The following is a 144,179-nucleotide window of genomic DNA, read 5'->3' as shown; positions in this document are numbered from 1 at the left end:
TCGACATCTCTTGGAAACATTGGCAAGCTTCTGCTAAGCAAATTGCTCAAAATATCCCACAGAACTAAAAAAGGGCAAAACTGAGTGACTTGTTTGCATTTTGTAAACACAGACAGGAGGGTGGAGACTGCAGAGTCTCGTGAGCCTGCTCCGTCATTCTGCATAACCAAAGCGGGTTTTGTAATACAAATCCACTTTACGTAATGGACCTCACTTCCTCAATGTTTTTAATGTCCACAATTCTAACAGATACACAGAACTAAACTTCCTTCCATTTAGTTTTAATGATGCTCCAGGTTTACAGCTATAATTACTGATATAAACAGTTTATTTCAGATTTATTCAATGACTTCATTAAATTCCTCAGTCATCACGAAGGGATTATAAATTATATTTCCAACAGCGCCAGTTCCAATAATCCCTCTTTGGAGTTTACAACCTGATGGCATGAACATCGAATTTTTCGATTTTAGGTAACTAACCTACAAACAACCCTCCTCCCTTCTTTCCCCCCTCTCCCCCCCACCAGGATCCACACTAATTTATCCCCTTCCCCCTTTAACATTTATTCCTTTCTCTGGCTTCACAATTAATACCTCTTCTATCCTTATCTCAAACTTTTTGTCCTTACATCCCTAGCCTCAGTCTAACCATCTCCCTCTCAAATATAAATCCCCACGTATCCACCCATCCCTTGAGGAGAGAAGAGTCTCGACCCAAAACGTCACATATTCATTCTATCCAGATGCTGCCTGTTTCGCTGAGTTACTCCAGCATTTTCTGTCTATCCATCCATCCTTTGCCAGAATTTGTCCTGCCCCCACTTCTCTTCCAGCTGCACCCACTCCTCTCCATGGCAATCAGTATGAAGAAGGGTCCCGACCCAAAACATCACATATCCATGTCCTCCAGAGATGTGGCCGGTCCCACCGAGTTACTCAAACACTTTGTGTGCAGTTTTCTTTTGAATGCATGTTATTGTGGCTTTAATGATGTTTTGCCTTTAGAAGTTGTTTTACATGTGTGAATTAATGTCAGATGAACTGATTAGGCAATTGGGAGGACTACAAGTACAAAGGATGTGGTTAACACTTTACAGAAAGGAAAGTTGCAGAAGTCGAGGCTGATCTGTGGAAGTATCCCCGAGTTGAATAAGAGGTAAATCTTTTAAACATGCTCCACAGGGAGATGTTATAATGTTGAAACAATAATTCTGACCATGACATATATCAAGTGCATCGTCACTGGGAACAACAGTGCTGGGCCAATGCTTGAAAACTGTTCCACCACGTGGGTTTTACTGGCTTACATCCAAATCCATTATAGACAAAAGAAAAAAGATCACAGACATCCATCGCCACTGTTTCCATCTATGAATGACGATTAGAATCGTAGCAGAGGGAGGCACAGCACCTCAGCAGTAGGATTTCTGCCTTACTGCGCCAGAGACCCGGGTTCAATCCATACTACGGGTGCTGCTTGTACGGAGTTTGTACGTTGGGTATTCTCTGGGTGCTCTGGTTTCCTCCCACACTCCAAAGATTCACAGGTTTATAGGTAAATTGTCCCTAGTGTGTTGGATAGGGTTAGTGTACGGGGTGATGGCTAGTCAGCACAGACAAGTGGGCTGAAGGGCTTGGTTTCACGCTGTATCTTTAGAGTTTAGCGTCTAAAGTAAAGAACCACATGGTCGCGAGTCTCCATTCATGATAAGTGGTCAGATCTGGTCAAAGCTTATTCAACATAGAATTCAAACTGGATTTACTTAATGCGTTATGACTACAGAGAATGACTATGCATCCTGAAAATCCTACTAAAAACTCACAAACAAATAGGCTCCACATTTTAAAGATTAATCTTGGAATTGAACAGGCCCACTATGCCCAGTCCGCGCAAAACTCTGATCATCCATTGTGCTCAGGACTTTTGTGGTGCAGGTCTAGCGAGTTTTTCTAGAAATTATTCTAATGCTCCAACAAACATATATGTTTTAAATGTATAAACATTACATCACAGAATTGTCCAGGAAATCAGGTGAGTTGAAAGGGAGCACAGGAATTAGCACCCAATGAACCAGATGCCAAAGAATCAGGATTGCTAAATAGTTGGATATCAATTGATCAGAATTTTCCTCTAGTTTAATGCAGCAGTTGAATTTTACATGGACAAAATGATCAAGTAGTCATACGCTCATAAATTATAGGAGTAGAATTAGGCCATTTGGCCCATCAAGTCTACTCTGCCATTCAATCATGGATGATCTATCTTTCCCACTCAACTCCATTCTCCTGCCCCCCCCCCCCCCCCCCCCCCCATACCCCTAACGCCAATGAAAGGGGGAGGGGGGGGGGATCACATTCAGACATACAATCTGGGAATTTCTCACCTGGTTCAGATCTGGAATATGTAGAAGGGGGGTAGAGGAAATGCCCTCAGTAAATACAAAGGGAATAGTTAAAATGTTTACTTCCAATTTATATTGAATCATAGCTGCAGCTCAAAGTATTTCTAGTTCTCCTCTAACATCAGGATTCACTCCATATCCAATCCTTCGGGACAACATTGGTAATATTTGGTTGGATAAGGTAACAGGAATTTTAAGCCTGTGCCCTGTGCCTCTGCCTTACACTCTTCTGTCTGTCTGATGCCAAGCTTCACCATATATTTAGACCTGCACAGTGCCAATCTAGAACGAGTTAAGAAACCTTCAGCCATCAGCAATGGTATTTTGAACGTTTTCAAGTGCAATCTCTTGTTATTTCCTCCAACTAATGTTCTTGTAAGGCAGGGGTGGCTCACAATGACTCATCCAACCAACCGGCTCACCCACATTAGTTAAACAATGCACTGGTTGAAACTCACATAAAAAGGAAATGACATGCAATGTCAATCTAAAACACAACAATAATGTATTATTACACCATTGTGGAATAACAAGTTTCAAAGCTTTCTAACTTTTGTATTGAAACTGTCAGAAATGGACCACATTATTTCTTTAATTTTGTGTTCAGGATCTGGGGTTGCTAGCAAGGTCAAAATGTGCTAACCACACTCAAGGCGGTGGTGGTGAGACATCTACTTGAATTGATGTAAACCTTCCAGTGAAGATACGGTGCAGTTGGGAATGGAATTCCAGTATCATGAGCATGCAATGATGGCGGACTGGTAATATACAATGGAAAGAAAGTCAACGGTGCAGCAGCTGAAGACAGTTGGACCATGGGCATTGCCTTTTGGAACTCCACCATGATGTCCTGGGACTGGGTGATTGGTATCATAACCATTGAAGTGCCTTTGACACCCATTAACTTCATTTTTGCAAACTTCACTTTATGTCACACTCAGTCAAGTGCTGCTTGACATCAAGTGCAGTCACAAATCAACTCATCTATGGTATTCAACCCTTGCTCTATGTTTGGACCTAGGTTATGATGAGGTCTGACACCAAGTAGTCCCAACAAAACACAAACTGAACAACAGCAAATAGTTATTGGCGAGTACGTGCCACTTTCACCACAGTGCTGATGACTGAGAGCAGAATGATTGGGTAAATAGCTGCATTTTGTGAGCAGCGCACATCAGGGCAACCTTTCACACTGTCAGGTTGACACCTGCTTTCCAACGGTACTAGAGTGGAGCTAGAGGCACGGCTGGTTCTGGAGTCTTCTGTACCAGTTAAGATTTTGGCTGGTCCCTTGCTGTATCCATTCCTCTCATCTTGATATTGTATGGTGCGAAACAAATTGGCTGGAGACTGGCTTCTATAATGCTGTGTGGGGGGGGGGGGGACTTTCAGGTTGATACCAAGATGTTTCATGCACTGGTTGATCACAGTTAAAAATGCTTCATTCTTAAATCTATCACTCCTGTTCTGGTCTCTGCCATCAACGAGGAGAGGGATGTTCTTGTGACTGCCTCCTCTAATTTGTTGTTTAATTGTCTATGACTAGATAAGGTGGAACTGCAGCATTTCAATTTTTACAACTGTTTGCAAGATAAACTTAGCTCTATCAACCACATGCTGTTTAGGACCCTTTTAATTTGGTATTGCAGCTTCGTTATGATAGCACCTCATCATTTTAGGTACGACTGATGGTGCTCCCGGCCTGCTCGTCACTGAATCAGTGTTGATGCCCTGGCTCATTAGTAATGGTAGTGTGTAGGACATGCTAAACCATGAGCTTGCACATCGTAATGCTGGACATCTCTGCTGCTGCTGTTGATGGACCACAGTTGAAAGCCTCTACCATCAGATTCCAGAACAGCTTATTCCCCGTTATTATCAGATTCTTGTGTTGGTCGGCCATAAACTAAGGAAGGATTCCCCCATCTTCCAATCAACCTCGTTGTGGCCATTATCCTTTATTTCCATCTGCATTCTCTCCGGCTGTAACTCGATCTTCTGCACTCTGTTTACGTTCTCCCTTTTCACCACCTGTTGTATTCATGTATGATTTGATTTGTCTGGGTAGCGTGCAAACAGAGTTTCTCACTGTATCTCGGTATACACGACAATAATAAACCAATACAGAGCCTCATGGATATCCAGTTCTGAGCCGCCAGATTCACTCCATGTCTGTCCCATTTACAGTAGAGTGACACATTACAATCAAGAGCTTCCTTTATACGATGACAGAGATTCTGTACCCACAAGGATGTTGAGAGTCAGTACTACCATTGTTGTTGACAGTTGCTTCTGTCCATGACAGTGGGTGAGTGAGGACAAAGTCAATTAGGTTTAGGAAAGAACTGCAAATGCTGGTTTAAATCGAAGGTAGACACAAAATGCTGGAGTAACTCAGCGGGTCAGGCATCATCTCTGGAGAGAAGGAATGGGTGACGTTTCGGGTTGAGACCCTTCTTCAGACTCTATGGGTGACGTTTCGGGACAAGACCCTTCTTCAGACTGCCTGTCCTGCTGAGTTACTCCAACATTTTGCGTCTACCTCCAATTAGTCTCTCACTGCCTGCCACAGACCCATTCTCCAGGTACATCCTTCAAGACTTGCCTAGCTCAGCCAATATGGGACTATCAGGGATGGCATTCAACCCCAGGCAGAGTACATTCTGTGACCTTGCTCCTTTCGATGTTTCCTCCACCATTGACCGAGATAACGGATCACTGATTCTTCAACCAAGGGAGATTGGCAGGTGGTGATCAGGACGAGGAACCTTGCTCAATCCTGACTGATACCATGGGATATTGCAGGGTTTGGAGTCAAACCTAGGGATTCCAAGGAATGCTTCCTAATCCTCACGATCAGCATATCACTGCATATGTCAGTGGCACAAAGCATGTTGCAATGGAGGAGTCATGTGCGAATTACCACATCAGGCTGTGGCTTGCGTAGTCTGTGGGTAATTCTCCCAATTGTCACCAGTCCTCAGATGTTTGCAAGTCTGAGAGACTGGGAGGAACCTGGCTGTATCTGGGTACAGTAACTCAGTTACTTCATTCTAAGAATCCCCTCGGTCCACGTTTATGATGACACAAGGAGCAACCTGGTAATATTTCGGTGCTCGGTTCCCGTCGCCAATTAGGTTCCATGTAGGTTCTAATCCTTCTCTGAACATTACATTACATTACATTACCAGTCAGCGAGTGGTTTGTTGGACTACTTCAGACATTTAAGAGTCAACCACATTGGGGTCACATATGGACCAGCCTGCATTTTGACTTCCTTCCCCAAGGGACATTGCGAAAGCAGATGAGATTTGAATTAGAATCCAATCGTTTTAATCGCCATCAAAGACCAATAGGATCCCCCTGCCCCAAATTCTGCATTGTTGACTGAAGTTCCAACACTGCTGAAGAGTTGATTTGACCTGGGAAGTCAGCAGGAAGAAGGGTCTCGATCCGAAACGTCACCCATCCCTTCTCTCCAGAGATGCTACCTGTTCCGCTGAGTTACTCCAGCATTTTGTGTCTCGGTGAGAATAACATTGATCCTGTACTACTGACCAAATCTTGGTATGTTTACCTTTTTTTTTAAACAAAGTGATTACTAACTCTATTACTTCATTCTAAGAATCCCCTCGATCCACGTTTATGATAAGACACAGAGAGAGAGGGTAACCTGGTAACATTTAGGTGCCGGCTTAAGTCGCCAATTAGGGATAGAACGCGTTCCAGTCCCCACCCACCCAAACAAAAAACACCTACCTGGCTCCCAAAATATCCTTCTTCGCCAGGCCCATTCCAGCTAAAATTCTCACTCTTAGAATTCGAGATCCTTCCTGCAAACGACAAATCGGCGCGTTAGTGACCAGAAGCGACGGTGGGGTTTGGGTTTGGGGAGGGGGCGAGCGGCAAAGATACAAGAGGAGCTACAGCTAGTATCCTCTAGTATCTTTGGGGGGCGGTGACCGGCCTCGAATTAGCAACAAATTGGCTTCGGGCTTGGAAGCTGGCGAGCCCTGATACGTGGGATATGTAGGCCTGAACTCTGGAAGACCTTCTTCTCCCGGGGAGAGAGAGGAGGGTGGAGGGGAGAGGGGAGAGGTGGCGGTGGGTGGAAGCCCAGTTGTCGGGGATCAGGATTCACCACCCGGCCCCGCCGGTACAAGACAGCTCCTGGTCACAAGGACGGGCGAGGAAGCGGGTCCCCCCTCTCCCGGCTCGGCCCGGCCGCGGCACAGAGTAGCAATCAGCCCCGGAGATCTTTGCTTTGGGTGGCGGTGTTAAACAAGTAGCGCCTGGGCATGTTTACCTCATCCGTGGAGATGCCGCGTACTTCGGGTAACGATGCCATGGTGTGAGGAGGGTAGACGGCTGTTGCTGCTCGGTGAAGCCCGTTCCTCTCTCCGGGGATTGAGACTCCAGACTCGCATGCCGCCCGATCACTCCCCTGCAGCCGCCGCTGAAAACTTGCCGAGCTGAGTCGTGCCGAGCCGAGCCGAGCCCGCCCACCCCGCAACAGCAACAGCCACGCCCAAAGTAACCAAAATAAGAGACAGAGTCACCAACGTGGAGTAGCTGCTCGCTTCCAGTGGATACATTGAAACGCATGGGTTAAGACCGGCTGGATATTGCAGAATTGCATTCTGAAATAAAGTAACATTAGCAATCAAAAGGAATCTTTAAAACAAAGAATCTACAAGTTCCGAATCTGAACGTTGGAGCCTGATGATGAAATATCAAAATAAATGACTGAAGAAGGGTCTCAACCCGAAACGTCACCCATTCCTTCTCTCCAGAGATGCTGCCTGTCCCGCTGAGTTACTCCAGCATTTTGTGTCTACCTTCAATAGCAAACTGTTCTGCTGAAGGATTTACAAATTGAACACGTTGGCGTTTGAGCTGGTGGGCTCACTGTATTTGTAGTATTCTCTTTATATAAGGTGTATAAAATAATGAGAGGGGATAGATCTTGCCCTAAGAGACATCGAGAACCAGATTTGGGTTTAAAGTGAAGGGGGAAAGGATTTAATATGAATCAGAGGGGGTAACTTTTTAACACAAAGAGTGGTGGGTGTATAGAACGAGCTGCCAGGAGGTAGCTGAGGCGAGGACTCAACACTTAAGAAACAATTAGACAGGTGCGTGGATAGACGAGGTTTAGAGGGATATGGGCCAAACGCATGCAAGTGGGACTGGTGTAGCAGGGACATACGTGTTGGTCGGTGTGGCCAAGTTGGACCGAAGGGCCCGTTTCCACGCTGTATCACTCTGACTGCATGTTAGATTTAAATCAGCTAGTCAAGATTCTGTGTGAAGCTGACCTCTGGCAAAACAAAATGCCTCGTTCGTTTGTGGAAAGTGCTGGAGTAACTCTGGAGGATAGGCAATGTTTCCATCGGGACTCTTCTTCAGACTGAGGAGAGAATTGGGGGAAGAGGTACTGCCAGACCCGCGGAGTTACTCTAGCACTTTGCGTTCCAGGCAAGATTCCAGCATCTTCAGTTCATTGTAGTCCGATAGTTTGTTTTGTTGCAGTTTCCTTGTTTAGGGGAATAGTGACATTTGATGCGTGCGCCGCTAGTCCTGGTTACAAGGGGTTCGGTTTCTAGGATGAGTAGTGAGAGCAAAGGGCCACCCGCGGCTCTCAAGGGAGGAACCGACCAAAGCGAACCTTTCAGTCTCATCAGGTCCCAGGCAGGCGCTGTGCAACATCAGAATCAACTCAGTCAAAGCCGCACCTTGGTCTGCCTGAAGCACGTTGGTCCCCCAGTGCAAGACCTCTGCAACCAAATGCTGCAACATTCCCAGATGCAGGAACAGGTGGCGAGCGGGACACTGGTCTCGGTGCAGCCTGAACAGATCTGTGGGAAAGGACCACCGTCTTAACTCCACGAGACTGAAGGACTCCCACACACTTCACTGATGCAGCGTTTCATGTTGACATCCTGTGAGATAATGCATTGAATTGCTCGTGGAGTGGTTAGATATCGGCATTCCGATTATAGTTGATGTGATTGTTATCAATAAAATATATTTAGGAGAAATCCATCGCAGATATTTTTCACCTGAATGGCAAATCTGTCTGGTCATTCCGAATTAATTTGTTCTTCTAAGCAAACCCTTTTCTCTCCCATAACATTAGAAATTGGCGATTCCAATTGAAAATAGGGGACGCTTAACTAAACTGAAGGTGTGTGCAAAGTCTAGGTTTACCTGCTTATCATGCAGCCACTCGTGGACCAGCCGTCACCTGAGCCCTCCGGAGTTTGGTGTTCTCTGTTTTATTGTTATACAAAATTATCAAATCTGGTGCAAATTTAGATAAAAATGGGACTGATGTTCTGAGAAGTGAGCTTGAAATATGCTGAGGATGGATGGAAGAAAGCAGGAACATAAAACAGCATGTATATTAGTTTCAAATACTAGATAGATCACAGGTGCACAGAGACAGATATACATGGAAGCAGAACTGAAGAAGCGAGTTCTCAAAAATATATCAAATATATTTAAATATATTTAAATTTTCTGATGGATATTGGAATATCTTGAAAGGGATTATCCGTTTCTTGTATTTATAGTACCATCATATTGCCATTTCCAGGACGGAGTTTCGTTAAGATTAATTTAGCTTCACAAACAATTATGAATTTGGGCTTCCACTGGATTATTTCAGGTATCTGATAATATCTCCATTGCATCACTGTTCTTTATTATAAGCAGGTCATGGCGAGCTCTGTAAATAATCCTGAGAATTAGTGTCATAACGGCATTTCTGAACATTGCGCCAACACACCTTCTCTGATTGATGGGGGAGGAACACCTATGCAGACAGAGCATAACATTTACAGATAAATAGCCAGTGCTTTTCATGCTTTGGCAACACATTGTCCAGCTCACAAAGAAAATCAAGAGCCAGAGAATTTTTTTTCTGGAGAATAAACAATACTTGTGAGAAATTATTTATTATTTTTTGTAACATTACTTTTAGCCATCAATTTCATTCGAGGTAAATTACTGAAGATGGAGGTTCAAAGCACTCTAAGTATATATGGGATGATTTTGTGGAAATCAAATGTTCCTGCCCCTTGAAAAGATACACCACCTCCTGGTATTCTTAACAGTTCCTCTAATGATAGTGCCTTGTGAATGAGAAATGGGAACGTGTGTCATCCAAAGATGTAATTAATTGTTAGGGCTATGTACATTTCCATATGCATCTTTATTTTGTAAACCAGCATCTGCAGTTGCTTGTGTGAACACTTAGCAATCCTACTCAGTACAACTCCACATGTCAATATATGGGAACATATGTGCCATGTAGACTTGTACTGACTAGGATTGAGAAGTGTTCACACAAGGAACTGCAGAAGCTGGTTTACAAAAACAGACACAAAGTGCCAGAGCAACTCAGCGAGTCATGCAGCACCTCTGGAGAACATGACATTTGGGCCGGGACCCTTCTTCAGACTGTTTGTAAGGGGGCAAGAGGAGAAGATATGAAGAGAGGATGGAGCGGAAACCGGGTTTGGCAAGTGAGAGGTGGGGGGGGGGAGGTGAAAGCCAGATGGCTGGACAATTGCTCCCTTTCCCACCCATCCACTTGTATTCCTTCCTCTGGCTTAACATTTTGCACTTCTATCCTTTACTTTAGTCTTTCATCTCTGGCCTTTATCAAAAATCCCATCCGCCTATCAATTGCCAGGTTTTGTCACGCCCCTACCACTTTATCCATCTTTCTCCATCCTTCACTTCCTACATTCAGTCTGAAGAAGGATCCCGGCCCGAAGCGTCACTTATCCATGTTTTCCAGAGATGCTGCCTGACCCATTGAATTACTCCAACACTGTATTTTTATTGAGAAGTGTTCACCTATTGATGGGGAGGGGTGTGACGCGGTTGGAAGAAATTAGAATAGTAAATTCTACCCGAGAAGGATGGCTGTAAAGAGATTTCTCTGCCCATTTAAGAAACAGGAAAGCAAGGTATTATCCCTAAAATTAGTGTAGGATAGATTCCGTCATAAATCTCTTTTTCTACTTACTTGGGTGATTCTGCAGCCAAGGAACTGAGGTGCTGCCTAAATACCTGTAATGTGAGCTGGTAACTCATGACGACTTCGTCTCAGGGACACAAGGAACTGAAGATGCTTAAATCTTGAGCATATCATAAAGTGCTGGGGTAACTCAGCAAGTCAGGCAGTATCTGTGAAGGTAAAGGACATACGACCTTTTCGGGGGACAGAACTACCTGTCCTTTGCTCCATCTGTTTAAAGGTTGCTGTTCTGAAACACTATCTGTCCATTCCCTCCACTGATACAGCCTGACCTGCTTATTTACTCTAATACATTGTTTTGCTCAATACTTCAACTCACTTTTAATTTCCTTTCTCAAAGGACTTTAAGCTCTACACCCAGTGCTCAGATTGAAATGTTTAGCACAAGTCTACTTGACCACAAAAGGACTGTTTAACTGACAAGACTAAATATGAATCAAATTTACTTCCAAATCGATCTGAGAGCAAACTGAGATATGTTCGTAATTGTGCATATTTTTTAACCTTCAGTGTGGGGAAATTACATATTACCAAGATAATGAGATTTAGTTTTGTGATTTTCCATGTTAGAAACATCTTTGTGAACTGTAATTACCCAAGGCACTAATACCAATGTACAGAGAAGTCTACAATTACCCCCCAGTTGCATGAGTATGTAATTGGCCTTGTGTCACACCCATTTGCAGTAATTATAGCGTGATCTTAAGTTCATTGTCCAAGCTACTGAACACAGCATGAATGCATTGCATGAAACAATATCCCTACCCTATTACAAAAAGCAGAGTATTCAATTTGCATGGGCTATCACATTAAGCTTCATCAGAAAGTTCATTTTTGTAAGGCATAGCAATTTATTGTTTTATTCCGTTTCATGCTATTGTGCCAAAATGTTCCCCAAAACAGGCACGTTTGAATTTGTGGGAAGATTTGTCAAGCTGACCCAAGACAACATCTGAATCAACATTAAAATTAGCTGAAGATAGACACAAAAGGCTGGAGTAAATCAACTGGATGAGACATTCATTCAACTCAAAAAGTGTCGGAGGAACTCAAAAGGTCAGGAGGTATCCGAGGGAATGGGCAGATTATGTTTCAGGTCAGGACCCTTCTTCTGACATACAGAGCAAGTGTGAGAAAGCTGGAAAAGAGAGCCAAGGGTGGGGCCACGTCTAGCAAATGGATACGCGCAAGTGAAGAGTGATTGGCAGATTGGTGGGGTGAGTGACAAAGGCTAGAGGTGAAAAACAGACAAAATGGATAAAGTAGGCAAGATAAAAGGGAAATTAAGAACTCGGAAATCAAAGATAACTTCCTCTGTCCCTTCCACCCATATCCTTCCCTCCAGCCATATATTTTACTCCTCCTCTACCATTTAATATCACAATGGTGTATTTAAACAATCTTTCATCCAAAGGTGCGCAAGAAACTATTTAACGCATAAAAACATGATTGGTTAAGTAGCTGCTAAGTTAGTATTCACCTTAAAAGTCCAGAAGACTCCCAACATTACTTTTAGACTGCACGTAACATTGATGTGTCGTTATTATAGAGCCATAGAAACAGGCCCTTTGGTTCACCACGTTCATGCCGACAAAGTTGTCTAGCTGACCTATTCCATCTGCCTACGTTTGGCTCATATCCCTCTAAACATTTCCTATCGATGTATACATCTAATTGTCTGAGCAAGTCCTGCCCTTGTTTAATTTACCAAAGTGCAACATCTCACATTTATCCAAAGTTACATTCCATCCACCATTCTTTGACTCACTACCAGTTATCTAGACCCTATTGTAATCTTAGATAACCCTCTCACTGCCCACTATAACCACAAACTGTTGGTGTCACCTGAAAACTTACACCGTTGTCATCCAAATCCTGAACAAAGGTGATAAATATCAATGGACTCAGCACCAGTCCCTATGGCACATCACTAGTAACAGGCCTCCAATAGGTAAAACAACCCTCCACTGCTATGCTCTGATTATTTCCTCCAAGCCAATTTTGTATCCAATTGGCTGGATCATTCTGGATTCCATGAGACCTGTCTAAAACAAGTGACGGCACAGCGGTAGAGTTGCTTCCACAGACAGCGCTAGAGACCCGGGCTTGATTCTGACTACACATGCTGCCTGTAGGGAGTTTGTACATTCTCTCTGTGACTGCGTGGGTTTTCTCTGGGTGCTCCGGTTTCCTCCCACATTCCAAAGACAGCAGGTGTGTAGGTTAATTGGCTTCTGGACTGTGTCACTAGTCTGCAGGATAGAACTAGTGTTTGGGGATCGCAGGTAGGCATCAACTCTGTGGGCTGAAGGGTGTTTCCATGCTGTATTTCTAAACTAAACTAAATTTTGTGATTGGAATGGTAGTTCTGGACCAGTTCCTTTTGTTTTAAAGTATAGCAATTTATTATCTTCCATGTTGAACAGGCTTCTTATTGTAATTATCCAAGGCACTTGGTGATTAAGTACATATCCAAATCCATGTAATGTTTCTCCTGGACTTACCCATGAGGGTAATGATTGCTGGTTGCCTGCCAGAGCAGAAGGCACATGATGACACGCTTTCCAGATTGGAATGTGGTACAAAATTTTTTTATTGGTTTTTGAAACCATTTACAAAACTTCAACAATATCTGTGAGCACTTTCATCAATAAGAAAAAAAAAGCTAAACTGAAATGCTATTCCAACATTACTGCACTACTGATTTTGTTTTTCAGCAGTACAATACACAAATACCATTTAAAAAAATCTACACTAAATAAAAATGATGGTACAGGCCAGCATTACCTTGTGATGTAGTAAGTAGTTGGGGTTCAATGCTTGTAGTTTCTCTTGATGTGTATTAGTTATAATTGCTGAAACCAAATCATCTTCAATCAGCTCACATTAATGGCAATTTATTTCGCAAAAATATATGTATAGCAAATTACTGTAGCACCTTCCACAATAGTTTACCAAACACTAATTCCCCAAATCAATTGAACAAAAGTGATAACATATTCAACGTTTCCAATGTGAATTAGTAAACTTCAGAAAAGGTACATAACTTGTAATGTGTCTAATTGAGCATCCCTGGCCCTTAAAGAACCAGATTCATTTCAGCAAAAAGAGGTTACTGGAATATAACTAGCACTGTACAATATAATTCAACAACACACATGCACACTTGTGATCATTTATTAACATGGTGAAGAAAAACTGAACGTTAAATTTTCATCGTTTTAATATTCTCATACAAGAGAATTAAGAAAAACAATTATCTCATTGAGATCAATGTACACTGCTACATAAAACACTCAAAATGTCATTTTGCAATGACATTTCATCTTATGTATGGTCTCACCTTCTAAAATCAATTCAAATGACAACTTAGTTTGTGTAACGATTAACATTTGTCCTAAGAGATGTGCCAGGCCAGAAACTCCCTTTAGACATCTAGTGCAAAATATGATCAAAATATATCCACTGAACTCAGAACTGAGGATATACTTAGATTAAAAGCATCTCCAAATATACTTAAGGTGCAAACCTATGTAAGAACCTCTTGCTAAAAACTATGCAATGTTACGCTCAGCGCTGTTTCAGCTAGATAAAGGTAGATTATTTGTGCTCTGCTGAGCAGTTCAGGTCCAGTGGACCAGAATGTCAACAACAATGTGATAGCTAATATGTCAATATTAAAATATCAAACTTCAGAGATTGCCAAAGTGATAACCTCTTTGTAAGTGCATATATTAAAAAGCAGACTAAAAAAAAAGGAAAGAAACACAAATATGAATTAAAAATGTCCAAAGTTTTCATGAGCTTTTCAATTCCCCATACATAAAACCACACATATATAGCCCACTTTTAGAGTTTTCCAGAAAACTCTTCAACTGGACAGATTTAAAATAAATCACTGGTACATCGCATCCTCTCCATTCAACCATTTACTCAGCTCATCGTTTTCCAAGTCCGATAATCATGTGGATTGACTTTTAAAACATTACAGAAATTATATGTAATGTAACAGCTCTGCCCTTGGTTAATACCTATTGATCATATTTCTTCACATCAAAATAAAATTAGCAAGACCTTCCTTTGTAGAGATTGATGAAAACAGAGACTGTAGATTTTGGTTAATTGGCAAATATGTTTAAAAATGCTTTAAAATTTTAAAGTTTAAAGATGTGCTTGGCCTTTCAGTCAATTGTTTCAGTTAAAGCATGAATCACTAAATCTGCAATCACAAACGTAAAAGTATCATAGGGATAAAGTATATGTTAATACCATAGCCTTAAACAAATAATCAGTCTACACTGATGAAATGTAACTAGTATCGTGACATCATTGGGTATATTTGATGCATTCTGGGAAACTTTTCTTTGACTGTTAAGGCAAATTAATTGACCAAGTTAAAATAACTAGTTGAGCAACACAACGTTATGTTCTGCATAATTGATGCCCATAGGTTGACTGTCCACCTGACAGACACGTATCAGGAAGTTGAGGATAAGGATAAAACACTCCAAACTCAGCACTTTATTCCTTAGAGCATAGAGGACTGTGGGGCTATCTTATAGGGGTTTATACAATCATGAGGGGTATAGACAGGATGAATGCACAGAGTCCTTTACCCAGAGTAAAAACCAGAGGACATAAGATTAAGATTTAATAGAAACCCTAGTGACAACTTTCTCACCCAGAGTGGTGGATATATGGAACGAGTCACCAGAGGAAGTGGTTAAGGCAGTTTCAATGACATCGTTTAAGAGATATTTGAACATGTGCATAGATATGAAAGGTTTAGATCGATATGGGTCAAAATAGAACAAGGACTAGCTCAGACAGGCATCTTGGTCGGCATGTAACTTTTGAGCTAAATGTACTGTTTTGTGCTGTATGAATCCATGACTAATCTAATTAAAGGTATAAAATATTTATATATATATTTTAAAAAACAAAAGTTTACCAACTAAGAACATCAAGCAGTGCATGTGGAATATAAATGACAATAACAAAATGTAATGCAAGGAATATATACTGATCCATTGAGAATAGCAGTGTCCACATGTGTATAGACTAGTGGGCCTTTTTGCTTCTATCCATTATTTTATAGACAAATTGACAGTGGCAAAACATTTTAGTCCTCACCATTCAGAAATAAGCTAGCACAAAATGTCATGGTTAAATGCAAGCTATTTCAAATTCTGCATGTGCTCTTGAGAACCAGACTAGATCTAAAACCAGGTACAGCTTTCAGCTTTATTTTTGATAGAGAAAGCATGCAAATGTGATGCGTAGATTTTTTTTGGAGATGATAATCTGGATATGGAGGAGGCAAAGACATTGCATGGTAATAGGAAACAAATAATTTAATTTAAGTTTTCATTTTTTCTAAAATTTTATTACTAACTTTTTTCTATTTGTTCATGGGACAACTTTAATCACTAACTTTAAATTATTCACAAACTAAATAAATGCTACTGGAATTGGCTGTATTTATTACTATCTCTAATTGTTCCTGAGGTGGCAAATAAGAATCAATCACGTTGATGCATCAGGAGTCGTAGGTAGCTGAGACGAGGTAAGGGTGGAAATGTTCATGAATGGACATTAGTGAACAAAGCAGGTGTCTAATGACAATCCAGCTAAGTATTCCAGTTGTAATTCAATTAATAAAACTAATCTGAAAGTAAAGTTCCCAGCTGCTGTGGTGAGATTCGAACTTTCTGGATCAATGGTTAGAAACTCTTGGCAACTGGTCCAGTAACGCAAGTATTTACATTACCTACAACTGGTTAAAGGGATATTTTGTTCATTTAAGATTTTAATCAAATACAGAGATCAAGAAAGAATTTAGGAAATTAATTTGTTCTTGAAATATGATTGGATAAAAAAACATGTCTTCAGTGTCAGAAAAGGCAATGAGAATATGTGGAATAAGTCTACACCTCGACTACAATAGTGTACATCTATTCCTGTAAATTAGTTGGTCAGCTTTTAAAATTGAGTTTTAAAATCCACTGGATGGGTGTTCGCTTCATGATCAGTAATTTACTCTGCAACTGGAATAAATATTGATGCGTTTGAGAAGGGTTAATCTAAATGAAGAATGAGCTAGCATGTACATCTTCACAAACAATCCCATTATTTAAAAAAATATGGAAATCAATGAACAAAATTTCATGATAGCAAAATTAACAAATAAATTCCAGAGAGGGACTGGACATAATCAAGTGTCAAACCATAATCATTATGATTATTCTGAACAATCAAACTATAAGGAGAAAATTCAGTTTATGCTATATTTCTCATTACAGATTTTAGAAATATGACTGTTTCTAATTCAATGGGATAACTATCTTAGAAGGCTTCAGTTGCAACAAAATGGAGCACCCTCTTGTGGTCAAAGATTTCTAAAATTATGCATGTGAACTAAATTTATGATGTGGCTTTCAACTTTAAAAATTAAACAAATGTTGGATTCACATCACTCAACAAGTTATTTTAATTGTGCTGCAAACGTAGTTTTCAGTTTTGTTGGAAAGGAGAATACTGAAAAATGCTCAGTTTTCTAACAGGAGTTAGAGATAATTGACAATCAAATTTTTGAATTGCTGGTTTTGGGTTGCTGAAATTAATTTAATTCTCACATGATAAAAACATTACATTTTACATCAGCTGAGACCATTCGGCCCATTGTGTCTGCTCACGAAAGGAGCAATCTTCACACTTTAAACTGTTTTCTTAATTTCATGTTTTTATCCTTGTTGCTTCTAAAATTCAGACCACTTTTCAGACAGCAAGTTCTTCTAGGAATTGCATACATTTTAATAAAACAGGCCAACCATTCTGCCTGGATTCTTTTTGTTCAATCACATGGGTACTCAAAAGTCTCACTTCTCAGTTTTGATAAGTTGATAAGTTGTAAAAGACTATCGAAGGTTATCAGCCTTGCGAATAGCCAAGACAGAATCATGGAATGCGGAATCAACTCAGGTTGTTTAAGGATCATATTTTGCATATCACATTTATCCATTAAACAGCATAGGAAGGTGTGTAGTCTTTAAAATGCAGCTCCATATGGAAGGGAATAAATAAAAAGGCAACTAAGTTTTACCATGGCCTGATTAAAAATCAAATCCTATTGGACTATATACGAATCAAATTTAAAATACTCCCTTGAGGGCAGCTTTTCGTTTCACCCATTTCTTGAGTTGTGGACAGCAAGAAAAGCGTTTGTCAGGAGACAAGTGCCATACTTGGGATGGAGACATTTATGATATTTTCATAGAACTTAATTTATTTGGGGAATCCTCTCAATCAGTCTAGAAAAAGGTAAATTATGTAATGAACTAATTTTTATAAAGCACCATGAATGTTTTTACCATTAAGAGCTAGCAACTGATTTTATTGAACAGTGTATACTCTTTTACAAATGATACAAAGGATTTAAACCACCCAAGTTGATTTGTGTTTAATTCTTGCATGTGCTGCTTAACACTGTTGTTAATCTTCTGAAATAGATTAACATAACTGTTACAACACCTCAGAGAAATATACCATGGTCAGGTTGTATCATAACAGCGTCTCAAGTGGGAAAGCAACTAGCATGATATACTAATTTGTTTGCTTTACCAAATTCAGACTGTTGAATTCCTCCTTGTTACAAGCTAAGCATCACACTGCCGCCAATAAGAGTATATGGTTGGCAATAGAATTCTTCATTACTGTTGTGGTATCTCAATGACTTGTATTATTTCATCCTTTATGGACAGTTTCAGGCATCCAACATTGGGTGAATTGCAAGATAACGTTTTGAGTCATATAAGGATTGCATTACAGTGTTCCCACTGATATCACTATAAAGGTTTTTTAGTATTGTACATAATGCCAAGTCCTCTATATGTTTCGAATAAGAAATACAGAGCAAACAAAAATAAGAAAACGTGGCTGAAACACAACAGTATAAATATTGTTGCTTGTTAAATTCAATAGAACTTATTAAATCGTATTAATAGTTAAACTCGTAAAAGAAAAGTCACAATGAAGCATTTTGAGACCTGAAGTTGCATCTTAAAAGACGCTGGGCTAAAATCTACCTACTGACAGCAGCCGAGCTTGTAAATGCACCCAATTCCTTTGTTAGACTCAAAATGCTGGAATAACTCAGCGGATGAGGCAGCATCTCTGGAGAGAGGGAATGGGCGACATTTCGGGTCGAGACCCTTCTTCAGACTTATGTCAGGGGAGGGGGCGGGACAAAGGTAGAATGTAGACGGAGACAGTAAGACCAGTGGGAGAACTGGGAAGGGGAAGGGGATGGAGAGGGAAAGCAAGGGCTATCTGAAGTTAGAGATGTCAATGTTCCTACAGCTGGGGTGTAAACTACCCAAGCAAAATATGAGGTGCTGTTCTTCCAATTTGCGCTGGGCATCACTCTGACAATGGAGGCCCAGGACAGAAAGGTCAGATTGGGAATGGGAGGGGGAGTTGAAGTGCTGAGCCACCGGGAGATCAGGGAGGTTAAGGCGGACTGAGCGGAGGTGTTCAGTGAAACGATCGCCAAGCCTGCGGTTGGTTTCGGCGATGTAGAGAAGTTGACACCTGGAACATCTGACCTTTCTGTCCTGGACCTCCTCCATTGTCAGAGTGAGGCCCAGCACAAATTGGAGGAACAGCACCTCATATTTCGCTTGGGTAGTTTTCACCCCAGCGGTATGAACATTGACTTCTCTAACTTCAGATAGCCCTAGCTTTCTCTCTACATCCCCTTCCCCTTCCCAGTTCTCCCACCAGTCTTACTGTCTCCGCCCACATTCTATCTTTGTCCCAACCCCTCCCCGGACATCAGTCTGAAGAAAGGTCTCAACCCGAAACGTCGCCCATTCCTTCTCTCCAGAGATGCCGAGTCACCCGCTGAGTTACTCCCGCATTTTGTGTCTACCTTCGATTTAAACCAGCATCTGCAGTTCTTTCTTACACTCACAATTCCATAAATGGATGGCACACACACATCCACACAGATGTATTTACAGTGAACCATACAGGATGGCATCTAAAATGAAATTATGGACACACGATTAATAGAACATATGTATGGAGAACAGTTATGTTTTTTCTCCTGGAATACACTTGTTTATGAACAAATGTTTTTCTGAAGGCAGGCACATCTATTAGGTCAAATATTATGAATCAGAAAATGAAATGTGTGCTATATATTTAACAGTACTCTTTGATTTAACCCAACATTTCAACTGTAGGATGATCTTTACTTTCCATCCAGTCAAAACCTGAAGACTCGTTACAGATTTGCTGAAATACTGCATCATTATTTAGTTCCTCCAGTGTAGTATCAACATCGTGCCCCTGTTGTTTACTAGGGTCAAACAGCAAATTTGTGTCTAAAGTGCTCAGATCGTTTATGCTGCCTGAAAGCTCAGTAGGTAACCTGAGATCACTGGAGAAATCAGAGGCAACATTTAGATCTGATGATACTTGACCAACAACTTGCTGGTTAGACTGTAGGCTCTCTTCAGCCAGAAAGTCTTTGACTGTATTGTTGAAATCCAATGATTGCACTCTGGCTTCTGTTTGTGCTTGATTATCCTCAGAAATATAACCCATCTGATCATTATTGATGTGTTTTGTTACATAACTGGGCTTTTGGAATTCAAAGACAGAAGAGCCTGGATTAATCATTGGTTGCTGGTTGGCAAAATTAGATGTTGTCTCTAATATCTGAGTAAGATTCATTCGTGCTGTATAATTGGAGGGCAAATTATTTATTCCTAAGCCTCTCATTGCATCGTCACCTTCAGAATCAAGTTTACTTAACAACACATTTGTTATCTTTTTCGTGTTAGTTGGCTTCTGGTAAGATGGAAAAGTATTCTGCATCATAACAGACAAAGGGACAGATTGGCTTCTTTGAGCTATGCTGTTGGCACTATTATCAGAAATATTGTTAACAAATGTGTTGTGAACCTCGGGTGTCATTGGGCTTCCAAAAGTTGCCAAACTTGTTCTCGGCAGATTAATCACTGGACCAACTGTGCTTCCGCTAAGATTACGTTGACGAACAGCAGGACTGACACTGCGGCACCTAAAATTATTGATCAGTGAATGTATTCCTTTGTTGTCAAGAGGCGCTGGCACTGCAAAGCCCTCCTGCTTATTGCCATTAGCCATTGAAGCTGCCTGGTGTGGTATAGGTGAAACAGGAGTAACACGGCCCATTTGAGCATCATGATGTCTGGACTGTAACTGCACAGTATTATGATATGATTGCATTGTCTGTCCAGGAACTGCAAAGGCATGTGGTTTTCTAAAGTGATCCTCTGTAAGTTTCTGGTAACTAGGAAGAATACCAACACCACTGGTCAACATTGCTGGATTGCTCATTCCAGTGTTGTATCCATTATTCATCCATTCAATTTTTGTTTTGTCTGGATGAGTAGCCATGGGCCGTTGCATCGGTTTAACAGGACTACTGGAAATTACACTAGCATCCTGGTAGGCCAGGCTGGAGCTTATGGGAGTAAAAGCAAAAGGGTTCCGGCACTCAACAGGGCTCGGAGGTACACTACTGCTGCAGTTTGAATGAGGTGTACCAATTGGCGTATGCCTGCTACTACCGAGAGCACTGTCAACAGGTGTGGATTGTGCCATTCTGGAGCTAGGACTGGAACATGTTTGGGAGCCAATCATTTCTGATGTAGGTGTCGGATTGGGTGTCAGAGTTGGTGTTGGCGTTGGGGTTGGAGTGCCACTGCTATGGATGGGATGATAGAATTGCCCCATTTGATGAGATAACAGTGTATTCTGACTTCCTGCAGAATGACTATGAGCAGGTATTCCCAACGCAGATTCATAATCAACATTCAAGGACATTTGCTCTTCAAATAACACAAGTTCTTCTACAATACTGTCCTGTGTAAGATCATCGTCAAATTGAAAGTAGTTGTCACTGGGTTGTGAACTTGGAGCAGTGAGATCCATCAAATTATCCTGCAGAGGTAACGGGTGTGACAACTGCACTTGATGGTGTCCTTGCAGCTGAACCGAATTAGAAACTTGCATCTGATTTTGAGCATGCAACTGTTGATCATAAGGCTGCTGATCCAACCCATTACATTGTGCTGGCTCCCATGCAGATTCTCGAAAATCAATGGTCCCTGAATTCCCTATTGTATTAGCATTTACAGCTGCCTGCCTTTCTGTATTCATAAAAAAACATTGGTGTTTCCTTTTGATATGCTGGATATCAGTATGATCAGCAAACAGCTTTGTACTTGTGTTGTGTCCCTGCACAGAAAATAAGCCCCTTTCCAAGTCTGCGGTCTCATTTTCCTGAAAGATAGACATTTGTTCTGTATCCGTCTGAACACAACCCAAGGTGACCACTTGGATATCGGATGAAGGGTTGGCTAATATACGAGTTATACCTGTTGTATTTAGTTTAACAGTAATTTTACTAGGTGTATGAACCTGAGATGTTGGGGTTTTCTCATTTTTTACCAGTACACCTGCAGAGAGCTTCGGAGGTGTCACTACTGCAGTTCCAGGACTAATCTGATGTTCTGCACTATCGAAAATGGGTTCCAAAACCAGAGCTTTCTTCACAGGTGGCACCAGTGGCTCAGATAACGAATTTGAGGGAGACCGTTTCCTTGGGCTTTTTGGGCACATCCCATTATCTTTATGAAACCTGGCAGTATCGGCATTGGATTTTGAACTAATGCTGGTGCTCATCATTAAAGCAGAGGAAACAACAAGAGCATTTTGATTATTTCCAGACAATGAAATGGCCAGATTTTCATTGTGTAAAAACTTGCCATCAGTTTTTGACCGTTTTCCTTCAGTTTTCTGACCATTACAGACTTTAGCTGCCTTCTCAGTAGATATTCTCCCATTTGGCGTCTTCACTTTTGTGGTACTTTCACTATTACCTCTCTGTCCGGACGGAGAACCAGAAGCTCTTCTGGGATCATTCAGGTTTCTTGAATGATCTTGGCACTGAATCTGCTTTTCATCATTTGATATCGCTTCCTGTTCGTATTTGATGACCTCCGCAGTAGGTGTAGTTGTGGCGCTACTTGATCTGGACCCAGCAGCAGAAAGAGAAGTTGCGCCAACTTTCACAGTTGACGTAGATTTTGTTTTTTCTGTTACTCCACCACTGTTACTCGCTGAGGATGTAGGTTTAGGAGATGCACCTGTACTGGGTGGAAGAGATATTGTAGTCATCTTCACCATATTCAAAGAGCTTGGATGGGATGCTCCAGAAACAACGGTTTTAATTGGACTGCTACTGGCCAAAAGTACCCTTGTTGGAGAGGTAAGAGTAAGTGTGTTGGTTGAAGGTGGTTTAGGCAAGATTTGATGATAACGTGGCCTTGAGCGGTCATTATGTGGACTTGCAGGAATATTCTGGATAGTCTTCTGCTGCTGTTTGACTGACTGCATATGTTGAGCCACAACCTGAACATTCAAAGGAAGGACCTTGCTTTCTGATGGACCCAATGGACTTGGTGACGTCATCATCTGCCTGCTTCTTTGCATCTAAAAAAACACCATAACAGTTGCATAAGAACTAAGTTTAATAAATGAACTCAAAGTAGAGGAAATGCTTTTCCTTGCACACATTAAACGGTCAACAATTTTCTATGTTTTTTTTTTGCAAAGCTATGATAAGAAAAATATCCAACCAATGCATCCAAGCATAAAAGTATTTTACTTCCTTCACAACTAGTTTCAAAATTAAAGCAATTGCACTGTTAATTATTGAAAGTGTCCTAAGAAAATCATGTGCACTAAAAGCATTCACTATTAGTTGTTTTGCTGATCACGTTGCAATGAAAATGAAACATTCAAATTGACATTGATCTATACAACTTTAGGTAGAACTGCATTGTACTATATTTTTACGGCAGCGATAGTTAGATTCTTGATTAGTACAAGTTATGGGGAGAAGGCAGGAGAATGGGGTTAAGAGGGGAAGATAGATCAGCCATGATCCAGAGAAAAGTTCCCTGGAAAAGTAAGTAACTAGGACGGTTAGGGTTTAAGATGAATAATTAGGTGGAAGTTGGGGAGTGGATGGTGTTAATTGAATTAGTTAAAGAAAAAGGACAAGTTAATACAATTAATGATAAGCAGCAGGAGAGAGAATCCAGACAAAAATATGGTCGAACATGCAGCACAAAAAGTGCTAAATGTGACGCTAAATATTTAGCTTCCGTAGTTAATTTTTAAAAAATCATTATATATTGAAGCCAAAGGTTTGGAATCTCAACGCATGTCTGATGAACTCATTGCCCAGAGACATAAATGGGCACAATTTCATTAGTGATGTATATGCAAGGTGATCAAAGCTGTGAAATAAATAAAAAACAGAAAGTGGTGGAAATATTTTTCTACTTGACTTTTGACAGCATTTTCTGCTTTAATTTCATAATTCCAGCATCTGCAGTTTTTTTTATTTTCTCTTGCTGGGAATTGACTATACTTGGGTATTTGGCATTTCAGAAAGAGGAGTAAAATGAATGCTGTGAATGATATTCAGGCCTCAAAAATCAGCAAATAGAGCCAGCCTGGCCCAGGATAAGAAAGAATGAAATCAGTGTGTCTCCACATAATTACTACATTGCTGTACATGGTATTGATCACAAAATAAAGGGGGCTTGTGACAAAGGCACAGTAAGGCAGTGAACAAAATCATGGGCAACTTGAATTTCATATTGATTGGGCAAATCAACCTCATAAAGGCAGTCTTATGGATAGATTCATAGAATGCATGCTGAACCATTTCATAGGGCAGCTCCTTCTGAACCAGGCAAAAGACAGGATTAAATTGGTGTTCTCATGGCAAGAATTCTTTGAAAGAAGTGATCATAGCATGATGGACTTTCACATCTAGTTTGGAGTGGCAAACTCGTGTGAGAATAGGATCTTAAACAAAAATAAAGGTAATTACTTAAAAATTAAGAGAGAATGGATATGGATTGGGAAAATGCATTAAAGATGTGTTTCAGAAGCAGAGCTTTTTTTTTAATGCTTGACCTTTGGAAAAATACATAGTGCTGACAAGTAACAACACTGGGAAAAGTGGCCAAGTAAATAATAGTATCAGACGATGCATCGCCAAATCAGCACAAGAAATTTTAACTGAACCATTACCCTGAAACTGGATGTGCAGCACCGAAGCAATTAAACCACCTGATACCACGTACCTACGTTATGTGACTTTACAATTGAAAAATTATGTGATTTTATTCATTAGATTTTTAAATCCTGCCACCTCCCCTCACTCCACACCACCCTCTCCAACAGTCTTCACTTTGATTGTCAATCTTAACACTGAATCACGAATAACCTACCTGGATAGGGCTGGGAACAGTTGCCACTACTATGCCAATTGTGGGCTGTGGAGAAAGCAAAGCAGGGCTTCCATTGGGAATGTTAGTTACTCCTCCAACAGTGGGGCCCTCTATCTTCTTCCCTTGTTGCTCGCCTGGAAGTGGAGATTGAAGTTTCTGTTCTTGTTGTTTCTTCAGTGTATTTTGTTGAATTTTGCGCTGTAATTGTTGTTTGGCATCTATTGATGGCGAAAGCAAAGTCTTCACTTGGGGCTGAAAAGAGTTGCTTTCAGCCATAGGCACAAACGCAGAAGGTTGCTTCCCTCCTGCAACAAAGGAAATTATAAACTGTGAACACACAAAACTATGAACACTCGATAAGTCAGCATCAAAATCATGAGGATATTTAGCTCTGAAACATGCAGCTTCTGATTTTGTTAGCTGCTTATTACTATATTTTTCATGATAACCATTTCACCACCCGTGCTTTCAGTACATTTTTTGGACCTCTGATAAAAATGGAAACATGATATAATCATTGTTGAAAACAACTATTCTGTTTCCATAATGCTCTGTATTTCTTTGAGCACATTAAACTCTGGTGCATTTCCAATCGTTTCTGCAATAGTTGAAACACCAACTCCCTAGAGAAAGACATAAATCTAATCATTTTTATAAGCAATTAGTCACGAAATAAAAGCATAAGATTTCGATAGTTATATTTCATAATTCATCCAGGAACCTGGGCACAACTATTTTTGCCTTTTGCAGTTGCTAGTTATTTCTTACATATGATATTAAAAGCAAAGCAGTTAGGTAATATGTGGTTCTTCAGGTTCTTTTGTTACGACATAATAAATAAAAACTTGTCTGTTGCTGATCAATAATATCAGTGCCAGCAATGTAGAACTGTCCAGCTTTTACAGCACGTCAACATAAAAAATATCAAGATACTGTATAGTCCCTAGGCAGCATTCTTGCCTGCATGGGTTTAACAATGCAACATAATCAATAAAATCTCATTATCCCTTTCTCATTGCGGAATCTTGCCAACAATTTTGTTTTTTAATTGACAAGATAAAATACAATGAAAAACCATGAAACCATTGTCAAGTCCTCTACATTTCCCCCCTGTAATTCATTTTCATATACATGCTCATCAACTTCCCAATACTTCTATCGCCCAGTCGTATAGTAGACAATTCACCTGACAGTCAGCATATCTTTAGGATGTCAGAACAAATTGAGCACCTGAGGGAGAAGCACACATGGGCACAGGGAGAGCATGAAAACTCCATTAAGTAATACAGCAGGTCAGAATCAAACCCATGTCTCTGGATCGCTGGATAACTGCATTCATACAAGTTTTAAATTATCAGTAAATATTCTTTTAATTTTATTCTATTAATTTTTACTGATGTTGGAATTTGATAGTTTATTGAAATGGCTTTCTTTTAATATATCCGAGCATATCATTTTTGAATGATGTGTTATACTGCATATTCATAATGAATTGTAATTTACAGGGAAGGATAAATGGATTGGATAGGTTTAGAGGGATATTGGCCAAATGCAGGCTAATGGGACAAGTTTAATGTGGGTAAAAAAGAAAATAGAAGGGAAGTTGATGGGCATGTGTGTTAAATTGTTGGACTTCAGAGAAACAAAGAGCAGGAATTAGTTTGATGACTTTACTCAGTGCAAGATCTAGTGTGGATCTGACAAACCAATTTGCCTTCAACTATGTTTAAACTAAGTTGCGCACACAAATCCTTCACCGAACAGAATATCTGCCATCCGATGCCTCTCCCCTTTCTTGATCTCTTTGTCTCCATCATGGGGAACAGGCTATTGACTGAAGACGACTCCAAACCCACCGACTCCCAGTTATCTGGAATACACCTCCTCCCACCCTGTCTCTTGCAAAGACGGTATCCCCAATTCTTAGTTTCTCCATCGCATCATCTCCCAAGATGAGCTTTTCCATTGTAGGACATCCAAAATACTCTCTTTCCCTAGTAATCATGCTTTCCACTCTTCCCCCTCATAAATGGACACCTCCTATGTGTCCCAGTGAGTCCTGCTCTCACACCTCCCCGCAGACAGAACAATAATAGTTCTCCAGGCCCTCACCTTTCACCCTCAACAGCCTTCGCATCCAACACATCATTCTTTGACGTTTCCACAACTTTCAATGTGACCCCACCACCAGTCATATCTTCCATTCGTTCCTTTCTGCATTCCAGAGACCACTCCCTCTGCAACTCCTTAGTTCGTTCATCCTTTCCCACCCAAACAACCCCTTCCCCCATGTACTATCCCCTGAAACCACAGGTGTAACACCAGTCCATATACCTCCTCCCTCACATACATCCAGGGACTCCAGCAGTCCTTCCAGATGAAACAGAGGTTCACGTACACCTCCTCTAACGTCAACTACTGTATTCTTTTAAATTGGCGAGACCTAGCATAGACTCGGCGACCGTTTCATCGAACACCTGCGCTGGGTCCGGCAAAGCCAGCTGGATCTCCCGGTTGCTAACCATTTTAAATCCCCTTACTGATCTTTCTGTTGAGGGCCTCCTCCATTGCCACAGCCCATTGCCCCTCCCCTTCCACCTATATTCCTCTGGCTTCACAAATTACAACTCTTCTAACCTTAACTCTCACTTTTCTGGCTTTCTGAACATCTGCCTATCAAAGCTCATCTCACCTGTATCCACCTATCACACACCTGGCAGTGTCCTGCCCCTCCTGTCTTTCAGCTTTCTTCCCCACCACCACAATCTGTCTGGAGGAGGGTCCCAGCCCCAAATGTCACCTATCCATGTTCTCCAGAGATGCTACCTGACCCGTTGAGTTACTCCAATGCTTTGTGTCTTTTTTTGTAAACCAGCATCTGTAGTTCATTGTGACGACATAAAAGTTGCAACATCATGCACGTATCAGGAAAGGGAAGGAGCAACTCCCCTCACGTAACTACAGTATGTAGTTGAACTTCATAACCAATAATGCAAGCAATACTGTACTTGGCAACTCGTTTCCTTTACCATCATAAAAATGTTGTATATTAAGCAGCAGCAAAGTAGTCTTAAAATATTTAATGGGGAGATATTCCATACACTCAATCGCTCACCTGAAGGATCACCAGTCATCATGGACAACGCAGCGACGGATTTAGTGACAATATAGTGACTGGTTACAAGGAAGCGTGCGAGATCGACCACCGAATCAAACTTGCGAATTAATACCTTCTGGGCCCACTCACACACCAGACTGCAAGCTGCAGATCTGACCTCTTCATCAATACTCTGCAAGTGCCCTGCACAGTCTGATCCTTCAGACTAAAAAAAACAAGATAATCAAAAATTAGTCTCTAATTATTAACAGTGAAAAATAAAACATTCACTCCAAAAATAAGGAATATCTCTGCGTGATAATCTCATCTTTTAATCACAAAAACCATTTGAGGTTTCAGTAAGAGAAATTCAACTACCTATGCAACTTAAAATAAAAATAACATTGAGGTCAAGATTGGAGCAGCAACACAAATAATTAAATGCAAACAGATCAATTTATGAAAATGCATTCCCTCAAAAAGTGCAACTTTCATTTGACTTTGGGACAGATATACCCAATTCCAGATGTTATATTATAGAGACCACAGAAGTTTGCTGCACAAAATACTGTGGAAAGTACATTTACCTTAATGCATAAACAAGCAAATGATAAATCACTATTTTCTTTCAGTACACATACATCCAAGTTCAATCACTAGATTTTCAGATTTTCTTAGAAATGCAAGCAGGAAAATACCAGCCAACGGCAGGTAGTTAGCCGAGCAATTTCACATCAGCTCTGTAAAATCTTTTGGGAAATTAAAGAACGATAGTATATGACAACTTGGGACAAGAAATAACAAAAAGGTAACCCAGCTGTTAATCCGACTCAAATTGACATTAAGTGCAAAGTCGTCTTACTCATTCCCTAAACAAATAACAGACAGTATATCAATCTAGATTTAAGATAAATAGCATAGAAGGGTTAGAAATAATTTCATATTTTGAAATCCTTTGAAACAAGAGTTTGGGGGGGGGGGGGGGGGTAACTGTTTATATTACAAAGGAGTGTCACCATCAGGTTCCCAAGGAAATGATAACAGAAGGGGAGACAAGTAGTCACGCCTGGCCACTTAACAAGCTACTGGAAGTTTGAGCTTATATGTCAAGAAGTACATTCCAAGTCCAGATATGGACCTCATTACAAAACACGTCGTAACTCAAAGGTTTCTTTAATAATGTCCCAAGGTCAAGGGGTTGGACAGGCTAGATGCAGGAAGATTGTTCCCGATGTTAGGGAAGTACAGAACAAGGGGTCACAGTTTAAGGATAAGGGGGAAATCTTTTAGGACTGGTATGAGGAAAACATTTTTCACACAGAGAGTGGTGAATCTCCGGAATTCTCTGCCACAGAAGGTAGTTGAGGCCAGTTCATTGACTATATTTAAGAGGGAGTTAGATATGGCCCTTGTGGCTAAAGGGATCAGGGGGTATGAAGAGAAGGCAGGTACAGGATACTGAGTTGGATGATCAGCCATGATCATATTGAATGGCGGTGCAGGCTCGAAGGGCCGAATTACCTACTTCTGCACCTATTTTCTATGGTCAAATACTGCCATTTATTATTGTGCAGGAAACTTTAAGCATGTACATTTCCTGAATATTTGCTGTCTGCACTGTGAAATTGGTTGCAACTGGTGTTTAACTGTCACATGTACTGACAATGGAACAATGAAATTGTTGCTTGCAACAGTATAACAGGTCCGTAATCACAGTATTCATAGGTAACACAATAAACAATAAAAGTTCAATAAATTAAAAATTAATAATTTTGATGCCATACAAAACTGCAATGCCAGTTTGTAGTTTAGTTGGTGTTCATAGTGTTCAAGAGACTGATGGTTGTTGCGACGAAGTGGTCCCGAGCCTGGACGTGATAGTTCTCAGGCATTTCACTCCTGCCATCTGAAAGATGCTTCAGTAAAGCGGCTAGCATCATCAAGGGCACTTCCCACCCTGGTCATGCTCTCATTTCAGTCAGGAGTGAAATGAGAGCATGGCCACAGTGGGGAGGGCCCTTGACGATGCTTGCTGCCTTTCTGAAGCACTGCCTTGTACAGATCCCTTCGATGGTGGAGAAGTCAGCACCCATGAAGGACCAAGTGACGTCCACTACATTTCGTAATCTTCTTACATTCCTGGTCATTCGAGTTGCTGAACCAGGCCATGCTGCCAGTCAATATGCTGTTTCAAGACAATTACCTCTACTCGATTCTTCCACAGGAAGAAATATTATCTTTATATCCACTCTGTCAAGATTTCTCAGTATCTTGCGCCTTCAATCAAATTCTTTCTCACGTCTATATTTTTTCGGGAAAATGCCCATCTTATCCAACCTTTCCTTATAGTTCAACCTATTTGTTCCAGGAATGGGTCCAGTAAATCTGCCCTGAATTGCTTCAATGCATTTACACCTGTCTCTCATTAAGGAGTTCCATATTGTACACGGTCCTACAGATGTGACTTTACCAAAACCCTATACAACATAAGAACCATCTCCTTATTTTGTATTAAATTATACCGGCAATGAACTATAATATTGTTTGCTTCCGGTACCAGCATACCAGCTGTGTGCAAATCACACCATAGGACAGCCAAATCCCTTGGCAATCAAAGCTATGCAAACTCACACTATTTACAGTATGTGCTCCTTCATTATAGAAGTGCAAGTATTTATTCTTGGTAATAGAATATTTATGTGCTTGGATGAACATGTCAGGGTTTAAAGGTAGACAAAAATGCTGGAGAAACTCAGCGTGTGAGGCAGCATCTATGGAGTGAGGGAATAGGCGACGTTTCGGGTCGAGTCCCTTCTTCAGACTGATGTGGGGGGGGGTGGGGGGGCGCGGGAAAAAGATAGAATGTAGACAGAGAAAGTAAGACCAGTGGGAGAGCTGGGAAGGGGAGGGGAATGAGGGAGAAAGCAAGGACTACCTGAAATTGGAGAAGTCAATGTTCATACCGCTGGGGTGTAAACTACCCAAGCAAAATATGAGGTGCTGCTCCTCCAATTTGCAGTGGGACTCACTCTGGCCATGGAGCAGGCCCCGGATAGAAAGGTCTGATTCGGAATGGGAATGGGAGTTGAAGTGCTGAGCCACCGGGAGATCAGGTTAGTTATTGCGAACTGAGCGAAGGTATTAGGCGAAGCGATCTCCAAGCCTGCGCTTGGTCTCACCAATGTAGAGCAGTTGTCACCTGGAACAGCGGATGCAATAGATGAGGTTGGAGAAGGTGCAGGTGAACTACTGCCTCACATGAAAAGATTGCTTGGGTCCTTGGATGGAGTCGAGCGGGCGGTAAAGCGACAAGTGTAGCATTTCCTGCGGTTGCAATGCTACACTTGTCGCTTGCCGATCGCTTCGCCCAACACCTCCGCTCAGTTCGTAATAACCAACCTGATCTCCCGGTGGCTCAGCACTTCAACTCCCCCTCCCATTCTGAATCCGACCTTTCTGTCCTGGGCCTCCTCCATGGCCAACATTTCTGTTTACCTTCGATTTTTTCAGCATCTGCAGTTCTTTCTTAAACATGTCAGTGTTTAACATCGTTTATCAACAATCTTGGACAATCTGAGATAGTTATCCAAGGGAGGGATGAAGCTGGTAAGCCATGAAATAAAGTGGACATATTCAAAGTAATGCTTTAACTTCAGAATATTTACGGAAAGAAAATTCTCCTCATATAATAAATGTGTAACTTAAAAAAGAGATTGAAAGGCAGTGAAGAGAAATATACAAATGGACGATGTTAATGTGTTTTCAGATGGCATCAGCAAGCTATCTGATAAAGTGGGCAAATATAAATTTGTGGGAGAGTCAAACAGAAAGAGCTATTACAGATTGACTTTCAAAGATTAAATAAAAGGCTGTAAAGCATTTAAAATTCTAGGAAGCAGAGATGGGGATTGTCCCCGTCCCCCCCCCCTCTCCCCTCCTCCTCCCCAGGATAGAAATATAAAATACTAGAGGGAGGAAAGGGAAAGCTTAAAGAGATTTGCAAGGTAAGTTTATTTACACAGAGAATGGGAAGTGCCTGGAATGCACTGCTGAGGAGATGGTTGAAGCAGATACATAAAAGTGTTTAAGAGGCATTTTAAAAGGCACGGTCAGACAATGGAAGGATATAGACCATGTACAGACAGATGTACAGTTTAAATTGGCATCAAAATCATAAACATCCTGGAGTGAAGGGCACATTCCAGAACTATGTATAATGAAGTATTCACCATACTAACAACAGTAAGACCACTAAAAAGTATAATGTGCAGGAATACCTGAGCACACAGATGTATTATAAGTGATTAAGCATGACTTAATCTAACATTTAAGAACATTCTGCAGCTGTATGAAAGCAGTTTAGAATGGTTAACACGAGTGCAGGACTTAACGTTGGACTGAAGAACAAGTTCTCCAGATTTGTCTGCAAATTCAAGTGTGGGTGAGGTTTTGCTATTGGTGGATATAAAGATAGGACTGCCACTTTCAACTGAAACAGTGGAAGATGACAGTTGCACACACAATATTCTTTCCAATAGTGAAGGAAAACATATTGTTATAGTATAGTAGGATACTTACCCCTTCAGTGGTTTTGTGAAAATCCAAGCTTGGTAGTGACGGCATGTGAACAAAAGCCTTTTTCCTCAGACCACTATAGCAATATGTTTCAAGTAATTAAGGTTAATGTTTGTTTTAAAATACAAAATTAAATAAATACATCCTACTTATTATAAACATTAAAAAACTTACAAGCTGCAAGCTTAGCCAAGCAGTGTGTGTGTGTCTGTCTGTGTGTGTGTGTGTCTGTCTGTGTGTGTGTCTGTGCCTGTGTGCCCTTTTTTCACCTCTATCCCCATCATTGTGGACAGACTATCGGAACGCCTGTTGATGTTTAGTAGAGAGTAGAGTGTTTAATTTGTTCATGATATATGTATTTTTATTTCTATTTATTTTTTACTGCACACTGAATGGACACTGGTTGAGCAATGTTTTTTTGTTTCCTCTGGGTATGTGACTACTCAGGAAAATGACAATAAAGATAGACTATACTATACTATAAGCATGGCCTACTCCTGCACCTAATTTCTATGTTTCTATGGGTTCAATCCAAAATGTCACCTGTCCATTCCTTCCAAAGATGTTGGCTGATCCGCTGAATTCCTCCAGCCCTTTGTGTTTTGCCATAAGTGTGAAAAATTGAATGCATAACATTTCAGTAACTATTCCCATTTTTTTCACACCCACACAAAAAATTTTACTTAGAATTTATTACATGCCTACAACGAAAACAAAAATCTAGATTCTGTAATTTTACAAAACAAGAGAAAGTAATGTTACATCTTGAAGAATTCAAATAATGTGGGGAACACGATTACTTTTAACTCTTTATCTAATTTTCTTCTCAGTAGCCTCTGCTACAATTAAGATGCTATATCAGCAAACTACTTGAACTCCACTGTTAATACTGAATCCAATTTTAAGTACACCTGCACAGCATCAAAAATTCCCAAGTTCAAACATAATAGTATGATGTTCATTTTCCAAATATTAATATCAGAAAATCATCATTCTATTTTTGATAAATGGCTTCCGTCTTTGAATAAGTCTTCCAGCATTGCGCCATTATATATTATGGAGTCAAAATGATAAAAAACTGCACAAAACTTCAAATTAATTTCATGCTGAACCGTTCAGAAATGACTCCAATAAGGTACAATCTTGGAGTGGATTTGAAGAACGTTCATAATTTAAAAATAAAATGCTAACCCTACACTATCACTGCCCTTACATAACTGTATTACATAGAAGCATTCGAAGGACACATATTCCATGACTAAATTTTGTCAATAACTGAAGAGTAATTCACAGAATGCTAACGCATTCCTCAAGGACATTATGGGCATACAACCACAATATCTTCTTTGCGTTCATTGTGTTCCATAATTTCAAGGCCAGGAGGGTCACACTCCATTTACAGGTGACATTATTTGCACCAAAGAGTCCAAGTCATTTCCAAAAACTAGGATAAACTTAATTTACAAAATTAGTACAAATTAAATTTCATACTAGTATGGTGCAAAAGAACTTCAACTAAAATGGTTTAGACCTGATGTACAAATTGACAACACTGAAAGGAAACAAAACAAATCTAAAAAATTAATGTTATGCAAAATACATTTAACATAACTGATCTGCATATAACCCAAAAGTATACGACGTGCAATTGAAGTAAAACACGTCAATTTCAAAGCTTAATCACATTTGTAATACATTTCTTACTATATTCAAAAGTCACTTTCTTTAATAAAAAAGTTTATTACATAAAGACATTAATATAAAGCAAAATGAACCATAAGATGAAAACTTCAAAGCTACTGCAAAGGATATTTAGATTTCCCTCTTGTGCCAAGACGCCGAGCCTTCATATTTGGAAAGACATTCTTCATGATCTTCCCAAAATCAGCTGCACTTAAAGAGTTATATCCAAGATTGTCACAATAACCTCTGGAAAACAAATTAGAATTTAATTAGGTCTGGGGGTAATTTTAGATCTTAGGCCTGCATTCTCACTTCTTCAGATATTAAACACTTCTTCCCCCATCCACCCAAACACCGTTCAAAAGTTACCATACCTTTGTCATGTGACGAATCCACAAAAGATCAACAATAGAATCATGAATTGCCATTACCGATGTTTATCTTTTTTTAAAGGCTCACCCAATCTGATAACTTGTTCTAATACACCATATTCATTAGTACATTTGTACCTGTGTTTGTAATGTACGTAGACTTAAATATTCCATCAGAAAGAACTTTAATTCACAGTTTGCAAGAATAACTAACCTATAAATTGCCCCATTATATCAAAAGAAAAATGCAATTGTTTTTAATATATTGTATTGTGTTTAGGTAATCTTGGTAAAAGTCCACCATTATTAATGTATAGTTAAGGCAGCAGGCACTAAACCTAGTTCCAGAATTCAACAGCAGACTTCAGCTCCAATTGCAATGCATTAAATCTGATAAGTGAAATGTGCTGGTATTAGTTTCTGGAATTCTATAGACAGAATTGCCAAATCTTTTTTTTAATTTTATCTGTACTAGAGGGTTTAAAGTAAAAACAAAATATTTGCCTGCCCTGCTGGGTAATGTGTTTATTTGTTGTTTTTATTTTAATTGAAAAGGGCAAGTCTGGAAAATATCGAGCATTTTAATATGATGCATGGATTGAAGCACTTTAACAATCGGTAACTGCAGAAACTTTTAATCAATAATTGTTCATTCATTTCATGTTTACTCGCCCATTGAAATTTAATACAGAACCCACCACATGGCCTATTAAATTAATCAGTAATGGTTGACCATGGGTAGGTTTAAATATCATTTGTAGACACAAAACGCTGGAGTAACTCAGCAGGCGAGGCAGCATCTATGGAGAGAAGGCATTTCTTCAGACCCTTTATCATTTGGTGCATTATGTCCATATTTACCCCCCAGATTATATTGTCCCCGCCAAATGCAGAAACCCCATTAAAACATGTTCTTTAAATTAAAAGCCAGTGATATTAAGAGTAAATTATTAATTGCATGAGCTTTTATGGAAATCATTAACACTTAGAAAATTACACCTGACAAATGTTCCTGCATTATAATGGGGAAAAAGAAAAGTTACCCAATACGAAACGTTGTGTAAATATTCCTGAACGATGGCCAAAACCATACTTAAAAAGTTTTTAAAAAAAATTCAGCGATGGGAATAAGATTCAACACAAATTTATATTAACACAATGTAATTTAAAGCTTAAATTTACCTGCTGTGCAACAAAATACTTTAAAAAAATTCACTATTTGAAGACAAAAGGAAAATGGGGGGGTAACTGTTCACTATGTAAACAAATCACAATTCATAAAACTCACATTCATAAATAAAACACCTGACAAAACGCACACTACAAAGCAATGCATGTTTGATTGGTGCTGATGATCCACCGTTCACAGTAAATCCAATTTAAATGGTAGCTCTGCCAGCCAGTGAGATTTGGAACTGCTCCAATGCTCAGAAGTCTTGCTCTCATCAAGCCTTCTCCATTGATTTGGGAGCCGACCTCTCAAATGGCCAGAGTAAGAAGCGTCTTTCCCATTACTCATGAATTATTAGGCATTTGGACTAAATGCAATGGACAATGATTGAATGTTGGTATTGACCACTATTAGGGTGTAATGATATTACAAGAAATAACTTGTTCATGTACAATTAAACTTTATAAAAAAAAGGATCCAATACCAATATTCTACAACTCTGTTTTATAAGGCATCAGAAGTCAGAAATAATAACGTATATGAAGATTGCAACTATTTGCCAAAAGCAGCACAAATTTGCAAAATTTAACCAGTAAAGTCAGATACTGAGGTGCACACAAGATATCAGTATATTAAATCATCGACCCAAACTTTTATATTGTGGGAAATATCTACATTCATGTGCCAAAAGATAACCTTCAGCCAATTTTGTTTAAATTAATAAACTGCAAAACTTTAAGATAGCTGCTGCAATATTGACAACAGATGAAAGGCAGAAATTGCTGAATAACATGACATAACTATTTATTATTAGACACTCCCTTTAAATACTTTTTTTTAAAAACCGGAATTGAATTTCACCTCCATAACATCCCAAGCAGCATTTACCTTATCTGACTGACACATGCATTCCGTGGTTATGTACAAGTTAAACACTGGGAGCAAAATTCTTCCTCCAGCGTAGCATCCTCCAAATAAGCGAGTTTGGTATTACAACTGCGCATGCGTGAGTTTGCCCAGGTCGTGGGTCATTCGGGACAAACATTCTCGCCAGCTGAGCTACGATCGATAATTGTTTTGACCTTCGTTTCATATGTATTTGCCAGTTTTGCTTCTTCGAGGTAAGAAAATACTGCTTTCAAAACTATTAACTAGGTGTACATATGGTTCAAATGTACAAAACGATGCTGATTTGGTGGTTTTATTGGCTTTTCCTTGGTCACTTGCTGGCTCGCTTGAGTGAGCGAGATCGTGACAATGAATAACCATTTTTAATTGGGTTTTTTTTGGAGGGGGGGGTGAGGAGAATGAAATAAAATGTATGATTTCTATAACTATCAATAGATAATATGAAAAGTATTTGCGGGGTTTTCACCTCTTACTATACTAGTCCACAGTCACGGGCTGTATGCACATTTGTTGACTTCTGAATGAATTCTGCATGTACATGTGTAAGTAAAGTTGTGTAAAGCAAGCCAATGTTGACCAACATGTTGATGACGGACAAGTCAACAAGCGTTTGAGCATTTGCTGTAGATCATGTGTATGTGTACAAATGCAGCAGTCAAGAGAACTGTACTTGCACGGGATGCATCCAAAAACAGAAGGACATAAACAAACTGACCGACAAAGTTGAAATTTTGGAAGGCAAGGTAGAAGAATTGAATTTAAAACTGAAGAATGCTGCAGCTAAAAACTCTTTTTGTAGCAATATCAAGACCGACAAAAATGCGAGAAGATTGACAGGGCTTTCTTCGAAGACCTATGCGAGCATGTGAAACATAAAGCAATGAAAATGCGATATTGGGATAGGAAGAAAAAAGTCGTTAGTACTAAAGTACCAAGAACATTTAAACAATCTCCAAAGAAATCTGGACCCAGGTCAAAACTCAGCATCAAGGATGAAATGGTACTTGTGTTGATGAAGCTGCGCCTTGGGCTGTCAATGGTGTTTCTCGCAAGTATGACAGTACTGAACTATACATTTACTTTGTGAAGGCCCAGTGTAGTTGCATTTGTATAAACAATTTTAAAATAATTTGTTTCTTCAAGCCACAATAACTATTTAATAATAGTTATACTGTATGTGTGTCTGGATTAGTTCCAGGATGCATGTCGGGAACTCATTTGGCATATTTGCTGGGTAGTTTTCAAATAATACTTCATGTACCAGGTAGAGATAAAATGTTGGGGAAAATCATAGTGCTTTGGAATTGCAAATAATTGATAGAAACATGCTAGATGATTATTTAGGTGGCATGTCATGGCTGTTGTTCACGCGATAGAGGGTTGCTTGCTATCATTTTAAGATACAAAAAAGACGAAAACTCAGACCGGAAATGTTATTTTTACACAGTTCTGCCCAATACGTACACACAGTTTATAAAGCACTGCGTTCGTAATCACTGGCAATGCTCTTTGTTTATCCCGAATGACCTTTGACAAATCCCATGATTCATTGCGCACGAGAGATACCAAGCTCGCTTATTGGGAACTACTGTATGCAAATTTCCCCAACACCATTCAAGTACACCACAGGGTGGTTCATAGAAACTGCAGAACTTTCTGCTGCAGGCTAAATCACTACTCACTAAGTATACACAATAGGGATTTTGAAAGGAAGGCCATTTATATTACAAGTTGGTGTATTTATGTACTCGATAACTGATTTGTTTAAATGCTGAGGTACTGCCACCCAGATGGCATCTCAGAAACCAAGTAATAAGTAGACTTAGGACGTTAGTACTTGGCTGAAAGGCCACGTGGGAACAAGAGGTGCTGTAAGTTTTAACTAGTGGAGAGACAGGCACAAAATCTTTTTGCCTGAGGACCATATATAACACAAAGCATGTTGTCGTATCTAAAGTGCTCCAGTAATTACACTGACCCTGGCAACACGTTAAACATTGCAGAACAAATAAAACTCTGACAATCTGGATAGTTCAGAAATCATTCGTTAGTCCAGAGTGTGTGCTAGAATTCCAAAATGTGATCAGGCAATGTGACAGGAGCCAGGGGTCAGCAGCACGGTCAGAAAGGAATGCTGGAGAGTGGGCCATTGTGCAGCTGCAAACAGGGTTGGGGCTGAAACGCCAGGGGGTCAGGAAGCATGTAGCCTTGCAAACACAGCAAAGGTCCACAGTGCTTGTATATTTCCTGTTCACATATTATACTACTGTGTAAAATGTTTTTAAAAAATGAAATGAAAATGCATTTGTGTATTAATAGTAGTGGCTTTTAATACTCCAGAAAATCTGCTAGTACAGCACTAGCAAAAAAATCTCGATTTTTTAAGCTATATGTCCATTTTACTATACAATGAATCTGGTTTTGCCTTGGATCAAATCCAACATGGCTATAATTACAAAGTCATATGTTACCTTACTTTGTTTAAGAAAGAACTGCAGATGCTGGAAAAATCGAAGGTAGACAAAAAAGCTGAAGAAATTCAGCGGGTGAGACAGCATCTATGAAGCAAAGGAAAAGGTGACGTTTCGGGTCGTGACCCTTCTTCAGACTTCAGGAGTGGCACGAGGATAAACTGTAAACAATGTTATCTCGTCAAGGAGTAAATGGGAGCAATTGTGAATTTATGGAATTCCCTGCCACAGAGGGCAGTGGAGGCCAAGTCACTGGATGGATTTAAGAGAGAGTTGGATAGAGCTCTAGGGGCTAGTGGAGTCAAGGGATATGGAGAGAAGGCAGGCACGGGTTATTGATAGGGGATGATCAGCCATGATCACCATAAATGGTGGTGCTGGCTCAAAGGGCCAAATGGCCTCCTCTTGCACCTATTTTCTATATTTCAATTGGAGAAAAAGGAAACAAGACAAAAAAATATATGCGTTGTGAAATGCAAGTAGGAAGACTAGCCTGGCAGATCAGGCTGGGCATATTCTCCACTGTCCTTTAAACTCACCAGAGCCCTAGTTTCCATGCTCTCCTTGAACCAAATGGGAACCCATCTCCCCAACTCCGTTTAAACTTGCTGGTTTATTGTGAAATTGATTATGATATTGCGTAACATATAAAAAGCGATTATAAATGTGTTAGGTTTTAACAGGGACGAACATAAACTAATGAGGAAAATCTGTTAGTTCAGCCTTGTGTCCTTGAAATGCCCACAAGCCTTTGAAAACTAATGAACTGCTCAGATGCATAGTTGAAGATTATAATGCGCACTTAGATTATTAGCCTATGTAGGTTATTAACCACTGAAATTAAGGACCAGAATTAATGGGTTTAAGGTAGACAAAAATGCTAGAGAAACTCAGAGGGTGAGGCAGCATCTATGGAGCGAAGGAAACGGGCAACGTTTTGGGTCAAAACCTTTCTTCAGACTTGACATAAATGCTGGAGAAACTCAGCAGGTGGTGACAAAAATAGTTTTAATGGTGAATGGTTTTAAATTCAGTTTGCCACCATGAGCACTGACATTGTTGTTCTTATAACTAACTTCTAGTCTGAACTGAACAGAGTGACGTTCCATTTCATGAATAGGAATAACAATGGATCTTTGTGCCACAAAGACTTTCAATAAACTTGCTAAAAAATTGCGGCTAATCAGTCACAAAACTGCATTGCGGATACCGACCGGGCAGCTGGAAACTATTTCAGGAGAACAATTTATGGTTGCGCTTTAAGCATTTCTGGACAAATCTTTCCTACTTCCAACTACCTAAAATGTTGAAACCTCAGAAGTCATCCCATCCTAAGGCTACCTGCAAATCTTGTATTCTTGTTCTTGTTGAAAGCATTCATTGTGATGTACTCCAGTTACCAAATGACTTTGCACAACATTTTTTACAACTATTATCAATCAGATTCTGCTGTTATTACTTGTCTCTATATAGCAAAGATCACACGATAGGAAAGATTATAGGATTCAGAAATTTACAAAGATGTTGCCAAGCCAGGAAAATTGAACCAGGAATTGAAAACTGGATAACCAATGGTTACTTTCATTAGAAATATGACAGAGGGAAGATCATTTTAAAATGAATGGCCTGGTAGAATAAATGGGAATGATCTAGTCCTTCAGCAGAAGGGTCAAAAGTTAGGGTGTACGGATTTAAGGCACTTGGTGGAGGAATTAGAGTGCAGAGTTCTCACTGCTTAAAATGAGTGCACGGATAACTTATCGCATTTAAACAATATTTGAACGATTGCTTGAAGAGCCCTGACCTGTAGAGTTATGGATCTCGGGGAGCTCTTTTTTTCATTATGGTCATCTTCTGTGTTCCAAATTATTTATGATTTTATCAATCTTGAAAATGAAGTAATTTTACAAAAAGTGTATGGAATGTTAGAGGTATAGAAACATAGAAAAATAGAAGTTAGGTGCAGGAGTAGGCCATTCGGCCCTTCGAGCCTGCACCGCCATTCAATATGATCATGGCTGATCATCCAACTCAGTATCCCGTACCTGCCTTCTCTCCATACCCTCTGATCCCCTTAGCCACAAGGGCCACATCTAACTCCCTCTTAAATATAGCCAATGAACTGGCCTCAACTACCCTCTGTGGCAGAGAGTTCCAGAGATTCAAGAGTCAAGAGTCAATTTAATTGTCATTTGGACCCCTTGAGGTCCAAACGAAATGCCGTTTCTGCAGCCATACATTACAAACAAATAGACCCCAGACACAACACAATTTACATAAACATCCATCACATTGCTGTGATGGAAGGCCAAAAAAAAATTATCTCTCCTCTGCACTCTCCCCCCCCCCCCGATGTCAGAGTCAAAGTCAAAGCCCCTGGCTGGCGATTCACCACTCTCTGTGTGAAAAAAGTTCTCCTCATCTCGGTTTTAAAGGATTTACCCCCTTATCCTTAAGCTGTGACCCCTTGTCCTGGACTTCCCCAACATCGGGAACAATCTTCCTGCATCTAGCCTGTCCAACCCCTTAAGAATTTTGTAAGTTTCTATAAGATCCCCTCTCAATCTCCTAAATTCTAGGGCAGATCATCTTTCAATGAACTCACCTGCTTTCAGGCACAACTACCTTGCATAAATAATAATAATCAAATTTCAAAAGTAAAATGCCATAGATGCTTGAAATCTGAAATAAAACCAGAATATTCTAGACATTCTTAGCAGCTCAGGCAGTATCTGTGGAGAGAAAAACAGTTACGTTTTAGGTTGATGATTTGACGTTTTCAGTATTTGCCTCATTTTATGATTCCAAATGATGAAAAATAGCTGGACTAATCATGATCATTTTTTGGTGGCTCCATGTGAATCACTATCATAAATCATCTGACACTTTCAAACTGAAGTTCAAGATAATTGTAGGTCTGTGAAGTGCCGTAGTTTACAACTTTATGATAGATCGAGAGAGTCAGTATTACTGTGTTTTCCCTAGCATTATATTACTTGGGTCAGGAGGAGTTTGATTTGGGGGAGGAGAGGGGGAAGAGAAAAGGAAAAAGCTTAAAACACACTGGGATTTTGTCCCTGGTGTCAGACGTGAAGAAAGACGAGGGCCCAGTGATTTTGATGGGTAATTGTATCTGTCTCAATATCTTCCTCTGGAAGCTCGCTCCAGATACAGAATTCAGTGAATACACATATGCAGGGGTCCGAGGGGTGATAAAATGGCTCGATTTTTTTTTCAAATGTAACTAAATCCTGTCAGGAACGTTTAAGGCCAAGCTGCCAGAGGCTGAGTCACCATCCCTCAACAATGCTGGATCCTGATATCTGGTGAGCCAACAGCACTTGCCTTCGTCATCTGGCTTAACTAAGTATGGCCTTGGGCAGACTGTAAGCTGCAAATCCAGCAAGGAAAGGGCCAGTCCAATGCGGTTTAATCAAAGTATTAGTACTGTATTTTACAAAATGCAAAACATAACTCTTTACAAAATATGCTATTTGCTTCCAGGTATTGCATTCTTCATTAGTTGTAACCAAATTATTTTAATAGCTCCTCATATCTTTTCATAAATGTTCTAACAGCAGAAGATCCAATATCCTGAAAAATAGGTTGTCCTTTTAACAATAGATAACAAAGAATATTACGGGCAAATCATTGCTCCTCGATGTATTTATGTTTTCATAACCATGATTAGATCAATAAACAAACAATATTTATCAAAAGGGAAGTAACTGAATTATCTGTTGTTATGGCTCTGTCCCATAACGTTAACGAATAACAGAAACATCTGCGAGAGTAAAAAAGATTGAAGATTCAACGGACTAATCTTAAAGAAATCTAAATTATCCTTAATTAGCAAAGTATATTACAAGGATGAAAAATTGTAGAACATTTATATATCAGTTAAGTTATGAAGCTCTTCACTGATGCATCATTTATAAACTACAAACCATGTTTAAAGTCTGTCTGTAATCTATATTTCACTTGGTCATTTACGTTTTCTAATGTAATACCCACTTGTATTCGTCATAAACCTCTTGCTTGGGCAGTGAAGTATCTGGGTGGTCCTCCAAATGATTTCGGATCCAGTTACATGCATGCATTTGCAAAGTACGGCTTGAAGACAAAGAGCTTGGATTGCTGCAAACAACGAAGAAATGTTAGCATAGTTGCAACATAGAAATTAAGCAAGATGCACAGGGAAGGTTTTCTGGTTTTAGAAACAGGAGAAAAGTTACCATTAAATCTAACCTTTTGGAATTTGTGACAAGCTAATCAATTCACAAATTAATTAATTAATTAATTGATAGGCCGCTTTCTCATAATACAATTTCAATTATTTCTGACAATAAAGATTTCTGATAATAAACTTAATAGCTTTTAACATTTTAATTTGTTTTCCTTATTCCAGTTGCTAATAAATCAGGAAAACCAAGTTAAACTATTTTTTTATAACAGTTGTCTATTTTAATATTAAAAAACTTACTTGTAATTATATTCCTCAATATTTATTATAGTCTACAAAATAGATTAGAAATATATGTTACTATGCGGCTGATTAAGTTGTTGGAATAAAGCTCAAAGGAAGCAGATTTTCTAACCCTATCCCAACACAAAATGTAAGAAAAATCATACTGATTGTTTATCTGCATGACAATTTTGATGAATGATATAATAAATCTGGTGCTCTTACAGTATAAAGCTAGCTTTTGACCCGAGTAGAACTGCCTAATCAGTATTATTGCTTTATAACTGTACAGCAGTTACAACAGAGAAATAGACTGTTTGACCCAAAAGGATATATTTGGAATTGAACTTCTCACTGTTTCTTCTGCTAACGCAATGTATTTTTCATTCCTTACCCCCTCATATATATCTAGCTTCTTCTTAAATGCCTCATCTACTTTTTAAAATGGTATGTGCCACATGCTAAACACTACATAAAGTATTATTTCCCAAATTCCCTTTTGGATTAGTTGTGATGGTCTCTCATTTATGACCCCCAAGCTCCATACTGTTCCTGCTCTCATAGTAAATACCCTCCAATCAAACCCTTTCAACGAGATTTAATGGGATGTTTATATTCTATTTTCCAGAAGATATATAGCACATCCCATTAAACCGATTGTTTATGGTTATTTTAGAGTGATAACAATTTGCACATTTCAAATGTAGATAATACCTGGAGCCAGGCCAGAGCTACATGCGCACAGTAAACTTGTAGTAACTTGCCATTTAAACAGATGAAAATGATCAAGCTACCAGACTTCAAAACTGCTACTTACAGCTGCATCATTTGTTAAAGGAAACCAATCATGCCGTAGTTGTGATACAATTACTTCAACATGTTAATTTACACACAGTTCACGTTGTGATGGACTGCAGAGTCCGAGCGAACAACTTGGTCCAGTTTTCTCGTTTGTCTACTATACCCACCTATTTTGCAATTTGAGCAAACAACATATTCATCTATTGGAGGAGAATGAACAAGTAGACATTTTCTTCCACCATTATTGCTTCCAGAACTGCCTGCTGCCAAAAAGAAGTATTTTTCTAAATTTATCAAATCTATTTTCAGGCAATGTCTCAGGCTGAAAGACCACTCAGACTTCCCATCTGAAATAGTTTCCCTTTCAACCTGCAGAGCAAGGATAAGATTAGAAACGTAGCAGTGTGAAAGTTCTGCTACATATATCAACGCTGTGCTTCAAACTAGTATCCTGTTGAAAATTGGTCAGGGTTCATCAATTCAAGATCGCAATGTCAAAAGATATAGAGAAAAATTAATAATTAACACAGACTGCTTTAAAATTCAAGTTTTTAATGAGAAGTGCACAAAAGGTTAAGTTATTCACTTGTGGATCCTACGAATATCATAACATGATAAATATAGGTTGCTAAAATTAAGCTTATGAGCTACTTGTCTGGAACCAAGTAATTTTTACTTTTAAAACAAAAATAATTAAATGGTGTACCTCTTTTCTATTTGACTGTTGTTACTCAGCATCTGTTTATAACACAATTATTGATTCCTCTTTAAAGTTTAATTGACTTGCGAGCATTTGTTGTCGCTTATTTTCTATGTAGTTACTATTTATAAACATATAGTTCCTTGAAAAGCTATATAAAGAGTAAAAGAATATCCATGTCGACATTACCTTTTGTTTCCATTGCTGAGACCAGAAGGCAACTGAAGGTAGAGGTAGAGTTTTTCTGGATCTGTAAACTTCATCACTTCTTGCTAAAAGCAAAAAATAAAACGGAGTTGGAAGTACAAATGGCTTTTTGAAAATAAGTGGCACAGACATGTGAAGTGCAAAGTAAATCCTACACTTCCGAGCAAAATGTTACATCAAATCAGTGTCAACCAATTAGACAAAAGATGATCTGCCTCTCCACAAAACAGTGCATTCCATACGATAAAATTCCATCCCCCAATACAGTGTTTCTTTTGCCAAACATCATAAATCTTTGTGTTATGGTTACCATTTGTTAATTAAAATTAAAATGATTTCCCTCCATCAACTGTCAAAATGCTATGTAATTTTGACACTTTTCCCTTTTGAGGGTGTAGTTTTAGTGATAGTGATGAAACAGGCCCTTTGGACAATGCATCCTCGCCGACCATTGATCACCCATTCACATTTGTTCTATGCTATCCCACTTTTACATCCACTCCCTTCACATTAGGGGCAATTTATGGAGGAATTTGGAAAGAATATGGGAAAGTAAAATATTCCAGTTGGGGATTGTAGATTGGCTATTGCATGCTAGCCAATTAGAGTGTTTGGTAGTAGTAGCCCCGCCTGGTACATGCTTTATAATATTAGGAACTCGCCTACGTCAGGCAATAGTTGTAGCAGCTTGTACGTGTAATGTACAGCATATCCAATACTGTAAGAGTTTAATAAAGATGTGTTGTATCTTTAAATGTGGTTGAGTCCGGTAATTACAGGGATGATCATGGATTTGATGGGTTATTGTCAAGAAAAAAATCGTATAAGGTGATGACAAAAAAATAGGGCAGTACTTATTTTTGGAAAAATAAACAATATAGGAAAGACTAAAGATACTAATGCTTATTAAAAGAAAACTAAGAAAAACCACAAAAGTATTTTCAACTTTTTACATTGACATTTTTGTTCTCCTTTCCAGACTGTATAGCCAACACCATTAAAATTTAGAACAAATCAATAAAATAAAATAATCAAACTGTCATTAACTTGTGTAGGAAAGAACTGCAGATGCTGGTTTAAATCGAAGTTAGACACAAAATGCTGGAGTAACTCAGCTAAGTTACTCCAGCATTTTGTGTCCACCTTCTACGTCATAAACTTTATTGCTTCTTTTACATTTGAGAAGGCTGCCCCAGAACACCCTGCCTGTCATACTGTCTCCTTCCCAACCGCTCTCCTCTCAAACATCCCATACCATCTTTGCTGTTGAAGCAAATCAAGAAATTCCGTGAAAATGGATCCTTCAGATATGCCAGTAATTTTCATACAAAATGCTGTAAAGGTAAATTGGGAATGGAGAAAAGATTAAAAGAATCGGTGGGCCAGAGGGCCCGTTTCCATGCTGTATTTTTCAGTCGTTCAATCAATTCATTAAAATCCAACAAAAATGATCATGTGGATAAGGTAGAATGAATTGCGAAGGAAAATACATCAAATAGTTAGAAAAAGAGGAAATTTACTTGCCCAAGATACCAATTAGCATGTTATTGTGGGAAATGGGCTTTTGGACAATAAATTAATTTTACACCCAGAACCACAGATAAACTTTTGACAGGCTATAATTTTGAAATATGTTCCCCATTAACTGCATGAGCAAAAAATTAATATTTACCATGGGTAATCAGCTTTAAATTTCTAGTTACACTGAAATAGCTGAATCAATTTAAGATTTTAAACTGTCTTTTGTTGACAGAACTGTTATACTGTTTAAAATGGCGCATACCTAATCACAAAATAGCTAAGAAAAAAGCTAACATTTATAAAATGCATTTCACAATCTCCAGATGTCTCAAAGACATTTACAACCACTGAAATAATTCTTAAAATGTGTAGTAAACGAGCTGAAACTCAGCAGCCAATTTGCACACAGCTGGATCCCATTAAATACACCGTGGGCACTGTGGTAATAACTACACAATCACTTTTATTTGCCCAGTTTACTGGTGTTACCTCACCTACTTACTCTTCAAGCTAATAGCCCCTTGCTTGTGACTCCACTACTGGTGAAAACATCTTAGTATCTACTCAGACAACTGGCCAAAGGATCTTACATGTTTGAATAACATCCCCACTCATTCTTCAGAACTCCAAGGAATATAGATCCCAATTATTTATTCCCTCTTGGTTCACTCCAGCAATTAGCCAATAAATCTCCATTGCACTGCCTCCAATGTTACGACATTTTAAAAAATAGGGACCAAAACAGGTAATGGAAGGGAAAACAGGTTAAGGGAAAACCAAAAAAAAATAGTACTCACTAACACCTTGCACAATTGTAACAAAACCTCCCTATTTTTCAACTCCATTACTCCATTGCAATGAACCCCACATGTAGTTTATCATCTTAAATTATTTTTTATCCTGCCTGCTAGCCTTTCATAATTCATGCTCTAAAACATCTGGATACCTCTATACCTCATTCACTTGCAGTCTCTCTCCATTTAGATAATAATCCGCCATTTTGATTTATCTTACCGAAGTTCATGACCCCACACTTTCCAACTAAATTTTTCAATCCTTTGCCCACTCAATCTTTCTTTAACCCAGTATCATTACCACAACTTAGCCTTCCACCTACATTGGCAAATTCAGAACCATCCATTCCAACAGGTTGTTAATAAAAATAGTGAACAATTGCAGGCCAAGAACTGATCTCTGTAGTACTCCATTAGTTACCTTCTACCAGTCTGAATAGTACCAATTAATTTAAATGATTTTCTACTTGTCAGCTAGTTTTCAATCCATTCTAACTCAGTTCCTCCGATACCATAGACTTCCAATTTATTTATCAGATATGGTGTGGTCCAAGTCAAAGCATTACTTGTAGGGAGAGCTTGGATAGGATGATTTTATTTTCACCAGAGTGAAGGAGGTTGAGGGATGACTTTATAGAGGTTTACTAAAGTAAAAGAGTCTTACTAGAGGCCATAGGTCCAGAAAACAAGGGGTAAAAGTTAAAGGAGATCTGAGGAGCACGTTTCTTTCCACACAAAGGGTGGTGTTTATATGTAACAAACGACCAAAGGACGTGGTCGAGGTAGATATTATTAAAAAAAAATAATAAATGCAGGTAAATGGCATCAATGTGTATATAGGTGTAGATAGGCATCAGTCAGCATGGGCACATTCGGCCAAAGGGCCAGTTTTTTATGCTCCATGACTATTTTAAATAAATGCTAAACCACGATGGTACATAATTGAAGAACACAAACGTATTCTGCAACTAAATGGTAATAATATAATTCAACAGTTAAACCAAATGTTTCCACTGGCAAAATTTCAAACAGCTTCTCTTTCAAGCCCCAAATACAATTTTCCAGGCAAATATGAAACACTTCAGCTACAGGACAATTAAAGTAGGGCCGGATGGAGGAAGAACTCAATGACGGAGGAAAAATCCAGTGAGATCTTTCCTTTTCCAGGCCGAATTTGTGATCTTGTGGAGAAATGATCCAAAGATAACCAAGCTTTAACACAAGCAGTTGACTCACAAAGACCAAGAAAGTTGAAGTTTGATCATCAGTCCCTGTGGAATTTTGTGTTTCAATGGTTTGGGAGAGGGTGAGGTGTTGTCTAGGGAGAGAATGGACCTGCAGAAGCAGAACACATGGAGAATCTTATGATGATTTGTTCTCAGTAAATTATAATCTGTAATGTTATCTGTTGGACTGAAAGGAGCAAATTCAATAACATCATCCCGAAAAGGGAATTTGTTAAATATTTGAAGGAAAATGCCCACTGTAATCAAGCAACTTGTCAGTATTCACAATATAATCTCTTATGGATATTGGCCACTTCAATGAGAAACCATCGGACAATCAGAAACCAAGGAAATGTACCCAATAAATAGAAGGGGAGGAAAAAACGCGAGTTGGTTGGAAGGAAAAGATGGTGCAGCAAGTTGCTAAAAATAAAGATCATTGTGTTGACACAAAGCATTAGAATGGGCTAGACTAAAAGACGAGAGGTGCATGAGTTTTCGGAATGTTTTCAAGTTACAAATCTGAGATGCATTGAAAAAATTAGGTTCCTTGTTGTATTATTATAGAGGGCAGAGGAGAGCATTTTTAGATTGTTTGTACTATATTTTCAAAATGTAGGGCTGAGAAAGGAACCCAGATTTAACCTACACTTAGTTTTATTTTGTCATCTATGGGAGTACATATCTAAATTATACCTGAAATGAAGTCAGACTAAAATAAAGTTTAAACAGAAAGTCTCAATATTAAACATGATTGTATTGCACTGTTGAGGCTACAATCTAATCCTTCTGTCAAGATGGAAAATCTAATTCTACCTGTTTTGAAGATTTATACTAAAGTTAATAATCCTACTCAAATAATGGAAAAACAGTAAGATCTCTCAACATTCTGATCAGTTTTCCACTATGACAAATATATTGTTTAATGGATTTACCAACCATCACAGTATTGTTCACAACCGTTGCCACGTTGATTTATGAAAGAGTTAATGTGCTTGAAATTTAGAATTTGTATTTGAACGTTTTAAGATGATCCCGAGATTAACAAAAGGCACCACAACAATGTCTATTTTATCACTTGCATCAACACCATGCCACTTTCTTAAACACCATTAGTGCATATTTATAACCAAGCAATAGTATGCACAAAAGACAACATACAACAAATACAAAATATTGCATTATGTACTTACCAAAATGCAGTCCACTTTTGATTGTACAGTTTTGCTGTGGAGAGAAAGAAAATTAGTACTATATTGAAATCTAAATAAGGTGATTTACAATATTTATACAGAAGATGTTTTGCTCATTTCGGAATCCCAAAAGACCATGATGTCTCAGCAAAACATGTTAACTGAGTAAAATGGATTATTATACTTCCATCATAAAATGGAAATTAATGTTTTAGAAATCTCTACCCCAGAGGACTGTTAAGCCTTATTTGTCAAGTTCACTGAAAGGAATAATTAGTGGCACAGAAAAACCGTAGCAAGGTAGGATATCAGCCATGGCATAGCTTCTTGGCACAATTTATTATGTTCATATGTAGTGCTAACCTTGGGAAATGATTAAATTGTCAGCAGATTTGATGATGATATAAAAATTGATTCATAATTAGCGCAATTTCAATTATGCTTACTAAAAATCCAATACGGATGCTGTCATCAAATGCTGCCGACAAGGATGGCGCTGTTGTAGTCTGGTGAACTGACCTCAGTCCTGTAATTGTCACCAGTGTAGTCATCAAGGGGGGGGGGGGGGGGGGGGGAATAAAAGTTGAGGGAGTGAGCCCTAATAGATAGACAATTCCCCAATTAATATCATTAAAGCAATTTTGCACACTTTTTTGTTTTTAAATCCATAATGAAGACACTGGTCCCTGAACCAAGACCATGAACATAGAGTGCAAGTAAATAACCTTATCTTGAAATACAAGGACATCAAAAAGTTCCAATTGCATGTGAACATCACCTGACACTAAGCCCCAAAACAGTAGTAAAAACAGAAATAACATACGAACAGCATCTATGGAAAAAGCAGAGTTAACATCCCAGCTCCAAGACCTTCATCCAATCTGTTGATGCAGTATATAAATTTTGCTCTCTGTATTTCTTAATTAGGCATTCAGGTGACCACCACTTCCGAAGAAGGGTCACGAGCCGAAACGTCACCTATTCATTCTCTCCAGAGATGCTGCCTGTCCCACTGAGTTACTCTAGCCTTTTGTGTCCATCTTTGGTTTAAATCAGCATCTGCAGTTCCTTCCTACACATTCCTGTGATCATCATCTGTCTGATTTTAAGCACACAAAAGGATAACATAGAAGAATACAGCACAAGAACAACCCTTAGGCTCACAATGTCTGTGCCGAACATGATGTCAACTCTTATCTGCCTGCACACAATTCACGTAATACCCTGCATATCCATGTGCTTATTCAATACCATTATCTACCTCCACCAGCAGCAAGCTTGAGGCACTCTGCAATAAAATAAAATTGCCCCACATCTTTTTTTAAACTTTTCCCCTCTCCCCTTAAAGCTTTGCCCTCTATTATTTGATATTTCAATCCTGGGGAAAACGGTTCTGACTGTCTAGTCTCACTATGCCTTTCATAATTTAATACATTTCTTTCAGGTATCCCCCCCTCCAGAGAAAAGAATCAAAGTCTGTCCAACCTTTTCATTTTGCTAATCCCCACTCTTCCAAGCATCTTTTTGGTAAACCTTCTCTGCATCTTTCCAAAGCCTCCACATCCTTCCTGTAATGGTGTAACCAGAACTACATGCAAAACTTCAAAGGCGACCTAAACAAAGTCCTATAAAACTACAATACAACTACAACCTCCTGACTCTTAAACTCAATGCCCTAATCATTGAAGTCAAGCATTATTTACCACTCTACAGTGTTCTCCATAATGTTTGGGCCAAAGACCCATAATTTATGCATTTGCCTCTGTACTCCACAATTGGAGATTTGTAATATTTTAAAAAATCACATGTGGTTAAAGTACACCTTGTCAGATTTTAATAAAGGCAATTTTTATACATTTTGGGTTCCCCATGTAGAAATTACAGCAGCGTTTATACATAGCCCCCCATTTCAAGGCACCATAATGTTTGGGACACAGCAATGTCATGTAAATGAAAGTAGTCATGTTTAGTATTTTGTTGCATATCCTTTGCATGCAATGACTGCTTGAAGTCTGCGTTTCATGGACATCACCAGTTGCTGTGGGTCGTCTCTGGTGATGCTCTGCCAGGCCTGTATTGCAGCCATCTTTAGCTAATGCTTGTTTTGGAAGTTGGTCCCCTTCAGTTTTCTCTTCAGCATACAAAAGGCATGATCAATTGGGTTCAGATCGGGTGATTGAATTGGCCACTCAAGAATTGACCATGTTTTAGCTTTGAAAAACCCCTTTGTTGCTTTAGCAGCATGTTTGGGATCATTGGCTTGCTGTAGAATGAACCACCGGCCAATGAGTTTTGAGGCATTTGTTTGAACTTGAGCAGATAGGATGTGTCTATACACTTCAGAATTCATTATGCTACTACCTTCAGCAGTTGTATCATCAATGAAGATAAGTGAGCCAGTACCTTCAGCAGCCATACATGCCCAGGACATAACAACACCCCCACCACCGTGTTTCACGTGGTATGCTTTGGATCTTGGGCAGTTCCTTCTCTCCTCCATACTTTGCGCTTGCCATTACTCTGATATGCTAATCTTTGTCTCATCTGTCCGCAAGACCTTTTTCCAGATCTGTGGTTGCTCTTTTAAGTACTTCTTGGCAAACTGTAACCTGGCCACTCTATTTTTGCGTCTAACCAGTGGTTTGCATCATGCAGTGTAGCCTCTGTATTTCTGTTCATGAAGTCTTCTGCGGACAGTGGTCATTGACAAATCCACACCTGACTCCTGAAGAGTGTTTCTGATCAGTCGGACAGGTATTTGAGGATTGTTCTTTGGTATAGAGAGAATTCTTCTGTCATCAGCTGTGGACTTGGCCTTGGCCTGCCAGTCCCTTTGTGATTAGTAAGGTCACCAGTGCTCTCTTTCTTCTTAATGATGTTCCAAGCAGTTGATTTTGGTAAGCCTAAGGTTTGGCTGATGTCTCTAACAGTTTTATTCTTGTTTCTCAGTCTCATAATGGCTTCTTTGACTTTCATTGGCACAACTTTGGTCCTCATGTTGATAAACAGCAATAAAAGGTGATGGAAAGACTGGAGGAAAGACGAAGTGCTGAGAGCTCTCTTATACCTGCATTAAGGAGGCAATTAAACAATTAAAGCAATTACAAACAATTGTGAAGCCATGTGTCCCAAACATTATGGTTGCCTTATATGGGGGGGACTATGTACAATACAGCTGTAATTTCTACATGGTGAAACCAAAATGTATAAAAATGGCCTTTATTCAAATCTGACAATGTGCACTTTAACCACATGTGATTTTTGCTAATACATATCTCAAATTGTGGGGTACAGATGCAAATAAATAAATGATGGGTCTTTGTCCCAAACATTATGGAGGGCATTGTATCTACTTGTATTGCCACCGTCAGGGAGTTATGCACTTCATTCCCCAAGATCCCTCTACACATTAACACTGTTAAAGCTTTAACAATAATTGTATACATTCCTCATACATTTGACCTCCCAAAGTGCAACACCTCACACTTGTTCAGATTAAACTACATCAGCCATTTCTCCGCACATTTCTATAACTGATCTAGATTCTGCTATGTATTTAGGCAGCCTTCCTCACAGTGCGCCGCAATCTTGGTGTCATCCGTAAAATTGCTAACTAACCCATCTACGCTTATTTCAAAGTCATTTATATATATCACAAACAACAGGTCCCAGCATCCATCTCTGTGGAACTCCACTGGTCACACAGTTCCAGCCTGAATATTGTCCTACCACCAGTAAGCCAGTAGTGACCAAGTTGCTGTTAATCCCATTCATCCTAATCTTCTGGATCAATTTACAATGGGGGATTTTATCAAATGCCCTACAAAAATCCATGTAGGCAATATCCACCACCCTAACTGCATCGCTCACATTAGTCACTTTCTCAAACAACTTGAACATAAGATACAAGCTGCTGCCTCTAATTAACTTATTCTCTTCCAAATGGGATCCTCCATAAAATTTGCTTCTCCATTAAATAAAATCATAGCTGATCTACTATGTCAGTGCCACTTTCCTGCATGCACCATATTCCTTCATACTCTTACTTTCTAAAAATGTACTGGTCTCTCTAGAATGTACTCCGCATCTGAGCAACTGGAGCCCTTTCAGGTGGGAATTCCAAAGATTCACTTTCACCTGGGGAAATAAATTGCTTCTCAACTGTCAAAAATGGCCAACCCCTTAGTTTGAGACTAGGGCATTTGGTTCTAGATACCCCAGCAAAGGAAACAGATTACACATATTTGCCTTGCCTTCACTTAAACACAAGCAGGTATAGGGCCAGTCTGCTTTTCCTCCCCTTAACCACCCAACCCACCTTCTGCTGAAACAAGCCAGGGAACCAGTTCAGACCATACACCATTTTTTTCCAAAGGTATTTCATTAAAATAAATCTTTAACGAAAAGTATTTAGAGATTGAAGGATTAAGAAATAGAAAAATAATTTTGTTTTGGAGCGATGGTAACTAAAAACAAGGATCAGATCTTTTCAAACAACCAGGAAACAGTCAGCTTCCCAGATAAACACTGTATCCCAGCAGATACAAATATGTTTTATTTGAAACTTAAAAAGACCATAAAACCTGAATTAAGATTTAAAAGTTTGTGTTGCAGAGACTGCAACAGAGAAAATTTATGTAATGTGCTTGTGACATTCTGAAAATGTCCAATGTCAGTGTGTTTTAAGGTGTACAAAACGGAATTACTGGGGGAAAACAGGTCAGGCCACAGGTTGAAATAGGAGCTGCTTGCGCATTAAATCAAAACAAAGATTACTGTAACCAGACTACCAATGAAATTGACAACCATAAATGCACCAAATAAAGGAACACGACATGGCTCTTAGGGAACTTTTGCTAGCCACATAAATGCAAAAAATACCAGCAAATCTACTTACTTTCAATGTACCTATAATTAAAACCATCTTTTAAGAAACAAGATATGAAAGCTTTATTTTGACCTCAGAAACAAAAGGACCTGTGCATTATGAAGTAAGGATGTGGGATTGTAAACCAATACATATTTATTGGGTGAACCACCCCCCTGCATCCAATAGGGACAATACCAATTCTCAAAGTTTTTATAAAATTACCTTAAAGTGGGTTTTCTATCTTGTGGCCTCTTCAGTCTCACCATAGGTCACTAACTACTAATATCTCAACCTGCCCTACCCCCCTCCCCCTATGTAATAAACAATTACATATTTTAACCCATGTTCTACTATTCTTTTACAAAATCATAAATATGAAGTAAATTACCTGTAATAACTACATGTTTAAGATTTGGCAGTTTATTCCACAAACGTACTTATTGAATATTCATAGCCTAGACATTAGATCACAATCACACAATAATACTTTATTAGCCAAGTATGTTTTGCAAAATACGACGAATTTCATATGCCAAGTCACTTGCAAATGGTCCTTATGAGTAATTGACAATGCAACATTAAGCGTAGGAAAACAAAGAGCCGTAAAAAAACACAACATATTTGCATCCAGCAACTTTTCTACATGCCATTAATATAAAAAGGGGAAAGAATTATGACTTCAGAAAATACATTATAAGCTGGTTTTAGATCACTATCCAATAAAGTCAAAAAGCACACAAAATCCTATACACTATCCTGATTAAAAATCTTCAAAGCACAAACTTTAATACTGTTAACAGAAACTATCTTTGTAAATCTGTCATTGCCATTAGACCCTACACCTTTGGAGGTACTGAAATATCAATAATACGATTGCGTCATAATCAATGTATTTTATAGGGTGTTCGATTTGAAATCAGGGCAAGTACAACACTTCACCAAAACGGAAACTAAACTATATCTCGTTTCAATTATCCCCCAAGACCTTTACCTCTTGCGAGACCAAACATAGCCCGAATTGCCAACCAGATAGCTCAACCAGCAATCTATTAAATTTCCTTTACATTTTGTACTCTGCATATTTGGCAACCACTTTGCCATGACAAACAAACAAGCCTGCAGGTGCACACCCACCATCAATGGACTTTTATAAGCTCCAGAATCTTCCAATTCCCACACATGGTTCCACAACATCACTGCAGCACTGGGGGGAAAAAATGTCTGGAGTTTGAACAATGGGCAAGAACCATGGGTATTTCAGACAGAAGATTATAAATATTCCATTTATCTGATCCACACAATCAAATGAACTTCTTACCACATTTTGAACTTTAATATATGATTACATCAACTAATGAGCATCTCACTCCCCCCCCCCCCCCCCCAGTTCTTAAAATGTTTCTTTCTTTCCTTATTTAAATCTGCTTCATGCATTTTGCTAACTATTTTCTTTAAAATCCCTTATTATTGTACTATTGATAATGTAAAATGAAATTATCTAGATCTAAATTATGCAAACATCTGAATATTATGCACTAAAACAAATCATCCTTCAATCGGCTCATGGGACAAAGTCCCAATGTCTGCCATCTCGTCAAAAACTTTGATTCTGGAATTATTAAGACTCTTTTTCCAAACTAGTACATTAACTAAACAAGATATCTAAACTCCATTAACATATATACAACGATCCAGACCAAGCCATTGCTTTAGAATTATCTGTGTTCGGTGGTTACGCCCATAGCTTTATGCATCAAATAGCATTTGCCATCTTTATGTCAACAGGCCTACTTTTTTTCAGATCCTTTTTTGCATTTGCATGTAATGATAATTATCTGCAAATTCAAGACATTCTAACACAGTCCCATTGTCCAAATCAACCAAAAAAGCTGGTTGAATGCCAATTCTTGCTAATGATGATGCCCAAATTCCTTGTACACCACTTCATGCTACCATCTATTCCTCCAGCCAAATGCCTTCCATCCCATACATTTAATTACATATTTTACACAATGTTAATTTTCACATTCATTAAAATAATACTCCAGAATAATTTGACAGCAGAAAAATCTAAACTTTGTGACCCAAGACTTTTTCTCATGACACAGATGGATGCTATTCAGCCCATCAATTCTACACTTGATCTCAATGCATTCCCATCAGCCCCATCACCCACATTTCCTAAAGCTGCTGTGAGGAAAATAACAAGCTGCATTTCAGAGAGGAGTACACAAGTAGTGCCAGGGCATAATGATTTATGCCAGCTTTTTAAAAAATGGATTGATGAACAATGCTTTTATTCAAATCCAATATGAAAGTTTAAATCCTGTACTTACTAAAACAGCTCACTTTGGAAGAACAAGGTAGGCCAGGAATAACACAAAAACTTAGTAATGCTCTACTATCATCAGCCACTAGGTGCATATTCAAGCAAGATGAGCTGACTAGACCAAGAACCATCCATTTCACGTCTTGCAAACTGCTGCACCTGGCAGCTTAGTCTAAAATTGGAAAAAACTTATATCAAGTTCAAATGAACAGCATTTGCAATCAAATCCATACAAAGCCAGATTGTAGCCGGACTTCCTTCAAAAGCAAACTCCGGTACACACCAAAAATAAAATGTTAAAACATTAATCATAGAGCAGGTTTTCATGGAACTTGGATTCAAGCTCATTGGATATTGAACATAGACATAAGGACTTTGAAAATGAGTGGTGTTGATGATGAAATGTATCACATTCAGACTTGTATTATACTAAATAACTAATAAGAGTGGAATTTCTTACATCATTTAAAATTGTTGGATGACAGAAATATGGAAAAGCAAATCCTAGTGGGTTGTACACTTTTCAATTATTATTAACCCATACCTTCTCTCCAAAGATGCTGCCTGCCCTGCTGAGTTACTCAAGCATTTTGTGTCCATCTTCCATTTAAACCAGTATAAACCATCTGCAGTTCTTTCCTACACATATTATTAACGGGCTTCTTATTGACATAGCAAGGTACACCATGGGCATAACCAGCTAAAATTTATGCCGAGCTTCACAGAGTGATATTAAAACAGGTGCTCAGAATAAATTTCAACAAAAGGAAGAAAGATGGATGGATTCAGAAGGGAATTACACGGCTTTGAGCCTGAATATTCATCATCAACAATTGAAAATTGGCAGATGAACACAAGGCAAAAACTGAAATAATACAGATTTTTTGGGATTTCAAGAGATTGGTGCAGGAGGAAGATAGGATCTGTACACAACGTTGCATTTTTTGGATTGTAGGGTGGCAATATTTTCTGAAAACCATATTACTTCGAAGTGCATCACGAGATTTGGTCTAAACATTTTCATATATTTAGACCCCTGAAAATCAAGTTAAAATCCCTAAAAATATCAGATAGTAGTTATTCATTTTTAACAATATCAAACATTTGAAGAACAAAACTAATGGACATATTTTGCCTGTAAATAACTCATTTGTTGTAATTAGAAGTGCAGACCTGTTAATATTTTCCAGATGAATCCCGTTTTTCTATACAAGGGCATCATCGTTACAAGAAGTTAATAAGTTTGACCGTATTAATTTCTACTCCAATGAATGCTCTCGGGCGCATTTTCGTTTATACGCCCTTTGACACTGTATGGGGGGGCTAAAGAAAACATATCGTTTTACGAAAAATGCGAGAAAAAAAATGTAGGTAATCTCTCATGTTTCACATAAATTCGAGGATGGCAATGGTCTTTAACTAAAGCACATAAAGAATCTATCCATTCCTTCAACGGACCCCATAAACGTGTATCAACCCAAACAAACAAAAACACCAGTAAAATCGATGTCCCACCACACGGAAAATAAAATATTGTTTGCCTATGAAAGAAGTACTTACACTTAATATCATAAAACATTAGTAGCGTTAGCACCTCTTATCACCGGCAAACAATATTTTATGATATCCGGCTGAGGGGCAGGCAGGGACTTGTTTGTGAAGAAGGCCATGGTTGTGCACACTCACCAGATTGAGTTCTTCAGCTTCTGCTGCAGTGCATTCGCCTCCGACTCTGCCAGCCCCGGCACCAGGCTTGGCAGAGCCGCGCTGCCGTCCGGCCTGCGGGGCTGCTGCTGCTCCGACTCTCGCTCGGGCTGCTCCTCTGCCATGATGGAGATGGTGCGGTGGACGGACGGAGGGAGGGAGGGAGGAGGAGAAGGAGGGGGGAGGGTCTCGGCCAAGTCGAGGGGAGGAGGGGTGGGGGGGGACACGCACGGCGACTAGGCCGCAACCTCCTCAGCGTTGGCCCCGTTGGAGCGATCAGCGCCTCCCCCCTGCCCTCCCCCCCTGTCGCCAGACAGACACACTCCCGATTCCGCTCGGCCCCGATTCAGCGAAGCAACACGGCCCCGGCCCCGGCCTCGGCCTGTCCCCGGCTCTGGTGCATCGTGGTCCCGCTCCGAGCCGGAAGATGCTTCGGTCGCTCACGGACACCGAGATCCGACCGCTTTGAATATTGGAATAAAATCGGAGGGGGTTTGGGGGCGCTGGTGTTTGCGGAGTGTTACAGCCCGGGGCTGCAGTCGGGGGCCATGCACTCGGGCTGTGAGCGGAGCCCACATCAGATCAGGCGCAGACAGCAGAGCAGAGCGGTGCGGGGCGCAGGCGCACACCGCCGTTAGGGGGGGGCTGGGGACGGGTGGGAGGGTTGTTTGGAGCAAGGAGGGATATTTACAGGGAGGGTGGGTTAGTTATGTTCAGGCAGGGAAGGGTGGTCGTATGCAGGAGTGGTAGCACGGGTCGTCTGAGGGAGGGAGGGATGAGGGTTGGTTAAAGGAAGGATTTGCTGCAATGACAGAAGGAGTGTTGTTTATAGGATGGGAGAGGAAGAGTTGGTTGGGGGAAGGGAGGGAGTGGAGTTGAGTTGAGCTGGGGCAACGGGAGTAGGTCGCTCCCAGAGAGTCCTCGATGTAGCCCAGCTATCACGTGCAGCAGTAAAGGTGCACAAAAAAGCTGGAAAAACTCAGCGGGTGCAGTAGCATCTATGGAGGGAAGGAAATAGGCGACGTTTCGGGCCGAACCCCATCTTCAGACTGACAGACACATGTGCAGCAGTGAGCTGTGTTATCAAACTAAAACCACAATGTGCTTCAAGACTCAAGTCGCAGTGGTATAGCACAGAAATGGCCCATTCTGCTCTAAATGTCCTGCCAACCATTTAGTCCATCAATACTTATTTGTCTACATTGGGACTGCATCTTTCTATTCCTTGCTTCTTTGGGTCTTGCTTCTTTCTGACTCCACCATCCCCCCCGTGAAACAGATTCCACCAAAGATCTTATAGCGATATTCGCTATAAGATCTTTGGATTCCACTTCTGTGTTAAAAAAAAACGACCCCCTCAAGTCCATTTTAAGATTCCCCCCCCCCCCCCCCCCCCCCCCCCTTAAATGTGTGTCGACTTGATATCCCTACCATAGGGGAAATTGGATTCTGGCCATCCTTTTATAATTTTAAATACAACTGTCAGATCTTCCCTCGGCCTCTTTTGTTCTGGGGAAAACACACACAGCCTATCCAACCTCTTTCCATAACCAAAGTTCTCCCATCCAGGCAACATACTGGATTCTGCGCTCTCTCCAGCACAATCCATTCAAGCAGCCAGAACTGCACAGAACACTCCAAGAGTGATTAAGCCAGTGCTTTGTAAAGTCGCAACATAATGTCCCAACTTTTAGATTCTATGCCCTGGTCTTTGGATGCAAGAATGCCATATTCTTACTGTTGGGTCGAAGAGACTCCTGGGCTAGTACAGGCCTGATGGGCCAAAGGGGCTCTTTAAAAAATCTGAGTGAAATCTCAGTGAAAGGCACTTTTTCTGGACTTTTCCTGGCCTGGCATGGCCTTTTGGTCCAAAAAGGGACTGGTTTCTCGGCTAATAGGGGCCTTGTGGGCCGAAATTTGTGGTTTCAGGCAGGCCAAACAACTCATTTAATTTCCAATTGCATTGCAGTTTCAAGCACAGGGCAGGCCGAACAGCTCATTGCATTTTCATTTCACTTCCATTGCCATTGCAGTTTCAAGCACAGGCCAGGCCAAGCCACACAACTGATTGCATTTTCACTTAATTTCCATTGTCATTGCACTTTCAAGCACAGGGCAGGCACAAGCCAAACAGCTGATTGCATTTTCACTGTATTTCCATTGCCATTGCACTTTCAAGCACAGGGCAGGCTCAAGCCAAACAGCTGATTGTATTTTGACTCCATTTCCATTGACATTGGACTTTCAAGCACAGGGCAGGCCCAAGCCAAACAGCTGATTGCATTTTCACTTCATTTCCATTGCCATTGCACTTTCAAGCACATGGTTCGAACCCGGGCCATTGGAGGTGTAAAGGCATCACTGCTGCATCACTGTGCTGCCCCAGAGTTCAACAAAAAAGTTCCACAAAGGTCAGCCAATAACATCAGAGCACATGGAATTGGGGATAATACACTGGCAGAGACTGAGAATTGGTTAACAAACAGACAGCAAAGAATAGGAATAAACAGGTTTCCTCAAAGTGGGAGGATGTGATTATTAAGGTATCACTTATGTTGGTGACGAGGCACTCGCCATTAATAATTTATATTAATAACTTGCCTGAAAGGACCACCAGATGTCATATTTACAATCTGCTGATAACGCAAAATTAGGTACAGTTGTGAGCAGGATGTACATAGGTTTTATAGATATATTATTAAGCTAAATGAATTGGCGAAGACATGTCTGAAAAAATGTTGTTGGAAAATACGAGGTCATCCTCTGGTACACAAAACAGAAATAGGAACAAATTCAAAAATCTTAAAGTTCAAAGGGACCTTAATGAGCTTGCCCTCTCTGGCCTTTATCATGAGAAAGTATAAGTATAGGAGTAAAGAAATCTTACAGTAATCATGAAGGGCCTTAGTGAAATCATTCCTGGAGGATAATGTATTAATGTTTAAGAAGGAACTGTAGATGCTGGAAAATCAAAGGTAGACAAAAAATGCTGGAGAAACACAGCGGGTGAGGCAGCATCTATGGAGCGAAAGAAATAGGCAACGTTTCGGGTCGAAACGTTGACTATTTCCTTCGCTCCATAGATGCTGCCTCACCCGCTGAGTTTCTCCAGCATTTTTGTCTACCTGGAGGATAATGTAAAGATTTGGTCTTCTTACCAAAAAAAGGTTTTACTTGAGGGATAGTGAGTATGGACAAGATGTTTCAATAGATTGGTTCCGAGGATAATGAGTTTGCTTCATGAGATTGAATAAATTCAGCCTCTATTCTCCAGAAATTAGAAGAACGAGAGATGATCTCATTAAAACTTACAAAGTTCAACAGAGTGGATGCAGGCCTTTGTTTCCTTTGTCTGGAACCAAGTGCCACAGAATATAGGGTTGGCGGTTTTGGATTTAGCCCAAGGCCTGTGATATTAATTAAAACAACTTCATCACCATTCTAACTAAAATCAACTGTCAGTGTAGATTGGATTTCAATATTGGGCTTCCATAGGTCTACAGCTCATTGAATGAGTAATGAATCAGTGAAGGGCCATTAAATCAACCATGTTTCGATTCGATTCGATTCGATTCCTTTATTGTCATTCAGACCTTTCGGTCCGAACGAAATTACGTTGCCTGCAGTCATACACAGTAACAAGAAATAACAAAACATACAATAAACACAAATTAACATCCACCACAGTGAGTTCACCAAGCACCTCCCCACTGTGATGGAGGCAAAGTCTTAGTCTCCGTCTCTTCCCTCCTTGTTCTCCCTCTGCGCTGAGGCGATCGATCCAGGCCGGAGATGCCGCCCTCCAGTCCAGCGGACCTCCGTGGTGATGTCGCCGCTGCCGAAAGCCTGAACGCCGTCTCCGCTCCGAGTAGGCCCGCCACAGCCTCAGCTCCGAGTCCCACTGCATCAGCTGCGAGCCCTTCTGCATCAGCTCCGAGCCCCGCTGCATCAGCTCCGAGTCCCGCTGCATCAGCTCCAAGCCCTGCTGCAACAGCTCCGAGTCCCGCTGCAACAGCTCTGTCCCACAGCCTTAGCTCCTCAGTCAGCTCCGAGCCCCGCTGCAACAGCTCCGAGCCCCGCGGCAGTCCCGCAGCCTCAGCTCCGAGCCCCGCTGCAACAGCTCCGAGCCCCGCAGCCTCAGCTCCGAGCCCCGCAGCCTCAGCTCCGAGCCCCGCTGCAACAGCTCCGAGTCCCGCTGCAACAGCTCCGAGTCCCGCAGCCTCAGCTCCGACCCCCGCTGCATCAGCTCCAAGCCCCGCAGCCTCAGCTCCGAGTCCCGTTGCATCAGCTCCGAGCCCCACTGCATCAGCTCCGAGTCCCGCTGCAACAGCTCCGAGTCCCGCTGCAACAGCTCTGAGTCCCGCAGTCTCAGCTCCAGGCCGCTGCCGAAAGCTGGAACGCCGCATCAGCGAGTCGGGCTACCGTTGCCTCGGCCCCGAAGACGGCCAGCCTCGCGTTGGTAAGTCCTGGCTGGCTCTGCCTCCGAAGCCTCGAGGTCGGTCGCAGGTTGGAGACCGCCAGCTCCGCCATTAGTCCTCAGCGCAGACGGAGGCAGAGAAGGGGGATACGACAAGAAAAAGTCACATTCCCCCGAAGGGAGAGACAAAAAAACATGTTTCACCCCCCCCCCACCCCATACAACCTAATAAACTAAAACTTAGCCAAAACAAGACAAAAAAACAACAACAAAAGTAAAGACAGACAGACTGCAGGCGAGCCGCAGCTGTTAACAGCGCCGCCACTTCTGGATTCCAATTCAGACAAAACTAAAAAACAACACTTTGGAAGCACTGTGCGAGGAAGTTAGCATTTGTGCACAGAGAGGGCCGTTTACATCTTGGACAAGGATTCTATTAATCTCTTTCTTAATTTAAAATAGTTTAGGTCACCTCTTATTTCTCTTTGTCCTGGGTCTTTCTCAGCAAATCCAACTGTTCCCTCTAGGTATACTGTTATAAATTCTACATCGTTGTCATAAACCCTTCATTGCATATTAGACTGGATTCTGCACCTTAATGTTTCTGAAAATATGTAGCATGCAATACAGCTACAGTGTTTACCTATATAACCATTCCACTTCTAATTTATAGTATGATAAACAATAGGTTTTTAAAGTTCTTCTAAGCTATAAAATGCAAGCTAAATGCAAATCTATTTCATATGAACAATTTTAATTATTCTAACAGAATCTCCAAGAACATTTGTGAAAAATCATCAGAAAGATTTACATTTCAAAAAGATCTCGCTTCCTTGGAAGTGGGAAGGAACTGCAGATGCTGGTTTATAGGTGTCGTTTTGGGTCATGACCCTTCTTCAGTTTGAAGAAGGTTCCCGACACGAAATGTCACCAATCCATGTTCTCCAGAGTTGCTGCCTGATCCGCTGAGTTACTCCTGCACTTTGTGTCTTTCTCTCTTCTGACTTCTTGGATTGTCGGAATTAATTGTACTAAATATGGACAGCTGCACAAGTTGCAGTTCGGCAGTGTTAACATTCGCTTCACAGTCAAATGATTGAGAATTTCAAAATGTTTGACCTCTGAATCTATTCTCATGGCGTGTCTCAACAGTTCTGATTTTTAAAGAGTTTATTAATGCATTTGTGGATGTATGCCACTTCAAAAGCCACAATGAGGAGCATCTAACATTGTTTACTTTATTCAAAATTAGGAATAACTGTGGGAAACTTGTATCTACAAATGTATCTGTCTATTTTTCAAGTATTACTCATCTCCTAAAAGCTCTAAAGTAACTGTGATTTTTTTTTAACATTAGTTAATAAACACTAGCAAGCTCTCCTGTGAAACATTATTCTATTTCAAGATCACTGTGCTTTAACAGTTGAATTTCCAGCATTGGTAGCACAATTCCTCACAGTACTGGTGTTTGGATGCAGAGTAAACATCAGTGGTAACTAAACACAAGTGCCAATTCTCTCAGGGTCAAAGTCACATTCATTGTCTGAAATCTTATCTCAGAATCCTTCGAGGCTGCCTCAGTTGTGTTTAGTTTAGTTTAGAGATACAGTGTGGAAACTTCCTCTGACCGTGTGCATGCCATCCATCGACCACCCGTATACTACTTCCATGTTATCCCACTTTCGCATTGTACACACTAGGGGAATTTAAAGAAGCTAATTAATCTGCAAACTTGCACGTCTTTGGAATGTGGGAGGAAACCAGAGCACCCAGAGAAAATCCACATGGTCACAGGAAGAACATAGAAACCCTACACAAACAGCACCGATTGTCAGGATCAAACCCAGGTCCCTGGTGTTAAGAGACAGCAGCCCCGTCGTGGCAGCATTGTGCCACCCTTTATGTTATTGCCTTGTTCGTATTTAGCTGCTCACGACAGCTTTGCAAGGAATGTTTTACCATCAAAGTGGGTAGCTCCTATTATTGGTAAATATTATTTTTGCCACCATGCTTGGAAGGGACATTTGACTACAGTGCAAATTTCTCAAAAAATAGCAGGAAATACTCAAGCCTCAATGATTTCAAGCATGGGAACTCCTTTGTGTGCGCTCTATAAATGAATCGAGGCCAACAGAAAGGTTCAACTCATCACGTTTAGCACATGTTTAAGATCCATGTTTAAGGTCCCTTCCACGCTCAGTCCTGATCCAATATTTAGAGATGGCTCAGATCTGCATAGGCCAGACGTTATTTAAGCTTCACTAACTCTGTTTAACTTGAGATGCCATGGCCAAGCTGTGCTTTATAAGTTCATAAGTGATAGGAGCAGAATTATGCCATTCGGCCCATCTAGTCTACTCCGCTATTCAATCATTGCTGATCTATCTCTCTCCCCTAAACCCATTCTCCTGCCCTCTCCCCATAACCTATTTATTGGGAATTAATTTAGTGAAAATTTGAGTATTGATATTTTCATGGCTATGAGGGCAATACTATGTAGTTCTTATCTTGGTGAATCCTTCTAGACACATCCATTGTCAGATTGTACAGTTTATTTATCTATCTAAAGCATCTGAGTAACACCCCACGTCCCCAAACAAACACTTTATGAAGTGTAAAGGTATATTAAAAAAATTATATTAAAAGATATTTAAGACAACTGCAGATGCAGGTCTAAAACAAAAGATACAAAGTGGGAGTATAACTCAGGGTCATTTCAGGTTGGGACACTTCTTCAGACTCAAGGTGGCCTCAGTCTGAAGAAAGATCCCGACCTGAAACATCACTATCTATGTTACTCCAGAGATGCATTGCAGCCCGACCTGCTGAGTTACACCAGCACTTTGTGCCTTTTATTCCCAACAATTGTTATTTGGCAATGAACATTTTTTTAAATATATTTCAAAATTGACTTTATTCAAGTAATAAATATGAACAATACATGTACTGTGCAAAAAACTTCATCTGACATTCTCAGAGGCTACGCACCAAATCATAATTTTACCCCACATTCTTGCCGCTCATGTGGCCCACTGGTGTGAAATCCATTCCCTTATTTTGAGGGAATGAACATGCATAATGCCTCAGGACAGTGTGAGGAAGTGAACACTGCAGATCCAAATATGATCGCTAATACCTACTTGTGTATAGGTATTCACTCATGTAGGTACCTAGAACAGAATGTGTCTCTATAAGGCAATGTATTCTAAAATACCAGCATCTGCGATGCACTGATATCACTCCTGTGCATTGTGGAATAAAAATGCAGCATCGTTTTATATTTTCTGATTTTGAAAAATTTTAGATTGAAGAGGGAACATAGTAGTAGTTGATACTTCACACAGACACATCTGTATAACTTAAATTATGATCAAGATTATCACCAGGTATACCAGAACTCAAAGCTTTAACTAAACTAACTAACATTTTATAACAGAAGCAATTCATTAACTAGTTTTAACAGAACTACCACTAACATTTCTTCTAATCGCATTAATAATACATGATAAAACACTAGATTGTTATAATGTCCACTGCCTCTTTTTAGTGAACATTACTTGACTTCAGGTTATTCTTTGTGTGGGTCAGAATCTGAAACATATTGAAACAAAATCAAGATTAAATAATATAGTAGCAAAGCATCATACATGGCTATTTTTAGTTGTTAATCTTGGCTGGTTGATATCTATGAGAAGAATGTTGCTGTTTTTGGCTATAACATGTCCTTTGTAAAGCTGTCACTGTCTGTCCTTGGCATTGATGCTTCTATTAAAAATTAATAAATCCTGGTTCCCCATCATTTACATTTGGATTCAGTTTCTTCAGAACTGTGTTTCCTTACTCCATATCGGAACATCTTTTGCAAGATAATTGGCTATAAATATTCTTACCCTGTTATTATTTGGGACAATTCATGAGAACAAACATAGATATTCTCTCGTTTCTCCAGCTTTTATGTGTACCTTCGATTCTCCAGCATCTGCAGTTCCTTCTTAAACATAGACATTCTCTCCATTTAGATGACATAACTTAACCATCTGATCAAGTCATTCTGTATGTCCTGCCTACCCTTTGAATTTAATACAAATCCTGTTGTTCTCTGTAGTTGACAAAGGATGAATGTAATTTTTTTTCTGTTGGTTCATAATTGAGGCAGTTGCTTGAACATATGCATGATCTAAAAACATTCTTCAACAGACTCAGAGAAGAGTTTAAAATTAAATAGTTATGCCAGTTACCTTTATCATCCAGATGTATCTTTATGACAATCAAGTAGTTAGGCACTGAAACCAGCTGTTTGGGTATTCTAGATAACATTTAATCATCTTGTTGCAGTCCATAAATGGGCTGCCATCTACCTCTAGAAAACAAATACCACAGCATCTCTTATAACCTTCTTGCCACAACTGTAAATGGGATACCTTAACTAGGCCTGATATTCATATTCTGGTGGTTGGGTCCAGGCTACCAACATTTTTTTTTTGTTGAGTCATTACAATGCTTGTAATGTCAGCATTCATTGCCCATCCCAAGTTGGACCAAACTAAGGAAGCAGTCAAGAGTCAAGCACATTGCCACAGTCATATTTAGGCCAGATCAGGTAAGGATGGTATATTACACGTCCTTCCCTGAAGGACTTTTATCATCTAGATGTGACTTTATGACAATCCAGCAGTTAGTTACTGAAGCCAGTCATTATGGTAATTTCCAATCACATTTAATCATAGCTGCTTTGGTAACATCCAGACTCACAATGAATGCTCCAGTCCTAAGGCTGCTACTCCAGTAACTAAATAACTCTGTTACCATATCACTCATTTGCTAAATTAAATGTAGAAGAGCAATCTGGTGTTAGACTCAACAATAATGCTAAAAAATTCTCACAAATATTTTATTATTTGATTGTATTAAATTTCACATGATTTGTTGTACTTATAAATTATGCAACCATGCAAACACTGGGGATGAACATTCCAGCTAGAATTTTTATTATTTAACCATGTAGAAAAAAATTAAGTTGTCCCGCACACAGTTAGATTCAGGAAGCCATTATTTTGTTTGCCTGCATTATCAGAAACGATTATTAGACTATAATTAACATTAACCTTAAAGAACAAAGGGAAGTTCTTTACTAGTTTGGCAAAACGAACTGTGAATATTTTCCACAATGCAATAAACAAAACATAATAGCATACGTTTATTGTTCAGCTTCCAATTATCCAAGTTTTTTATGAGCAATTCTTTCATTACTTGAATAAAAAAATGTTTTGATAGGTGATCTCATTTTATTTATTATCTCCAACATAATCCATCTCATATTAAAGTCTGAGTTCTGAAATTTCAAAGATCAACACATATTACACATTAAAATTGAATGGTTAAGGTAATCCTTTTGCCTTGGGATTTGAATTTAAGCAATGTGCATTAAGTGATTCATCTCAAGGGAGTGCAACCAAGCTCTGCTAATGTCACTGTCTGTAAACACAATCTAATTAGAATGTTGAAACAAGGAACTGCAGGTGCTGTTTACAAGAGAAGACACAAAGTACTGGAGTAACTCAGCGGGTTAGACAATATCTCTGGAAAATATGGATAGGTGTCGCTTTGGGTCCTGACCTGAAACATCACTATCCATGTTTAACAAGGATGCTGCCTGACTCACTGACTTACTCCAGGACTTTATGTCTAATTAGAATGTTTCTGATTGGTATCTCAAGTTGATGAAATTATAAAAATTGTGTGAGTCCTGCTGTTTTAACTCACCAAAATGCAACACCCCACACTTGTCCCAGTTAAATCCCATTTGCCATTCCTTGGCTCATGTCCCCAATTCATCCAGATCTGTTATAATCTTAGAAAACCTTCTTCACTGTCCATACTATAACCAATTTTGGTGGCATCTGCAAACTTGTTAACTCTTTTAACAACATTGTCATCTAATTTGTTAATTAATATAACTAACAAACAACAGTGGACCGAGCAGGAATCTCATTGGTACATCACTGATCAAAAGCCTTCAATATGAATAACACACCTCCATCTACACCCTCAGTCTCTTTCCATCAAGCCAATTTTGCACTACTTGGCCATCTTACCCTGGATCCTATGTGCTCTAACCATGTGATTTGGCTTGTCGATCTGGCCTTCCCCAAGAAGCAGATGTGCATCACAATTCCTGGGTGAGATCAACATATTCCAGCATGCAAAGATAACTAGAGGATTATCTGATTTTGTTCCAGCTCCCTGACTCAGCACTCTTGGCTCTTCGCCTTTGCATTAACTTGGACCAGGTGTGGAAGACTGAATAGATGACTGTCCACTCCTGGAAGTGAATTAGGTAACATTGTGCAGTCAGGCCTCAAGGTCAACTGAGCCTCACTTGTGTAGCATTGAGGCCCCACTTCTGACAGTCTTTGATAAGAGAAAGGAGTTGTGTGTGGGAGACACAGGGAGTGAAGTCTTGCCTTCTCTTAAAGCAGGGAGACCAACTATTAAAAATCGCTGTAAATAGATTATAAACCAAAAAATATTTTTAACACATCAAAACACGAGGAAATGAATTAAAATAAAAAATAAAGATCAACTTCAGGAAGGGAATTTTAATGTAAATAATTGTGATTCCTATCTTATATCAAGAATATTGATGAAGGGACACAGAAGATTCTCTCTTGAAATGCTACATAATTCTGGTACCTCAGGCCCTCTGGATCCCATGCACTGATATTTCATTGATCACCGTACTTCTGCACATGACAATAAACTCAACTTGACTTACCGATATCTTGCACACAGCTCGTCTTCAAAAGTGGAGCCTTAGCTGTGCACTGATTCAGTCCTTGTCACTGTTGCGATACCATGGGAGACAGGCAGTCCAAAGTTATCAGCAACACAACCCGACCCATTACCCTAATGAACAGCGAGCCAGATTTAGGGATCCTATTCCTGCTTCTATTTTCTTATGTGAATCGTGTTAAATCATTTATTTTTCCTTTCTCGAAAGTAAATTTTTTTTACTAATATATCGACATTTACTGCTAACGAAATAATGTTGATAAATAATATAAATATGTCAACAAATTTCTTGTCCCTTTAAGTTACCAAAAATACATTAAACAAACCTTTTTGTGATCATTCTCTCTCCAATTTCTGTTCTACCTGGGAATAAAGAGAACAAATTTGAAAAATTGTACTTTAGGAATTGAACCATTCATGAAAATAGCTTGTGCACTGTCGAGCCTTACAAAGTATTATATGATCAGACAATTTATTAAATCCCTGTCATAATTTATTCAATTTCAGGTTATGTATCCCTCCAAACTTGATATCTCTCCCAAAATGCAGAGCACCAGAGTGATGATGTATGATTAAGTACAATACGATACAACTTTATTTATCCCAGGAGGGAAATTGATCTGCCAACAGTCATAAAACACAAAATACATGAAACATGAAATTAAAGTGACGAGTGGAAAGGATTGGGGATGTGGAAAGATAAGGGGGGGGGGGGGGGGGGGGGGGAGAGAGATAGAGAGGGTGTCATCCCCTCTCCACAACTGGAATAGTTGTAGAGTGGAATGACTTTGGACTTTGGTAGAATCTGCAAGTTCTTCCTTCAAATTCAGGCCACATACCCTTAAGACATGCTTAAGAAATGAATTGAGATTAATTCCTAAATGAATATACAGGAATTCTCACACAAAATGCAGTTATGGTTCACTCAAATTCTCCAAGAGGCCCTATAGTCTGTTTCAGATGTCTATTTATTCTGTGAAATTAATGAGTGAAAGCTCACTTTTTCAAACATCAAGCAACATCTAAAATATTGGACAATTTAATTATGCTCTTTATATGAATATTGTTTAAAAATGATCCTAATTTATGTAATCAGTTCATTGCTGAATGATATCATCTACACTGGTAATGGAAAGAAAATTATTTTTAAACTATGATAGTGAATCTCCTGTGGCTTTGCTTATAGGTGGAACATAACAATGCCTCTCTTCCGTGAGTGCTTTATCTCAGGTGACAACATTATACAGCACTGCATGTATGACGCATTGCCCTTCATATGAAACATTAAATTGAGGTTTGGTCTGTCTGTTACAGTTATTTAAGGGGATGCTTAAGATCCTATGGGAATATTCAACATAGAGCAGTGAGTTATCTCATTGTTCTGATGAATCTCCCTTCCTTAATCAATATCTTGTTATTGCAGCATGGCATTTGCTAAAATAACAACATTATATTTCAAAGTAATTTATTTTACATGGAGCACTTTAAGTTAATTCAAAATGAGAGGATGCTAATTTAGGTCATTATTTCTCTACCATTCTCTTTTATTTCTCTCTGTGTTTATATTCTGTTCTTATTGTCCTCTCTCCCTCTACCTCCCCTTCTCCCTCTATGTTGTTATTATCCATTTAATATTTGTGTTCTCTCATTGTGGGAAATTGATTGGATTATATACAGCCTCCAGAGCAGGCATACTCACTGCACCTCTGAAATTCAGCTTGCCACTAAATTTGTCTGAACTGGGGGACTGCACCTTGAAACCAGGTTTGCGCTCAGTCGAGAAGGCCATTTTTGCAAATACTGAAGTGGCTATAGCATGGCATGACCAATAACGCATGCAGAGTTTAATTAGGATCTTAATAACTGGAATAGGATGCTGACATAAATATGCTAATTCTTCCAAGGGTTTGGAGAATTTTTCAGGCAGAGCATTGACTATATCTGTCCAGGTCACCCGAGTCTCTGAAGCAAACAGAAATGCGGGGTAACTGCTGCCCAGTCAACCAAACCACTGTATTGGGTTTAAGGTCTTGGTCTTCATACACTGTTTTTTCCTCAGACATGCAAACGCTGTGCTGACAATCATCAATTTTATAATCTATGAATGTCATTGTTCAGAGAAAGTGCCCAAGACATAGAAAGTGCCCAAGGCATAGAAAGTGCCCAAGACATATATACAAGATGTAGAAAGCCATCCGTGTCTTTGAGGATCCCATTGCAAGTCTTTATTATTGTAAGGCAGTGGTGCACAGTTGGGATAGTTTGACGATGGTCCTTTGCAGATTTTAAGTATAAAGCACATTCTCTCATGTGTCAGCGAACAACAATATGGCTTGGAGCTTGTTCTCTGAATGTGGGCATGTGGAACATAATCTGTGCACTGCAGCTCGGTAATGGGAATTGGATGGTTCTGGAGTGGAAGTGGTGATGGTTGGAAAGTTTCTCATTTGTCCCATGGATTAACTTCATTCCACCTGAGAAGCACCATTCCATCAAGAAGATTAAGAAAAGTATTGGGGCAACGATGCAACTTGGCTGGACTGAACTGAAAGTACTTTGCAATATACATAAACCAGTCTGAACCGAAAGTACTTTGCAATATACATAAAATAGAAAAGTGGTGAAATGGTGTATTGTGACTCAGATCAGTAAATCCACCCACCTGAACGGAAATATTTGTCCAATTTGCAGCAGTCTGCCACACCAGATCAGCTTCATCAGCTATCTTCAGACCCAAAGATGAGACGTGCCTTGGGAGACAATTATACTTGACCATGAGAGAATGATGATGATTGATTAATTAATGGAACTGTAAGATATTACCAACAGACATAATAGCTGACATTTCCCAGATTGAAATGCATTTACAATGATATCCACATCATTGACTAGACACTAACTGCCATACATTGCCCTTGTGCAGCTCAATCAGATTCTGCATCAGATGCCCTTATAATGATGTTATTCCCCATACAACCCTTGTTTAGATTGCTGCCAGGAAAAATTAGGTCACATTGTTCTGAAGCGTGCCTGATGTTAGGCACACACATCCCAGCCAGGTTTTAACAGCATTTCTTGTTCTGCAGCATCGTGATACAAAAGGGAGACTCCTTGGCAGGTCCCAGCCTGATGTATGCACCTTAATTCAGATAATCCCCATTAATTTGTATAGGCACTGCATATATTAGTTTTATAATTCATGCCGATTACTTGTGCTGAAAATGAAGAAATGTTTATGTCATTGCTGCAATGTGTTTGACATATGAAGCTAATCTTCAAATGGCCAGTTTTGTTTAGTCTCGTAGGTTATCAGATATGGCTATATTCAGTGTGATCTTTTGAACTCCAAAAAAGATACACAAATTGAAAACATGTGAAACACACACAAATGTCATTTATGCTGTTGATTATTTTGTTAATTAAGCATTGGGCAACCAACTGATCATGGCAGCTGCATAGTCCCTTGGCCTATATAAAGCCAAATTCATTCCTTTCCCATGTTTTTAAATTTCTTTCCTAAAAGAATGACAAAGGGACACAGCACTGATACATTCCAGGTAAAAGCAGTTTGGTTTCAAAGCAGCTCTTAAAATTTCCAAATGGAATTATTTTAGACTCACTGCACTAAATAGAGCTTCATAGCTTTGAAATGAATCAAGGATGTAACCCCTATATTTACATATATCAGTAGCAATCCTTGAACATACCAGAAATTATGACCAAAATAAAACAGGGGAAGGGAGGGTGGCTGACATACTTTGACAACACTGCTTGCAATACCTTCATTGAGACTTCTCTCTCACACTTGGGAGTCAAAGTTACAACTTCAGTCAGGTGTCAGGAGGGGGGCACATGAGAACATAATACACCTCCAAAAGCACAACACTATGCATGTCCTGATCCTGGGACAGTTCCGAATTTCCTCACCTGAGCAATTCTTGCCCTCTGCCTGATTCTTTAAATCAACAGTTTTGAGGGCTGGCGGAAGTTCTATTCCCTCGTGCCATTGCTGAGAACATTTCCACAATGACATGACCTGCAATATGGCAGTCCCAAGGGAATATGATGTTCTTCCACTGGATGTTTACTAAAACTAAGTAGACAATAATGTACCAAGGTAATCTGGCATCAAATTTCAATAACAAATCCACAAAAAATCCTCATGGAAACTGGAAGATCAACCAATATTTCATCGAATACTGTCGATTCCTGTTTTCATGTCTTAGTTCTCAGGAAGTAATGTATCCAATCCAATAATGGCTTGTTTTACCTTAATTTTCCTTTTCAAGTCTCCACCAAGCAAAAATTGTTTTAAAAAAAACACAACCTTGAAAAAAATCAAAGTAATTTTCTCAGAGTCTCACATCTGGGGGTCCTTGTTCATCAGTCACTGAAAGTAAGCATGCCGGTACAGCAGGCAGTGAAGTAAGTTGATGGCATGTTGGCCGTTAGGCATGTTGGATGTTAGGGGAATCCAGAACCACAGTTTAAGAATAAGGGGTAGGCCATTTAGAACAGAGATGAGCAAAAATCTTTTCACCCAGAGAGTTGTAAAGCTGTGGAATTCTCTGCCTCAGAAGGCAGTGGAGGCCAGTTCTCTGGATGCTTTCAAGAGTTAGATAGAACTCTTAAAGATAGCGGAGTCAGGGGATATGGCGAGAATAGCGGAGTCAGGCGATATGGGAACATGGCACTGATTGTGGATGATCAGCCATGATCATATTGAATGGTGGTGCTGGCTTGAAGGGCCGAATGGCCTAATCCTGCACCTATTGTCTATTATCTATTTTCAAAAATGTTCCATCCTCAATTTAGTTCATGGTTTACTGGCATTCAGAAAACTCCCACACCTTTCCAGGAAACAGAGAAACTTCAACCAGGGAGTTGAAGAAAAGGCAAAACATACAGTTGAATTGTTTCAGTTATCTGAGGAAATAAAAGTCTGTGACCTATTGCTGCATAATGTTTCTTCATAAATGTCAGCTTTCCCAACCTCCGCACCAGTCCTTGCTACACTAGGCACACTAGCTTTTGGCCTTAAATAAGACACTGGTTACCTTTTCATTCATTGTAATGACGCATTGTCTGAGCTCTGGAAGGATTGATAGAATTACAGAAATTGAAGTACTGTGCAATAATTTATATCATGTATGATCAAAAATCAAAAACTCTTTATTAAACTGCATTTCTAATTTGAAAAAAAGGAAATATATTTTAATTCAATTAAATTCTAAAATGTTTTATCCATTTAGGACGCATTTAGTAACTCAGTCAGTGTCTCTAGAGAAAAGGAATAGGTGGTGACGTTTCAAGACTCGGCTTGTACACGCTAGAATTTAGAAGATTGAGACTTATAGAACTTACAAAATTAGATGTGGCCCTTACAAAATTCTTAAGGGGTTGGACAGGCTAGATGCAGGAAGATTATTCCCGATGTTGGGGAAGTCCAGAACTAGGGGTCACAGTTTAAGGATAAGAGGGAAGTCTTTTAGGACCAAGATGAGAAAATAATTTTTTACACAATGGTGAATCTGTGGAATTCTCTGCCACAGAACATAGTTGAGGCCAGTTCATTGGCTATATTTAAGAGGGAGTTAGATGTGGCCCTTGTGGCTAAAGGGATCAAGGGGTATGGAGAGAAGGCAGGGATGGGATACTGAGTTGGATGATCAGCCATGATCATATCGAATGGCGGTGCAGGCTCGAAGGGCCGAATGGCCTACTCCTGCACCTATTGTCTATGTTTCTATGTTTCGGGTTGAAATGTCATCTATTACTTTTCTTCAGAGTTGTTGTCTGTCCCGCTGAGTTACTCCAGGATTTTGTGTTTATCTTTGGTGTAAACTAGCATCTGCAATTCCGTCCTATACATTTACCTTAGCATCGTCTGCTTTGATCTGTCGTCTTCGCACCTTACCCTTCCTTATCTCCGTGTCTCCCTCTTCTCTGACTGTTAGTCTGAAGAAAGGTCTCGACCCATTCCTTTTCTCCAGAGATGTTGCTGCCTGTCCCGCTGAGTTACTCCAGCATGTTGTATCTGTCTTCGGTGTAAACCCGCGTCTACAAGTGTCCTGTGCCCGGCCTGCAGGCGGTGTCACCTCAGGGCCCGGCCTCACCGAGTCTCCATCCCGCCCTCCACAAACCTCGCGCTCTTTCCCAGCTCGTTACCCTGGAAACCGGGCGGCGGCGACGCCATGGAGGGTCGGCGACGGCCGGCGAGCTCGGTGAGAGGCGGCCGGGGGGAGGGAGGGAAGGAGGGAAGGAGGGAGGCTTTGCACCGGCAGTGAGGGGCTCGGCTTCATTCTCCAGAAACCGGTTCACTCGCTGATATGTTCTGATCGTTTACCCGGGCATTGCCGCACGGGGTCTGACCGGAGGAGGACTCGGGCTTCATCGCCATTGAGGCGGTGCCGTTCCCTTCCATTGGAAGTTCCAAAGGACCAGCTTGTGAACTACACTGAATATAAGACACAAAATACTGGAGTAACTCAGCGGGTCAGGCAGCATCTCTGGGGAACAGTTATAGGTGACGTTTCGGGTCGTGACACTTCTTCATTCTGAGCAAAGATACCTCTAGTATATTTGATTCTGAGGATCAGGGGAGTTGCAGGGGTTAATGTGCATCTGGACGCTGGCCGACATGTGTTATTGTGTACAGTATTAGGATTTTGTTCATTGCCAGTTATCTGCTGATCATTAAAAAAAATAATTGTAGTCACAGCAGCTCAGGTTTCAGCAATTCAATAAACATGACCAGCACAGGTTTATAGGCACAGAACACATTTGAGATTATTTTCTTCCATAATAACGATACTTTTCTTTCTGGTGATTACTTGTATTTGCTTCATAAGTTTGGGTAGTTAAGTGAGTCAAAAACTCATCTTCTATTGAACTCTTTGGGCAAACGGTTTATAGTCATTGAGTACACTTGAAACTTAAACCTGGCAAAAAAATTGCTCTCCAGCCACTGACCCCATTCCTCTTGTACGCAATTGTAAGCAATTTCAATCAGGTTGTTTGCAACTGTGGTATCATATTCCACCTCCATTGAGCTTCACTTCATTATATATGTCAATGCCATCACAAACACAGATAGTTTATACCTTGTTTTGTTCACACCTCGGCTCTTTTGCTGAAGCCCTCATTCATGCTTTTGTTACCTCAAGACTTATCTAATTATTGCAGTCTTGGCTGTCCTATTTTTACAAAAAGTAAAGGTCATACAAAACTCTTCTGCCTACATCTAAATTTTCGCTGAATTATAGATGCAGCAGGCAATTAGGAAGGCAAGTTATATGCTGGCTATCAAAGATTAAATATGTTTTCTTACAATTATATAGGGCCTTGGTGAGATTACATTTGGAGTAATATGTACAATTTTGGTTTCCTTGCCTAAAACAAAGTTTGTTTTGGAGGGAGTTTGGTGAAAATTCACTGGTCTATCGTGTAAAGGGAAGTATAGTTTAGAAGAATGAGGGGGTCGCATATTGAAACATATAAATTCTCAGAGGGCTGGACAGGATATCTTTGGGGAGAATATTTTCCTTGGGTGCAGATTCTGGAACCAGGCTTCACAGTCTCTGAATAAAGATGATGGCCATTTAGCTCTGGTAGGGGGGAAAGGTTTCTTCACTCAGCGCACAGTGAATCTTTGAAATTTTGCATTTTGAATTGTTGTGGAGACTTCATTACGATTCCATGCAAAACTGTGATAAATAAATTTGAGGGTTTTATGAATTGGGCAGGAAATTATTTTGAGGTAAATGAGTAATTGTTATCTTATTTTTTAGGTCTTTTGATCACCCCTGCACTTGCAGATCTACATTATTTCCCCATAAATTAAACATATAAAATATATAACAATTGAAATTGATATAAAATCCTAATCTTGTTAGTCTTATCTTCAGCTTCAACATTCCCTCTAATTTCCCAGTCAGTAACCTTAAGGTATCTGCAGTTCTCCAATTCTCTCCTCTTGATCAACCCTGAAATGAATCACTCCATTGTTAGAAGCTGAGCCTTGAGTTGCCAAGCCTTACACCCTGGAATTTTCTCCCTAAATCTCTTTGCCTCTCTTTTCCGCTTTACTTCACCCATAAATCCACCATTGACCTCGTTTTATTGTTATCTGCCCTAATATCTTCTAATGTAGTTCAGCATAAATTCTCACTTGATAATGCAAATGTTTTGTTGCTCTATTACCTTATAGACATTGCACAAATGGAAGTTAGTCACAATTATAACAGGGAAACGCCAATGATGAAAGGAGTGGGAGCAAAAATAGTGATCAATTTATCTGCTTTATTTGTCATTTGTGAGACAAATGTTGGCAAGGATACTCAAAAGGCTCTTCTTCAAAACACCTCATTTGAAAAATAGTATTTCAGTAGTGCACCACACTAAATAATGCACATGCAATATTAAAACAGTATCCCTGATACAGTAAAAATGTGATCAAATGCTCTCTGGTTTTTCAGAAATTCCACTGGCTTGGCATCTGACTCACAAGGTGATGTTTGCTGATCTTCTTGTCCACTTTCCAGGACCCGGTTTCTTGTGCTCCCGGTCCTCTCCACGAGGTCCTCATTCCAATGCTTCCTGACTACTTAATGGGGCCTGGGACCAGGTGTCTGCATTCCCCGTTGCTTGCTGTGACCCTGTTTCTTATATTTTCTGTCCATTTGCCAAAGCTTTAGTTTCCTCATTCTTTGCTCACTCACTGGGGACCCTGTTCCTTTGCTCTATTAAAACATACCTAGTTCTATTTCCCACACTCCTTTTAAACATGCAGTGTTCACTACACGTTACCACGTAACATCTTTTTTGTGAAGAACTGAATTAAATGTGTGTTGGAGTATTATTAAAATAACATCTGGTATTCCAGAAAATCTGCCAGATAAAGCACCGCCAAAGCCATGAGCTTGCCGGTTTAATGCAGTTTTACTATATGATCATGGACTCTCTAAGATGAAGTGTATGGAACTAGGATGTGAGTGGTTTTCCATATATCCAGAGAAGTGTTTGTTGTAATAGATCAGAACAAATTGAACCTAACAGCATTTTTGCCAATTGCTTGTCTCAATATTTTCTTGATTGTTTGATCAATTAATTTCAGCGTTTGCCACTGATACAAAAAAAGTTATAATATTAACTTTTAAAATAACTTTTCTGTATTGGTTATGTGTTCTTTTGAAACTAGACGAAGAAAGCAATGTCTAATAGATCTGGCTCGCTGCCATCAGCTTCAGCAAAGAAAGTTCCTCCAGATTTACTCACTAAAGAAGAAGAGTACAAGTACGTATGTTTTTCTTCATTAGGTTATATTTTAATGTAGTTATTCATTGCCTATTTTTAATAAAACATGTCATATTTAATTAGGAAATTGAATGCAGAATTGGAAGCAAAAACAGCTGAACTGGTGCGGCAAGCTGAAGAAGTTATGGTGAGTTCGAGTGATTTATGAAGTTATTGCATTTTAGTCATGTTTTAAAATGCTTTAGTAAGGTGGTGCCTCCAAATGCTGACTCATAACGCATACAGGATATTGGAGGTGCTAACTTACATGGCACAAACAGGCAATGAAGATATCCAACAAATGAAAATTAATTATCATCTTCTGACATTCAATGGCATTATCATTACTAAATCCCCAACTATCAAAACCCTGGGATTACCACTGACCAGAAACTGAACTGGAGTAGTCATTTACATAATGTAGCTAGAAGAGCAGGTCAGAGCCTTGGAATCATACAGTGAGTAATTCACCTAATCCCCCAAATCCTGGCCACCGTCTACAACATGAAGTCAGGATAGAAATACTCTCCACTTGCCTGGATGAGTGCAGTTTCAACAACACTCTAGAAGGTCAACACCATACAGGACACCATACCATTGCCGACTTGAAAGGCACGCCATTCACAACCATTCACTCACTCTTCCACGGGTACACAAGAGCAACAGTTTGTACCATCTGCAGGATGCACTGCAACTAATTCACTAAGACTCCTTAGACAGCACCTTTGAAAAGCATGACCTCTACCAGCTAGAAGAAGGGCAGAAAAAAAACTGGAAACACCAAGGTATAAGTTGTCCTCCAAGCCACACACCATCATGACAGAAATATCACTGTTTCTTCACCTTGAAGTCCTTCCAAAACTGCATTGTTGATATACCAAACCTCAGGGATTGCACTGGTTCAAGATGGCAGCTTACCACTGCCTTCTCAGGGGCAATTAGGGTTGGGCAATTAAATACTCATTCAGCCTGCTATGCCTACATCCCTTGAATGAATAGGGAAAAAAACACCTATATCAGTATTCCTTCTCCTTTTATAGATAGTTTATATTTTGTAATTCTATCATGTTGATCTATTATATTACTGAATGTCTCAAATAGTTGAATAAATCTGTGTTTAGAAGGGACAAGAGGAAATGTTTTCTCAATCAACGCCACAGAATGAAACATCTGCATTAATGGACAAAGAGAAACTGAGGTAACATAATTAGCCTCTGAAGAAATGGATTGTTATGAATGAATGTTATGCTTTATAAGTATGTTTAATAAGTGAAAACACCCAGTCCTTTCTCAAGCAGCTTTATGTCATCTCTGTTTAAGAAAGAACTGCAGATGCTGGCAAATCGAAGGTAGGCACAAAATACTGGAGTAACTCAGCGGGTGAGGCAGCATCTATGGAAAGAAGGAATTCACTAGTCTTACTGTCTCCCCTTATTTTCTTTCCTTGTCCCGCCCCCTCCCCTGACATCAGTCTGAAGAAGGGTCTTGACCCGAAACATCGCCAATTCCTTCTCTCTGCCTCACCCTCTGAGTTACTCCAGCATTTTGTGTCTACCTTTCTGTCATCTCTTTTCATTTAAACAGCATGTGCTCTGGTTTTCTGTTCTACCAAAGTCAATAACTTTACTACCCTATATTATACATTTTTTCTAATGTTTTTCCATGCACATAGCCTTTCTATATTATTTACAGATTCTTTGTTCTCCTCAAACTTGCTTTCCCATCTGTCTTTGCCTTGTAAAAAATTCATAATACATAATTCCCATTATTATACCAAGACTTGCTGGAACTCCCAGTTGTGAGCTGTTTTAATTTCTATTCCTATATTGATCTTTTTATTATCGGTCTCCTCCATTATCAGAGTGAGGCCACATGCAAACTGGAAGAACAGCACCCCAAATTCCACTTGGGTGGTCAACATCCCAATGGCATGAAATTGAATTCTCCAATTTCAGGTACCCACCCCCCTACTTACCTGCGTTGCCCCCTCCCCACCTCCCTCATATACCCCTTTCTTCCTCGCCCCCATCACCCAGTTTCATTTTCCTCCTCAGTTTGCTCTTCTCCCTATCCCATCCCTTATTTTCCTCTTCCCCTGTTCCCTTTCTACCTGCTGTCCCCCTTTTCACTTTTACATTTGTCGCCATCTCTGCACTCTTTTGACTCCATTTCACCTCGAGTTTTTGTTATCATCTCCACCATCTGCCGATCACCCCTTCTAACCTGCATTCACCTATGACTTGCCATTTCTATCCACACTCCTTTCCCTCATCTGTTTTTTACCAGCTATCTCCCCTCAGGTTTATCAGTCTGAAGAAGGTTACCGACCCAAATCTTCATCTATCTACTTTCCTCCTCCAGGACTTTGCTTTTTGCTCAAAATTCCAGCATCTGTCTCCTGACCTTGCAGTTCACTTGGAGCATGCTTCCATCTCCTTGTGCCCCAATAACCACAGATTTCAGTCCTGATTAGTGATCAAATCCTGTCCTGACATTGATCCTGAACGTTGGTCCCTGCACCCTATAACTCTAGGCCCTGTTATAATCTTACCATTTAAATTTATTTTCTTTCTAACTCTTATTCTTGATATTTTGAGAGTGATTGCAGCAGTTTTATGCTGCTTAATCTAGTCAACCTGTATGTCCTCCTACAGCATTTCATTCTGTAGGCCACAAATGGACAGTAATTGTATTCTCAGCAAATTTAATTATAATACCTTTAATTTTTAGTTCCATTTCATTTATGTTTATAGCAAACAAGTGCAGCCCCAACACAGCCCCCTGTGAAACACTACGTCATTATGTCAACTCCTACCCTTTAGCTTTATGGCCTCTAGGCATCTCTTTATTTAATTGACTGTAATCCTCTTGATTTCATGGGTCATTACCATTGCAATGATTCTTTGATGATATTTATTAATTCATTTTTGAAAATTCATATTATCTATTCTTTCTTTAAATTAAAATACTTGAATTCCTGACCTTTAATTTAAACATTTGTACTAACTGCTTTCATAATTCTCCAATGATTAGTAATTAAACAATAATCAATAATCAAACAATAATATGACTTTTGATGTATACAGTGTCTTGCCTATGGTCTTTGTTTGTTCTTTTGCACTATGTATTGTTCGTGAGATTTGTGATTTGTGATGTGGTATGGATGCACTTTATTACGGTGATCTGTGTTATTAGTGGTATGTAACTAAAGCAGTGTACCATCATGTACCGAACCCAAATACCACCAACCCTGGTTGCGTGGCAAATAAAGATTCTATTCTATTCTATTCTATTCTATTCTATTCTATTTGCTTTTAATTCCTTTGAAACTTTGGTTAGCCTTTTGCCACATTCAAATCAGAGATGTTATTGTTTTATTTCTAGTTTCTTGGTTTGTACATCTTTGGTGATTTCTCTGTCAGAAGTTTGTATCACTTCTTTTGTTTTGCTTTTGTGAATAATAGCTTCCACTAACTGTTCTACGCCCACTTCACCAATTTCCACTTCCTTTGCTAGCTGAGACAAAATACTTACATTGTTTTTCTGCCATTTCTTTGTTCTCTTTTAGAAGTTTTCCCTCCTCCATCTCTCTGACTCACCGAGTGCTATAAAAACTGTCTGTCGCATTTGTGGTTTTGCTGCACTGACTGGGTCACACATTTCTTATCTTCTCTTAATGTACTTATGTGAACTTTTAATGAACTAATTTCTCTCTCCAGCTGTGTGACATTAATTAAATGTTCTAAAAACTAACATAATTGTGAATAATATTGCAGACGTTGTCAAGAGGGGACAGATAATGAAGTTGGCATTTTCCCAGTTTTAAAACAAATATGTTTATATTTCCAGCAAAAGCTTGTTTACAATAATTAATAAGCTTTAATATTTGAAAACAATGTTAAGTGGGTAGGAGGAACAAGTAGAATATGACAAATTATAACTTTTTTATAATTCTAACATAGCAATTAACCATATGAGAATGCACTGCCATCTTCTGTTCAGACAAATCATTAGTTAATCTGCAAAATGTAATGCTTTTGATGAAAGCAAGTAGAAGGTTAAGGTGTATGAGCCAAATACATTTATACTTCTAATGCACCATCCATTAAGTATTGATACCACAAATGTGCTCAGTCCAACAGTTGGTCAAAGATTCAATGCTTTCGAATGCAGTGGATAGTAATAAGTGAGTGTGGTATTCCGAAAAACGCAAGGCATCATGGGATTTGTCAAAGGTCATTCGCCATAAAGAAAAAGCAAACGAAGCGCTGCCTTTATAAACTGTATAAATTCTTCTCTTTATTCATAATTTATGTGTAAAAAGGGTGCTGTATGCCATGCCAGGCGGATACCGAACTCGCTTAGTGGAGGTAGGAGACTGAAGATAAAAGGAATATAATACCGGTAAAAAAAAAAAAAAAATGCACCCGCCCCTTCAAAATTGCACTGAATGCCGGTCTTGTTGTTTTTTGCTCGTGTGTGTTTCGTCATTTGAGATTACTAGCACCACCGTCTCCCTTTAATTTGAGCACAACTTCATTTCTGCACTCAAACATGCTGTGTCAATTGTATAATAATATAAAGTATAGGAATAGCAAGTCGTGTACATAGAAAACCAATGGGGGGGTGTTATGCGAACACACCTACGGGGGCTATAAAAAAATAGCAATGCCCATGATAAAAATAAAGATTTTCACAAGGATACTAAACACAGAGAGCCAGACGTTACAGGTGCAGGGACCCGAACACTCGTAAGTCAAGACAGCAAGATAAGGGGGTAGATAATAGAAACAATCACGCCACGACATTTACACACAAATGACAGTTGAACACAGGAAGATTTCATGGGAAAAAATCACAAAAATGAAGGGGAATATAATGTTGGCCTAGTATCCATACACAGTAATGGCGCAACGAATAAAATGTGTAACGCAACGTGAAAATGATAACCAAGTATTCTTACAATTACACAAGGTTCGCAAACTTAGAAACATTAAGTGGTAATCTTGTATGATTAGGCAGCACTGGGAAAGGAGTTGGGCCACATAGTAGTAGGTACAATCAAACAAACAGGAGCACAAAGAGAAGAAGAGGTTGCACACACACTTTTTCCTTGTGCCAAGAACAGAATTGGGTTCAAGGAATTGCGGAGCATCTTTTGACAAAAGCGTCAACAAAGTACAGACAAGACGAAAATCAGGCAGGCAGTTGACAGATTAGGGAATACTTCAATTTAATTATATTAAGAAAGCAAACGGTAGGGTACCCAGACGACCGGAGAGAACGTTAAGCCCAAGGCCATTAGCAATCGAGGAAGGAGTAAGAAAATAAAATCTTTGCGAACTAACCAATATCAGATGACGGGTGGGCTTCTGGGGCTCTCATGACTAATAACACTTGGGATATTAACAGGAAAAGACCTGTGTTAATTAAAAAGTGAGATGTCCACCGTTAGTAATGGACTCCACAAGGAGGTCGCGGGAATGGGAACCACACTTGAAACAATGGAAGTGGAGGCTGCTATGTATAACCGCAGAGCGTTTGCTTGCCAGTGGCAGGAACACAATAGTACAGAGGCTAAGTTGGACAAAAACGAGATCACGGATACAGGAGCATTCCAACACTAACAATTACGGATAAGGGGAGAGCACAGGAATATATACTGCGTACTAATAAGCCCTAAGTGTAAAATGCTTGCTCTGGGTCGTGAAAACCCTTAGTAGGTGTGGGCCACGATACATGGTCCAAAAGGCGGGGTTGAATGTGGACTACATCACTTTGGGGCTGAGTGCAATGGGCCGGGGCCGCGGCAAGGTGCCATGGACGCGGGCAAGGAATCTGGACTGCGATGCAGAGAGTTCCTTCCGGCCAAGCACAACATAGTAAATTAGTCACTTGCAATGTATTATCTTCTTGAGCAGCATAATTCACAGTGGTACGTTGACGAAGCTCTGGCCAGAAGCCATATGCCTGGGGGACCTAGAGTGGGTAAGGCCCAAGAAGAGGTTGGCGCAACAAGTCGCAGGCCCATTAACGTGGCTGGAACGATGTCGGCCGGGTACGACCCAGAGCAATGGCACATGCCCGCCCTATACAACCTGAGGTCACGAGCAATTGTAAGCCTATTACAATAGAAAAGCAAAAATCAACCAACCGGGTCACCCGATGCAGCCAAGTGGGCGAGACTGGGCGAGTCCATTGAAGATAGCAATGGGGGGCTTGATTCAGCGTCCTGCCTTGCAAACAAACACAAACATATAAAGGTTCCCGAAAAGAAGACCGCGCTCAGGCGCTCGAGGTCTGGAGGAAGGCGACATGCACGCAAGACCGCAACCGGTACCAGGCCCGGGACATAAACGGGAAGCACCCAGTTCTGGGGGTGGTGTGGCGGGCGCGCGTAAACAGCCCTTTGGGTGACAGCGAGCTGAATAAAGAGGGGTCGGCCCAAACGGGGCTATTCCGTCGCGCCAGAGTTCTGCTGCACCCGCTGAGGTTTGCCAGCTGTGGGGGGGGGGAACCCGAAGCTTGCTGGGCGGAATTCATGACGGGGCGAAAGGAGGCCTATGGCACAATACAATACAAGCAAAGTGAACAGCCGGCAACCAAGAGTACTGGCAGTAGGTACAATCCAACCGTGGAAGGTTGGAGAAAAAGAGAAAAGGGGAAGCAGAGGACCTGGAGAACATTGGCATGTCCACCAGAGAAATGCAAGGCATCCAACACAACACACCACCACACATTCCTCTATAGCGACCAGCAGGGCAGGCCTGGAACCATATAAACAAAGGCAGTTCCTCTGCGTCAACAGGCTCGTTGGAATAATGCTGCAATAGCCTGCTTTGGGGGAGCCTTGCTGTGTGTAGTGCGAATAAAAGGCGCTGAGAATGTGGGGGGCCAATGACATGGCCTAAGGGCAGCCACAGGGGGCAATGGCCACGGAAAGCAAACAGGGGACCGAATAAAGTATCTGAGGGTGGGTAGACAACAAGGAAAAGAGGAGGGAAGCCAAAAAAACCCAAGGGGGCACCAACCGAAGGAAGACCCACAAACACGAGATTGCGAGAGGGGGGGGGTAGGAGAGCAGAAAGGACCGCATAGAAGCACATACAGATACACCCCGTTCCTCGTACACCGTGAATCACAGGGCCCTTGGCTATGGAGTCATGGGCTAAGATCGCTCGCAATCACCGCTGATGTACCCATAGCGGTCTTCGAAGTGGACAACCTTTAGTCCCGCTAAAGAGCGAGCCAAGGCCATTCAACACACCGGGGCAACACGGGTCCCAAGTCCCACCACCACACACCGTCCCAGAGTGGAAGCGTACAGAGCTAAAAGGGCGGCCGTGTAGTAACACGCAATATAAATAACACAAGGATAGGCACAGGACCCGGCCCGACTGTCGCAATCCTCGCAATTTTAGGGCGATTCTGTGGCGAATCTAGCTTTCTCTGGAGGTAACCTAGCCACGTCGGATTAAGACACAAGGCTCTAAGCTTACTGCTAGGGATGCCGTACGCCCACAGCAATAAGCTCACGCACGAGGGAATTGAATCCGGCAGGTGAGTAGGCTGAGTGGCATAAAAGGGCACGAACAAACAGGACGCGTAAGACACCGTGAACTAACGCTGATCTCGAGTGGGAGGCTGCAATAAACAAACCCTATGGGCCGCGCAGGCCCGATGCCAGTATCAAAACCATGACGGCGACGCTGGCGGACCCATAGACCTTCCTGGCGTCAACAGGCACATCGCGGGGTGCACACACGGCGACATTGCACGCATAGCGCTCCACGAAGCGACACGAGCCCACGGCCACAGTGAGGCCGACCGCACCCACCAGACCCGAGGAGGTCCCAACTTACACTATGCGCGCGTCTAGCATGAGTAGCGCAGGAAACGGAGGTATGGATCAGCGCACTACGCGCCCGTGCTCCAGCAATACGAGCGCGCTATGCGTACGGAACCAGGCTGCTTGGGCATAGCCGAAGCTACAAGTGGGAGAGCGCGACACAACAGGGGAACACGTGCAAGAGCCGTCCGCGAGAACAGAACGAGCAACAAGTATAATGGGAAGGCGAGCAAAAAAGATAATATCGAAGAGGTTGGAGCACACGGAAGACCGCGCCGCAAAACTGGCCTTGAGTTAGAGAGGAGTACGAACAGCTTTAAGTGAATGACCAACTCCGGCTAATCGGAGGTCAAAATACGACATACGAGCATCAGTCTAGTGAGCCGGGGAGACATAGGTGGTCTCCGGACACCCTATCTCTGCGCTGACAGCACGAAAGCAAGTGAGACACAGGAAGCAGCTTCAAAAGAATCCGTAGCCCTGTAAACACCATGCCAGCGCTGTGTGAAGATGGATATTAGCAGTCGGAATGTGAGAACACCCCTAGGAGATAACAACAGTCGTGCTAAAACAAACACAGCATAGCTGCGGGCCGAATAAAAATTCCGTATGCGTCACAGACACACACAAGACACAATAAAGATCTCCCTCGCGGTCCTGTAACAGCATAACAACGTTGGACTCACTTCTCGCCGACGTTCAGTACTAACGATACTATGTGGCGCTAATTACGCGGGGCACATTCATGTTCCACCTCGCCCGATTAAAATGATTACGCACTCTTGCGAGTGTCAACTGAATCGTCGTTGGGGACAGCGGACACACTCAATACAGGCTCAAACTACGCGGTGTATGTGCGGCTACGCGCAAATCTGCGCCAGAACGGAGGTGTATAGCATGTAAGAGGGAGCGGCGAAGATCTCAGGGGGTGCGCGAACAAGACAGCAGGTCTGTGAAGCAACGTTTGCGATAGGGCACAGGAAGAGGCCGCATGGAGGAGATTATTAAGGCGCAGAGAAGGAGGAAGGTGGCGTCAGGGGATAGGACGAGAGTGCTGGCGGAAGGGATGGGTGCCTGTGCTGCACTGGTCCGGGCGCGAGAGTGTGAGGCGGCAACATTATAATAATTTGCATAGCTCCATACCAACAATGGGTACACAACATAAGGCTGAATGAAACTAGAATATTTGAGCAAATAGACGCCACGACATGGAAGGGCTAGTAAGCCAGCCACTGGAAAGGCAACACAAGTACAGAACGAACATATAAAGCAAAAATACTCAGGGCGTAACAGACTTATGGGTGAAACAATTACAGTGAAAACACAATAGAGAATAATCATCCACAAGTGATAATTTGACTGGGTGTCGCGACGATAGCTAAACGCCCAGAGTGTCGGTCGATTGAAGGATTTGGTAGGTAGAACACGGAAGAGCAAGGAACAAGTGAAAAAAGAGGTGGTGAATTAGTGAGACACAAGGTGGGTGAGGTGGAATACAAATCCCGAGACGTGCTAAGATAACAGGGTCGAAGCAACGTGCCCAGGTGGCGGCTTTAGGGAAAATGGGCGTATCGACACTTGGCCGGGATACGAGGCAGAATCTACCCTGTTGGCAGACGCGGAACGAAGGAACAATCGACAAATAAAGAGCACACCGAAGCGGGAGGGATCTGTTGACGGTCAAGCAACTAGCAAAGATCACTTGAGTGGAGGCTATAATCAGAGGATGTAAGGGATGATCTACCACATAATACGACATCGGGGTCGCCAGAGGGAGAGCCGATAGATTCGAAGTAAAGAGGGGAACATGTATCACTGTGGAGAAAGTTAGGTTGGGAGGCATCTTCAGGAAATTCAAGGCGAAAGACTCCGAGGGTGGTGGTGACAGAATCACGGCTGGGTGAACAATAAGGGGATAGGTATGGGCCGTAAACAATCATGCCGCTCAGAGGGCAATGCAACCAATATACTCTGCTGCCGAGGGAAAGAGAAGACGGATAATTAACTAAAACTTAAAGGAGGGGGGAAAGTGGTGAGCGTATTTCGACGAGGACTTCCAAAGGGAGGACCGGCCGGCGCGGGGGATGCCTAAGTACGCGATTTCCTCCACGAATAGCCTAAAACAGGCCAAGCAAGGGGAACACAAGGCAACATCGCCTGCACTGATAGCTCGTTAAAATACTGATAGTTCCGAGGCTCTGGTACGTAAAGACCGAGGGGAGGGGCAGGGCAGGGGCCTTAAGAAAGGCCTGCACGCACGGGATCGATGACGGTAAACACAGGGTGGGGAAGGGAGGAAACACCCCGAGCATATCTGACATTGATGTTGGGGGCAAGAGGTAGGTGTGGAAGGTATAACTGGAAATGGGATGTAGATAGAAAGAGATTGAACACAGTACTTCATAGACTTGGACTGACAGTACCCAACTGTATATCTAATTTATTAATTGGAATCCCCCCCCCCCACAAACTATGAAGCATCTTGGTGTTCGCGGTCTGCCACGGGCCCGCTCATACTCACACCTGGTTCAAGCCGAACCTTGGTAAGCTGCCTATTTGGGTCTGCAATGGTCTTTCTCATGACTGGACATGTTGCGGGGTTTTCTCCCATATATCAAAAACCTGCTGAGAGGTTAATTGATTTCCGTAAATTACATGAGTGTGGGTAAATGGAAAAAATAATTAAATAGTTGGAGAATAACGCAATGAGATTACCTTGTCGGCCAATGGTAGCCAAATAGCTTCTTGCATCGCTATAAGTAATTATGGCCAAAATTTTTATTTTATATAGCCACCAACCCTTTGTAATTTGTAAGGGATGTAAAGTGAATTAGTTTGAGTTTGTCTTTATTTAAAAAAACTTTCAAGTGCGCATTTGTTTATCACTCTTATTTGCAATTTCATTTATAAATAACAATCAGGACCATATTGTCTGATATTGTAGTATAGCAGAGGGGTTTATCAACACAATACAGCAATAATCTTCGGATCAAGTGGGCCGAAGGAGGACTTCATATAAGTGAGATGTCATTGGGGTCTGTAGAGCAGATGAATTTCTTGGAGTGTGAGTCATAGTTCCCTAAGTGGGTGGTCACAGGCTATAGGATCATCAACGAGGGGCTTCGGTACATTGGCACTTCTTCAGTAGCATACTGAATATCGACAGATAGACACAAATTGCTGGAAGTAAGTCAGTAGTCAGGCACATCCTCTGCAGAAAAAGGATAGGTGATGTTTCAGATCAAACCTTCTTCCAACGGAACATACGGGGTGAGGCGTGGGAGCGGGGTTGTCCGAGAACGACCAGGAACAATTCAGGAGCCGCCACAAATGACCTCGGCATGGCATGTCCATGATCGTCCCCATTGGTTGGCTAGTGAACGAGTTGGTCTCAAGTAAAAACATATGGATAACTGTGGGCCCTCGGGCACCCCCTCGGTTGCGGCCCGGGAGCAAGGCCCGGGTGCCGCGTTTTTTTTGCGGGCACGTCCTCGTCGGCCGTTCGAGAGCCCTGCTCTTCCCCCCATGTTCCTACCCCTGTGGTACTCTCTCCAAGCGCCCTATTAGGCGGGATGTTTCGCTCCAATTTCCCCTTGTCAGGCCCCTTTTTCCCCGGCGGCAATTGAGGCGGCCGTCCACGCAATCGTCCCCGTCTGAATGCCGGCCGCCCGAGTGCCCTCTTGGCCCCGGCGTTCCCCGTCGGCCTCTGCGGCTTTCCCCTGGCGCTTTCCTCTTGCCCCCCCCCTTCGTTGCCCTTTTTCCTCCTCTTTCCCCTTTTTTTTTCCCCCTTCCTCCCCTTCCTTTTTCCCCCTCCTCTTCCCACCTCTGAACCCCCAAGAGCTGGACATTGTTGGAAACACAAATCCGAACACACCTGCTCCCAAAACCGAAGTACACATGTAAAAGCCTAGGTAAGAAGGTGGTTCACCAATCTCGAAACTGGTCACCATATTTTTTTTTATCCCAGAGAGTGCTGCATGACACCCACTTGAGATGTAGCGCCCCAAGCATTAGCTTTTGTCTATCTGATTCTTGCTATAATGTATCAAAAACAGCATCTTGCAGGTCTCTTGACTTCCCTAGTGATTGAAACATAAAAGAGCTGGATTTTGATACGTTAAAGAATGTTGTATATTACATGACGAAATAAATACATACAGTAATACTTTTATTTATCGAGCAGCGTGCACTTTTCAATCCTTGGTGATTAGCTTGCAACAAAGTGCTCGTTTACATCACTAATCATGGACATGGACAAAAGTTAATACCACAACCAAAAATTAACAATCAAAAGACCTAGTAAGGAACAAGACAATGTAAAACGAAAGAAGACAAACATCAAAAACACCACAAACAGAGGATAGCGGAACAAAGCCGGCGAGGGCCATGGGGTCAAAAGCCTAGGTGAGATACAGAAGACATTGTGTGACAGGGTCCGGACGGATTGTGGGTAGGATTGAGTCACCCTGTGCTCACCGGAGGGATGTTGTGAAGCGCTGGAAAGATTGTCCAGGAGAAGTTTATGAGGACTTGTTGACAGGATATGAGGGGGCGTTGACAGAATAGTCGGTGGGAAGTAGTCGTGGGCATGCCCAGTGACTTGTCCTATCTTGCGTGTGCGGCGTGCGGCAGAGAGGATGAATCTATGGGATGTATTACAATAATTGAGCGGAATGGAGATAGGGTAAATGCACAGTCTTTTAAACGAGTAAGGGAATTCAAGATCCAGGACGACATAGGTTTAAGCGGCGCGGTGGGGGAGGGAAAGATTAATAGGAACCTGAAGGGCGATTTTCTCATTGCAGAGAGAAGGTGAGAGGGGGGTAGGGTGGGGAGAAAGAAAGATGTGGAAAAGGGAATAGTGAGGATACGAAATGGAGGGAAGGGAAGGAGACTTAAAGAAAAAACCGAGGAGGGGGGCACATGATGCTAGGGCCCCATTGAGGAAGATGCCTAAAGAAAGATGGATTGAAGTGCACCGGTGCCTATAACAACATTTAAAAGACCTTTGACATAAATACAATAGATAAAAAGATTTGTATGGAGAATGACAGGTGGGCCTCTAATTAGGGCAGATAGTGTAAATGGGTCAATCTTGGTGCCGGCTTTGGTACAATAATGTGATGCCGAGAGGGGCTTATTTAACTCCTGTATGATCTTGGCAATAAAAGCAGGGAGAAAAAAAAGGGTCAAATCAATGACTACCTTTAAAAAGACATATGACTCCGGCAATTAATTGTCTTCAATGAATCCTGTATAAAACTAGAAGTGAATATTAAATAAAAAAATAAAGAATCAGTGAAACCCTTCATAATGAAATGCGACACATTGACCATGTATCTGTTAGATTAAAGATCGGCGATGGGCGAGAGATAATAAGAAAGGAAGGAACGGGGAGGGGGGAGTGCTCTTCCCAACATCTTGTGGTTTCCTTTGCGTGTAAATTCTTTCTGAGGTTTTATCAGCTTGCGTACAGAGCTATGATGACGAAACTTTAAATCATCCTAATACGTGTATGCCTGTTATCCAAGTACTTACGGATTGAAGAATGTGGTAGGGTCGTGAGCTGAGGATTGTTAGCGTGCAAAAAGAGTCAAGTTAACTTTACAGGAATATAATGCCGTTCACACGTGGTCTTCAATTAACTTGGCTTCTCTAACTGTATACTCTTGCTGATGGAGTGACCTAGCGTGTTAACGATGAGAACGGAGTTTGTTTTCTTGGTGTCACGATGAGGATACATGTGGGTTCTGAATAGTAAAAGCCTATGCTGTTGTTTGAAAATGTGGCATTTCTTTATGGTTATCTAATTTCGGGAGGAGATGTTGTGGTGTTGGTAGTAACGTGAGGTAAGAATTAATTGGAGGGGGGGAGGGGGTGGGGTTCCAAACCTCACATAGTACTGGATGTTAAGAATATATTATGGGAAATATGAAATAAAAAACAGAAAATACTGCAAGAAACAATGGCAGAAATAATGGGATATAATCAAATTTGCTGATGTATATGGTACATTGACTAGGGAGGAGCAAAAAAAAAAAACAGAAGTAAATAGATTAACTTTTAAATACTTTTTCACAAATTTAGAAAACCATTGTATTGCCACATCTGCAAATCTTTCAAATTACTTTTTGATGCAAGAAAGCATTGTAAGTCGTTTATCCTCATTGGAAAACATGTACTTTGCAAAATATCTTCATCAAATAATTGTGTGTACAGGACTGTTACAGATGTATGCACCATCAGGATGATGATGGCTCCTATCTACCAGCTTACACTTGTACATTTATCAATTACAATTGTACTGCAGTAGGACTGATGCAAAAACCTCAATTTAAAAATTGTACTGCATCTAATCCTTTCACATTGCCAATTCATATTGAGGAATTGAAATTCACTACTCCTATAATCCTGTTCCTTTTACATCTTTCCATGATTTCCAACATACCTACTCCTCTATTTCCTGCTGACCTAGAAGGCCTTTAATATAATCATATCAAATTGTTGCTTTTTTCCCCCAAAGCTCTGCTTTTATGGGTTCATTTGAAGAGCGTTTGGAGTCATCCTCCCCCAGTATTGCAGTGATGACTCCTAGATCAATAATGCAAAGCCCCTCCTCTACATCTCTCCCTAGCACGCCTGAAATTTCAAACCAAAATTATTTAACAGTGTCTTATGAGTAGTAAAGTGCTTTTGCAGCATTTATTTGCACACTTCTCCTTGAGATTTCCCTGCATCGAGTTCTTAGGCGTTGTGAATATATTTTGTCTGTTGTTAGCTTTAAATACTATCAAATGAAAGACATGATACTGCACATATTGAAATCTTAACTGTATAGTGACAGTAATTGTTTTCTTTTTGTTTTCAATTGTGTACTTTAGAACAAAAGTAAGGTTGGATTCAGGAATGTAGAACAAACCAGACCATGTTCAGAAAGCAAAGGAAAGAAAATGACAAGGTAAAATCTTCTAAACATCCATACCATATATCTGATATAGCACTTAGTGTTCAAAGAGACATGATAAGCAAGATGTTAAATGTGCAGAACCATATTAACAATTACCATTATTTATTTCTATTTAAGTTCCTAGCCAGCTTTGTGCAACCTAAACTAGAACTAAGATTAAGACATAGAGTGTGGCATTCTAAGGCTGCAAGTAATTTTGGGTAAGCAGAGACCATTTAGTGCTTTAAGCCTGTTCTGACAATCAATAAGATCATTGCTGATCATTGATTCGGCTTCAGGTACCATATTTTCTCCCCACTCCTTCATACTTGCAGTTAACTAAAATCTCTCAATCTCAGATTTAAAATCGAATGTGAATTGCTGATCGCAGCAAAATAATTCCAAATTTCTACCACCCTCTGCAGGTGGCAGAGTTCCCTAATTTCTCTTCTGAAAGGCAAACTTTCAGTACTTTAAGACATGTTATCTAGCAATCTAGTGCAATTTTTTCTGCATTGCATATCTGGAAATTTCTGTAATTAAATGCAGTTTAACCATTTTTAAATTGATTTACACTAATCTTGAAATTCATTACAGTTCACTTTTGTACTGAGAAGGCAGCATTCATAATTCAACACTTGGTGTGTTGCCCAGTAAAGTAGCTTGTTGTTCTAAGGAGTATCTGTCAAAGTCATTCTGGAACAACTGTGTTTTCTTTGCACTGCAACAGTTCTATATAAAGTAGGTCCTGGCCTAACAACCTGATACATGCAAACCTCTTTTAACTTTGTAACAGATGTTTCTTTCTTTAAATTTACTTAGTACCATTGTATTCTGTTTGTAAAGTTTCACAATGTAAAAGGAGGAAAAAGGGGCTAAAATTCGAAAATAAACAGAGTAAAGCAAATTATGACAAAATCCTGAATACGAACATATTTTTGTAGTCTAATTACAAACACCTATTAGCTACAAAGAATGTACAGGCCCTTGTTTGAACACCTTTGACTTACAAGACAAAATCCAACTACATTTTAGTAAGACAATTATTCAATAAACTCTGCTGTAAGCTTAGAACATACACATCCACATTTTATTATTATTATTATTATTATTATAGTTTTATTTTGTTTGCGTTTGTTCCAGATTCCTTGTAAAGTGAACCGTTCTTTGAAAAGAGTGCATTGGATTGGGAAAATGTAAAGGGAACTATGAAATGAATGAGTTAATTTGTCAAAATATATCTGACTAGCCAATTATGAATTTTTTAAATACGTGAAATTTGTTCTGGTGCACATCACTTTTCATTCTATAAATTTAAATCAGATCGAGTAAAAATTACTTATGAAGCAGAATGCCCACTGGATCAGAATAATGTTTTATATTTTTGTTTCCATACATTTTTAATGTACTTTAATTAATTTAATGATTCAGCCAACATGGTTTGGGGTGCAATATTTTATCACTTACACCCAAGTGAGCATATTTATTTATTTAATAATAACTAGTATTTTGATGTGTTAATTTGAATTAATTTGGTAATTTGAAATATACCAGTTCAGCAGAAAATTATTTTCTGAACTGAAAAGAGGAAAATAAATGTGTTTTTTTCAATTTCAGTGCTAAACATAAAAGTCTTGAATTACACGTGGCTGATGATGTTGCAGTTCCAGAGGACTTTGCCAATTTCTCCCTTGCTAAGACAATTAGCAAAATTGAAGGTCAGCTGGAGGATGGAAGTCCTGCTGTTGTAGAAGATGTGATAATGCCAGGCGTTGGCAATGAAATGAGCACAGGTGGGTCTGAATGTATTGCTTTGCTCTTTACACTGCACAAGTCAGTTGTTCAAAGCCTCAATTTTTTAAAGTGAAAAGGTATTTTCAATTGGATACATTGATCACAAGCATTTCAGCCACCACGGGTAATGTTAGCAAGAAACATTTGGGTAGAATTAAATATTGTGGAATAAATTTAAATTTGCTGAATGGAGAACTTGGGTCTTAATTTGATGAATTACTAAAGCCCGTAAATTTAATAATATTACAAATTAATTAATATTACAAATATATATCACAAATATAAATAGGAATTAAGAAAGAACAAGAGACTATTTAAGTTGTAGCTCCTGAATTGATAGTATGGGAAAACAGATTTTTAAATTGTATTTTTTAGTAATCAACAAGGTGAACAAGATTTTTAAAATCAGTTATGTTTCTGTTTTGAGGATATAAAAACATGAGAGTAGAGTAGAGTAGGACATGGTCCTGAAATTGAGTAGCAACAGAGCCAATCTGATCTTCAACCTCAGCTATAAGACTATGGCTGGTTTGATATTTGGCCACTTTCCATTCTTATCCCAATAACTCTGATTCCCTGCTCTTTCATCTTCTTTTTACTGCTACTTATATTCTCTTTGTTTCCTTCTCATAATGGCATTAAGTGTTTGCTAGTCTATGATTCTACAAGCACAGTGTGTCCTTTAAAACCTAATTTTATATGTTGGTTTTACCATCTCACCAAAACCTGATCCTGCCATCACCCAATATCCATATTCTTTCCATTCTGTCTTACCTGTTCCTAGCTAAAGAAAACGGAGTCACTTGCTCGTTGTTCATTGTTGCCGTTGACTCCCAATGGTTCAGAACCGGCTGTGGAATCAAATACTCACACCCTTGGGCCCAGATATTTGGGGGGATAGATGAATAATTTCAGCTGAATGGTGAGGCCCAGGGCGCACCTGATATTGGTACTTCAGATTGAATTACCATAGAGCCACAGTCAGCTACCTGGCAAAGTTAAAGTGATGGTTGGCATTTGTGTAATGTGACTGAATTTCTTGGGTCTAAAATGAAAGCTTCCATCAGTTCAGTTTCTTATTAAGTAAGTAAGTTATTCTGCTTCAGTATGATTGATGAAATTAAATTGAAATTCAAATTGTGAAGCTAATCGAGTCACTTGATTAAAAAATCTTTCCCATAATGGCAGTTTTAATGGAATTTAAAATAATAAAACTTTGGAGGATGGTGCTAGAAATGTAATTGGGCAAGTAATTAAGTTAAAGATTGTAATGAATTTGTAAGATCTTGGCGCTTGTACCGAGGATTTTCACCAGGATGTTGCTTGGATTGGAGCATTTTGGCTACTGGGAGAGATTGGATAGTGGAATGGAAGAAGCTGAGGAATAATCTGATGGAGTGATATATTAAATAGTTAGGGGGCGAGATAGTAGTAGAACTGCCTGCTAACTTATTCTGATGCATGCACTAGAATACCTCGATCCCTCTATTATTCATTTACAGCTTCATTTACAGTCTCTCGAATTAGATAAGAATCTGCCTCTTGATTTTATTACCGAAATGTGTAAAATTTCACAGCTCCCCACATTAATTTTCATTTGCCAGTTTTTCACCCAATCACTCTATTTGATCAGAATCACAATATCCTCATAGCAACGTGTCTTTTTTGTCTAATTTTGTATCATCATCCAACTTGGAACCCTTACAGTTTGTTCCCTCTTTCAGGTCATTTGTGTAAATTGTGAACAAATTTGTGGTTGAAGAACCAATTCTGCACTACTGCATTAGACCCTCCAGACTGAATGTTAGCTAACTCGTTGTTTTCTATTTTCTAATATCAGTGTTTCCTACCCTAACTTTATATTCTCTGATTATACCTCCTTATCCCTTACAATCTCCAGGAAAGGTAGACAAGGCCAGTGAATCTATCTTCAGATGCCATACACCATGAAAGAACTACTTGTGTCAACAGTTGCTCAGTGCATCACACCTCCCTGTCAAATGGCTACCAGGACTCAAACCTTGCAACCACATCCTCCCCTGCAACACAGCAAACTCTGCTGAAAGCTTCACACCAATATATTAGAAACTGTGTACATTGTCAGTTATTCAACAATGGCCACACATCATCTTAACAAATTGCTTGACTGTCACTAGCCCAATTTCTCTTGCAGGACAATTGATGTTATTATGTCTGAGATTGATTGATTTTTACAATCCAAAATTACTACGGGAATTTGAGTCATGTGACAAGGTCACAAATACACAATTTCACTGAAAGATAGAACATGCCTAATATGCTAACATTCTACTTCTATTCGTATGTTCTTGCTACGCAGAGGACAAATGAAGGGAGTAGCAGTTAACCAGTTGGGGCAGCTGCATTCCTTCCCCCCCATTGAGGAGACTGTAGTCATTATCTTTGGCGTGGCTATTTCTAAGGTTGTCAACATGGCAGGTCTTAAATCATAGAATTAAATGATATCCTCATTCCTATGTGTTCTTACATTCCACGTTCCTCACACAATCCCTCCTCACACAATCCCTTTTGTTTTAGAAGCTGCAGATAGTGGAAGCAAGCAGACATGCCTTCAACAACCTCATTCAAGTACATTTCTCCTTTTATATCCAAGGACTGTAACTTGCCAGGCATTTATGGAAAAACAATCTGGAAATGAGAGAAGAAAAATCAACAAACCATGTTAATGTGGGGCATTTCACAAAGCTTTTCCAGCATGGAAATGGTAGCCAGCTCCATTTGAGCAGTTCCATACCCATTCTGCCTGAGATGCCAGAGATCTCATCTTCCATTACAGGACAAGGAGAAGCCATCGAATGTCCGAGAGCTACCATGTAAGCTCATATTTCCATCACGGAACTCCAAAATGCTGCAATTCACGTTCAGACTGTTGCTGCAATTCAAGTTCAAAATGGACAGAACATGGAACATACTTTTTCATTGATCTCATCAACTGATCCGTTTATTTTCTTTCTACTTTCACACTTATCTAGATTTCCCTTAAATACATCTTATGAATCATCACAACTACTTCCTCCAATAGAATGGTTTCCTTGGAATGGAGAACTTCCTACTGGAGAAAGTAGTTGAGATGATTCATACGATGTATTTAAGGGAAACCTAGATAACTTTATTTATCTGAATAAATAAGTTTCTCCTAATTCCATTTGGATTTAGTAGTGGCTGGCTATCTTACGCTAGGGCCTTCAATTCTGTTCTGTGGAAACATCTTCACGACATCCACACTGTTCAAATTCATGGATAATTTAAAAGACCATCAACCTGGGAAAAAGGGACACAATGTGTTTAGAAACATAGAAAAATAGATGTAGGAGTAGGCCGTTCGGCCCAATGAGCCAGCACTGCATTCAATATGATCATGGCTGATAATCTAAAATCAGTACCCCGTTCCTGCTTTTCTCCCATATCCCTTTCATCTAGCCCTATCATCTAGCCCTAAGAGCTAAATCTAACTCTCTCTTGAACACATCCAGTGATTGGCCTCCACTGCCTTCTGTGGCAGAGAATTCCACAGATTCACAACTCTGGGTGAAGAAGTTTTTCCTCATCTTAGTCCTAAATGGCCTACCCCTTCATAAACTGTGACCCCTGGTTTTGGACTCTCCCAACATTGGGAACATTTTTCCTGCACCTAGCCTGTCCAATCCTTTAAGAATTTAATGTGTTTATATAAGATCCCCTCTCCAGTCCGAAATACAAGCCCAGTTGAAGCCATCTTTCTTCATATGTCATCCCCCCGGACTTAACCTGGTGAACCCCTACGCTGCACTCCCTCAATAGCATAATGTCCTTCCTCAAATTAGGAACCAAAATGGCACACCAAATACTCCAGGTGCGTCGTCTCAACAACTTTGCAGTAGAACCTCCTTGCCCCCAGTAAACTCTCATCCTCTCTCAGCAATGACACGGCCAACATGCCATTAGCTTTCTTCACTCCCTCTGTAACTGCATGCTTAATTTCAGTGACTGATGTACAAGCACACCCAGGTCTCGTTGCATCTCCCCTTACCCTAATCTTACATCATTCAATAATAATCTGCCTTCCTGTTCTTGTTGCATCAAAGTGGATAGCCTACACCATTTATCCTGCCGATTACGGCAACTATCCATCACCCGCATGCCTAGCATCGCTTCTCGCCGCACAGCTCAACCCAACCTACTTTGTCACAGTCCGCAACACTGCGAGTCCTTTAAATCCTCATCACCGGCATCGCACCTTCGTGAGGTATACCACCTGTATTACACCATAAATCATTGCTTGTGCCCATCCGCAAACATTGGCCATGTCCCATTAGCTTATATCACATACACCTGACATCGTTGATCATGGTGAATTAAGCAGTCGTGGAAAAAACCCATACCTCTGAGGTATGTTGACCCTTGTGTACAACTGCGACTGCAAAAGACTTCTTAATTGTGAATTTGATGTACAAACTTACATGCAATCTGCTCAGTTACTAATCCTAAGTAATGAAGTATATACCATACTGGATAAATAGTGGAAGTTAGTTCCTTGAATAGCCCAATGCTAATCTCTGCCTAATTCATAGTACTTACTAGTGCTCATAGGCACATACGATTTCTGAAAGCACCTGATCAGCTAATGCTGAGGACATGGCGACAAACTCAGGGTGACAGCATTGCCAAGGTACTGCAAATCTCGTGCACGAAAAGTTACAGTATCCTCTCTCTAAGTGGCTGCTTACTGATTATTTTGAGAAAGCCTACTCCTTGCAATAAGTGTGTGGTCCGTGAGATAGCTACATCAAATAAGAGAAAACTCGGCGCGATGTACAGTTACTGTTGGAATTGATCTGGGCCTACATTATTAAGTCATGATCTTACTAGGCATGAAGTGGTTATGAAAGCCAGGGCTATGAAGACGACCCTCACCGGTTTTTAAGTTGTTGATTTGGTTCGTATTGTAGTAACAGTATGAACCACAAACACATACATTTTGTGACGTATCTTGATGTTTGCAATGGGTAATTGCGGTACATAAATGTTGGCTCGAGTTAAGTAACTGCTTTAGTCTTTTTTAGGTAAGCAGGCATATTACTGCCTATGGAATCCGGATCGAACAATTTCCCAGAGTTAGGCCCTGTCCGTTGTCTGATAGCAACATCTGGACTAAAGACCCAGAAGGCCCACATCACAGGAGGAATGGGATTCTATTAGACTAGGACCTCAGGCGCCATGCCACCAAGGACGAAAGTCTACAAACAAGACACGATGTCAGACACCTTTTGCCCGATCATGGAACTAGAGTTCTTTATGCGTATGCACCAAGTCTGTAACAGTTAATGGGTCCGGCACTGTAGTGCGCAGAAGTATCTAGGAGAATTTAATGAAGATTTATAATCAATATGCCGACGAACTAATCTGGATTCAGTGAAGATGATGCGCTGCAAGTAATAGATATACAGAAATACCACAACGCTAGGAGCGTAACACAGTAAAAGGACTTACTTGGCAGCATGTGGCTAGAAAAACGAACGGAGGGGGTGACAAGTTAGTAGGAAGCCCTGTATCTTTTATCTAGGATCTGAGAAACAAATAAGTAACGCGCCAAAAAATCCAACGAAAAAGGCACAACCACCGCACTCAACGGTGGAAGTTAAAAGTGAATTTGGCTTCAAAAGAATCTGCAAAAAAATTCCTGGCAGTTAAAAATAAAAAAGCGCCCCAGTAGGACTACAAAAAAAAAAAAAATAAAAAAGGTTGCAATCATGGTACTATCGCCAAAGGCGTGAATTTTTCCGAAAAAGTGTTGAGTAGTGGATCGCTCAAACAACTAAAAAAAAAAACGCCATCCATCGTGGCCAAAAAAAAACCGTGCCTACTACCCCTGCCTCTATCGAAAGCATACAATGGTAAAAAGGTTGCCCTCGCGCGCTTCAAAATGTCAAGCATGCCGTCATCTATCATCAACTTTTCCCCACAGGGGTAGGCCAGGTCCTCTTCTCACAGCTAACATCTGGCAGGAGACACAGAAGGCCCACATCTCCAGGTTCAGGAATGGATATTTTCCTACAACTATCAGATCCTCAAACCAACCCATGCAACCCAAATCCTAACTCTACAAACAGAACACTATGGACCACCTTTTGTCCTACCATGGTCTTGTTTTCTTATCCAATTTGTGTCTTGTGTTAATGTTTTTGGCACTGTATTCTTTCTATTAGTAATTTAATGCTTAATTTATACATAATTTGTTTTGTGTGTTGACTGTCCAGGTGTCTGTGGTGCTGCTGCAAGCCAGATTTTCATTTGTACCTATACCTCCATTCTTGCACATGTAAAAATAAACTTGACTTGACTTGGTTCTGTTTTTCCTTTATACTTATCTGTAGAAGTTCTTACAATCTGTTTTTAACCTTATCCTTATATTCTGCTTCAACCTTCGTCATTTACTTAATTCTGATGTTTTCTGAATCATAAGGTTTTCTGTTTTTTATTTGGCCATATTATGCATTGATTATTTTGATCCAATGCAACCTTTAATTTCCCTTTATAGCTACACAGAAAAAATAGAGGGATAGTTCAGGACGATGAGAACCAGAATCTGTCAGGGATATACGGTGTATATAACCACTTGACTAGTTCACATCTTTTGCCTTAGAGATATATATTACTTGTAAACAATTTCTTAATGTCAATAAAAGTTAGCCAGTGGTTGTTTATTGTTATAATTTTAATGTTGATCCCAATCTATCATAGACGCCTCGTGCATCTGTAGTTTGCTTTATTTGGACCTATTTGAACTAAATCACTTCCAATCTTCACATAAGATTTTTTCATATCATGATTACTGCTCCCTGAAGACCCCAGATCATAGATTAACCCTTTTTCCTTGTGCATTACTGAATCTAAAATAGTTTGTTCCTTTGTAGGTTCCTCAACACACTGATTTAAAATAAAACCTCTTGTGAATTCCATTGGCCACAGTATTTCTGTTGCTTTTGGATTTAGATCAGTAACAAATATAAGCGTAAAAAAAGGTAGATGGAGTTTAATATGAATAACAGTGATGTGCTGCACTTATGGAGGCCAAATGTAAGGGGGGAAGTCGCTCCACGGTTACGGCAAGACCCTGACACTGCATTGATGTATGAGGGATCTTTGGGGTTCCAAGAGATGATGTTCAATACTATTGTATCAAGAATTGATCTATGGGCTGATAAATTGGCAATGCATTAACATACAGAGAAAGAGTACTCAAGAATATCAGTGTGAGTAATGTAATATGGCCTGTTTATCATGCATCTGAATAGCATTTAAAATAGAGAAAGCTAATTTAATCAGAATACTTGATATACACTACATAGAAATGTGGTTTAAATTTGCGATGGTATAGTTATGGACCATTGTTGCCCCACCACAAATTTTAATATATCAGACCTTTGACATATGAGAATTCTGGGTTAAAGGCTTGGATAAACATCCATCGTGACCTCACTGACCACAAATTTTCAATATATGCCACTAACATTTAAACATATTGAGGCATTCTGAAAATCATCGGCCACATTCTGGTAGATGTTAACTGAATGATGGCAAATTCTTGACACATTTGCCCGACTGACAGGTTTATTTAACAGGCAAACTCTGGTTTTCACAAGAATGGTTTATCTTGGTGTGAAAATATCCTGCATGCTTAATCAGTCTTAGCATTCTGCACTTTAGCTGGCAAATTCTGCCAACCGGAATTTCAACTTGTTGTGATTGATCCAGTCTAGCAATCACCTGGTTCTCATGTCCGACGAGAGAAAATTAACCTGAAATGTTAACTCAGCTCCTTTCTCCATAGCAACTGCTTGATCTGCTGAGTATTTCTAGTTTCTTCTATTTTTATTTAATTAATTTGATGGTGATTGTGGGTTGAGTGACCATTTCAGTTGACAGATTTTGGATAAAGTTATCTTTTTGATATTTCACAGTTTTTACCGTTGCTTAATAGGATGATGAAAATAATACCTTGACTAGCCATGTAAAGGAGGTAGAGGAAGAACGCATCCGATTACAAAAGGCAACGAACATCCAGCAGTCTCAAATTGAGAAATATAAAAGCCTGGCTGAGGAGGCACAAAAGAAAAGTGATGGTTTACAGCAACAAGCGCTCGCTTTGCAAAAGGTATATTTCATACTATAACATTTAAGTAAACTGATCCATTTAAATTGTTGCATTTCTACAAACATTGTGGATGGGCTTTGTAGCTCCTGATAGCTACACAAGGCAGCAATTGATCTGTTTCATAGGCCTTAATGATTTGCTCATATTGGCCCTAGAGTGAAAATCAAAGTGATTCCATCCCACTTGCATGCACAAGTGTGAAAGGCCACATAACATTTAATAAAAGTACAGTCAATTTGGCAAATTAAATTGGCATTTAAATTCCACACTTCGGATTACTATCTTTTCAGACCTTCTAAGTTATCGGTTCATTTGCTAAAACTTTATTATTATTTCCCTGAGATTTGCAGACTACGCTTAATTTACTGCTACTTATATTAATAGAATGGGTCCAATTTTTTTAAATCGCAGGTTCCAGAACGTCCTGGAAATTTTTGTCGCTTTTATTTGTCCAAGGAGTGCAGGGCTCTTTAGCCCTTTTTTGTCCTTATCCAGTATACAGCTTTCAATGAATTCACTGGTTATTGTCAGGAGCAAGAAGCCCAGGGAAATGTTTCTATTTCCCTGGGCACTGAGATCAATCATGCTTCCCATCTATTTCGGCAGCTGGCAACATCTAAGTGAGTATGGACCAGGAATCAAACTGGAAACTTCAGCTCTGCAGCCTTTAGTGCTCTCATTAAGGATTAGTTATTTAGATACACTGCAGGCCAATATTATTTTTCTCAATCAAAACTGAAGTATTAATATTCTAAAGCTGTTTTGGAATTTATATGAAAGATTGGATATAGTTACTGAACTATTCTTAGGCAATGAAATATGATGCCAAATTGGAAATATTACTTGTTACTGCCATCTTATGGTTAGGAATGGAAAATGTACTTTCTATTTTAAGGTTTTCTGCATCCTCCCAGAGTTATACAAAATGGGTAATGCATGGATTATCATTACATTGAGCATAATAAGTAGTAGTTTATTTCTACAGAATTATTTTAATCATGTATTTTGCTAAATTTAAAACTATGCATGTCCCTGACGGAGTTGGCATTTTTTAGGCTGCCTTCTTGAAATGTGGTTTGATGCTGAGAAGATTGCTGGACCAGTTTAAAGGCTTTGAAGGTAGACACCAAGTGTTGGAGTAACTCAGCGGGAAACACCACCCATCCTTTTTCTCCAGAGATGCTGCCTGACCCACTGAGTTACTTCAGCACTTTGATATAAGCTAGCATCTGCAGTTGTTTGCTTCTACATGAAAGGGTGTGAAGACTGAATCATGTTGGTGTGGAACTTGTGTGACAGAAAGACCAGTTTGGATAAGATCAGTGGGTCAGTGGGATCGCACCATGAAGAAGAGTAGAGCATACAGAACCAAAGAGGACCCAGTGGGAATATACAAGTGTGATTACTTGACCATTATTTGACATGATTTCATTTATAAATTTACTTTGCAAAAGTAAAAGACAGGAGGAAGTATTAATTCCATTATGAAAATTCCTTGTATGTTGCAAGACGTACTTGGCTAATAAAATATGATTGTGATTATGATTATTATGATGATGTCTATGTAGATGCAATGATAATTGGGGGGGCAACTGGTGAAAGATTTCTAAGTGATATTCCAGATATTGTTATCACTCAGAGACGAGTTGTTCATGGACAACCTAGGCAGTTAAGGTAGAAACAAAGAACTACAGATGCTGGTTTATACCAAAAATAGATACAAAGTCAGTGGGTCAAGCAGCAACTCTGGAGAAAAAAGATGGATAACGTTTCGGCTTGGGACCATTCTTCAAACTGTTGCGATTCTTCAACTCTAGAGTAACTCAGATGGGAAACATCACTCATCCTTTTTCTCCAGAGATCCTGCCTGACCTGCTGGGTCACTTCAGCACTTTGTGTCTATCTAGGCTGTTAAATATCACTTTGGACTTGCTCTCAATCCTTGCTGGTGATAAAGGCTATCATGTCATACTAACCTACTTGTGAAATATGTGGGAGAATACAACAGATCTGAAAGCTGTTGTGATGAGTACTACAGAGATCCTGTAGTGTAGGCAGTGGAAACATATTTAAAAAAAATCAAAATAGACCTTATTCAAGTAATAAATATATACAAAATACAGGAACCGTGCAAAAAATTAATCTGACATTCTCGGAGGCTATACAAACATTCAATACTGTTTTGCACAAATTACACAAATTTATCCCCCGTATTTCTGTGTGCTGACAGTCTGCTATGTTGGATTTGATTTGGCAACATGGCTTTTGTTATATATATGCTACACATGTCTGTTGGGTATACGCATATTTATCAGCAAGGACCTGCATGAATCCTGTGGCAATCATCACACCACAGTTGATAATTGACGTTAAGGAAAGAGCGTTCACATCACGGCCCTGTTTCCACCAATCTTTCCACCACTACGCACAAGAAGCGCAAGACACCATTGTATGCAGATGCTGAGAAGTGTGTTAGATCAAGGTAAATTGAAGTAGATTCCTCTTCTGCTGCAGGATGGTGCATCGTTGACAAGCAACACCCACATTGTAATGCGCAAGTAGTGATTTGTATCCTGTGTAGGAAAGAACTGCAGATGCTGGTTTAAATCGAAGATAGACACAAAATGCTGGAGTAACTCAGCGGGAGAGGCAGCATCTCTGGAGAGAAGGAATGGGTGACATTTCGGGTCGAGACCCTTCTTCGGACTGATGATCTTCAGACCCATCTTCAGACTGATTTTTATCCTGCCTTGTGTAAGACTGAGCTAAGAGCTATATTATATATTTTTTAATTATTTTGTAACAGCTGTACAACATGCCTCAATGGTGCAATAGATATTGTACACCAAGCACAGATATTTGCCAACATTTGTTTCATGCCTATTCATGAACCTGGCCAAATGAAAGTGTTTGAATATCAAAAAATCATGTCAAGATCTTTCCCCTACCAAATTGTTGGTTGTGGTTTTGGGTCATTTAATAATGTAATTAGCATTTTAAAATCCAGATATTGAAGGGCCTATAGCTTAAAATCAATATTTCTTACTTTCTTCCATCAGATAATGTCTCGATAAAAAAGAGCCAGCAAATTGGCTCAGTGACTTTTTTCAGAAATGCTTTACATACATGCAGAGTTTGATAGGTTTTTATGTAAAAGTGAAATATTATAAATAATGTATCTTTTAATATTTTGATGTTGTATAAGTGAACATTCAGTGACTTCTTCATCATGTAATTGTTATCCTAGGAATTAGAGACCCAGAAAAGAGCCCAGAAGCAATTTGTAACAAACCACAATGCCACAGAGGTTCGTCTGAATCGGGCATTAGAAGAGACCGACAAATACAAGGCGGAGCTTAATAAAGTGAAGCAAAGTAATAAGGTAAGATAAAGATATTGGGGGAAATGATCAATTCCACATTCAGCCACTCTTGAGGGCACCGTTGAGAGAAGAGTCACTCAAGCCTTGAATCCTTTTCTACCCAAACTCCCTGAATTTAAGGTACATTTAAACAGGTAAAAGGATAGTCACGGTTTAGAGGGATATGGGTCAAAGGTGGGCAAATGGGATGCATAGATGGGCATCTTGATCGGTATGGACGAGCTGGGCCAAAGGCCCCATGTCTGTGGTTTTGATTGACTTTTAAGCATCCAAGGTGGTTTATCAGTGTTGAGGATTACTTGTTTCCACTCCAGTCCTGTGGGTCTAGATGAGACTGACATGGGAACAAAAATGCTTTAGGATCACTGAAATTTTAGTTTCTATCTCCATGTATGGCATCTACCTTTTCTATTTCCATCATTCTTGGTAACCTTGCATTTGTACTGATTCTTTTCTGTATATTTTCTTCATTTCCTTAGCTGCCAATTTTTGTTCTAGGTCATCTGATAGTCTGACACTAAGGCAGCTCATTACTTGCTTATTTTACCAATTGAATGGTATTGTGGTAATTCATCCAAAGAAGCTACTAAATACCAGCTCTCAGAGTCCTCGAGGAACATGGTATTTATTTGCATTGTCCACTGGATTCAGACTGCTGAAAGTGCTCTGCCCCTCTCCATTATTTCAAATTGGAAGGTGCTTGACTGGACAAAACTAAAATAAAAGTAATGTAATACATGCTAATTTCTTATGTGCAGGACATAACTAATCAAGAAAAACTAACAATTGAACAGCTGAAGTTAGAAAACAATAAGTTGGAAAAGCAGAAAAATGAGCTTATGACTGGCTTTAAGAAACAGATGAAGTTGATAGACATCTTAAAAAGGCAAAAGGTATGATGTGAAAATGAGAGAAGCGGCAATTGGTAACCTTGCCATTTTTGGAAATTAAGAATATTAAAATAATCTGGTGATTGAATGGTATTATCATAGCACTAACAGATCTCAACTGTGTTTTTTTTAAAGATGCATGTGGAAGCTGCTAAACTGCTCTCCTTCACTGAGGAAGAATTTATTAAAGCATTGGAATGGGGAAACTGATTGGAAGAAAAGGCAGAGTAATAACTTAATATTGTAAACCATACATTTGAATGCAATTTCAAGTTTGCAAAATCTATTCATGTTTTAATATTATACAATTATTTGAATGAAATAAAGATATTTTCTACATTTTTTATTTCCTTTTTCTCTTTATCGTACTTGTCTATTAAATATCGGATGTTTACTTGCTGCAAACCTGACGATTGTCTGCATACTTCTCTATTAAATCCCAAATCTTGAAATGGTACATGGGTTTTCATAATTAGCCTCTAATATCTGATTGCCTGAAGTGACCCAGATTGACAGCAGAAGACCTGTTGGCTAATTTTACTTCCTACATTTTCATTTATTTTCCTTTGAAGTCACTGGTGTTCGTTCATACTTTTCCATGACTAAGTCAAGTGACTTAAATTGTTTCGGTTTTAAAGTATTTAAATGTCATCTATGAATAAGGACAATAGAAAATTCAACTGGGGATCAAGCACTTCAATCCAGCACTGTATTCCTAGTCATCTTTTTTTACAACTCACCATCATTATAATCGTTGAAAACATTAGCGACGCAGTGGTTCTGGTTTCCGACGGGAACGGTGATGGACGCACCACACATCTCTGTTCTCCATGCAGCTGGCAAGCCCCTCTTTTGTCTCTACATGAGTCTCTCAGTAACGTCTTCAGCATCATCTTGATGGTCCGTCCCGGGTCACGTCTTTCATGGGTGGGTTCCCACATCACAACCTTGTTTGTTGGCATTTGTGGGTTGCGGTGGCAGTGACCAGCAAGCCTTTTTACAACTAAATTCACCAAACAACTGTTAATAATGGGTTGGACACTTAGTTAGCCTAGTGATCAGAGGAAACATCTATTCCATTTTTCTCGAAATGCCAAAGATGCAGAAATCAGTATGGCCATTTCTTGATCACTGTAAACCGATTTTTCTATTCTGTAGCACATCACAGATAAGCATCACCTACACAGTTATGAGATTGATTTTGTTGTGGTTAACAAATTCCTGTATTGATAGGAATGAATGTCAATTTGTTCTGATTTCTTGCAATATAATCCAAATGTAGATCACCTACGTTGTGCAGTTCATATCAATTTTTCAATGCAAGCAGCTGCAATATGCCATGACTCAATCTGAATTTAATAAATCTCTTCCTCTCACAGATTAAATCAATTCTTGTAACAATTGTAGCACTGTGTGAAGATACAAGGCACTGCTTTATGTAATTTTAACATGTTTTGGACTAGGCAGACACATGGAATTAGTTATGCTGATCTCAAAACTCAAAGTATGTGAGAGGATTTAGATCATTCAAAGAGAAGTCAATGATTAAGCTACCTCTAGTGCGAACTTCTGTTACTCCACTGGTCCAGAATGTGTGCATATTTTTCCTCCACTCTATGCTTTCAGTTAAGCTGATAGTTGACCATAAGACAATATATTGCACGTATGAATTTTTTTTCAAACTTCCTTGGATTCCAGTAATTCCCCATCAACTTCAAAACCAATATTTATTATGCTATATTCCACTTCTTTTAAAACATTTTTATTGTAATTAAACTTTATTCATAATATTTATGATATATGCTTTCAATATTCATATCAGATACATTTCAACTGCGATTAAATAGGAATCAATATAATTTTATATCCAAGTGCAACTGAGCTGTTTGAGATGGCTACGTAGGTTGTGGTTGTACGAAATGTAATACGACAATGGGATCAGGTCTGACAATTCCACCCTTCATCTGAAGACAGATTGGCATTTCCTTTCTTGAAAGTCTCTTTGAAGGCATTATCAAACAGATCAAGGTCATGTTCATCTTTAAATATCCCCTGTCAAAGACACGTATAAAAACAATTAGCTTAACCAACACAACAATAACACTACCATCTTAATAATATTTATACAATAAGCCCAGTTGAAGTGTGGCCAAGAGGGCACACCAATGCCTCTACTACGTTGGAAGGTTAGGAAGTTTGGCATGTCCCCAACTATCCTCACTAACTTCCACATGAGTGCTGTAGAAAGCATTTTATAGGGTTGCATCGCAGCATGGCTAGAGAACAGCAGCATCCAAGACTGCAAGGAATTGCAGAGAGTTATGGACGTAGCCCAGACCATCGCGCAAATCAACCTTCCTTCCATGAACACCATCTACACTTCACGCTGCCTCAGGAAGGGGAGGAGACAGCAAGGGCTAACAAAATTGGGAGAATTCAATGTTCATGCCCGCCCGCCGGACCCTATCAGTCTGAAGAAGGGTTTCAGCCCGAAACGTTACCTATTTCCTTCGCTCCATAGATGCTGCTGCACCCGCTGAATTTCTCCAGCATTTTTGTGTACCTTCGATTTTCCAGCATCTGCAGTTCCTTCTTGAACACATCCATTCACACTAGTTCTATGTTATTCCATTTTCTCTTCCACTCCCTGCACACAAAGTGCAATTTACAGAGGCCAATTGACCTACAAACCCACATGTCTTTGGGACGAGGAAAGAAACTGGAGCACCTGAATAAACCCATGTGGTCACAAGGAGAACATACAAACTGCACACAGACCCCACACATCAATCTGTAGGCATGCTCTTCCGCAGTCCGAAAAGGCACTATCAATATGCTTGATGTTGACACTTTTTTGCCATTCTCCTTTATTGACCCCTCCCCCCTTCCTCATCACCCCACAACTGATGTTAGTATTGCTAACTAATCTAGACTAGTAACAGCTTTCCTTCATTCCAATTCACTTGTTGAGAAAACATTTTCTCAAATTATTTATCTTTCTAGAATTCTCTAATATATCCCAAATGTCCTCTATTTTATCATTTAGCTGTGCAATACTATTTAGAAGCATTACATTAACCATGAAAACCTTTCCACCTCATTGTAAGCTGCTTTGATAACACAACTGTTATTGTCTCAAAAAGTAGAAAATACAGGTAGATGGTTAATGCTTTCAAAACTTGATACTATTATATCTCATCTTAAATTCTAATTCCATGTCAGTGAACTTTTTCAGACAGAGTGGTCTAGGTCATGTGTTGCTTAATCACAAGGTTGATTTCTTCATTTCAAATTTTGCAAAATTATTTTGGAAATATCCCCTCTCTATATTCCTGGTTCATCTGCCAAATAATTATTCTATAAACCTCCCACTTTTATAATTCATAAATTAATAATCCAGAGTATCACGACCTGTCTAAGATACTTGAATATTTTGGTGAGAGAACTTTGGTGCAAGTACAGACTCCCGATTCAATGATAATCAACTTTGTTCTCTATTGATATTGGACCCATCCTTTGAAATTCCCCTGCTCTTCAAATAAGCTTTATAGCTTACTTAAGATATATTTTACATCTTAAAAACTTCAGAGTCGCAAGTGTAGTCCTTCTGAAACCTTGTATTCATTTACTGCAGCCTCAAAGTGATGGGAACTGTGGGTGTGCATCGTCAAAAATATGAATCTGGAATTTGAGGTTGCAGCAACAAATGCATTCGTTTTCATCAATGTTTTGTTTCAGTCTTTAGTGAAAATGTTTTTGTTTTGTTTCAAATCAAAATGTAGTAAAAGACCAGGAAATAATTCCTTTCCTTTACAGAATGACATTATACAATTGAAACAGAAAGCTACAGGTACAAATTACCTGCCTACTTCTTTGTTATACCAGTGTGTGGTGGAAAAACAATAGGTTTATAATTGAAGATACTTATATCAACATCAATTACTCTACAAGTTTGAACAAGGTAGCAAGCGGACAGAAAAGCTCAGATTTCCCATAACTTCTAAATGTTTCTGCGTTATCTTTGCATGTAGTGAGGAACTCCAGGTCTCTGGGAGAGTGTCACCATCAAATGATGCTTCAATTGTCACTGCTACTATCTGTTAATATCTTAATAAGTTATATTTTCCAAAGAACAAAATCCCCATAATACTGCAATTCATTTTCAAAATTAATAGTATTTCTCATGTGACATACCTTTGGAAGGTAACCAAGCAGCTTACTGGCATGCAGTTTGAGAAGTTTCTGCCTTTCTTCCTCAATTACAGCCTGAAGAGCTGCCTCCCTCTTCTCTTCTTGCTGGCGTGCTTCAAGTTCTCGTTTCTATTAAGAAGATATTAATCAGAATTCACTGAAAGCCATTTATTCAGAAACAGATTCTTGCTTTCTCACAATTAGAAAGTTGTGCAACACTGACTGAATTTGGACAAGTGTCACACCTTTGAAATACAATTTATATTTAAAAAACATCTTCCCTGGTTTGAATACATGCACATTTACACTGCGGAGGTGCAGTCCAGATTTTCTGTAAAGGAATTTCAAATCTTGCTAAATCAAATCCCCCCAAAATATTATTCAATATCAATTTGCATGGAGCATTAATTATTATGTAGTATAAAATGGGAAACAAAGTAATAATTGAATTTCAAGTAAAGTTCACAACATACTCTGTTATTTTCAAATTGTTCGCGTCGATCTGCAAGGATTTCCTCCACAGCCCTCTTATGTTCAAGCTGTTTCATACGCCGTTTCTGTGCATTCATCTGCTCAATACGGTCATCCTCGGCAAGTTTGGCCAACATCTTTCTCCGTAGCTCATCTTCTTCCTCCTTCTCTGCCTGTAGGCGCTTCTGTTTGAAAGCCAATTGCTCTTGGTATGTCTTTTGTAATTCAAGCCGTTGACGAATTTGCTTTTCCATCTCTGCCTGCAAAAACAAATATAAACTTGTTACACTTGTTGCATTATCATCCGGTATAATTGGACCTCTGCTGCACAATGAAGAAGAGTGACGATGTATTTGATATGATGTCATTGAGAATTACCAATTACTTTCTCAGGTCAGTTTCTTACCATAGTGGACATATATAAGTACAACAGGCTCAATTTGATTGGCATCTTTCAGCAAAAATACAATATTTGCACATTTTAATAATCTTGTTTCAACCCGCACAATGCCACAAACAATGCAACTCTTGGTAATAAACTGGTGAGAAGTCTTTCTGATACTAACAATTTGTTGCTGTCTATGAGCTTCTTCCACTTTTTCAAGGTACAATTCTTGACGGACATTTTCCATATCTTCACGTTCGTGCTGTTGTTTTTCAATTTCTGCAGCAAGCTGTAGGGAAGAAAATGCCAGTTATTTGTTAGAAATTTATAAAATGAGTATGTATAATATGTAAATCATGACAGACTAAGCAAACAAATTTATCCTACCTTTTGGTACAGCATTTCTTTATGATCATCTTGTTCTCGAACTCTTGCCATCCGTTCATCCTCTCTGCTCTTTTGTGCATTGGCAAACTCCAAAATCTTTCTGTTCTCGGCTTCCATTTTTTCCCGTTCCATTTGTTTCCATTCAGCTCGCTGCTTCTGGAACTCCTCAACATACCTCTGAGTTTCCCTCATCTTCTGCATCTTCAGCTCCCTTTCCCTATTCAAAAAGAGTGGATTAACATAAAAGTTGGGACAGATTAGTATTTTTAATATCACAAGAATTTCGGAACACAAATATTAACAATTTTTGAATGAAATGTTTAAAACTCCATCCACTATCGCAGTGTGAATTGGTCCTCATGCCTTTCTCTAAAAACAGAAGAGAAATACTTATTGAGTACCTTACCCATCTCCTGTGGCTCCACAGAGTTGACCGCTTTGATTCCTGAGGGGTTAAATTCTCTCGCTGGTTACCCTTTTTCCCTCTATGTACCGGTAGTTATAAAATCTTTTGGGATTATTCTTAATCTTACTTGACAGAGCCATCTCCAGTCCCCTTTTTGCCCTCCTGACTGCCTTTTTTTAGCTTATTCCTCTAGATTTTTTTTCTGACTGACAACCACATAATCAGCACCTATTGAAAAAAGGACACTGAAGAATCCATGTGATCTATCTTGTCCAATACATAATGTAAGAATATTTAAATCTATTCTGCTTCAGAACAGGTGCTGTCTCAAGCCATACTATTCACAGGGAATTATGCCTTTAGATTACTATATTTGACAACTTGCATATACTCCTTGGGCGCACCCGTTTCAACTGATCTTCCTGTTTACTATATTGCCATCATCAAGTTCAACTGAAGCACATCAAATGCTGTCCCCATTGATACTATTTTGTTAGCAATTTTGACTAATGGTCAATCTCACTTTAAATGCATCTGAAAGGATATGGAATTAAATGTAAAACTTTGATATTAATTTATGACACTCGGCAGAGGCCATAATGTCTGATCAAAAACATTAATCCCACCTCTTTAACACCAGAGATAATTTAATGTTACATTTGACTGAAACTGGAGATTATCTTGGAAGACATTTCAGAGAAAGATAATTACCCAAACACAGAAATATATTCTTACATTACACGGCTTCTTTTAAACAAAGTTCAAGAAAGTAATTACTTGCAATAGAGCTTACCTATGATCTTCATCATAGATTTTCCTTACAATTTCATCAATCCTTAGTTTATCTTTTAGGAATTCATCATATTCTTCCTGTCTCCTTTGTTCATTTTCATCAACTTGTTTTCCAAGATCCTTCTGATATCTCACGGATTGTTCAACGCGTTTCTGTTCTTCCTTGGCCCGCTCTACTATGGCTCTTTCATTTTCCTTCTTCATTAATTTAGCAAGCTCAGCCTCACGTTTCTAGTTTAAAAAGACAAATTATTCATTTTCCCCAGCGGTTCTGAATTTTATTTGATCAGACTGATTTTACTTTTTGAAAAAGCTAAAGCTTTTTACTTCTAAAGTTGTTTTGAACTCTGTACAACCTATAACGCATTTTAGGAGACATATTTTGCAAATGAAAGGCATAGCTTTAGTCAAGCTACATTGTTAATTTAAGCTAAAACACAAGCAACATATTCCTAATGTACTAGCATTTGAAATTAGTTTACATTCTGATATGTCTGGAAAAGAGAAAAAAAATCTAATATAGGGAGTACTTTTAGGAAGCACAATATAATAAAAATAGTTAAATATTTCAAAGTATTTCCAAAAAAGTTAAATATTTCAATATCCATCTTAACGCATAATACTTACTATCTTCTCAAAACGATCTGCTTCTTTTTCAGCTATCTGCGCAGCTCTTTCTCTGTTCACGTAAGCAGCCTTTAACTTGGCTTCTAGTTCACGAAGCTCAATACTAAATTTTGAAATGAAGGAACACAAGAAGAAATCATAAGATAATAACTAATTGAAATAGGAAGACAACACAAAAGGATGACTCGGCCGCTGAGGTCTGCCTTCCAATACAATACGATCGTGGCTGATTTACACCATTCCCAGCTCCTCTTTCCTAATTCCCACACACATAAACACACAATTTCCTAATCTTTCTAAAGTTTATCTACCTCCACTTTAAATACTTCTAATGCACTAGCCTCTACAACTCTTTGGGGTAAATAAACCGGAGATTCACCACTTCCATTTTAAGTGACCCTTGTCTCGTAACTCTGAACCCTCATTTGACTCTTTCTGACTAATGAGAACCTCTCAACATCTTGCCTACTATGCCTTCAGGATCTTCTGCATCTCAATAAGGTAATTCTTCATTCTTCCAACCTCTTACCCAATCTGCGTAGCCTCAATTAATAGGAGGTGACTTGGATAGGTTGGGTTCTAAAAAATATGTTAAAGGGGACTTGAGAGGCAACTTTTTCCACACAAAGGATGGCGAGTAAATGGAACAAACTGCCACAAAGAAGCTGTAGAGGCAAATACAATTACAATGCTTAAAAGGCAACTGAACAAGTTCATGGATAAGATAGCTTTAGAGAGATATGAACACAGTTTGCACTTGTTTTCTTTGGAAGATGAAAGGTCTGGACCCAAAATAACTATCCCTTTGCCTCCACTGATGCTGCCTGACCCACTGGGTAATGCCTGCAGTTTGTTTGTTGTGCCAAGGCCCAGCATCTATGTCTCAAGAACTTTTTTAAATAGCAGTATTGAGAATGTATGGAAGCACTATATAAACATGACAACTTGTCCGTTTTCTCAGAAATGCTGCCTCATTTTCTTTGCAATTACAGTTTATACAATGAAAGCTAACACAGAAGCAAGGAAGAGAAACAAGGTAGGTGAACAAATATTAAAAGGTTGGTCAGATACGAAACAGGAGTGATTAAATGACAACTGGAGAAGCACCAAAGTGAGGATAATAATGGGACAAGTCATAATATGGATCTGGAGGAGTTGTGCATAAAAACAGAATTATTGTTTTATCCATCTGAGAATTTACATTTACACTTAACCACAAACCACTTTGTAACTGCAGCTTATCTGGGACGTGGGATTTCAATGTTTATTCTTTATTAACAAAATCTTTTTGGCCATCAGTTTTAGTATTTATTTCCAGTGATGCCGTTGTGAGTACCTGAGCCTTCTTAAACATGCTTCAAGAACTAATTAAATAACAGCACTGAGGTAATGGAACAATATATAACATGACATCTTTCTTTAACTTGCCTGTTTTCTCGGACTTGCTGTCTCATTTTTTCATCTTTTAGTTTCTCATACTTTAGTCTTTCAAGCTCCTTGGCTATCCTTTCCTCCTGTTCCAACTGCTTGGCCTTCAGTATTTTTCTCTTTTCTGCCTATTTATGACATCAAATGTCCAGAACAATAAATGGACAAGAAATCACGAACGTCAATCAATGTAAACCCGATCATCAAAAAAACATTTTCAATGATTGATCCAAATTAACAGATTAGCCTTAGAACTTGAACTACAATTAGTTTTACTCAATACAACCAAATTAATCCAAAACTTGTCTAATGTATCCAATTTAACCTCTTAATTAACATTCTAATTACAAGGTCTTCTTGATTATTTGCCAATTTCTCAGTACATCTTATCACCGACTAGACAATGGTCCTGAACTATCATCCACCTAATTGGAGACCCTCAGACTACCTTTTATCAGACTTTATCTTGCACTAAACGTTATTCCCTTTATCCTGCATTTGTGCACTGTGGATGGTTGATTGTAATCATGTATAGACTTTTTGCTGACTGGATAGCACGCAACAAAAAAGCTTTTCGCTGTACCTTGGTACACGTGACAACAATAAACTAAATCCAAAGTCTGGAACAGACGACACCTCATTGCATTATGCACAATTTTTCCTGAAAAAAACCCCATAAACTTATCTAAATTCAGGCTTATATTTTTCTAATTATTTTGTTTCTAATGTCTAGAATTTGTTGCATCACATCTGTAAAACCACAGTCTTTGAGTGCAACATGTTATCCTTAATTACCCATCCTTCAATAGGTTAGACAACATCTGTGATTCCAAAGAAATACTCAGTGGTTGCATCTTTAATGCAATCTTGACTGGTGCAACCCAAAATAAGTTTTTTAAAATTATATTTAACGACAGAACCATTGATTATGTAATTTTAGTGTAATGAAATTTCATTTCCCAATATGAGTGAAGGTCCACTATTTCAAACCTCCACACAAAGCTGTAAGCTATTGTAAGAAATTACAATTAACTGTCAAGAGTGCCTCGGTTCTGTGAACCCTACAGGTCACCACTCAGTCCTGCTCCAATACCTTTTGTGAAGAGAAAGGAAGAACTGAATAACATTCATATAACATGGACACCTACATCAGACTCTTATTTATTGACTATGCTCCTCTTTCAACACCATAATCAAACCAAATTGATCTCCTAATGTTAGGATCTTAGTCTCAACACCCCCCCCCCCCTGCAAATTAATCCTTGATTCCTTTCCCACGGACTGCAATCAGTAAGGATAGGCGACAAAACTTCTTCAATGAGAATTTTCAAAACCAGTGTATTGTAAGTTTCGGCCCCTTACTATTCTCCCTATACACTCACGACTGCACAGTCAAATTCTCCACAACTCCATTTACAAATTTGCTGATGACACCATTGTAGTGGGTCAGTTCCCAAACAATAACAAGACTGTAGCATGGTGTCAAGACAACCTGTCCCTCAAGGCCAGCAAAATAAAGCAGCTAGTTATCAACTTCAGGAGGTAGTGAAGAACATATCCTAGTCTTTATGAATGGTGCTGAAGTGTAGAATGTCTAGAGCTTCACGTTCCTTTGTGTAAATATCACCAAATGTTTGCCCTGATTGGCCAAGAAAACGCACTAATGTCTCTATTTCTACAGATGCATCCTATCTGGATACAACACAGCTTGGTATGAGTCCTGCTCTGCCGCTCTGCCTGAGATCCCAAGAAATTGCAGTTAGTTGTGAATGCAGCCCAGTCCATCACGCAAACCAGCCTTCTCCCACCCCGCAACATTGATTCTGTCTTCCACGATTTTTTACCGAAAATGATTTTTCTTTGTTGCTGTAACACAAGGTTCTGTTCTCTATTTATCCAGGCAAATCATACCATACATGGGTGCATCGCATAGTGCAAACCGGAAAAACAAACAGAGAACAGAACCTAGTTTTTCACTATATCTCAGCACGTGACAATAATGAACCAATTGCCCATTGCTGCTACAACTTTGTCTTTCTTAATTTGTTGACAACACAACTCAAGCCCTCTATTCACAAGATATTGTGAAAGGAACTCGGCATCAAGGCAATCTTAAGCAATCAAGGCAATCAAGGCCAAGAGTACATAAAAAAAAACTACCACATTAAATCAAACTAAATAACACACAAGAGGTGAAGGTGAACATGTTATTGGATAATAATTATATTAAATTAGGTCAACATAGAACAACAGTTTCTTAATACAAAAAGTCAGGGGAGGTAAAAATAGAATTCAAATTACTCAATGATAATTTGGCCAGGATTGTAAAATGTACTTAAGAGGAAGATTTGATAAAATTACTATGGCTTAATACCACTATTGTTATAAAATCTATTGCTATAGTCACACTTTTTGCACTTCTTATACATAGGTCCTATTCTTATGTAATAAAGGAAGTTAATATGAAACACAGCAGTGATGTATTTGTGATTCCAGTGTATTTCACACAGCAATACAAAATCTAGAAATTTGCTCACCTTCATAATTGTTTCTTCCATCATTTTTTCCTGTTCGATCTCCTGTAAAATTCTTTGGAATTGCTTTCGTGATGCCATTTCATCAGCCCTTACTTTTGCCAATATAGACTTTTCTTTACTCAATTTTTCAAGAAATTCTTTATAAATTTCATCCCTATGATTTTGGGACTCTATATTCCTAGCCTGCTGAAGGGCTGCTTCTTTTCTTGGGCAAATTGAAGCCTGTTAATATAAAAGTAGAAAATGCACATTATATTGTAAAACATTGACACAAGCAAAATTATGAAATATTGCATCTTTTTCTTAGACTTTTAGCAAATCAGTGCAAACATGTTTTCATATACGCTTCAATAACTGTTTCACAGAGAAAAAAAATCATGTTTAAATCAAAAGAACAACTAATACGTTCAGCTTCTGTTAAATCAATCATCCATGACACATCTTGGGTAATGATGCAACTGTCAAGAAATTCATTGTTTTAGAAGTTTATGATGTTTTGCATGTAAGAATTTATGAACTAGAAAGCAAAATAGTTCATAAACCTCTTATTAGATGATGCATAAATGGCAGGGAACATTGAATGAATAATCAGTTTGGTGCTCAATGCAACATTCTGCAAAAAGTGTTTCTGTAAATACTACCTATGGTCTACTATGGTGGACCTATTGTCTACCTTTGATTTTTCCAGCATCTGCAGTTCTTTCTTAAACTTTTAACCTATGGTGGAGAGAGTTGGTAATGGCATAGATGTGTAATTTTAACTTTATTCCATTCCATACTGCAAAAACATAGCAGGGACCAGGCAGGCAAGCATTTAAAATAGTTTGTCCACACCGTTCCCAACTTTATGTGGCCAAGTACAAGTTGGAGTACGGGTAACTGAAAAGCCAGCATGATAATCCTCAGACAGCAAGGCTCAGTATTTTCAAACTGAGTACTTCATCAACGTCGGTATAACATTTTGGGCTTCCTTCCCTATATCCTGTGCCTGAGATTCCTCTTGTGAAGTGGCTCCTCCTTGACAGGGGCTGTCAATCTATTTGGAATATTTGGAAAGACAGGGATTGATGAGAGACAATCAGCACAGCTTTATGAATGGGAGATAGCGTCTCATGATTTTGATTGAGATTTTTTGAAGAAGGTAACCAAAAAGGTTGATTAAGGACAGGGCAGTAAACGTTTTCTTTGCAGCAAGCAGTTTGATAAGGTTTAGCACAACAGGTTACTCTGTAGGTTAAATTGCATGAATCCAGGGAGAGCTGGCTAATTGGACACAAAAATGGTGAGGGGAGGGGAGATTTCATACGAACTGGTGGGGAAACATCTTCACACTAAGGGTGGTGGATACATGGAATGAGATGCCAGGGAAAGAGGTTGGCAGGTACAATAACTATATCTAAAAGACATTTGCACAGGTGCATGTATAGGAAAAGTTGAAGATAGAATAGCTTGGCTTTTGCAAGATGGCGTGGATTTCCAATTATGACCTCAGATCTGTCCAGTCTGTCCCATTTAGCACGGTTGAGACTCTTCTGCAGATGATGGAGTAAAGTGAGAAAATGCTGTCGCTATTCTGTCACTCCCCACATCGCCCCTCACGGTTCTTGCATGAGGAAATAGACACAAAAATACTGGAGTAACTCAGCGGGTCAGGCAGCACCTCTGGAGAAAAGAAATAGGTGGCGTTTCGGGTCGAGACCCTTCTTCAGACTCCAGTCTTTTTTCCCCTTTTCTCTATTCATTCTCTCCAGGGATGATACCTGACCCCCGCCCCCGTTGAATTATTCCCGCCTTTTGTGTCTGTCTTCGGTTTAAACCAGCACCCGCAGTTCATCCCTACACATCTTACACGAGGAGTCCGGGTCCATGGGTGTGGCACTGGAGGGCTTCGTGGGCATTTTCTCCATCGGGGTTTGTGACCCATACCCAGGGCAACCATCGGAACTCTTCCGCAGTCCCCCTCAAAAAAAGGAACCAGCCAAAAGATCCAGCAAGTGTCCCGATTATTCCCAGGAGCTGCCACTGTGCCGGGCCGACGCTCTCCCGGGCCTCACTTACCATCTTGGACAGTGATACCGTGGGCAATAGTTTATCGATCACTAACTTCGACGGCGATGCCAAGACAATTCCAGAGCAGCGGCGGTTACCCTGGAAACACCCGGTGCCCCGCTCACCGCCCAGTAACAAGGCCCGTGATTGGCTGCGGGCGGCATTTTGAAGGCGGATTCCGTTGCTGCTCAGCAACGAGATTCAACAGAAGGCGCCGAGCGCTGGGTTGGGAAGGAACTGAACTGCAGATGCTGCTTTATGATCGTAAGTGGAAGGAGCAGAATTAGGCCGTTCGGCCCATCAAGTCTACTCTTGTCCCCACCCACCCCCACCCCTGATCAGTCAAGTCTACTCCGCCATTCAACCGCTGAGTTTCTGGCTGATCTATCTCTCCCTCCTAACCCCATTCTCCTGCCTTCTCCCCACAACTAAGAATCTCCCTCCTAACCCCATTCTTCTGCCTTCTCCCCACAACTAAGAATCTATCTAATTCTAAGGTACACAAAAATGCTGGAGAAACTCAGCGGGTGCAGCAGCATCTATGGAGCTAAGGAAATAGGCAACGTTTCGGGCCGAAACCCTTCTTCAGACTCCAGTCTTTTTTCCCCCCTTTGCTCTCTTCATTCTCTCCAGAGATGATGCCTGACCCCCCCCCCCCCCCCCCCCCGTTGAATTATTGCTGCCTTTTGTGTCTGTCTTCTGTTTTAAACCAGCACCCGCAGTTCATCCCTACACAATAATCTATCTATCTCTGCCTTAAATGTATCCACGGCTTTCTGTGGCAAAGAATTCCACAGATTCACCACCCTCTGACTAAAGAAACCAAAGAATAGACACAAACAACTGGAATAACTCAGCGGGACAGGCAGCATCTCTGGAGAGATCGAGAAGTAAGGTCTCAACCCGAAACGCCACCCATTCCTTTTCTGAACATTTTGAGAAATTGCCTTTTTAGATCTATTTGATTAGGTGTTCAGGACCCCAATTTAACCGTCCCCAAAATATAGTGACAATGATAAGGTACTACACTAATGCTGTAATATTAAAGCCCTAGAACTTAAATCCCATGAACAGTGCAAAAAGTCTGGGTTTTTTCCCTTGTCTAATTTGACATTACGCTGCCCTTTAAACAAGTAGATCATGAATTCAATATCCACTCCAGAACTTGAACAGTTCTGAAATCTCAGTGTAAAATTAATATATGGGGTGGAAAATAAGCATTAGTTTAATTTACAAGGAGGCTTCAGAAGTACTTGAATATTTAAGTGGGTAGGGATTAAATCCATGACCTACTGTGTTAGAGGACATGGCACTGCCATAGACAAGTGTACAATACGTGATACAAGTGTATTATAAATTCCTTGACTGTATGTGGGTATTAAGTTTTGGGGCTTGATCGATATTATCTTTTGCTTCTAAGCCCTGTTGCCCTATTCAACATCACAGTGTTCTACATCCATCATTCTATCAGGCTTCAAATGGGGTAATTGCAGAAACTGATATAGTATTCAGAAATGGATTGATATGTGGCAAGTAACATTTGTGCACAGATGTTCCAGGCAATGATCATCTACAACAAGATAGACCCTCACCATCCACATCACTCAATGGCAGAGTTTTTTTACCCTGAGGGCCACAATTGACCAGCTTACTAAATGGTCCAGCCATATAAATGCTATGGTTATGAGATAAGATAAGAGGCTAGGTATTTTGTGGAAAGTGAGTCGCCTTCACATACACCAAAACCTTTCTATTATCTACAGTCTGATGAAATATTCTTACCTGCCTGGATGAGTATAATTCTAATAACTGTTAAGTTGCTTGACACAATATGCAGCAGTCTTGAATAACATCTTGTCAACCACCCTAAACACCCAACACACCGTGGCTACATTGTGTATCACCTAAAAAATATACTTCAGTTTAGTTTATTTTAGTTCTGAGATACAGAACGGAAACAGGCCCTTCAGCCAACTAAGTCCACACTGACCAGCGATACCCGTACATTAACACTGACCTACACACACTAGGGACAATTTATACTTATACCAAGCCAATTAACCTACAAACCTGTTTGTCGTTGGAGTGTGGGAGGAAACTGAAGATCTCGGAGAAAACCCATGCAGTTACAGGGAGAACGTGCAAGCTCCATACAGATAGCACACATAGTTGGGATCGGACCTGTGCCACCAAGTTGGTTTCCCCAACAGCACCCTTCAAACACATGACCTCCAAGATGAAGAATTATTCCAGTAAGCAGAAAGACCATGAGGAGATTTGGAGGGGAAAACTGAGTCGTGATTTTGTATGTTTCTGGTCACCCTGTTAAAAGAAGGATTTTTTAAACCTCGCTAACTTTTACAATATGACACCGATTGGAACAAAACTTGTTGCACTGCAGCACAGGTGTGTAAGGTGGCGAAAAATCATAGCACTATCGTGTACCATATTTGCGCAAATAGAAAAACCATATAAACCGGAAGAGCACAAGATCAGAGTTTTAGTTATGTCTAGGTAGAGGATAGATAAATTACCTCTAGTCCAGTTTCCAAAAGTGTCAGAGAGCGGTGTTTTGAAGGCTTGGCAGCCTTATGAGTGCTTATTTCTTCAGACAGAATACATATTGAACTAAGGAGCCAAAATTAATTAAAGCAGAAATAATAGTTTTTTTTCCAGAAAACAGTCCAGATTTGTTTTCATATGTAATTGATGTTCAGGAGATACTGGAATTAAATTACTATTAATATCTGGTTAACAGCTAATAGTCTATTAATATTATTTACTTAATGTTTTCTGCTCTTGTATCACTAGGGATCTGCAAACATTTTCTCATGAAGTGATGACTTGATGAATTATGTAATAATTTGAGGGTGAATTGTTTTGAGTCTCTAAGAGATTCTTAGTAACATATTTGATTACATATACAGTATATAATCGTGATAATTGTGGTGGGTAGTTCCTTTCTCTAATGTTTAAATATCAGTGTGCAATGTGGAACATAGATAAAACTCTCAAAACAATTATAGTCACATATTGTACATTAATTAATTGTACAATCTAAAAAAAAATTGGAGAATAGGCTGAATTATCACAATAAACTTTGCTTTTTTTAACATTAATAATGGTAATTTTTCACGTGCTACATCTAACCCCATGGGGCATGGATATAGTAATGTTTTGAGCAAATAAATGATCACACAACATAATTCTCTAGATTTAAACTAATTGATGCTTAAAGGAGCATTATTATCACAAACTATTACTCAACAAATTAAAGTAAAGTCAATTAATCTTATTGGTTTATGACTACAATGCTGAATTGTAACATGAGGAAAACTGGCTTATTTTAAATATCTATCTATATATTACTAAAACTCTCATCTTGAGGTGCGCGCCTGTGTGACAGGGACCCAATGGGTTTCACTTGGTCTAGTATATTACTAAAACTCTCATCTTGTTTGTTTCTATGTGTGTGATTCTGTCTGTGCGTGTGTGTGTGGATGTCTGCATATGTGATCCTGAAATTACACCAAAACAGTACAACATTACTTCTAGAAGGTGTGTTAGATGGTGTTATTTAATATGCCTTACTTGGGCATGGCCAAGAGCCATAAGCAAGGTTTTTCGTTTTTGTTTTAGTTCTAGAGATACAGCGCAGAAACAGGCCCTACGGCCTACCAGGTCCGCGCCAACCAGCGATCCCCGCATATTAACACTATCCTACACACATTAGGGACAATTTACACTTATACCAAGCCAATTAATCTACAAACCTGTATGTCTTTGGAGTGTGGGATTAAACCGAAGAAAGCCCACAGTCACGGGAACATCGTACAAACTCCGTACAGACAAGCCCCCGTAGTCGGGATCAAACCCGGGTCTCCGGCGCTGCAAGCGCTGTAAATCAGCAACCCTACCACTGCGCCACTGTTGCGCCCTTATGATTTGATGTAGGAAATGCTGGAAATTATGTAATAGGTATAACCCAAGAGTATACATATTGGGAAGTATGAAGGGAAAAAGGGCCATCAGAGTGAAGATAAATGAAGATATGAAGATAAATCATTTTAGGAAAAGCAATAGATAGATTTAGGATGTATTTAGACTACAAAGCCTAGATAGAGTAAAGATAAACACAGAATGATGTTAACAAGGCTAAGGGCAATGAAACTAATCATGAGATTAGAAGTGTGTAGGAAAAACTGCAGATGCTGGTTTAAATCGAAGGCAGACACAAAATGCTGGAGTAATTCAATAGGTTAGCGGATTAGAAGGGTTTATTACACCCATTTGTCAAATTAATAGGAGGATGTTATTTTGTTAATTAATTAAGAGGAAACAAAGTTGAAGGATACTCTAGTCTAAGAGATATAAAACAAGGATGAATGATTACATAGAAGCATTGATGACTACTGAATTATTTCCAAAATGTAACATCTGCATGTCACCACTGAAGCACAGAATATAAGAGACCATGGGTGCTGGGAATCTTTGAAACACCTTGGGTTCTCTCAGAGTGTTTCCCTGGACATTCTGATAAGGCCTAGAATAAACCAACATGTTTAAGAAACTTACCACTGCTCTACCAGATGCTCTTTGTAGGTGCCCAATATGAGGTATAATTAAGAAGACGACTGGGGCCCCGTGTGAAAGCCAAATTCAGGGTACAGGTGAAACACTCAATTCCCCCCAACACTTACATTGTTGGGTAATGTGATGTAACTATGCAATTACATCACTTTGTAGGGAGTGGGTGTGTGGAGGCAAAGAAAAGCAAAGCCCTTTATCTGGTATTCAACGGTGAACAAATGATGTGGCTGTTTATTATGCTTATGGCTAGCTGCAGAACTTTTATGGTTTTGGACAATAACTTGCTTTTGATGAGAGTTAACAGGAGATCTAGGACATGTGATTAGGAAAAGCTTACCTTCTCTTCAACCAGTAAATACACAAATCCTTACTGAGTCAAACATATCTTAAAGCAGAAAATGTATTTTTGAATATTTAATTCATTATGCAACAATGGGAGAAAATGAAATAAAAGAAGAATAACAGAATAGCGAGGCAGTAGCAAATGCGACAGAAAATTTTTAAAGCTCATCTTTAAAAAAATACATAGATGAAGATTACACATTTTTAAGGATTAATTTTTCAGAGAGAATTTTATGATTTCCAATGTCCACTTACACATCCACCCCCCGCCAGGAAGGCCTTAAAGCCCTCTGTTTCTTCCTCGACCGCAGAACCAGCCAATTTCCCTCAACTCTCCTCTGCCTAGCAGAGCTGATCCTCACCCTTAATAACTTCTCCTTCGACTTCTCCCACTTCCTCCAAGTCAAAGGCGTAGCTATGGGCACTCTCACGGGGCCCAGCTATGCCTGCCTCTTTGTAGGGTAGGTCGAACAATCCCTGCACTAGGCATACACTGGTCCTATCCCTGAATTCTATCTCCATTACATTGACCACTGCATCGGTGCTCCCTCCTGCATGCATGCAGAACTCATGGACTTCATCAACTTCACCACCAATTTCCATCCTGCACGCAAATTCACTTGGACCATCTCCGACATCTCTCTCCCCTTTCTTGATCTCAGTCTCCATTACAGGAGATAGACTATCAACTGATGTCTACTACAAACCCACTGGCTCCCACAACTATCTCAACTACACTTCTTCCCACTGTTTTTCCTGCATCTGTGCCCAAGATGAGGTGTCCTATACCAGGACATCTGAGATGTCCTCATTCTTTAGGGAAAGAGGGTTCCCCTCTTCCATCATAGATGAGGCCCTCACACATGTTTCCTCGGTACCCCGTAGCTCCGCCCTTGCTCCCCTCCCCCTAGTCGTTACAGGACCAGCCCCCTAGTCCTTAACCTTCACCCCATCAGCCGTCGCATAGAACATGTAATCCTCTGACATTTTTGCCATCTCCTATGGATCCCACCATGAGTCACATCTTCCCATCTCCGCCCCTTTCCGCCTTACGTAGAGACCGTTCCTTCCGCAACTCCCTGGTTAACTCATCCCTTCTCACCCAAACCACCCCCTCCCCAGGTACCTTCCCCTGCAATCGCAGGAGATGCAACACCTGTCCCTATACCTCCTCCCTCGACTCTGTCCAGGAACCCCAACAGTCCATTCAGGTTAGGCAGAGGTTCACCTGCATCTCCTCCAACCTGATCTGCTGTATCCATTGTTCAAGATGTGGACTCGTATTCATTGGCAAGACCAAACGTAGACTGGACGATCGTTTCGCTGAACACCTTCGCTCAGTCTGCCTGTACCTACCTGATCTCTCGGTTGCAAACACTTTAATTCCCCTACCCATTCCCACACTAACCTTTCTGTCCTAAGCCTCCTCCATTGTTAGAGAGAGGCTAAATGCAAATTGGAGGAACAGCATCTCATATTTTGCTTGTGTAGCTTACAACCCAGTGATAAGAATATTGATATATCTTACTTCCAGTATCCCTACATTCCCTCTCTATCCATCCCTCCCCCACCCAAGTCACACCAGGTTCTCGTTCTCACCCAGCAAACAGCTAACGGCCTGTTTCCTTTATCATCGTTACTTTTTTGCTTATCTTTCATTCATTTGTTCTATATCTCTCTACATCACTGTCTACATCGCTCATTTCCCTTTCCCCTGACTATTCTGAAGAAGGGTCTCAACCCGAAATGTCACACATTCCTTTTCTCCAGAGATGCTGCCTGTCCAGCTGAGTTACTTCAGCATTTTGTGTCTATTCCACTTGCAATTGGATGGATATTTTTAACATATCTGCTGCGTTTGGTGGGTAACTGGTAGTTAGGTCACTGGACTAATATCCAGGGCCTAAACCTTCCATACATGATACTAACTAAGAATGACTAAATCGTTAAAAAAGTACTACAAAACCAAGTTTACCAGCATATTATTGAAGAAATAAAGCTAACTGAGGAACAAGGTAAATTGAACTTCAATTATGGACTCCTGCTTCTTATTTTACAGTTTACATTCAAATGTTAGATGTTGCAGGCCAATTTCTCCATAATAATAATGACCATTGACAGTTTCCTTGTTATTATTGCAGAATATCAGAGAAAAAATTGTTTTCCAGGATATCTACTTTGGGTTACTTTATAGCAACCGAAGCCCGGGTTCGATCCTGACTACAGGAGCTGTCTGTATGGAGTTTGTACGTTTTCCCCAAGACAGAGTGGATCTTCTCTGGGTGCTCTGGTTTCCTTTCACACTCCAAAGATGTACAGGTTTGTAGGCTACTTGGCTTTGGTAAGAATTGCAAATTGTCCCTAGTGTGTAGGATAGTATTAGTGTACAGGGTGATCGCTGGTCGGTGCGAACTGTTTCCACGCTGTACCTCTAAACTAAAACTAAACTAAACTAAAATATGATCCAGGAACAGCGTTTGCTGATGACACTGTGGTGGTGGGCCTCAGACAACGATGAGAAGGCCTATCGGGAGGATGTGGCTGATCTGGCACTCTGGTGTCAGGACAACAGCCTCCTCTTGAACATCAAAAAAACTAAGGAGCAGATCATGGACTTTAGGAGGGCTCATCATCCGAGGACGTACACACCATTGAGGATAAATGGGAATACTGTGGATAGGGTGAGCTGTTTTAAATACCTGGGAGTCCACATCTCTGAGGATATGACATGGACATCACACGCCGCAGCACTCGTGAGTAAGGCAAGGCAGCGCCTTTACCACCTCAGGCAATTGAGGAAATTCAGAATGTCTCCGAGGATCCTCCAGTGCTTCTACTCAGCGGCTGTGGAAAGCAACTTGTCTGGAAATATTACAATCTGGTTTGGGAATTGCTCTGCCCAAGACAAGAAGGCTCTGCAGAGAGTAGTGCGTTCGACCGAATGCACTATGGGAACTTCACTCGCCCCCCTGCAGGAACTATACATCAGGAGGTGCAACTCCAGAGCCAATAAAATCATGGGAGACCCCTTCCACCCCTGCAATGGACTGTTCCAGCTGCTATGGTCAGGCAAACGCCTCCGTTGCCATGCTGTGAGAACGGAGAGGTTGAGAAGGAGTTTCTTCCCAGAGGCTATTAGGACTGTAAACTCCTATCACACCAGGGACTAACTTTACTGTACCACTCTATTGCTTTTTTAAAAAGTGCTGTTTTTTTCTGTTTTTCCTTCCGCCCATTATATTAAATATGTAAAAGAATATGTGATCTGTTCCATTCTGTTTGTAGTTTGTTTGGTTGGTTGTTTGTTTGTTTGTTTGTCTTTTTGCACAAAGTCCGCGAGCATTGCCACTTTTCATTTCACTGCACATCTCGTATGTGTATGTGACGAATAAACTTGACTTGACTTGACTTTTATAGTTTGTATCCACCTCAAAAGTAGTGAGTTTCATTCTGAATCTTGTTAGCTTTCATTCAAAATATTTTGTACATTAAATAGAAACGTTTGCACAAAAAAAACCTATACCTGTAATAAAATGAGAAAATGTTGAACCTATTAGATAGGTCAGACACTATGGAAAGGGAATCAAACGTAATATTTTTAGTCTATAATTTTTCATCAGAACTAGTAAATCGAATAATTTTGAACAAGTGGCTGCATAAATAGACAAAATAAAGAATAAAACAAAAGCAAATGTCGGTGTTAGGTGAATGCTAGGAGAGATTAAATGACAACATGAATGATGTAGAAGGGATTCCTTCTGTGTGTTCCAATGTATTTCTCCGGTTTTGGATAATATTGCTATGTAACTCTTTCCAATACATGCTCACTCAAGTAAATTTGATCTGAAGAAAAGTTATCACTCTCAAACTATGTTTCTCTGTATACAGATGCCAATGCATGATCCAAATATTTTCAGCATCTTCTGATTTTAAGCTTCTGTTTACACCATCCATTGTATTTACTTCCTTGCTCGTACCACATCATGACAGAAGACGTAAGGTTATTGAAAGAAACTAAGAACATTTGTCATTTTTAATCCAATTGTGTGTAATTGCGATAGATTCCTTGAAAACGCCTTTCTCGTTTGCAAAGATCAAATGGGTCAAAATAAGGTGTAACATCTAAATCTGTGTGAAGTAAGAAATTTGCCTAAGCAGAACATGTCCCTTAACTTTATGCAGTGTATACTATGCTTTGATTAAATTAATAAGGTTGTTTGAATAACTGTAATCAGTCATATTGAAAATGGAAGAGTAATTGTGCCTTTGAGCATTCCATAACAAGAATATAACCTGTTGTTGCAGGAAGTTGGTTTTAATTATTTATATCAAAGCAGAAACAAAAGAAATAGGTAATATTTGGACACTGTACAATTAGGGAAAACAGGCAATTAAAAATATTAACAAAAATATTCAATACTCCAGGATATTCTTCAATGCAATAGAGACCATTATTAAATTTGCACTGGTTGTTATGTGCTTTTATGCTATGATGGAATGTTGTGCTGTTCTAACAAAGATGTACAATATTCAGGAAGATACCATAAGTAGGAGCAGCTGAAAATAACTACTCTTGGTATCCACAGAATTTCAATTAGAAGGGTTTAATTTAAGTTCATCAAAACCAAAACTCTTTCTATACATTTTCCACAATTAAATCAGCAAATCATTAGCATTCCCAAAATTTGCCTTAACACGCAAAGTTCTGAATCTGAATAATACTCGACATTCACTAAAGGAGAATCACCTTGAGACAGTCAAAGAACACACAACTTTACTGGTTTGAAAAAAAATCCAATTTCTTGAAAGATCATATACTAAACAACTTTAGATTAGGAATTGTAAAAATAGATTTAATTCGGAACAAGGATAAGGAGTATCTTTGTGTAACAAATTTAGTAAGTGACAGACAAAACAATCTATGATATAATAGAACTTGTCTCACCAATCTCCTTGACCTTTCTGAGGATGTAATATCCAAATTGAGCTTTAAAAACTCCATGACATTGTGGAAGTGAATTAAATTAAAAAAAACATCCGATAGATCAAAAGCAATCTGATATAACTAATTAGGGAGTGTAGTAATATACCAAGTAGAGTGCCCATAGATTGGAACTAGGACCTTTTGAACTTTTTGGTCAGGTTACAGAAATACACTGCCTATATTGAAATCGATAGTGAAATAAAGAGATGAAATAATACTTAGGAAGAATAAAAGGTACATGAAGAATGACACAAAATTCCAGACAAATCTAGTATATAGACCAATGCACACAAGTTCAGCATTGTATTCAATGGAATAAATAAATCACCAAGATCCTTAATTAATGAGTACTTTTGAGTTTGGGGAGATGTTATAAAGAACTCCAGGAGTGAAAATAGAGCCCCCATTTAACATCTGCGATTGCTGCTAGACAAAGTAAAATGGCCAAGGAATATGGATCTGTGGTCAGGCTGCATTCAAATGCAATTACTTGTATAATTTTACATTTTTACCAAAGCTAGGGTCAGTCTCACGATTATGGCTGGAGAGGGACATGCAAGACCTGGAAGATGAATGATCAAGCTTTTGTACATGATGACTGACTTGGGAGAAAAGAAAAAAAATAGCAGACTGCGAGTGTCTTGGTGCAGTTTCTTTTGTCCAGAGGTTCCAAAATAATAAATATAAGTTTGATTTCAAGTTGATTAGTGGATTGCAGCTACAATTTGTTAAACCATGCTCTGGGTTTTGTATATTGAAGTAAAGAAAACTTAAAATACTTTGTATTAATTAATAGAGGCAAATGTGTTTGAGATATACAAGACAACTGTTGGATACTGTATCTATTGTGCAGGGTAGGAGTTAGGATGTGAGATCAATGGTATTTGTGTGTGTGTTTTTTTTTTAACTTGAAAATTATTTAATTTCTTTATAATTAATGTAAAAATAAATCCAGGTATATATTTAAAAGTAAATGTTGACCCACCTTCCAGAAAGGAGTTGGCTACTGGTGATAGCACAAGAAAATCAATGTTTGCATCTTTATCTTTTGTTTGTCAGAAGAGCTGGCAAAAAGAGGAAAATAAATAAAGTCAAACAAGTATATTCCCATTGACATAAAGTTTGTAGTCCTTATGGTTTGTGCCAGTCCAGGAGAAATCATAGCCCACTAAACAATTCACTCTGGAGCAAAATATGAATGATTATCCAATAAAGTAGATAATGGTGAAACTTCTTCCTCAGTCCTGGTTTTATTCCTGGGAAATGCTATTATTACCTTGTGCTTTTTCTTCTGGATGATGCAGTAATATTAATCAATTTGTAATGTTCTTCCTGATTTGGAGCATTTCATCAATAGTCTTGTTGGAGACAAAATTGTTTGTGACGTAACAGATTCTTTCAACCAAAGAACAAGTAGTGGCGGACAGTTTTAGAGACTGGCGGCAAAGGACACAGCCTGACATTTATAAGTTACCCAAACAATGTCTATCTAGATTACTCATGTTAATTCTTCCATGTCTTCTAAAAGTTTAAAGTTTTATTAGACTATTCAGAACAATTGATGACAAAATTGCTTCTGTTCTGAAGAGAGCCAAATACAAAAACCAGAACTTTTACATAACAATACTCTGTTCTGCAGAAGGTTGTTTCTCCCACATTATGAATCAGAGTTGAAGCATCAAAATTATTCATAGGACAGTAAATTAGGTAAAAGTGAGTAAATATGATTTAATGATACTAAACAGACTTATGGGAGATGTACAAGATTGAAGAAAACGAGTTTAGCATTGTAGAGAGCTAAGGAAAGCTGAAACAGTGAAACGAGTGTTGATTTCTATACAGAGAGGGTGCAAGGATAGAGACAGTACACAACATGCCATATTTGAAATTATTTAAAACATTCATAAGAATTAATCTTAACAGTATTAATAAATGAGAAAGAGGAAAGAGAACGTAACAGAGGCTGTAGTAGAGAGGTTTTGCTTCCAAGGGTGTGGAACCTCAGGATGTAGCAACCCCAGGTATTAAACAATTGTTGGTGCTATTAAATGAATCTGTTATTTTGATAAACGTCATTCAGCATTCCTGAAGTAAATATGATTCCAGTATCTCACTGCTTCCTACTCTTAATTTCATCTTTCTTCGCCTGATCTGTAAGGTGAACATGAGATTACTGGCTATCATCTTCTCTTTGCAGATGCTGTTTAACAACAGTTCCTATCTGTATCTCAGTTTTTCAATTTTATTGTTAATCTGATAATATAATATTTAATAGGATCATTGGTGGTCTCAAAGGCAAACAACACATTTGATGAGGCAAAAAAATCACTGCTATTGTCACACATTGTATAAAAAAAGTACCAGAGCATATGTTCCGTGAAGAATCGAACAGCAATGCCATCCAGACTCCAGTTCAATTGAACTCAGAGATCACACCCTTCATTATTATCCTGTAGTAATTGAACATTCTATCTTCAACCCTATCTTTTTAATCTTCTTTGCTTTCCCTGTCTCTACGCTTACTTAACATTTGAATGACTGTAACTTTCCAGTACAACCAAAGAGTAATTAATTCTGGTTCTGACTACATAGTTAATTAACTATATAGCTAATGCCTGACCACTGAGTATTTCTAGCATCTTCTGTTTTTTATTTAACTATTCTGGCTGACTTTGTGCACAAAATCCATTAAAGCAAGAAACCATTGACTTCTGTTTGCAAAAATAATATTGATTTCATATCTGAGAACCGTACTTTTTAAATTTTAGTTTGTGTTTTCTCAAGAGGGAAACTTTCAGTTTTCAGTTTTTGTTAGTTTGTTTTCCTGTTAATATATCTCATGCGTGATATCTCACCTCTGTGCTGTGCTCCCAAGACCAAACTTGGGAGTGAACTTGCCATCTGTGCATCTTGTTCTGCTTCACTGTGTCACTATTACAGCAGTGAAGGACTCAATTATTTGATTTTCGTGTTGCTACCAAACTTATTTCTGCCTGACAGGTCTTTCTCCACAAACTGTTATCATATTCTACTCAGGAACTTTTGAGGGAAGCTGTCCCCTTCCATCTCCTCAATTGCAAGATCATTCTCCTCTCGGCCTCAGTACAAGTAACAGACCATTTATCAGAATGAAGGATGTTCTCAGGGGAAGGTGGACAGCAGGACACTGAGCTCGGCCTGAGTGACAGCCCAAACAGTGGAGATTGATTTTAATGAAGCCTGGAATAAACAGTGAGATTAAGAGGTTGCATAGTGGGCTGACAAGTTTTTACTTCACCTTCCACTAGAAAATTGGAGCCAGACTGTGCAGCTGATGCCTGTCTTTGCTTTATGAATGTATTTAGCTATTGCTTCCCAGTGATTGGCTACATTTCAGCACAGTCCTTGGGGGGAAATAATTAAACCTGCTGCTCCTCTGATTTATGTACTTCTTTATAATAAAATGCTTTCTATAACCAGATTAATTATACTAGATTGCATAATTCATTTTTCAGCAAGTGCAAATTAACTTCATTTCCATTTTTTGCACTGTGTTAGGAAACAAAACTCTTGCAGATAAAACAAATATTATCTCCAATTGTCATTAAGGCATATGGTTCCTGAGCAGGATCCTTTTTGGGGAGATGGGGGTGGATTTAAATAATTAAAATTGGCTGCTTTTACCATGTTTTGTCACCAACTTCTTTTTGGATCTTTTTTCCCCTGCACTGAGCAAAAGACTAATCACAAGATAATTTCAAATGAATGGTCCTGATCTGAAAAGTCGCCTATCCCCTCCCTCCGGAGATGTTGCCTGACGAGCTGAGTTACTCCAGCACTTTGATCACCAGGGTAGTTTCCAGCAGCTGCAGTAAATTGCCCACTAGGTGGCGTATAAGTGCTGGTTGACAAGTCAGCTCTGTAACCTCAAGAAATGTTGCAGAAGCCAAACACATATTTGGGGGGTTACACAAAAAAGCTGGAGGGGTGCAGCAGCATCTATGGAGCGAAGGAAATAGGCAACGTTTCGGCCCGAAACGTTGCCTATTTCCTTCGCTCCATAGATGCTGCTGCACCCGCTGAGTTTCTCCAGCTTTTTTGTGTAACCTTCGATTCTCCAGCATCTGCAGTTCCCTCTTAAACACATATTTGGGGCAGGAGCAAGCGCGAATGTTACTTTAACTTGTGTACATCACCATTCACTGTTAATACTGAATCTTGTGAATGTACAACTAAACTTCACTAGATTAAGAAAAAAAAGTCTATTCAATCACCTGAATAGGTCATCCACCGTTCTTCCATTAACTTTTTTTCAATAAATAAAATTCAATGATTTCAAAAATATTTTAAAATCTTTGCACATCATGGGGAATACGAGACAGAAAAAATAAAATGATGATGTTATGCATTAAACCTTGTTAAATATGTTGGAGTCTCAAATGGGGTGGGAGATTGCAACCTTCACGTGGTCCGCCCTGTTTCGACGAATGCAATCAACCTGGCGTGCACAATCAAGTAAGATCAAATAGAACAAGTTGTCCTACAACTTTAGGCTGTGCACGCCATACGCAAGAAGAAGAAGAGTCTCAAATAAAAAGCACAGGCATTCTGAGGGATCCTGGTGAGTACCACCAAATATGTAAACGTTTGAGAAAAACAGTTGTCATATGAATTGCTATTCCCTTCTTTACAAGGAAGCAGAGATACATTTATATGCTGTAGAATGAATGGTCATTTGACATTTTTAATGTATCAAACATCTGACAAATAAGAGTCATTTAGCAAAAGCCTTTGACATGGTCCTGATACTTACTGAAAAGTAGCATTAACATTCACTGTGTCACCAAATCATGATCTGCCATGATAGTTGAGTAAGTGTCAGAGAATCTGAACCAGCATAGCCATCACACCTGTGGTGAAATATGGTTCCTTCCCTATCAATGCATTTCAAAAAGCAGAGGAGGCGATTGTTGACCGAGCTGGAACAGTTTGGTATTCAAGTTACATTCAAATCTGCATGCCAAATATTAGCTCAATGTTTAAAAAGTGCAGTGCATTAATTGAACAGGTGAGTAACCTGATTGTCACTGAGCCAAAGACATCTCTAATCCAAATGCTTGCATTATTTGTGTACAGATTGCATGTTGAATTTCTGAATTGTCCACAGTGTATCTGTGTTTGGAAAAGGAAGATGATAGATATAATTACTATGTGCTTTCTAAGTGTATTTTGACATGATAAAGCTTGAGTGTGATGATCCTGTACATGAATATTGTTATAGATGCAAGACTCACCAGTCTTGACATGAACTGGAGGGTTACTAGCACCCATGAAGTTTATTGGGGTATATGTCAATGCCTTCATTTCGATTGAAAATATGAAAAAAAAATATTTTTAGTAGCAACAAAGGAACATGGGTATATGTACCACAAAATAAAATTGATACCAAAAGTTCTTTGTGATGATCTAGAGTTAACTCATGATTACATATTTGCCTCCAGGAAAACAAGTGGAATTTACAACATCCATGCACCCAAGTAATGGAGGAAAAAAATATTTTTATTAAATCTCCATCACATGATGATTATGGCCAGATTTTGCTAAAATAATTTTGATGAAGCTGTCATCATTTAGTATTAATACCGAATACATTTCACAGTCTGATGTCTATACCTGCATAAATCCAGACTTTTCTGATACCCTGCTGTGCTAGACTGTGGGCTGTAGCAGTTCTGGTCAATAATCTTTGCACTGAACTGACAGCAACTACTTGCCAGATAGTTCTGCAGTAAAATTGTTGATAAAGTTGCTGCAGGATAAGTTACTAATAGGATAAGTGATAATTCTTATTGAGCTGTTTCTATGCTCCTGAAAAATTAACATTACAATTACAGAGCACCAATCCCACAGAGGGTAATTAATATTGGTGACTTAAAAGCAAAAAAAAAAAATGGCTTTTCTATTTCCTTTACTTTTCTGATTTACTTCCCATATTCACTTTCTGTGCTTCAATAAATCTAATTTATTTTTGTAATGTTTTATGCTTCCTTATATGGGATTTCTATTAGTTAGTAGTTAAAGACTTAGACTGATTGGATCTGGAACTTTGTTGTTTCTTGACCTGAAACCAGCATTTGTAGTTCCTTGAGTCTGACTTCAGATACCATGGATTTATGTAGAATCCATCACATACACCAAATTAAGAGAGATGTTGATCAAACTGCAGACAATTGTCGACAGGGTGAATGGAGAGCAGTCTCTGTCTTTGCTTCAAAATTTTGTTCTGCCATTAATAATTTTCAAGTGTTTTGGATTTAGTTTCTAATATATAATTTAAACAATACAGGACTTTGAGAAATCCTCTTTCCAGATTTAGTTTTGAAGCAGTTTGTTTTGGTTAATGATCCCATTTCTGATCATGTTTTAAATTCCAAAAAGCAGGGCATTTCCTTTCTTTTATAAAGGATGTGCAAAGATGAAAATAGATAACAGCCGCAATGGAGTGAGGATGCAGTGGTGATCACTGGTTAGTTTATTTTATGGACTGACATGCAAATTATTTTGAAACAAGCTCTGGGAACCATAGGTAATAGCTGAAGAAGTACATCACAGGTATCTGAGCAATGAAGTCCTGTTAGACGTGCAGGTACACTTTATGAATTTCACCAGCTGTTAATATTAAATGTTCATTTGGGAAAGAGAAGGAAAATGATGAATTTCACAGGTTAAATCTACAAGACACAGAAAAGATAAATGGTCCACATAGCATTGACATTAATGAAAGAGGGTTTAAATTCCTCTAATATTATTTCAAACTTATGGATTTTTCTTCTGATGATTATGTGTCCAATTTGATTTGTATCTGCTTCCTTTCAGTTCTCAAAAAACAAAGGCAAATCTCTTCATCAAGGGGATAGGGGAAGAAACACATCAATTTATTTCTGCTTGCTACTGCTTTAATGTGTAGATTAATTAAGATTAACTCTTTTGATATTTGTTGGTAAAAATATTTAAAATCATGCCTTATGTGAATGCCCCAATATTTATAATTAAACGAAGAAACCATTTATTTTATTCCTTTTTAGGGAAAAAAGTTTGTGTTTTTGTTTTGAAAATAAAATTTTCAATGTTGCTTGTTCTCAAATCCCTGCTTATGCCGACTCTGCATGAGATGCCATCACGGGCACTTGTCAAAAGGATTAACATAGAAACATTAAATCCCTTTAAAGCTTGTTTACAGCTAAACACTTGTCATCATGTTCCCCTGTGGTTCATGGCTGGTTGGATTTTTTACTGCTCTGCATAAGATTTAATTTATTTTTGTTTATGTATGTACTTATACATGCAGGTGCAGAGCAGAAAAATGCAGTGCCCAGCTGTCGGCAACCTGCAAACACATATGTAGTGCACATTAAAAAAGAGACTGCCAACAGTCTTGCATTACATGGAACAAATTGCAAATAGAATATGTTGTCCAAGTGCATAAACCTTAGAAACCTCAAGAGTGTCGCATAATGATAAAATGTTTATTATTTTGCAATAGAAATACATAAATATACATGTTGCATAAAATGTGATCACATATATGACTTTATTCCACATTTATTTGATTTATGATTGGCTTCCATGTGTAAATAATTATTTATTTACAAAATATGGAGACCATGGCCTGCTGGTTTAGAAAAAAACTGAATAATACCGCACTCTCTAAATCAAATAAAAGGGGCAGAGCTATTAACAGAATATATTTTAGTGATGGAATGAAAACTCTCAATTAATAGCAGTGTCTGGCACAACAATGTATTAAGTCATCACACATAATATAGTAAGTTTAAAAGGTTTATTTATACATAAATACACCACAATGTTCCCTCTTTAAAATGTAGTTAAACCCCATTGAAAGTACAGAAAAGCAAATGATGTTAACTTCAGATTAATATACATTTGTAAATTTAGCCAACTATAAAGTTGATGATCGCTGTGTTTACTTAACTCTTCACCACAAATTACAATCTATCCACTCCAGGCACTGAAAATCTTGTGATTCACTTCCACAGTTACATTTTTTTCACATTTGGTCTCACAATCTGCAACATTTGCTGCAAAATATAGTAATTATATTCTTAACTATGAATACATTGTATCCCATTTTCTTGACCACCATGTTCCTGCTGTTCTCTGTATTCACCAAACAGTTCATGTAAATATATGTAAACTCCATTAAATCCCACAGTAACTTCACTGGGAACTAGGTCCAGGGGATTTATCCACCTTTACACTTTGAGAGACCCAACACCTCCACACTCATAAACTGCTCTAGCATATTGGTATACACCGCACTGATCGCACTATCCTCCATGTTCTTCTCCTTGGTGAATACAGATGCAAAGACCTCTCCTATATCTTCTGATTCTAGACATAAATTCTCTCCTTTATCCTTTGAGTAATCCTTCCCTTCTCTATAGCTACTGCAACAAAAGGCATCAACAGTTTATGTTTCATGTACAATGGGCATAGGATGTTCCGAGGTGCATGTTCCAGAATTTAAACAAATTGAAGTTGTTCTCTTTGAATTGCTCTGAGTATTAAAGATAGTTTTGAAGAGAAATTGGTGAAGTACTTGAATGACTCTATGAACCCTGCATTAATTCCAAGTGCAATATAAATAGAGTAGCTCTCATTATTCTAATCCACTTGGTTATTTAAACTTTGAATCAAGATTTATTTTCAAAATTGCTTTGGTAACAATCAACAACTTTTATCTATCTGTTAATGCTTTTGTAATCAAATAAAATATCTTAAAAAATAAACACCAAAAAAATCATATGAGGGAAGAAATCACGACAGAATTAAAATGTGTTATCTATTCTTCATTGAAACACATGGTTCAATATTTCTGAATTCCACCAATTCTAGAATGGATCAAAATGAATTCAAAAGAGCACTTCATTTCTGATGAATCACCCAAAAGATAAAGTAATTTCCAATGCTGAGTTCTTGTGATCAGGAATTAGGGTATATTGTTTTAAGGAGCACCTATTATTGGGCACTTCCAGATCAATCATGTTACTGTAAAATTGTCCCTCTGCCACAGCAATTGCTCCTTGGACTGATTTTACTTCAATACTGGGAACCGAAGAGAATGCGCCACCAACCTCAGCAACCCACTGGCCTATCCCCAATCTCATGACCAAACACCCCGTTACTGAGCAACCTCCATTTGGACTTCTGGGCCCAAATCTCCAGGTACATTCTTGGAACGATTTGATCTCTGTGCATATCAATCCTTTCTTCCCGAGGTATACGTCACCGAGGTAGCCTCTCCCATGCCCCCACCACTACCCTTAAGGGCCTACCTGGGCTCCCAAATGTGGCCCTCTCGCCCCTGACCTGACCCTGGATTCACCCATATTTTTATTTCCATTCATAGACCGCATGCAGGAAAGAGTGGTGCCCAGCCAATACTTTGAGCATCAGGAGAAATTAATTTTGCTGCAAAATCTCACAGCCAAATTAAGCTTTAGCATAGGCAATTTCAAGGCCGACTTTCCCTCAAAAATCAGTGCAATCCAAACAATGTCACTATTTAAAAAGTATATATTCCACAGATGGTACAAAAATGAACAGTATGACATAATTTGTTATTGTAATAAGAAAGTTAAGATTAAATAGTTGGACACTTTTATGAGCACAGCCCTTTATTTATATTTGAATAAACTGGCTTTCAGGCTAAATGGGGACAATTGGGAAAAATATATAATTAAAGTAGAATGAAAATCAAAATAAGCTGCAGATGGTGGAAATTTAAAATTAAAAAAGATGTTGGCAATACTCTGTACCATTCTTCAACCTGAAATGTAAGCTCTATTTTTCTTCCCACAAATGTGGCCTGACCTGCTGAAAAATTCCAGCATTCTCTCTTTTCATTAAGTTGAAAGATAATTTCCAAATATTAATAGGCAGTATATTTTACTGAGCCCCATATGATAATTGAGAATTAGCTATCAATTCTTTGCATTTATCATTCACAATGTTAACTTTCTCTTAATCAAGTCATTGGTTGTGTCTCAACCAAAGATGCTATAGTGGAGCTCTAATATCTTTGGTCTCAACAACTCTGTATACTCACTAATTTCCAGATACCAGATAATTCAAAATGTAAAGCTCATATGCAAAATCTAACACTTCACTTCAATTGTAAACACTGGCATTTTTTATGTAGCCTTTGACATAGTAAAATAAACATAACAGTTCATCTGACATCTAACAAAATGTGTCTCCCAGCTACATAAATAGATAGCTTGATCTATTTTAATTAGAATCCTAAATTAGATAGATTTTAATTAGAATCCTAAACGAGCAGGGCTCCTGTGGAAGGCCAGAGCAAGGCTGCAGTGTGCAAGAGAGGAGTGCTAGAAGGCAGAACTGGAATACAGGCATAATGCAGGGAATAGGAGGAGATAACAAGAAGGGAAAGATCACAGATCTGAAAACATTGTTAAGAATTAAAAAATCAAAGCAATGATCGTCCAACAAATGGACTAGAACACATGGAATTAATAGATCAATGAGATTTGGTGAGAGTCAGGAACATAACCACAACATTTTGGATGATTTGTAGCAAAAAAAAAATGGAGAGGATCTGGATCACAGTGGGAGATGAGGGAGAAAATAAAACATGATATTAAATGGCATGATTAAAGTTAATTTAGAATAGAGGAACATGTAGTGAATTGTCTTTTTGATTAAAAACATTTTTTAGATATATTTTGTTAACAATATATTTGTTTAACACACAGAAATTAATAGGAACGTTTGCATTATCTGTAGAAGTGAGAAAAAATATAGCATGCAGTAATGTTACAAAATGTTTGTGAGCTTTGGGTAAAGGGGAAGCCATTTTACGACAGCATTGAGAGCTGTGCCAGGAATTATTCTTTTCAGTGGTCCCTTTCATTTCTTAAGGATTCTATAACAATTATATGCTGGAATTTAAAGCAAGCTACACTTACAAAATCACACAGTTTAAACTATAATCATTCATATTTCCAAAATCAAGACACAGATTTATAAACGTTCACACCAACAGAAGAACAGATAGTTCCCAGCCATGTCAATGATGAAGGACAACATTACTGGTACATTCTTTTCATGCCTAAAGACTTGTGTGAACTCTGTCAAAGCGGCGTAGCTCAGGCACTGTAACAATACAAAGATCACAGTTGCAGATGCTGAACTGTGGGACACAGGAAATAAATCACTGTGCAATGTCAGAAAGATCCAATTAAGTCTGAGGGATGAGCAGGTCACATACCCGGTGTCATGGGTTAAATTATTTTCCAGTATTGCTCTACTCACAAATTGGCAATTCTATTGACACCATGTGTACGCAGCACAAGATGAAAATAAAGATATACATTTTTGCTGGTGACTTTCAGAACGCTGTGTGACAAAAATAAACAACAATAATTAGAGGAATATATTTCTAACACCATGGGTCTAGAATGACATTTCAACATATTGTAATCTTTGGAAGAGAAACTGCCAGATGTGATTAATGATGATGATCTTAGTTGAACTGAGCACAGAGTAAAGCAGTGCATTGTAGACAGTAATATTTATACCTTGTAGATATTCCAACTAAAAACTGGGATTTGAAATACATTCTTGTTTGTTTATTAATATTACAACTAAGGGTAAAATGTTTAAATTTTGAATTTTATATTCACATTTTTGAAATATAAAATATTGTAAGTAAGTCGTTTAAAAAAATACTAAGCATGAGTGAGAAACTATTATTTTCCTCTTAAAATCTATCCATTGCTCCTCAATGGTTTTTTTAAAAATCACCATCACCGAACAAGGATTAGTATTGGTTGCTAAAAAGTCGAAAAATCAGACATGTTACAAGAGAGATCTTGCCGATTCTCTGGCCAGTAACCAAAAAAATAGTATTTTAGTCATTGCGTGTTTTGTTGAACATGTAATTTCCTATAATTCTCATTGGTAATGCATGGTAATCTTTGCCAACTTTCCTTCAGTTACACATTTGGATGATCAAAGCAACTTTGCATGCCAAAAGTTCAATATCATTACCAGCATCGGCAGCTCTTTAATTCAACCTGAATTCGGTGATTTACATATATTGTTTTTGAACAAGTTAAATTTCAAACTATATTCCATTCATCACCAGGACAACATTAGGCCAACTCCTATCCCGATATTCAAATCATACTTTTGTGACTTGTAGATTTAATTTGTCAATCATTCTCCTTGTTGGCTTTTTAGGCACCACTTTACATAAACACCAGTTCTTCCAAATTGGTAGAGATGTGATTTTTGTTCAATAATAGTTAAAGTGCATCCATTAGCATGAGCCTCCAAACTTAATTTTGTTCTTGTACACCAACTTTCAAAATTGATCTGATGTGGATCAGTTTGGAATTATGATGTTATTACAACTATAGTAAGGAAGGACAGCATAGAAATTTCAGGTGTGAAAGAGAGAGATGGGAAAGAGAGTGATTCACACTATTATAGGGAGAATATAATGGCGGTACCAGAGGAAGT

At 39.4% G+C, this 144,179-nt stretch overlaps 4 protein-coding genes across 5 annotated transcripts in view; 1 reads left to right on the top strand and 3 right to left on the bottom strand.

Moving 5' to 3' along the window:
- LOC129712649 (E3 ubiquitin-protein ligase NEDD4-like) overlaps nt 1-6,907 on the bottom strand; it is a 100,905-nt gene extending 93,998 nt beyond the window's left edge. For both annotated transcript variants that reach the window (XM_055661249.1, XM_055661250.1), the window contains exons 1-2: nt 6,711-6,907; nt 6,164-6,237 (exon numbers count right to left, since the gene is read on the bottom strand). In XM_055661249.1, the coding sequence (XP_055517224.1) occupies nt 6,164-6,237; nt 6,711-6,752 (116 nt within the window). In that variant the 5' untranslated portion in view covers nt 6,753-6,907. The remainder of the gene's footprint in view (nt 1-6,163; nt 6,238-6,710) is intronic.
- A 12,337-nt stretch (nt 6,908-19,244) lies between these two features.
- On the bottom strand, nt 19,245-59,505 carry LOC129712648 (DNA-binding protein RFX7-like). Its single transcript, XM_055661248.1, has 9 exons — nt 58,887-59,505; nt 50,002-50,035; nt 45,250-45,332; nt 43,109-43,231; nt 34,302-34,418; nt 32,493-32,577; nt 27,933-28,140; nt 24,818-25,122; nt 19,245-23,000 (listed from the first exon to the last, which is right to left on the bottom strand). Exons 1-9 carry the CDS (start codon nt 59,027-59,029, stop codon nt 19,677-19,679), a joined length of 4,422 nt encoding a protein of 1,473 aa, XP_055517223.1. The 5' UTR covers nt 59,030-59,505; the 3' UTR covers nt 19,245-19,676.
- Nucleotides 59,506-76,196: 16,691 nt separating this feature from the next.
- tex9 (testis expressed 9) lies at nt 76,197-108,785 on the top strand. The gene is made up of 13 exons (XM_055660964.1): nt 76,197-76,337; nt 79,313-79,407; nt 79,492-79,555; nt 80,529-80,605; nt 83,732-83,777; nt 85,329-85,523; nt 94,138-94,214; nt 95,820-96,065; nt 98,335-98,437; nt 103,996-104,169; nt 107,417-107,551; nt 108,310-108,444; nt 108,577-108,785. Exons 1-13 carry the CDS (start codon nt 76,308-76,310, stop codon nt 108,649-108,651), a joined length of 1,452 nt encoding a protein of 483 aa, XP_055516939.1. The 5' UTR covers nt 76,197-76,307; the 3' UTR covers nt 108,652-108,785.
- Nucleotides 108,786-109,168: 383 nt separating this feature from the next.
- On the bottom strand, nt 109,169-121,909 carry mns1 (meiosis-specific nuclear structural 1; the record flags this gene model as incomplete). Its single annotated transcript, XM_055660963.1, has 10 exons — nt 109,169-110,493; nt 112,636-112,761; nt 113,106-113,363; nt 113,670-113,777; nt 113,876-114,092; nt 115,075-115,304; nt 115,701-115,803; nt 117,129-117,256; nt 119,666-119,887; nt 121,724-121,909. Coding segments are annotated over 10 exons (1,692 nt in total), but the record flags the coding sequence as incomplete, so codon positions are not given.
- Nucleotides 121,910-144,179: the final 22,270 nt, after the last annotated feature.

Source organism: Leucoraja erinacea, chromosome 33 (assembly GCF_028641065.1).
Source record: "Leucoraja erinacea ecotype New England chromosome 33, Leri_hhj_1, whole genome shotgun sequence".
Taxonomy (NCBI): Eukaryota; Metazoa; Chordata; class Chondrichthyes; order Rajiformes; family Rajidae; genus Leucoraja; species Leucoraja erinaceus.
This window is presented reverse-complemented; position numbering and strand designations above follow the sequence as displayed.

Excerpts from the sequence above, each read along its gene's own strand:
- tex9 (XM_055660964.1), top strand. The coding sequence starts at position 76,308 with ATGGAGGGTCGGCGACGGCCGGCGAGCTCG. Across the intron at positions 76,338-79,312 it reads GGCGACGGCCGGCGAGCTCG|ACGAAGAAAGCAATGTCTAA; the intron begins GTGAGAGGCGGC and ends TTTTGAAACTAG. Across the intron at positions 108,445-108,576 it reads ACATCTTAAAAAGGCAAAAG|ATGCATGTGGAAGCTGCTAA; the intron begins GTATGATGTGAA and ends TTTTTTTTAAAG.
- LOC129712648 (XM_055661248.1), bottom strand. The coding sequence starts at position 59,029 with ATGGCAGAGGAGCAGCCCGAGCGAGAGTCGGAGCAGCAGCAGCCCCGC. Across the intron at positions 28,141-32,492 it reads TTCACAAAACCACTGAAGGG|TCTGAAGGATCAGACTGTGC; the intron begins GTAAGTATCCTA and ends TGTTTTTTTTAG. Across the intron at positions 23,001-24,817 it reads CTGTTCCCAGCCCTATCCAG|ATGCAAAGAAGCAGGCAGAT; the intron begins GTAGGTTATTCG and ends GTGTTTTTTTAG.